This window comes from Botryllus schlosseri, unplaced genomic scaffold (assembly GCF_051294905.1).
Source record: "Botryllus schlosseri isolate E-star unplaced genomic scaffold, Bs_hap1 Bs32a, whole genome shotgun sequence".
NCBI lineage: Eukaryota > Metazoa > Chordata > Ascidiacea > Stolidobranchia > Styelidae > Botryllus > Botryllus schlosseri.
The window spans coordinates 39,011-176,310 of NW_027648641.1; the positions used below are offsets into that span (position 1 = coordinate 39,011).

Below are 137,300 nucleotides of genomic sequence, written 5' to 3' on the forward strand. Positions count from 1 at the left end.
ATGCAGCGCGAAATTTCACGGTGTGTTATTGTGGTGTGCCTGAGAATGGGATTTAATTATTTCGTGCCAAGGTTTTCTGAACGTTGATCGGGAAGTACAGCAATCCTGCTCGATTTCTCGTTATAATCAGCAAACAATTGCCGTGACAAAACTATGGAAAAAAACCTTTGTGCTCGACATAAAATTTACTGATTGCATACAAGTTTTCTCGTTCGTAATCAGCTGTTATGTGTACTAATTCTTGTAAGCTTGATAATACACTGTTATTTTCGAATTATCATACAAAGTCTCCTGTTGGCATCAATTTTAATTCCTTACTCATGCGACACATTGTGATTTGAATTACGTTCTCCATACTTTGATGACATCTCAATGTGGGTCGCGCGAAGAAACGTGGATGAAAATTGGCTCGAAAAAGTTTGAAAGCACGGGATTAGATCACTACAGCAGTGGTTTCCGACCTTTCTGTTGTCACGGAACCCCTCTGTCAAATTAATAATTTTTCGGACATCTGCCTGGATTTCGCGTGAAATATATTAACGTAGGGGTAGAGTGGGGCAACGCGCCTACCCTAAGCGGGAAACGTCATAACCACCAAACTAGTCAAAACGAATTGAATTTCGGAATTTGCACGCGAGATATCGTCCCCACTCTACCACAATCATATGGAAATTCCAAGTATCAATTATCATATGTAGAATTATCATTCATATATGTCCATCAATTTGACGTTTTGCTACATGGGTGGGGTAAAACGCCTCCATTGGCGTTTCACCCCGTTATACCCTACTAAATACCGCATGGCACTCGGTAACCGATGAATATTTAATCCATATACAGACCTATACAAACTTCTCCACCTCATCATGGCGTACCGATACTTTTGAAAACAAATTCCATTCAGAAATACCAAATGATTAATAAGTCAAAAAACAAAGTCGGAATTTCTTGAAATGTATCTTGTTTAGTCAGAGGGATAGCCAATATTCGCCAGCCGAATAGCAATTTCAATAGAAATGGCGTTCTCCGAGAAGGCATCCTTGAGGAACACATAAACGGCTACTCAATCCATATTTACTGGACTTCAAGGGGTGGGGCGTTTTGCCCCACGGTAGGGGTAGGCGTTTTAGCCTCGTGGTCGCCATTGTTTGCCGATCAGCTACCAAGCGGTTATTATATGAATTCGCCTCCGGACTGTGGCTTAAATCCAACTACGCGCTGGTAAATCATAGTTAAGACCTGAAAACTATCTGCAGCATCCGTTAAATATGACATTTCACTTGGTTATAAAAGGTTCTCTTTTGGTAAGAATATGTGTAGAAGTCATAAATTCTCATTATGGCGTGGAAATCAAAGTGGCAGTCGTCTGACCATTAGGCGATATTTGCGATACTGTGACGCGTTCAACGCTAGCTTTGTTCTAATATATTGATAGCAGGCGTCTTACCTCGCCGGTGCGTCTTACCCCACTCTACCTAATATCCACTATTGTGCTACGCAACTACTGCACTGTGTCAAATTGTTGTTGTTCTTGCTGAAGAAGAGAGAAAAGGTGATGAACGAAAGAACAGAAGTTGAGAATTGAGATAAGAATGCAGAAGAAAGTGGGAAAATATTTATAGATAAAGACAAAAAAGGATGACGATCAATCCGCTACATCTGCGCAGCAGGGAAGAAGGCCAGAGGTTTTTAGCTGGAGTTGCCCGTCGCACTGTTAGGACTTGGTCATCCGTTTGCCAGGCGGTTTTCAACGGCGGTATAAAATTTAAAAAGAAAAGTTGAACCAAAGTGCCATGCTGAAGCTGTTTCAATATCGGTAAATTCATTGAGAGGGCTGTTGTTGCTTTTCAAGGACTGAACGACTAAACTGATGTAGCGGCAATCAGTATAATTTTCATTAAATGCATACCGGTACAGTTTATTCTCGCGTATGTTTGAGCTTGACACGTTTGCAATGTGCATTGTGCTTTTAACCCTTACGAGGTGGGCGTACCATATATGATATGGCATGTCCCCGACACCGATTTCTCCATGTTGACACGGCCTAGACATCGGGTACTACGTTTTTCGAAAAGGTGAGACTTTTCCGATGTATTTGGTACCTTACTCAGAAATTTTGGTTGGTAAAAATGAAAAAAAAATTAAAAATAAAATAAAATATGTTTATCACCTAAAAGTGGGAAGTATTGCCGGAAAATCTGCCAGAACATCAGAAGTTGATATGTACGGTTTTCTGTGTAAATTCTCACCGTTTCAAACATCAAAACGTTTTCTGGAGAGTTTTCTGAGGGGGATTTGTAAATTTTGCTCACGCTTCAGTGATTTTCAAGATCTAGGTCAAGTTCAAGTGCAAATTCAGTCGGCATATGAGTCATAAACAGGTTTACTATGCCTGCAAATGGTTGGATATGACAAAAGAAAGCATATCGCGTTGTGTTATGCCATGAACCGGACTGTAGGGGCCGATTGAGTCTTGATCATGAACTTGACCTTGATGACCACTCACTGACTACGCCCATTTGTAAATTTATATGTATTTTCCATTTTTCGATATCTGACGAACCACGCGGTTTACAACTAAGAATAACGGCTTGTTTGAAACCAGGCAACAGCGGCTACGCACTGAAGCATCACATTCCTCTCTCTGACGCCATCCTGAGGGTCAGCCTTGAAAATTCAGAGAGAGAGAGAGATTTTTTTTGGGGAAAAGATTGTTTATTTAAACTTATTAAAAAACCTCAGACATGTCATGGGGTGTCGATCAAGGGTGGAATCGGTACAGGGCTATACTCATCTCAGGTTGGGAACGACTGCTCTACAGATACTATTCAGTCTTTTTCTCATCCTTACTTGAGACTGTGAAATATACTAGGCCAGTGGTTCCCAACCTTTTTCGTCCCATCGCCCCCTTTTCAAGCTCAACACCGATCATCGCCCCCCACATTTTGTGTACCGAAAATTGGGCATACAAACTATAATCACCGGCGGGTTGCCTAAAAAAAGGTCAACTTTTCGACTGGAAGCCTAATTTGACACTTTTGTCACTAAATTTCCGTGGGTTAACTGAAAAAAAAGGTCAGCTGTTTTGACGCGTCATCGCCCCCCTATCGCCTCCTTCGTCGATATCGCCCACGTTGGGAACCACTGTACTAGGCGGATAACTATTTCTAGTTTCGTTGTTATACGGCGCTATCCGTGCATTGTGCTGTGCTGACATTTATTTCCGTCTTCGAAGATTTCAGGATAAGTATTTCATTGTTTAATATGTTTTACAAGCTGATGCAAACATAGATGTTTGTTTAATTAAATTATATTGAAATCACAATCCCGACTTCAACCAGTTCTAATGAGTTTGACATATTCACTTCAAGACGAAAATATACCCGAATTACCGATACATAACCAGTATCCACCTAGGAGAATAATGACAGATGAAAACATAAACAGAGCGAAAGAAACCCGCATTTTCCGGCGACGAAAACATACCCGAACTATGTATGTTTGTTTGTCGACTACTATACACCAAACCGTTATTGTTTATTATTTTCCGTAACTGCCGACGGCACGGCCCAACTTTACGATGTTTCAAGACACCGATTACGCGAATAAGGTGGCTAGGATGAGCCTAGGTAAACCTCAAACACTTAGTATTGGAATTCTGAAGTCGACCTCGGTCGGACTCGAACCTACACCCATTGGTGTTGCAGCAGCCGATACCACTGCGTTATCTCGCCACAATAACTATGTATGTATTCAGAGCAATATAAATAAAATACTTTCCCGTTGACACCCGCTGATTGCGACATCGCTTTTCATTGATCTCGCCCACTCGATGTTGTTGCACGTTCGGATGCTGACAAAATCTCGTTTCCAAGTTCAGTCGCACACCGTCCTGGCGTATCAAAACCACCGAAACAGAGTTTTAAGTTGAGGTCGTCAGAGAGGTTTTGGTTTATCCCAGAATCCACATACTTTCACGTTTGGCTTTATAGTGTTAATAGGAGAGGCGGTAACAACGTTGCTTCTCAAGTGGAATTCGAAGTAACACGTAAATGTCTACCCAAGTAGCAGTAAAAGTCAAAGTAGAAGCAAAAGAATTTCTATTACCCGTCAGAACTAGGGGAAGTAGAAAATAAATGGTTGCGGAAAAAGTCTTATTTCGATATAGCAAGATATGTATTCGCGACCGAGAGGAAATGAATATTGCCACTACAAAAAGGCGCAGTCTTCGAAAACATATTTAATTAGCGTGTTATGGGAATTATTCCTAGCTGTTTGTATTACAACTACGGTCATACAATTGATGGAAACATTGTATATATATATATATATATATATTGTGACGGGGCACTTCAACATTATAATCAAGAAATCAGGTACCAGTAAATCGCGCGAATCGGAAAAACTTTTCAGGATAAATAAAATCTGCCCTAAAACGATGATATTTTATGTTGATTTCTGAAATAATTTCCGAAATACTTTTTGGTCGCCTACAAGCCTAGTACATTTTAAAAGCTTCGGTTTCATTTTTTTTGCAAAAAAAATGGTTGCATGTCGTGAACGTCAAATTATTGGCGTTGGCATGAAAAATCATCTCGCGTGCCGCAAATGGCACGCGTGCCGGGAAGGGGGGTTGCCGACCTCTGATCTAGAGCAGAGGTCTCAAACTCAAATGTGCTCGCGGGCCAATTTCTCAGGTTTGATGACGCCGCGGGCCGCACCACTAATGATACGGGATGTTCAACGCAGAAATTCCAAGTAGACGTTATTTGACGGGAGCTTCAAATATCATGAAAATGTAATTTACTATTGTACTATTCACGCTTGACATGAAAAAAATCATATTTTCAAATATTTTAATAAGATTGTTTTTATGCCAGGCAATATTTTTCAATTAATGAGTCATAGACATCATGCGAGAGGATGGAGAATGACATCGTCAAACTGTCGGGTAATAATATCGCAGCTAGTGGACCTTTTACTTGCCACAATTTTACGTAGAATATTTTAAAATCTACTGAATATTGATCTGATATCAGAGCATTTGAGCGGTGTAGCCTAATCCGGGTTATGAGATGTATAGTCGTGATAAGTAGGCTATTAAATCAGCGCCAGATTTTGCCTTCGATTAATATTGGAACATGTCAATCACAAGTTGAATATAATCATTATGGAGCCATAGTAATAGCATTTGTTTCTTAACCTTGGCGATCGCATCCCCCGTCCTACCAATAAGATGTCTCGTAGCCCCAGTTCATTTTCAACACAATTTCTGATTGTACCTATATCAAAATTATAGAAAGCCCATACTAGTGAAATCGCGCGCAGCGCGCAGACCATTTTCCAGATCAATAAATTGGTCAAGAAAATATTCCACAGCATATGGGCCTAATTTCACAATGCATCGCGTACCTCATGATGTGGTGCTCCGTACCCTGAAGGGGTTTACGGGCCCTGGTTAAGAACCCCTGGAATAGAAATGTCCAATCGCTGATGAATTCATCGGTGTTACAGCTGTTGAGCGTACTACTACCTTATACTCCCCACCGACAATAACATGGATAAAGTGATAAGACAACACCCAGCATGTAATTAACTATACGTCACGGGGGGAATGCCGATGGTTGCCATACAGTATGGCCCATACTGACCTGATTAGATAGCTATATATACCCTACGTAACGCAAGCTACGACCTTTTGATATATTATTATTCTCCATGACAGTTTCGTGGATTGCTGCGTACGTAGGATTGCCAAGTCACTGTTCCTAGTCGAAGTCGTTCTGGGATTTTAACGTTTGACTCGACGTAATTCAGTCGTTTTTATTGAATCACCCAGTCAATCCGAGATCAAGTAATTTTACGAAAGATCGCACAAAACCAATTCACAATTTTCAGTCACGAATCATCAGCGAGTCATGTTTTATCATCATGAAGTAGAAATGTGACGTAATGTGATTGCGTAGTTCGTTGGGGTTTCAATGTTTTTATAGTTGTTTCAGGGTGAACTTCAAGTTGTTATATCTAAAATAGATATGTGGCACTGGAATATATTGTCGAATACTTGAAATTCCCAAATGCCGTCGCGGGCCACACAAAATGCTCTCGCGGGCCGCGTGTTTGAGACCTCTGATCTAGAGCAATTCAACATTTAAGCCTGATCCAAAGGCGTGTTATAGTGTCATATACACATCACGTGATTCCCTTCCATATTGCGCACTTATATTAGGTTGGTAAAAATTGTTGTGAAAGGGGATATGGGCGGAGGGGGGTCTCGCCCAGTTGTAGGGCTACCACTGCTCTCGTGTACAAGTACAACTGTTGATACGTATCGTGTATCATGACGAGGTATGCGTATGTGCTGTGTAGTTATTTGGGCTAAGCCAAAATGATTAACTGTGTAATTCGATCCCGATTCGAGTGTTCAAGGACTAGTCGTGTCATCTGAAACCTCAAAGAATCAATCACTTACCAGTGAGTGCTGTGTTTTAAGCTTCTCGTAAGGAATATCGTATTATGGTAAGCGGCTTTGAATCACTCAAGTTAAATGCATTACCAATATCACATCAGAAATATTCGTATTCGCGATTTAGGAGAGTCACGTCGGCCTTAGCGGCGGTGTCCGAATTCGGCTTCTTCCACAAAACCAGCGCCAGGAGCATGAACAGACGGAACGATGGCTCGTGTACGGGGTTACCGCAGCGGAACAGCGATCCTCATAACAGTTTTGGCTGATGCTTACACACCAGATTATTCGCGGCACCGAATTGAACGGTTGTCGATAGTAAGATGGGATTTGGGTGATAACGGTCGACTTGGTTTAACCCCGGACTTGCAGATTGCGAGACCATTGCTAGTATTTCATATTGGGCTGTGACGGCTATCGTGGTCGTTAAGTGCTCAATGACTAGATTGCGCCTTGTGTTGATTGATCAGAGAGAAGCAGACATGGCAGTGCATGTATGACATCGGTTTTCAAGCTGGGGGACGGGAAAGTATCTGAAGGTGGCGCGAAGTCACAGTTAACTGAAAATTTTTCGCGCTCCGCCCGATTTCCCTCCAGCTTATGGTGATTACTCTGTCTCTTGTACTAATTTGGTATTTGAGAACTCTCTCATCAACAGCCATAACCTTTAATGCCATCAAACTATCCCTTGGGATGGCGAGCATTCTGATTTATCTCTTTAATATTTTGTGATATCATAAGGAAGGGGGGCGCGGAATTTTTCACCATCAAAAAGGAAGCGTGTTTAAAAACTTTGAGAACTACTGCTGTATCACAATGCGGTTCTCAACTCCACATTGTCATCGTCATTATCGGCGAGAAATCGCTTCGAAATGACATTGCTGTCGTTAAAATGCATTCGTTAATTACGATTTATTCCTTGAATAATTAAATAAATGGGCGAATAATCTATCGATTCAGCAATCCGGCCCGCCAAGTAGGGGAGATGTGGTACCGATGGATCACTGGGACCGAAAATACTTTGAAAATTCTCTATGATAATTCCATGATTACACTCCGTGAACTTGTCTACAATAGCATGCTGGCAAAATCTTTCCTCACATACAAAAAAAATCGACGAGCGCGAGCTATGGGGTCTCTCACAGATGTTTTTTGTTTTGGGGGGTGTAAACTAAATTTAGATCGACATATACATTTTTCTTTTTAACCTTCAACACGAACAAACCAGCAATCATTTTTATTGTGAAGTGTAGGGCTTGTATCAGGCTATACAATGGCACCTATTATTTTTTCAGTACCTTCCTTGAGTGGAATTTTTTTCGATTCATGTGTAAAATTCGTAGGGTGGGGACCGATGATACAATAGCCAAATCAAGCAAAATAATCAAGCATACTAATCATGAAACAAATGAAACATGCCTACGTACAGAAATTCTTTATGTAATAATTGCATATGATGTTTTATCGCTATAACGAGGTATTTGGAAGTCATACTGTCGATTTCCGGGCAATATGTATGTACCCTCAAATTTATAGGTTCGAGCCTAAATCGAAACGTGATTTTATGACAACATTTGAATTATTATTTATTCTATTTTTTGACATTTGCGACCAAACATTCTTCTTTGGCGTGCTGTAGCTTAAATTATAATACTGAGCAAGAATAGTTGTCACATCTGACTTTTTTAGGGTATATGTGTCGTAGGTCCCCGGGTCGTGTGCCATTGGACCCACCGGGTGGGGACCGATGATACGTTCGAGCAACAAATTTTGAACGTCCATAAATATTTTTTGAAAAGACGGATATTCAAGTATATGTGCGCGATAGGTAGAGCTTGTATCAAAGTGCTGAGCCAGCAAAAGATCTGCTGTTTTCGGCTGAACGTTTTGGGGCCAGCGAACATTTTCCAATTTTTTATCCATCGGTACCACATCTCCCCTACCTAATTTTCCTATATCCGGCCCGCCGACTGGAGAAGTTGCCCGCCCCTGGCCTATCAGGTATACGGTATTCTCCACCATGTAAGATGAGATCAGTAGCTCGTTACCTTGTGAAATAGTGAATAATAGTATAACTACTAAAAAGTCTATAAAGGTTTCGAATTTTACCCAGGTAATCCAATGGATAACAAAAACCTGTACCCTATTATGGGGTCACGGGGATCCGATGCTAGAGTGTATGAAATGTGGGGTTGTGCATCGTAAATTCCAACCCGCGTCACGGACTAGTCAACACGAAACTCGCAACATGACATCAATACCTTTGGGCAAGTTTCTGGACCTAGCCTATGCATGGTTCGCTAGGTAAACGCAGAATATCATCGCGCACGAAACGCGGACCTTTCGAAATTGCGAGATTTATTTTTATGAGCACCGTATAATTTCACAAAAATTAGATCTGCAGCGTGGAGAAGGGTGTGCCTAACATGCGCGACGCAACATGCGCGACGCAGCATGCGTCGTTTGCGTCGGTATTTAAAGGCATACCGTTTGGTCAACTATACGCTGTGTATAAAATGCAAAGCTGCTGGCAAACGCAAATATACATCCTGGCAATTTTACAATAGATACTAGATAATTCTAGTTGTACAGTCGGACTAATCGTAGACAAATGTAGGAAATGTGAAAACTGATAAATCGCTACTCAAAACATTTGTTGTTCTAAACATAGAAGATATGAGGAAGCTAGAAATTGCCAAGTTTTGTGGTGTTTTGAAATGATGAAAATATTAATAAACTGATATTGATACTGATCCAAGTCAAACCAACTTATAAATGATCTCTATGTTCTAAAATATAATTTCAATCTAACTTGGAAAAAAATTAATCTAAAATTCCAATTCTAATCCAATTTGCAAATAAAGAAAATTTTCTCGTCCCAACTCTGCCGTGTCAAGTTATCTCGGTCAACCCAAATGTGCGAATTGTGATAAACCTCTCATCTCGTACATTATCAATGTACTGTAATGTCATCTGACATCAAATCATTGATGGTTATTGTCATAAGCTGCAAACCAAAAGGTTGCATCAACCCTAATCGCATTGCAACGGTGCTTATTTGTAGGGCTGGGCACAATGATTCGAGTACTCGAATCTGAATCGAGTATCAATTTCAATGATTCGAGTCGAGTAGTAAAATACGATTTTTTCGAGTACTGAAATTATACGCTTCTCGCAACTGAAAGTTAAAGTACCAACGAGAATTATAGTTTCCATACTATTTTTCACTGAGGAAGCCTTGAAACCTTGATTCGCCGTGTCGCAGCATACGAGACATAGTACAAAGCTACGAACGTTACTGGAATAGCATATTTCCGAAGTCGTGATCATCCCACAACATTGTCAAGAAGTGCAATGAAATCGGTATGGTCGAAAAAATACCTAAGTATCTTTAATGTGACGTAAAACAGGCATTTTATCCTTTGTGGTGGCATAAAAGGTACATATCTTAACTTTGACATATTACATTATGTTATGACGTCATAATGAGTGATACTCGAATACTCGACTCGACTCGAAGCGTAATACGTGATTCAGAATCGAATCACTCAGGTACTCGATTTTGCCCAGCCCTACTTATTTGTCACCGAGACTGTATCGTACAGTAACTTAGCACGCCAAACCTCTGTTGCGAGGGATACGTTTTCTGCGTCAGCGTACGCCATATCATAATCAGTCGGTACGAATTGGAAACATAAGAACGCGACGTTCTCGTGATATTCAGTAGCTATGAATTCAATACCGTAAATAATAATTTGTTCGCCGAATGAAAAAATTGATTTTCATACTTATAACTATAGGCTAGATAGGCTTAACTAGGTTACCTATTTGCATCCGATACGAGTGTACACACACCCCGAGTGACGAGTGTGTAATAACTAGGGCCATTTTTATATGACCTTAAAAAATCAATTATATGACTTTATTTTATGGAAAATATGACTTTATATGACTTTATGTGAAAATAGTGTATTTTTACATGTAACCGACGTCACTCATGGAACTGACGAGTAAAACAAACACAACATAGCAGTAATACGCATCCATTTTTATTTTAAACCACTATTGTAGTACAGTTTCATGTTGTGTGGAATGTTGGAGTCTTTGAAGTGACAATTTGGACGTAAAATGACTTTAGTAAGGAAATGAGCGCTCTGCGGTTTTGCATACAGCGCTGGTGAAATGTCTTGCCTTTGTAGCTCCATAATTTGTTTCACATCGTTTTTGTCCACTCGCTTCTTAATGTAATTTTTGAGCTCAAGCGGATCTCTTCTGAAATCAAGGGCATTTAGATCAGCAGTAGCCTCTCTGATGGTGTACGTACGTCGTACAACTTTCCATTTTCTGTATCAAGTTTGAAGCATTGTTGCAGTTGAGGCATATTTCGGTGACCAATTATTTATTATCGTGGTGCCCATTGTAAGTACCATTTTATTCAAATCCAAATGTATTTGTATATAACTAGATCAAGATAGAGCTTTTTAGCCTGCCTACCCACTGACTGAACTCCAAATGACGTCCTACTTCAGTGCACAGAAGTAAAACAGATTGTGTAGCAACACAATGCAATGTGTGACCTCATAATGCAATGTGTGACCTCATAGGTCTGTGACTGTAATGTGATGTAGGCTAACCTTACAGCTTGCCTTCGTTCAATCAGAAATTGCCCTACTTTCTTAGTGCTTTGCTTATTTGCTTCACCGTCTACATTGGCACTTTTTATTTAAAGTATATACAACAATATGACTTTATAACTCAAATATGACCTAACAAGGAAAATATGACTTTATATGACTTTATAACTTTCTTAATATACCCCATAGGGACGTGGTTTTCGCATTACAATTGATTTCACGACTTCCTGATGCATAGAAAAAAATATGACTTTAATGACTTTAAATGGCCCTAGTAGGGCCATTTTTATATGACCTTAAAAAATCAATTATATGACTTTATTTTATGGAAAATATGACTTTATATGACTTTATGAGAAAATATTGTATTTTTACATGTAACCAACGTCACTCATGGAACTGACGAGTAAAACATACACAACATAGCAGTAATACGCATCCATATTTATTTTAAACCACTGTTGTAGTACAGTTTCATGTTGTGTGGAATGTTGGAGTCTTTAAAGTGACAATTTGGACGTAAAATGACAGTAGTAAGGAAAATGAGCGCTCCACAGACGCTGATGTGGGTTGACACTTCTGCAGTTTTGCATTCAGCGCTGGTGAAATGTCTTGCCTTTGTAGCTCCATAATTTGTTTCATATTGTTTTTGTCCACTCGCTTCTTAATGTAATTTTTGAGCTCAAGCGGATCTTTTCTGAAATCAAGGGCATTTAGATCAGCATTAGCCTCTCTGATGGTGTACGTACAAATTTCCATTTTCTGTATCAAGTTTGAAATATTGTTGTAGTGGAGCCATATTTCGGTGACCAATATTCTTCGATTATTTATTATCGTGGTGCCCATCGTAAATACTATTTTATTCAAATCCAAATGTATTTGTATATAACTAGACCAAGATAGAGCTTTTTAGCCTGCCTACCCACTGACTGAACTTCAAATGACGTCCTACTTCAGTGCACAGAAGTAAAACAGATTGTGTAGCAACACAATGCAATGTGTGACCTCATAATGCAATGTGTGACCTCATAGGTCTGTGACTGTAATGTGATGTAGGCTAAATTTACAGCTTGCCTTCGTTCAATCAGAAACTGCCCTACTTTCTTAGTGCTTAATTGCTTCACCGCCTAAATTGGCACTTTTTATTTAAAGTATACAACAATATGACTTTATAACTCAAATATGACCTAACAAGGAAAATATGACTTTATATGACTTTATAACTTTCCTAATATACCCCATAGGAACGTGGTTTTCGCGTTAAAATTGATTTCACGACTTACTGATGCATAGAAAAAAATATGACTTTAATGACTTTAAATGGCCCTAGTAATAACCAATGTTGAATGCCGATTGATCATAATAATCACAAGCGTAAGTGATTGCAGTTCAAAATAAGATGGGGGGAGCACAACCTCAAGGTATTGTGTGGTGAGACACGCTATGTTCATTGTTCATATTGAAATAAAGCTAAACCTTTCCGGCTGACACTCGTCGGGGTAATCGTCAGCAACTATAGTAGAGAATTTGAAAATAACATTATATATTAATCGTATAAATATATGAGTGTCAGCCGAAAATATTCGGGTTTGTGTCAATATGAATATATTTTTCAATCGTATACTCAAAGTCCTGTACCTCTAAGGGTGTTAATATTCTAATATGAAAGCACGGTTTAGTACAGGTCATGAAAGCCGAACGTTACAACTCACCCTGCTATCCAGGTTTCCGTTCTCGTCTGTGTCGTACAGCTTGAACACAACTGTAAAAGCGGTTCTATTTTAAGCACGCTCACGTCCATATTTAGACGCGGAATACGCACATTGCAGTTTATCTTCGGGCCTGTTTCCTTCCAGCAACGATAAGTAACACACGATGTCTTTGAGATGGACGAATTCTTCGTCCGAGGGTACTTGGTCTGGGTTGCTGGAACGCGCCGTGGTGTCGACGGGTCGCGCGATCGATATTGAAGTCGACCGCGAGGGCAATTAAACTGAAATTTTACATGTTTTATGTAGGGGCGGAAGCTGGAATAAGATGCGCATTGCGCAATATAGGCACTGTTTCACAGGAGTGCCAAAAAACTAATGTCATAATACATTGCATAGACTCTTGGAGGTATAGTACTTCAACACACCATTGAAGAGTATATTCATATTGAAAACTATGTTCGGCTGACACTCGTCAGTGGTAATCGTCAGCAACTATAATTGAAATTGGTGATGCGATTGGTGAATACCATGTTCTTTCCAATTCTCTACTAGTTGCAGACTATTCTATTACCCCTGACGAGTGTCAGCCGAAAATATTTGGGTTCGTATCGATATGAATATACCATGCCATTCAAATGTATAATACACGGTGAATAATACAGCCACGCGCGGAGTACTGGTGTCGGAAATTGACATTGGCGTGACATTTGATTCTTCCAGCCAGATATAACAATCGTTTTAACGAAGTTGACTAAATTCCAGTGAATCAACGTCATAATTTCTTTGATTACTTAGTAATGTCTTTACCCACACGCTATCACAGGATCGTCTCAAGGTGAAAACCAGTTGACAATTCATCACTTTCCCTTCAGGCACGCGCCCGGAACAAGGTATTTGGTCGAGGCGAAGTGACGAAATCTGCCACCACTGTTATTTTATAAAATGGTTGAAATTTCGAATTGTAATAACTTTGCTTCTACTGGTTGGAAATGAGGCGAATCTGGCGTGCGGCGTTCTATAAGCGACCTGACATTTTAATAAGTAGAGAGTAGCACTGTCCTAATGCGCATACACTACACATATTGTTGATAATGTATACAGGTTGTACAAATGTCGATTCCAGTTGACAGACTAATACTACGCGCACTGTGTCGGCCGTTGGATTATATCATCACAGGATTCGCCTTTGTACGGTTATCGGTTATGTATACGAAGACGTGTCGAAGTAGGTACAAAGCTTTCGATTACATCTCGTGTGGCCAAATATCACGAAATTTTGTTCGGTATTATGGCATTACTGCTTTCCGTGAGGGCTTGATTTATGAATGAATCGACCGACCGGTGTAGTCGGGATTGAAATAGGATTGCCACAAATACCCTGTATGTGTTCATGGCCTTACGCGTAACATTCTATGTAATCCCAAGACGTAACCCAAATCCCGTTACAAACATAAACGATTCTCAGCCGTCCAAATTATATAAATTGCAGCGTACAGGTTCGAATTACGAATATCGAACGTTAGTCAGGGTGTTCAGTACTGACATGGATCGCATATACTGATAACATTATTACGGTAGATATCGGCTTTTGCAATAATGACTGCCTACACTGCATATCAAGTTCGAAACATACAGTTGAAGAGACTATGTGCGGTACTGAACTTCAATATACTATTGAATAATATATTCATATTGAAATAAACCAGACAAACTAGTTGCTGACGGCTACCCCTGACGAGTGTCAGCCAAAAATATCCGGGTTTATTTCAATGTGAATATATTCAAGGCCGTAAAATGTTGCATATGAACAACACAACAGATCCCTACATGTACTGTACCTCAGGCGCACGTACATTTCAACAGCTACAGACGACTGTGGGCGCACGATTTCCAACGAATTCGCATTAAACACGGCAGCTGGTAATTCGCATCATTAAATAACGACCACGCGACCCTTTGATTTGCTTCAGCACATGAAATAAGTTGTCATTATTCGGAGACCGACGGCGCTATACATTAAGGCTAGCGAGCGCACTTTTGGCTAATCGAGCCCGTGGGAAAAGTCGAGAAATAGCACACACTTGAGATGACAGCAACGTGACGTCACTGCGATGCATATCTCGCTCGAAGAATGCGAACAGTGGAAGGTCAGCTACACGACTTTCGATGTAGTTGCATAGGGTCGATCATGGGCGATTATATGAGGATTCGTTACGTCACAGCGATGCAATCCAGTCTTCCCATCACATGGCGTAGTAGAGTTATCACGACAAAATCAATGCACAAATGAATGAATGGGCAATTGGACATATGTTTATACAGCGATATTGATGGCATGGGGTATATAGTATGGTCTGTCGTATAAACGCAGTGTTGGGGAAACCTATCAACGGAGATTGGGACTATTCACGACTACAGCTGGGGCGCAGTTAGAAGACAAACTAGGGGTATGGGAAGACGAAACAAATGTGTAGTTATAATTCTAATTGTCGGCTAGAACGCTGAAACTCCGGCAACAAAAACGAGTCTTATATACGTGAACACTGAACAGGGACGATATCGATAGGACATCGCAGCACATTCATAGTTGCCATCGAGGTTCACTGAAGATTTCACTCTTGTGAATAATTCAAATCATCGACGCGTTGCGGAAGAACGGACTTTATCTTGTAACATCTTTGACATTTACAATATCAACCTAGTGCTGACTATTATTTATGATCAAAAGATACCATATGCAGCAGTTTATATGAATACGCCGATATGGATTCCGACGCCAGTCCCGACGCGTGAAGACTGATATGTAGGGTTGAATTTAAAAAATATATCAACATAAAACTAATAAGGTCCTTGTTTGAAACATGTTTTTATTGTTGTAACCACGACGTCACGAATTGTTAATTGCGAGGTCACAGTGGGTCGGCATGAACAATTGAAATTATTCCGTGAATGTGGATCCTAAGACGTAAAAGGCTTCCGACCCCTGCCACAAACGGACCAAAAATATCTTCAACCAGGACCACATCGTTTTGTAGGAGGTCATCATCATCACAAAATCCATTCCGTACCAATGGTATGTATCTACAAGCTATAACTGTCGAACCGATGGCGATTTCGACGGTTCAAACCATTCCATATCCAATACGTCAAACGTACCGGGTGTAAATATACATGCTTTTTCGGAAGTATTTACACACAATTATGGCATAATTTATAGATCGTTTGAAAACAAATGCCTTGGCCGTGGTTATGCTTGTCACATTGTATCAAAGTTAACCATGGCCGAGATAGGACCGAAAGGAAATGAAAACTTTACCTTTGCAAAAAATCTTCATCTCGCAAAATGTTTAAAATGGAGATAAGCTACTGTGATTCCGTACAGTAAATAGAGATCTAGTATTTTTCAAAGAAGTCAAGAGTATATTGGCGTAACATCCCATGCGGCGATGCTGATGGTCACTGACCAGTGCACAAACCTGATGGTACAGTCAGTGATCGATTTTTCGTTTCACTATTGTCGGCCGTCTTCTTGACAACGTTATCGTTCGAGTCCTCGATTGTGACGGACGGCTCATCCCCAGAAGCGGGCGGGCGGAGGGAGTTGGCTTTTCCGTCCACCTCTGGAAGTGAAGGGATGGTAAAAAGAAACTGTTTCGTTTCGCCTTATAGGCGACAACGACAACAAATCATACCTATAGCGCGTCTCTGTATTAATAAATGATGGGTTCTCGTTCAATTATCGATATCTATGACGTGAACGTGACAAACGCTTCACTATAGGATAAAGGTGGTTAAAGTGGTCATTTCGTTGGTAGTCAAGATTAAGTAACAAAATCTGTACTCACGGACAAGCAGAAATATATATTTCAAAGTAAGTAAAAAGTATGTATGCTGAGCCTAGTTATTACCAAAGAAAACTGAGAAATGTGAAGTAGAAATGGTCTAACCAAATCATAACCATTAGAGTAAGTAGCGTGCCTATACTTGAGTACTCCCAATAATAAGGAGTTATTCGTTACTGACCAGATTACTATAGCGCGCACGCATATAGTTGGGCAGAGATCAAACTTTAGCTATATAATTCTAGATGTCTAATTAGATTATTGGGAGGGAAATGCCGGTAACCCAATTGTAATCTAATCTGTGAAATGTTTCTATGCCCTAATATAAAATCTTTATCTAATTTCTGGTTTTACTAAAAGTGTTACAGGATAACTGTATGGTGCGAAACGAGCCAGGCTTGGTGTACAGACATTAGTCATTCTCATGCTTACGATAATGAACTCTGATTTGATATGAACTGAACTTGATTTTTGTTGTGTTTCTTTCTTATTTGGAAATTATTTCCATTTCCAATTTCTTTTTGCGAATTCAGTAATGGTAATTATAATTGAAATAGTTGAAAATTTCCAAGTCGCAAAACTATGGAGTACTTGCTTCTGGCAAGACAAAAATGCCCGATGTCATATCTTCATGACGAGAGCAATAAATCATTGGAGACGCGGCTGTGGGCAATGTAAGGTCAAAGTGAGGGGGGCGAAGTAGAATCGACAGGAAGAGGTTTCGAAATATCAAGGAAACTAAGTTTCGTGCGTGAACAGCATCGGAAATAAATCACTAAAGCCGACTTCTTGAAACCAAAGCCAGAATATTGTGAGAATGTTTTAAATTATGCATCAGGGTCAGTAAGGTGGTTAATCTCTGTATCTGCTAATACGTGGCGTGCCCGACAGCGCTTACCAGCACGATAGACACCACCGCCAATCCAAATCGCCATTCCCAATCTAACGGCGGCTTATTTGTAACAGTATATCTGTCGCCAGATGTATCAACGCAGCGCGCGGTAGTAAACACAACACATTCACAAGCAAATGAATTCATCAAAAACAACATGCACTCTGACAGCGTTCGGTAAATACTCTATCATCAAGCCGCTGTCGTCATATCCGTATTGTCCTTGCAAAGGAGCATATTGTTTCTATCTGATGAGCGAGTGACGCTATGCAATTATATCCTCGAGAGATAGAGTTTCATCACCTGCGACTTTCGACCGGACGTACTTCACGCTGTTTGTTGGTACAATCTCGTAAGGTTATTACGCGCTGATACCGGTGGCTAAGATCTGCTATTTCCCGGTTCGTCACGGTAGCGCCTCTCGACTGTTATTGCTACTAGGCCTCACAATGATTCGAGTGCGCGAACCTGAATCTAGTAATAATTCTAATAAGTCGGGTCGAATAGTAAGAGACGGTTTATTTGAGTATACTAAAATTTTACGCTGCTTGCCACTAGGACGAGAATTATAGTTCCGATACTATCATCCACCGTGGAAGGTAGCAAACCTCGATTGGTCGTATTGCAGCATATACGCAACATGTAGTACTAAGCTACGCACGTTAGTGGAAACAACATATCTGTGGAGTTGTGATAAACCCGCAGTATTGACACAAAGTTCTGTGAAACCATCGAATATTAACTTGGAATGGCAACGACCGATTTTGCAGCTTCGTTCCGCTACGCTTGAAGCTGTAATCCGAATTGTTTTGCGGCAGCGACTGTAGGATTTCTAGCAATCCAAAAGTTATCTTCCATAGCGCAGAATTTACTGAATCTGGTCTTGATCCAAATCTACTGTCGCACCGATTCCGAAAATATAAAGTTTGGGAACCACTGCTCCAGTTGTCTTATTAGACGAATTTTCGGGAAATGCCTCTAATCTCATTCTGATCTAATTTGTGAAATATTCCTATGCTCCAATTGTAATTCTAATCTAATTTCTGTTTTTTCTGAAAATGCTGCAGTTTCGCGCTGCAATGTAGCGCGAAACGAGTCAACCTTGGTGTGCAGACATCTGCCATTCTCGTGCTTGCGTGGTACGAACTCGATTTTTGTGGTATGTCTTTGTAATTCGGAATTTCAATCAATTTCCATGTTTTTGAGGTTTCAGTAATTCAGTAATTCAATAATTAGGATCTAATTCGGAAAATATGTACAGCTATATTTCTGCTTCAAGTCTAATTCGGAAAATACTGTGCAGCTGTAATTGTAATTCGCATCTAATTTGGAAAAATTTAAAGTTTCATGGTTGTCAAGCTCTGCAATCAGTACACCAATCAGAGACGCACAGTCCCTGCGGTATAAACTCTATTTTTACAACCAAATATTCTTATCTGCGTCATCGCCCTTGAATAATGGATGTTACGGGTGATGTAGGGATATCTCCGCGAATTTAGCGCCGTGCGATACAGGCGACGAACACGGTAGGCGGAATGACAAACCCTGGATTACTCCATCGATATAGGATATAGATATGGGAGCACGCTGTGAATCCATATATGTGTACCGCCCTTTGGGTGTGAAAACACTCTACTCGCCAAAACTGTAGTATACAGCTGGCGCGTGTCAACAATTTTTGAACGGAAGCTGGGTGCTTAACGACCGTATTGCGCGCGTAGAGAGACACAGTATTTGCGGAAGTTCGTTCCCAGTCTTTACTGTATGGTAGCGTATTGAGATTCCGAAGCTATGTGCTCTCTGGTGGCAAATTTATTTTCGGAAGCATTACCTGGTCGATGAACATTAAACGCTAACGAGGCTGGATGAAACGGCTAATCGTGTCTGTAACACGCAGTAATCCTACTGTGAAGGCGCAAGCGATTCGCCCATACACACTGCATAAATGGGTGTAAAATAGGAGCTTTTATAAGAATTCCACCATACAGTACAGAGTGAGGTGAAATATATTGACATTGAGATGTATTCAATCTTGCTTTCACACCCATCCACAGAGTGAAACCGATTCAAATACACCAAACCTTATGGAAGTGTATGTTTGTTTGATGTTCATCGTGTTTCGGCTACATTGGTCATTTTACACCAGGCTAATATTCTTTATATTGATTCCGTATTTACCGACTTGTAGCACGGCCCACTTCTAGGCTTTTATAAAACACCGCTTGCGCGGATGACATGGCGTGGAGGAGCCTAGATAAACCTCCAACACTTGGGTACAGGAATTCTGGAGTCGACCTCGGTCGGACTAGAACCAGTAGCCCATTGGTGTTGAAGCGGTGAACCATATACCAACACGCTATCTCGCCACATCTAGGGGTGTAATGGATCCTGCGCACGGTACTGTACAAACGTTATGCGCCCTTTTGAGGTCGTGCAAGAAACCCCCACCCACCCCACCATGGAGATAGCTCTGTTAAAATTGGTGTGCCCGACTTCTTTTCATCCATTGGAATGAGCGTGAAAGCAAGGAATCATGCCACACTTTCATTTGTCTGTCTTGCAGTCAACTTGTATCAAAATACCCCAACCTAGTTTGTCTCAACAGAAGGAGTTCTCGTACCAACTAAAAGCAGTAGGCTACATTGAGCGTAAGCCATCTCGACACGATTTTTGATAAACAATTTTCTTTCCAATTCTCTTCTAGTTGCTGACGATTACCCCTGACGAGTGTCAGCTGAAAATATTCGGGTTTATTTCAATATGAATATACAATTGTACCTATGCCTATGCCGAGTTTAATATTTAAAACAGGGTTTGGAGTTTAACTTCATATCCAAGGCCAAATCTGAACTAATCCGAACCGCAGCTTCATATCCGGTGTTTACAAACGTATACTTGATCACTATAATCTAGTCTCAAGATACAAGACCCATATTTTATCGCGAACTGATACAATCTCAACACAAGGTCGGCACCCGCTTACCATATGACTTTGTTTCCTGCTTTTATTTCAACACCAAGCAGTTTTGTGCTCCAGGTAAGCCGCTTGTACTTCACCGAATACGATAATGTGTCAGGTACAATTACGCTATCGAGGTGTCAACACAATTACATTCCCACTCATAAATAGGTCTGGGCAAAATCGAGTACCTGAGTGATTAGATTCTGAATCAAGTACCATACCTATCTAATCTTAGATACGTATTCTTGTGGTAACTAATTATTTCGTCGCGGGCCGGACGATTTCGCTGGGCGGGCCGGATCCGGCCCGCGGGCCGCAGGTTGCCGATCCTTGTACTAGACTACTAGAGCACTAGATAATGAGTTTGAGTATCTGCATAGTATGAAATATTATTCATAATGGCGTTCTATTTCTGAGTTCGTCATTAGATATCCAAGAAAACTGCTATGGCATACCGCTTGGTCCAAATAGCTTTATATACATGGTCATGTAACGCGAGAATACAGTCGTTCGTGGACCTATGTCGACGAAACCCACTCTGATGGTGGTTCAACAAATTGTTTTTAGTGAGCCACCATTCTAAACGATTTGCAACCATCCGCTCCATCGTTTTACACATGTTGCTGGTGAGTGAGATAGGACGATAAGAGGATGTCTTGGTTTCATCTTTACCTTGCTTAAGTATGGGCACAACAATTGAATGCTGCCACGATTCGGGACAAGAACCAACTGCCCAAATGTTATTGATGGCTGATAGCATGACCAACTGACTTTCCTCGTCCAGGTGCTGCAGCATCTGATAGCAGATTCTGTCCGCTCCCGGAGAAGTGCTTTTGCGATTATTTATTGCACGTTTCATTTCTACCATATTGAATGGCGCGTTTACTCCGAGTGTTCGGGTATTATTTTCAACAGGAGGCGAGTGTTCGGGTATTATTTTCAACAGGAGGCAACGAAAGATTGGATTCCATTAAAGTTCGCCGATGAAGGAATTGGTAATCTAAATTATTGTTGCTGCTGGTTTCAGCAAAACTATTTGCGAGAGCATTGGCCTTGTCCTTGCTGTCAGTCAGATGGTTGTCAAGATGATTGAGTACACGGATATGGTTCCAGGATCCGCTGTACCCGTTAATCGACCGCACGACACGCCACACTTGGTACAACTTAGAATTGTGATCAAGAGAACTACAGAAGTTATCCCAGTAGGATTTTTTGGCTGAAAGTATGATCCTTCTAGCGTCTGCTCGCCTTCGTTTGAAGACTACGATATCTTCCATTCTGAATGATCGCTTCAATTTGCAGAAGGCCGCCCGTTTCCGGCGAACCGCCCTGGAGCAACCCTCATTCCACCATGGGACGGAACTCTTTCCTTTGATATGTTTTGTTAGGGGTATGCTTTCGGTCGCGGCTTTGATTGTCGAGTTGCTGATCTTTTCTATAGTTATCTCGTCTAGATTTTTAAAGTATTGCGAACATAGCTTTTGAAAAACGTCCCAGTTGGCTTTCTTGAAAGACCAAGACCGGTAATGGAATTCATCCCCGTGACTGGATAACTGCAAGTCGTTCATAACAACAAAATGGTCGCTCCCCAATAGTTCGTCCGTCACCGAGGTCACAACCTTCGGGGCGATATCTCTGGATGCAATGCATAGGTCTAAAAGTAAAGTCCGTGTGGTACTCGATACGGAGATTTCAATACGAGTTGGCGTTGTTGTATTGATAACAACCAAGTCATTATCGTCTATTATTGAGTGAAGATGACGACCATTCGTATTGATGGCACCACTGCTCCATATTGGATGGTGAGAATTGAAGTCACCCAACAGGATCGTTCTCGAGTTGCACTGCGCAAAGCATCGCTCGAAGAGAGCGTGTGAAATTGCTCGATTCGGTGGGATGTACACGTTAATTATTTTCAAATCGTGCAATTTGATAATCTGGGCCTCTATAGGATAAATGTTGTCTATGGGGACTTCGAAGAAAGACAGGTCTTGTCTGGCAAAGATACATACACCACATCCGTGCTGGTCTCGATCTTTTCTAATAAGTTTGTAATTCGCAATTCTGGGAGTGTACTTATCGATCAGGTGCGTTTCCTGCAGGGCAATGATGTCGGGCATTTTGTTAAGATTTTCCAAGTAATATTTCAATTCGTGGATTTTCCGATATATCCCTCTACAGTTCCATTGCATGATTCTTATCGACATTGTGTTCCGTTACTCGATACATTGGAGTCAGTAATAGATGAACTATTGTGAGTTGCCATGGCACTCGGTTTGGTAGTAGAGGCAATAGATCAGAGGTCTCAAACTCAAATGAGCTCGCGGGCCATTTCCTAGTTTTTGATGACGCCGCGGGCCGCAGCATCAATAATCGGGATATTCAATGTATATAGGTTTCAACTTGGCCGTATTTGACGGGTCCTTGCAGACAGGCATTCCACAGACATCGTGAAAATGAGATTTACTATTGCATTATTCACGCTTTACACGAAATAAAATCACATTTTCAAATATTTGAATAATTTTTTTGTGCCGGGCATACTTTTTCTAATTAATAAGTTAAAAATATAATACGAGAGGATGCATCATGACATCGTAGAACTGTCGGGTTATAATAGTGCAGCTAGTGGACCTTTGACGTGCCACAACTTGATGTAGTATATTTTAAAATAGACTGAAGATTGATCTGATGTCAGAGCATTTGAGCGGTGTAGCCTAATCCTGGTTTTGATAAAGTCGAGATAAATGTAGGCTATTGTTATTGTCATTGCCAAAGTCAAATTAAATCAGCGTTATATTTTGCCTTCGGTTATTATTGGAAAATATAAATAACAACTTGAATATAATAATTATTGAGCCACAGTAATAGCATTGCTTCTTAGCCTTTTTAGCGATCGTACCCCTTGTGCTTCCAATGAGATTTCTCGTAGCGCCTGTCCATTTTCAACAAAATTTCTGATGGTACCTATATTAAAATCAGAAAGCCCATTCACACAAGATTATTTTCCAGTTGAATAAATTGGCCAGCATATAGGCCTAATTCCACAATGCATCCCGCACACCCTGATGTGGTGCTTAGTACCACGATGGGGTCTACGGACCCTGGTTAAGAACCCCTGGAATAGAAATGTCCAATCGGCGAATAATTCATGGGTGTTACAGCTGTAGAGCGAAGTGCTACCCTACTCGCCTACGATAATAACATGGACATAGAGAACAAACAACACCCAGCATGTAACCAACTATATGTCACGCGAGTCATAGAATGCCAATGGTTGCCATACTGACCTGATTAGATAGGCAGCGCAAGCTACGTACCTTTTGATATATTACTATTCTCCATGACAGTTTCATAGATTGTTGCGCCCGTAGGATTAACAAGTCACCGTTTCGATTCACAAGTCCTTGTCTGATTTTAACGTTTGATCCGACACAACTCGAGTCATTTTTATTTAATCACTCAGTCAATTTAAAACCGAGTCATTTTACGAGAAGGTCGCACCAAACCAAATAACAATTTTAAGTCACGAATCATCAACGGGTTCTATCGTGATGAACTAGAAATGTGACGTAATAGCTGATCTTCTACCTCATGGTAGCTTTTAAAAGTGATGTGATAGCGAAGTTTGTTGAGATCCCAGTGATTTTTATAGTAGTTTTAGATTGAACTATAAGCTCTTATATCTAAAAAAAATATATGGCCCTTTAATATATTGTTGAATACTTGTAATTCCAAAATGCCGTCGCGGGCCGCACAAAATGCTCTCGCGGGCCGCATGCGCCCCGCGGGCCGCGTGTTGGAGACCTCTGCAATAGATGGTGTCACCCAGGTGGAGCCATGTGGCTCAAACCGTTGCACGTCAGGGATGGAGATGACCGGTTCTACATTTGAAACTATGGTAGGCCTATTTGGTGTAGTTGCTCTGTTGGCAGATAAGTCCATTGCTACTTGGTTGTTTATTCTGGAAATCGGTATGGATATACCGAGGTTTTCTCCCGCGGACTTCGCGATGATCGTTTCGATATCAACTGTCTTATTCTCTGCAAATGAGAGCAGGGTGTTTTTGATCACTTCTGCAATGAAGGTAAAGAAGGATTCGGTTGGGATCGTTATGTTACCATTTGTTTGGGTAAGGCCTGCAGAGCTCTGTGATTTACTGTGCATGGGGACGGCGTTCGAACCCGCAACGGGCTTCGACGTTCGTTCTGTAGGTGCATGCGCCTCTGTGTTCAGACGTACAGAGCTTCCTAATAGTGTCTCAGCAACTACCGCTTCTATAGGGGCGGTTTTCTGTTCTTCCAATTTACGCGCGTCCCTGTAATTTAACTTATCATTAGCCATAATAGATTGAATTCGCGCCTCTTTCTGAAAACGGGAGCATCCTGCATATCCCGCAGAGTGGGCTAAGCCACAATTGACACAATGTAGTTCATTATTACAATTGTCGTATGTGTGTCTGTTCCCACATTTCGTACATCTCTGCGCGCTCCTGCAATACTTGGCTTTATGCCCGAAACGGTTACAATTGAAACACCGAGTGGGTGGCGGATTATATACCCTGGTCCGGAATCGAAGAAAACCTATTTGCACCACAGTTGGTAGAGTGGGAGACGCAAAACATAAGAGAACAGAGGTACTCTTCGATAGACCTTTTACACCACGATACGGAAAGCGACGCACGAACGTGACACGAGAGTTTTCAAGAGCTTCAAGTATTTCCTGGTCGGATAGATCGATAGGAACATCCGATATGACGCCTCGACTTTCCAATGGTTTGCTACGATATAGCTCTGCTTTGATTTCAATATTAATTTTCCCCTCACCAAGATCGGTGCACGCCAAGAGTTTCGTCACCTGATTTGAGTTAGAGCAAACTACACAAAGGTTTCCCGAGGGAAGAACCTTAATCTCCTTGTACGAACCGCCTATGACTCGCACTAAACTTCGATTGATAGTAATCGGATTGTACCGTCGCAGAGGTTTAGCGATTCCTGAAATAACTCCCGAGGTGTCATCTGGGCAGAGGATAACAGATCCGCTACTCCTGCCTTTTGATGCAGGACCTTCAGCTTCCTCACTAGCTGGGCGCTTATGCCCGCCAGATCCGCTCATCTTAGAACGTCTGGCTACAACTGCGCTTCCCGGCTAGTTTGTAAAGGCTATGCTAGCACCGGTACTCAAGTTTGTTTTTCAGGCGCAGTAACATACCGACGGAGCCCATTTGTGTACGATTACAAGCAACGATCTGCACAAAAACATCATTATTTGTCACCGTTGAGTCCTCGTCATCTCCCGATGCAATTTTACGTTTGAAAAACTTGAATAAATACCTATATATTGGCGTGAAGTCTGTGTTGTCGCAGTACATGTATTGATTTGGTGGCTTCAGTAGATCCGTATATTAACTTAACGCGCGATGTGTCGCTGAAGATTGGTGATAATGATGTAAAATGTCTTTAGGTATTGGCATCTGTTGAAAATCATTACCGTCGTGGAAATATATATCAAATAAAGTTACTATTCCGTACAGTTAATCCAGCGAAATTGCCTCTTAGTAGCAAGTCTTGAATTTTGAATTCATTACCGCACAATGCCCCGACTGCCATGAACGCAAAACGGCATGTCAGATTTTCGAGACAAAAATACGCTCTCTCGATTTAGCGAACATCAAGGATCGTTTACCGCGGCGAATCGTCCGAGATCGCACCGTCGTAATCAATATTCACATTTCCGTACACCAAATAGCCCTTGAGATCGTTAGCCGATAACGACAATTATTGTATTATTGCCGCCTTAAAAGATGGTTCGCTTGCAAGATTGAAAACATTAGGAATGAAATTTACATATCATCGAATTCGCGAGTAATATTGATTGCCGGCGCCACAATAACATAAGTTATTGTTTAGAAGTACCAAGCCATGCGTGTGATTCTGATGTAAGCCGTGCTCTTGGTCTGCTGTTGTTCATATTTAATTGGCATATTTAGTAATTGTTTACCTTTCTACAGGCATAATCAGTAATTAGGATCAATGATGTTAGTGTAGGATTGTTGCCGGAATAAATTGGTAAGATTTGCATTGTTAGGTAGGACTCAGTAGGCTAGTATTGATTCTGCTTTTGTGTAACTTTTAGTTCACCGTATCACTTCCGTATTTCCACTGCAAAAAGAAGATACATGCGCCTTGGCTTTAGTCAACGAATACATAAAGGATATACAAGTGTGGATTTGGTTGTGGTACGCGTTGACTACCGGGAGCCTTGCTACGTAATTCGAGTTTGATCTTGAAGAGCCGTAATAATTGGTATGTTATATTTATCATGTGTAAGTCGTCAGAATTCGATATCAATCACAGTAAATAAATGTGTTGCAGTCATGCTGTCTCGACAAGTGCGAATCAGCAACCAATTTCTACAAACATAAATTTTAATTTTCGCTGTAAATCGATTTCTTAATATCATTCTTTTGAGCCGCATGAAGGCTAGCAGGGGGCCGCAAGCGGCTCGCGGGACAGCGGTTGGAAATCACCAATCTATAGGCTCCTCCTCGCAATGTCATCCGTTTGCACGGTGTCTTACAAAAGCCTAGAAGTGGCTCGTGCAACAAGTCGGCGGTTACGGAGTCACAAAAATAAGGAATATCGGCCTGCTGTAAATGACCATTGTAGTTTCCAAACACCTCCAATACCACAAACAATAACATCGTGCGACACAAATGTAACCTTTTTAAGCTAAATACCACATGCACAGCAGTAGGGCTATACAAAAATGACTTTCTTCTGGATTCCGGAAACTCACTGATCAAATTGTAAGGTTGCCTCAATAAAACGCTGCACAACAAATTTAGCTCAACCAGTAGAAGCGAATGCAGAGCTAATTTTAATTTTTAAATTTATGATAAAAAAAAATTAAAAAATTAGATTTCAAACTTTACTGTCAAGCCTATGAAATTGCTACGTTGCCTAAAAGAACGACACATAACAATTTCTTCTCACTGTTATCCCGTAGAAGAGAAGTTATTGCTGTTGAAACTTGTGGAGATATGCAAAACTAGCCTACTTGGACGGTTGGTAATCCCAGAATTACTGATGAAATACTCAAATAACATCGCTTCCACGGGTTGGAATTGCGTCAAATTTGTTTTACATCGTTTTTGTAGATTATAATTCAACAATTTCATAGGTTTGTGTTTAAAATATGAATTTTATTTATTTATTTTTACCAGAAATTGAAAATTTTCAATTGGATATGGGGCCGCTTCCGCTGGTTGGAATTGAGTCTAATTTTATGTGCAGCGTTTTTCAGGCACTCTAACAATTAATTTAATCAGGGAATCCCGGGATCCGGAAAAATTTATGTTTAAACAAACAACCCTAATGCACAGTCATCCGACTATAGGTTTTGAATAGACCCCATGGCGGCGTTCTAGGAATAATCAATGTTCTTGCAACTATCGCTGTCGCAGGCAATTGTACTCAGGCAACTGGAAAAGTGATTCAGTATCGCTAATACCATTGTAAAGTAATTGACGACTGCGTGGTTGAAAAAACACGTAAAGTTTATGGTCATTGTGAAAGGTACGAAAGGAACCCTAGTTCATATTTGCAGGAAATAGCGCTACGAAATCACGTGCACATAGAAATTAGATAACTTCTCGGCAACCCCTACACGATTTTACCTGTGATTGATTATTATATATTCCTCATCGACAAGCAACTATAATGCAGCTGAGAAATCGGGCGCACTTATTGTCAGATGCACAAGGCCGCAGCTGCTAAACACCATAATTCACAATATGCATACATACATTGCGTGTTTACTAGCTACGAAAGGATCCCTAGTCGTTGCTGACCCCAATGGGACCTTCCACCAATTCTCTGGAATCGTGAAGAGTAGAACTAAATAACAATGACCATTTAAAGACTGCCGATAAGTTTCTGCTTCAGGCGGGTCATTTCTGAAAATTTAGTCCATTATCCCAAATTGCAAGAAGAGGTCTTCGACGAATGCGAACCCGGCAAACTATAGGTATCATATCCCACGTGTCAAAGCGCAACGTACTATAGCAGGGGTCTTCAACACGCAGCCCACGAACTGATTTGAAATGTCGGGAGAACGTAAAGCATTTCGATGTAATGAAATTTATTTCATTTTAAAAATGTTGTTGTTGTTCAAAATAAGCGGATAACCTGTGCCTAACAGAACTATTCCTCATTAGCTGATATGAATGGGCAATTGGCCATATTGCCTGGACGTGCGATGGCCCATACATTGTCAAGACCGACATACTTAAGAAACGACTTGAAACTTCGACACAAGATCAAGCTTTGCGAACATATAGTTTTCCAGCAAGTACCCTTAGTACCGTATCTAGCTAACCCCAATATCGATTCTTTTGTCGATGAAAAGGGCTGCCAGGTACCCGGCGCAGCTCATGGTTCAAATTAGAATGAAAGTGATGGTCATGATATTTTATGTTTCATTATTATTTCTTTATTCAATTATTTTTTTCTGACTACTATGTCCGTCGCCCACGATAGGGAGCATGTCTTTCTACTGACATAATGATATAAAAACGTGGTTATCCAACTTTGTTTCCTATTTCTTCTCGGTATTTAATTTATGCGGCCTGCGGCCTTTTATAAATTTTGAAAAGTGGCCGCGATATGTTTTGAGTTGGTGACCCCTGTCCTATGGCATGAGGTTGTTGTTTGGCCACCACGATAGAGATTTAAATGTCGGGAGCATAGTAATCAATAGCATAGGAAAGCTACAAATGATAGCTAGTGCTATGTTTGTTTGTTTGATATGGTGTTACGACTACATTGGTCATTGTACACCAGGCCGATAATCTCTATTTTTATTCTGTGTTTACCGACTTGTAGCACGGCCCACTTTTAGGCTTTGTATAAGACACCGCTTACGCGGATCACGTGGCGAGGAGGAGCCAAGAAAACCTCCAATACTTAGAGGCCAGTAGTTCCCAACAAGGGCGTAGCCAGAAAAAATATTTGGGGGGGCGAAAAATTCGGTGACGTAAATGAACCCCCCCCCTAAAGATAAGGAGAAAATAGGTAAAAAACGATGGTCTTATAGGGCCCTTATTGGATGATTAATACAACATCTGGGGCGATCGTTTAACATAGATCCCACTCACAGACCTAAAGTGATGTAATAATAGAATGATTGTGGAAAACTCGGGCGTCAAAAGTTTCGCGCGGAGCGCTAAAATTTTTCATGGATAATGAATGAAATTGGTTCATAATATTGTTACTTGCTTATTGCAAATACGTTTTCATTTTCGGATTTACCGGTATTGCATATAGAAGTGGTGTCATCGAACACTTAATTATATACATCTTGAACTGTGTTCATATCACATGACAAGACTATTTATGAGTTTCTTTTTTCGACACGCCCCCGTTTATGACAGTGAAAAATTTCGCGTCCCCCTTATCATCATATCACAAAATGCCACAAGAATGCGAGCAATCCCAACGGATAGTTTGATGGCATGGAAGGTTATGACATATGACTGTTGATGAGAGAATTCACAAATTTTAAATTCGAACGCAGAGCAATAACCATGACTTGGAGAGAAATCAGGCGGAGCGCGAAATTGTTTTTCGGTTTACCACAGCTTCGCGCCCCCTTCATTTATTGCTGTTATTTCATGACTTACGGAGAAAGCAGTCACCACTCAAAAGATCGCTCACACGCAAGGTCGTAGCCAGAAAAAAATGTTTTTGGGGGGGTCAAGTATAGGGAAGCTCCCCCGTGGGAACACCTCGCAGAACCGTATATCCTTCCATGGCCAATTTCATCACTACCCTTTATACACACGATTCTTAGACGCACACACACACATACCCTATGGAAGCTCCCAGTTATTGCCAACTATAGCTTGTACTGGGCGATCGTTTCACGGACGAGCCCAAATCGCTGACATTAGGTGTTGAACAATCAGTGTGAATTTCGGGCCTAGTCGCGCAGAGCGGAATATTTTTTTGAATAAATGGAAGAATTTGATCAATAATATTGGAGCGTGTATATGAGCAAGTGGTGTCCATTCTCATTACTTTACTTCGTTGAAGCACGGATATTTAGTAACCTCTGGTAAAGATTGCCGCTATCGCTGATACTTGAAAAGACCCAGAAACGCAGTAAGCCACGCTGCACAAAGTCGGCATCCGAGACCAGAAGTTGAATGCATGGGAGAGTGAAATGAAGAGTGAATAGTGAAATGAAAGTGAACGATCGCGAAGCGCTTGAAGAAAGACGCAAATATCAACGATACTTAAAAAGACAATGACACTGAACTGTATAATTTCCATGTCGTGATGCACAAGGCCTAACAAGCGTCATTTAAGTGCCTTGAATTCATAATAATATTAATATTGTGCAAATAGAAAATCAATAGCCACCTTAAAACATAACATTTCGGGCTTTGGCCGAAACAAAATCAGCGATAATATCCTCAAATTCAAGTTTTTGAACGTAGTCTCTTTCTATAGACAGACTGGATGGAGCTGATAGGCGATCATCATTCATGGCAGAACGTAAATACGACCTAATCAGTTTGAGCTTTGAGAAGCTCAGATAAAGTTACAGACACGAGCATAAATACGGTGTCGATTCAAGTAGCTTTGCATTAACTAACACCTGTAAAACATCAAACGCTGTTGCACTATACGATCAAACGTGGTTTCACTGCTCCGCACCAGCGTCTTAAATCTGTCAATTTCCGCAGCCTACTCCATAAAGTACGTCCTTTCGGACTGCAGGAAACATTGGTATCGTGGTAAAAACAACATTGTATCACAATCTCGCTCTTTTCGGTTTCGTATGATTCATCAATGATGGCTGTCGTACTGACTTTGCCTTGAAACAGAAGTATAGTCGCATATGATGAATATGTAGATCGAACGTTTTTTTCCCATTCTGCAATCCAGAGTTTTGTTACTTTCTCTGTCTTTTCATGCGAGCGACTGAATATTCCGATGACTTTCTTTTGAAACTTGGCGGTTTGGATTTGAGTTAACATCGGTTTCATTCGACGAGTCAATTTCCTGTACATAGCTTCTGCTTTGCGAGAAATTTCACTTTACGCTGTCTTTTGATTTCGAGAGCTTCCCTAAAAGGTAGGAATCGGTTGATTTGAACGGGAAAATTGTCCTCGTATCACAGTAACTTTATATATTTTCAAAGATAGCACTTATTGTTGGGCTAGGCACAATGTCCAGAGGACTCGCATCTGAAATCAGTATTAACTCTACCAATTTGAGTCTACTAGGGAAATTGTTCCTCTCTTTACCAGTAGGGGTGTGCGAAATCGACTACGCGAGCGATTCGATACTGAATCACACATTTGGCTTCGAGTCCAGTGGAGTATTCAAGTATCAGTCATTATGACGAAATACCAGTATGTAAGATGTCACAGTTCATATATATACCTTTTACGCTACTACAAAGAATATAATGTCTGTACTTTGATATTTAATCCACAATAGGTACCAATCTCATTGCACTTTGTGACAATACTGTGGGTCGATCATGACTTCAGAAATATGTTAATCCCAGCAACATTCATAGCTTTTTACTACATGTTTTGTAGGCTCTGATACGGCCAGTCGAGGTTTCAATGCTCCCACAGTGGAAAATACCGCCGAAACTATAATTCTCGTTAGTCAATTACATTTCATAGGCAAGGAGCGTATAATATCAGCACTCCGAAAATTTCACTACTCGACTCGAATCATTATATATATTATTCGAAGCAGATTCGAGTATTCGTATCATCATGACCAGCCCTACTAACCAATATGTGTTCATTGTTCATTTATTAACTAAACTTATCATTTCGATCGTATTTCCACTGTGGAAGCCTTGGAACTTTCTTGGTCATATAACAGCATACGAAAGCTGTTGTACAAAACTACGTTAGTGGAAATGAAATATTTGTAAACCTGCAGCATCTGCAATGAAATAGCAATGGTCGACAAATACCATATCATTTTTAATATGACGTAGACCCGGCATTGCATTCTTTGCGGTTGCATGAAAGGTACAGATTTGCACTTTCCACATTTCCCATACCCCTATGATGTCATAAGTAGTGGTACTCGACTCGACGCCTAATATTCGATTCATGGTCAAATCACTCAGGCGCTCGATTTTCACAACCCTACCAATGAATACTACAAGGAGATTGTCAGTGGTCATCAAATCTCACAAAACATCATATTTCAATAATGAGTGGCGGCATCTCAAAATCTATTCGGGTGGCCAACAAGTTACAAATCCCATTGGGAGTGTTTTTTTTTTCACATACTTTTTCAGGCCCCGCCGAGCATCTGAACTTGATGGCACCGATTTCAAACCTTAGTCGTCTTTCAGAACCCGAGCCATGATACACATCTTCTGATCGTTACGTTCAAGTATTAGTGGGAATCAATTGCACACAAGGTAAAGTCTGTTTGCAGCGATTCAATGTTACTCAGTTTCGCGATGTCGCTTTTTAATGAATACGACATAAAACAAACACTAATTAGCGTAAACTCGACCGCATTGTCTCAAAACCAGGGAGAGATAAAAGCCAAAGCATGTTATGCCCCAGACACTATAGTTAGGCCAGCAATGATATCGTGCACACCAGGTCGAAGCCGCCAATGCAGATGCGATTGCGCAGTAAAGCGATGATATAGTGTGAACTAGGCCTATTGCAGATGCGATTGTTCAAGCCTGCGGAACCAGGCTAGCTCGATACGCGATAAATCAGGCTAGCGACGATTGCCACGCGCACAGGAATGAATGATCTAATTTAGCGACCATCTCAGCGAGAGATCATCACAGACTTTTCCCCCTAATTGAGAACACGTTTCTCGCAAATCAGCCGCGCGGCACACTGATAACGCTATTATTGAATTGCAACTGAGTATTAGAGTTACAATGATCATTTCAAAATGACGGGGTTTCGCGTTTCAAATAGGGAATTTCGACCCCCGAAACCCCCGTGGCTACGAGCCTGCCACACGCGCGTATCGAAATCGATGACGTCTCTAATGAGGTCGCATCGATTCGCCTGATTACCAATAGGCCTTTTGCAGGACTTCGATCACGTGACTACATACGCATAGCAACAACAAATTGGTTAGCAAGCTACTTTCTCGCGCACCTGCTTCAGTGCTAAATAGCGCATAGTGTACTGTTGATTTCTGGTTGTAAACGTTTCGGAAATTTGTTGTAGAAGTCATCAGAGATTTACCTGTGCTAGATGTCAATCTTGTACAAAGCATTTAGAATGATATCGTCTCTAATGAGGTCGCATCGATTCGCCTGATTACCAATTACTGGTCAGAAATCACTTAGGCGTTTGAGCATTTTGTACGAGGTGGCCGCCACCTCGTAAATGTGGTCACGAGGTGGCGCAGCCACCTCGTAACCGCGTAAGTCGGCGCCTATGCCGCCGAGTATAATATTATTTACTAGTATGCAGACTTGTAAGCTTGTAAGCTACCAATCTGGATAGTTGACGGTCAACTCAAAACTTTTTTTGATTAGTTCAAGTTGTGGATTTTGAAAAGTGAGCAGTTTTAGTTACAGTAGCGAATTAAAAAAATAGTTGCCAATAACTGGAAAACTCAGGTCATCGTTTTGCATGAATCGTGATAACGTCTTTGTGATGTTCTTGCAGCCATTTCTAGCTCAGAGTCATCACTGAAGAGACTGCCGTAGGGGTGATAGGGGTTGAAAGCCTTCCCATTTTACCTAGAAACCCTTACTTTTAGAAGTGACGATTCTGTATCCAATATTTCCTATCTCGTTAGCGATTCACTGATTTGTATTATCAGTGCTGCCAATTATCGACAATCGACAGTGCATAGCGGTATGCGATCTGGTTAGTTAGTTGCAGAGCTTTAATGGCCGTGGTTCCAGTTACGCATCTCGAACACCCAGTAGTTTGTAGGAGTCTGTTGGTATATATTATTTTAGGAAGTGGGTAGAGTTTTATCATTGGCCGAATGATTATGATCAAGTGTTGTAAAGGAAAAATGATACCATAAAATGAAACAGAACGAGAAAAGGTAATGTCAAAGTCACAAAATATCTGCTTTGCTTGCAGTTTTACCTGTTTTCTGATGAAATTCAACTATGGGCCTCTTGATCGGTACGAAGATGCCAGGATTGTCATCAAAACTTTTCGAAGCTTTCAAAGCGTGCTCGTGCTTGGTGATGTTAATGAATGCGTATCAGAGCGGTCTTCCGACTCCCTCTTTGTTGAAAGTCTTATCGAGAATCCATGATAACTGCACCATGTCGATCTTTAAAATGGGAAAGGAGAAGCTCCTGAAAACATAATGGAATCACTTTATCGAAGTACTCCTCAGAGTAAACATGTTAGTCACACAAAACGGGTACAGAAAAATATAGAACAGCGTTTCTCTACCTTACCAGCTTGTGTAACGGTAAAATTTCCAAAAATCAAGGTCAACACAGAATGTAATGGCGACAACATCATGCAATTTGAAACCCAGAATCTTAACATTATTCAAATGAGAAATTTGCTACCGTCCGTTTGATATCACACCTGTTATAACAGGTCTCATTGAAGCCTCTGAGAGACGGGATAAAACCAACAACTCACTTTTAACCATTTGGTGTATTTTGGAAGAAACGCGACCAAATGTTTGCCAGATATATAATACTGTCAAACATCGCTAATTTGGTATTTTAGAATGTCCTCAAATTTCGGAAAGTATTTACGACTCATGACTGGTCTTTAACGAGTTGTAGGTTACTTTCAAACATGGTGCAGCACTTGAAGCATTGTTCGCTGAAGACTTCCAGGTTAGCATAAGGTATCGCCAGGTTAGAAAATGCTAAGAACCACAGCTCTAGTCATTTAGTATACTACCTTGATGATAGCACTTCATACAACACACACATATTTCAGCAGAGAAGTTGTGTCCAGTGATAATCAGTTTAACGATGGACTTGTGTCATAGCTATAAATGGAAATTGTTAACATGACGGATCGAATACTCTCAACCGATGCTACTTGTTGGAGGTTCTCATGCGAGGACAGTGGTTCTTAACCTTTACTAACTCGGTGAACCACTACATTAATCTGAAAACATTGTGAGAACCCCGTATTTTCGGCAAGTCACTAATAAGCTACCAGGTAACACATCTAATACACTACCGTACTATAGAATACTGGTCCACTGAATCAACTTTGCATTACCATCACTGTTGAAGGAAAAAAAAACATATAACATGAACACACAACATATATTGCAGTAAATGATTGAGATTTCTGCTGTATGAGTCTGGTTCAGAATGACTTAGACAACTAAATAATTCTAATTGTTTGATTTCACTAGTTGTAGGAAAATGTCGGTAATATAATTGTAACATAATAAGTGAAATTTTTCTGTTCTCTAATTCTAATCCGATTTCTTAATTCTAATGCATTCAGGATCATCCAGAATTGCTACAGGACAACTGTACCGTGCAAAACGAGTCGGGCATAGTGTGCTGATATTTTTCAGCGTCATGCTTATTAGAATAAGGTATGATATGATATGAACGGGACTTTATTCCGTGTCCAAGCTTTTGCAAATTGAGTAATTCTAGTTACAATCTAATTTGGTAAAACTGTGTAACTATGTAACTTGAAGTCGGGTCTAATTTGAAAAAAACGGTCCAGTTATAATTCGAATTCTAGTCAAATTTAGAGAAGAAAAAAAATGTGCAGCTATAACTCTAATTCTAATCTAATTTCGAAAACCTGAAAATCATGTAGTTGTCCAAGTCCGGCTCATAAAACCCCTGGGGTAATCGGATGAGCCCCGGTTGTTAGGCACCGCTCCAAGGTAAAATACAAAGCATGCTAACAGTTGTGATTCTGACATACCTTCAACTTTTTACCGCTCACACTTCTAGGAAGATTGTCAAAATAAAGTCTAAAGTTGCAGAGAGACATTAGGATTTTTTCTGTTTTGCCCGTTTGGCATTGTTGATCTTTTCACGTTTCTTCCATGCTATTGCGTTGAGACCGTCCGCGGCTCGCGTTCCTACACAAAAAAAAACACAGCCGGTCATTGTAGTCACCATTGCAATTTACTACAAGTGTTAATCGGATGTGGCTACTTTCGAAGTAGATTCTCGATTAGAGCAAAATGATTCACACGTTACACAGGAAGAGTCTTGGAAACCATTTTCAACTACAACGACACAGGGGGCTGTAACTCGGTAAAATAAGTGTTGTAACTTATCTCAAAACTACTCTGTAGTTTTCAAAATCAAAATGCAATAGTAAGTACCGTAGCACGAGCTTTGCCACAATAATGTCCGACAGGAGTGCTACACAGGTACGCTATTGAGATATATTCTGACTTTGGTGATTTTAAAGATGTAACTCGATACGACCTATACAGCATCACCCAAAAATTCCAGGAATACCGGAACACCAACACGCGAATCGTCAAGTCAAAGTCGTGAGACTGGTAAGAACTCAAAACAACGTTTCCCAAAATCTACAAGAACTTATTCGGAGCAATTCATAGCGCCCAGATTTGCCCGCAATGAATATAATCGCGGACGGTGTAATTGTGTCTATATAAATAACATGCCTATGAATAAATTGCCCTTAAACTTTTACCACAGCTCCAATAAGCATCGTATTAATGATATAATTTTAAGCCTGCTATGATACGATAACCTACACATGTACACGATCTTGTAGGCGTTCGCGTGTATGATATCAATTACGTAAAATAAATCGCACAAACACCATGGCGGATTAGGTTCACAGAATTATCGATTGGTCGGTTGGCAAGTTGACTAGTTGAGGGTTTCAATAATTTGTGAAATCAGATAATGAGTCTATGGTAGAGGTATGCGGAATTGGTAACACAAATTTCGGGGGGGGGGGGGGTCCGCCAGTTATTTCACCACAATAAAAGTGAAAGAGTGTACGAAGACAATTCAAAAAATAGTCAACGATTGTAGCAGACTTGGACCATGCATTTCTATAGACTGGTTATAACGAAATTCTAATTTTTCTTCTTCAGGTTTTCGTGAAAATGTGATAGCGCAAAACGAGCAAAGCTTTGTTACGGACATTTGCCATCTTCATGCTTCTGAATTCAACTGATCTTTATTTTTGTTGTGTTTATTTCTGAATAGGAATCGGATTCCATTTCCAAGTACATTGCGGGCCTTTTGCAGGACTTCGATCACGTGACTAGATACGCATAGCAACAACAAATTGGTTAGCAAGCTACTTTCTCGGGCACCTGCTTCAGTGCTAAATATCGCATAGTGTACTGTTGATTTCTGGTTGTAAACGTTTCGGAAATTTGTTGTAGAAGTCATCAGAGATTCACCTATGCTAGATGTCAATCCTGTACAAAGCATTTAGAATGATATCGTCAGAATTACGCAGAAATCCATCGGTAACGTAGTCGTATTACGGTACTCAACTCTGATCATATGTACTTAAATTTATGCATTTGAAGTAAAGCGATTGGCTTATATTCTGGTAAGAGTATTTGTTAGTTCAAGCAGTACTATTTGTCTGTTGTGGAGCCTGATTTTGGATGGAAGATATGGCTGAAGCAGCCGGGACCCGCAAGGATCAGGATATACTGTCTGCTGGTTTGGGTGCTGGCGTGCTGCTATAAAACAAATGTCGCTGAACACATAGGAAGTATCTTTTGGGAGAACCTGCCGTCAAGACTAAGCAAATCAGTGCACTTTATTGTTGCCTTATACAATGCCAATTTTATTACCACTACTTCGCAACTGCGATTGAAGTGGATGTGGCAAATCACACTCGATTTTGATAAATAGTTGATGTCACATATGTGCGATATTTAGCGAACTAAGGGAAGTAACTGTCATATAACTCTTAGAGCAGTTCAAACGCAGTGACAAGATCGGTCATCCTATACCCAGACGTGGTCATTGTTGGGAACCAAGTAGAAGTAATGCCTTAATTTATACTCCAGTACCAGTAGCACTAATTACTTCCAGGACATGTCCAAAGTACTTCAAGTGGAAGTAGAAATTAATTTCTGAAAAGCGGTCAAGAAATTCGTTAAATGAAGAAGATTTGGTTGAGGGTCACTTAGTTTTAGAAATTGATGCCATGTGACAACTGTAAACATTGCATGTTGCATCTCCTTGATCAACGCAAAAGGGTGATGACACCACAAATATGTGCAATTTTCAAAAATTAATTTAGTTACCGTGGTACTGGGGCTATTTGGCCCAGTTGTTATGACAACCTCACGCTTGAAGGGGATGCAATCATGCGCCAAAGCTACTTTCTAGTTGACAAAATCCCAAACCTGACAAAAAAGTACTACCTAAAAAGTGTCAAGTAGAAGTGGAAGTAGCCTAAACTCATAATGACGCTAGTACTCAGGTAAAATAGTACTTCGTTGCTGACCCCCTCTGTGTATTGGCTCAACCAACTCAGAAACATCCTCTAAAGACGACTAACATTGTTTCTTTCGCATTGACTCCGTAATATTCTGAACTGATGATATTCTTTGATCCATTGAATTTACAAATAAACTTGCAAAGAAGATCGATTTATTATTATTTTTGTGTATTCGATACCCAGAGCATAAGAAATAGTTGAATAAAAATGGATGTTAACCTTATCAAGTTCAATAACTGCCGAGACTGTTATGCCTATGTATTTTCCTCTACCTCCATAGCCACTTGTCTAGACATATTCATAGCATTCACGGAAGAGCGCTTGTCTTGCTGTACACAAATGAAATATCATTTTCAAAGCAGACATCAACATCGGGAAAGAAGTTCAGGACAGTTAGTCCATAGCAATTTACAACGTTGTAAATTGCTATGGTTAGTCAGTGGTCAGATCATCTGCAGACATTTTCTGTTGGCATGAAACCACGCTGCCTTCCACCACATGACCAAATTTTATGTGGTGATAATAATTGGCTCCAGGCTGAATTCTTGACGAGGGCATCATCAATTTCTTAGTTGCCTATGTTCGGCTCTCTTGGGATAATCCATCAGATCATTAATCCGTATGCATGTGATATAGCCATATGTCTTGAAACTCAAGATATTTGCACTGTGCCATAGAGTGAAGTATTCCAATCCAGGCAATCAATCAAGTGATCCAGGCCCCGGGACAGTCTGTTTCACCCTCAATTGGAGCTGATGATCATTTTCCTTCGGGTAGTGGCACTTGGCAGCATGACAGAATGATCAATAACTTGTAATATAGGTGTAGAGGTCTAAATATTTTGAATTGTTTAACTGAGAAGTCATACAATAGCTTGGGATATTTAATATATATATGGTATGTAGCACATTGCATGAATTCATAACACATCAACGTACTGGCACTGGCAGTCATTGTCTCTTAGGCTTAAAAATAGCAGTATCCTATATATATTGCAATCGATATCAATCATCAAAATGCTGCAATGATTACCAACTACCGCTACAATACAACTATAGTATACTATCCACACCTAACTTGATGCTGCAATAAATATCACGCAGTCAATGTCCTGCAATGTCGAATTTTGTGTCATAAAATCATAGTTGACTACCAAATAACGGCTACAATGTCGATCATTTTGATGCAAGGAGTTTACATAGTTCATGAATCAAAGACATCCAACATATTTGAATCCTTGCGCATCTCCATGACACTTGCGAACGTTTACAGCCCGAAAACGATAATATACTGTACCGGTATCCGAAATACGGCTACGTTAACGACGGATTTCTGCGTAATTCAGACGACATCATTCTATGTGCTTTGTACAGGATTGACATCTAGCATAGGTAAATCTCTGATGACTTCTACAACAAATTTCCGAAACGTTTACAACCAGAAATCAACAGTACACTATGCGATATTTAGCACTGAAGCAGGTGCGCGAGAAAGTAGCTTGCTAACCAATTTGTTGTTGCTATGCGTATCTAGTCACGTGATCGAAGTCCTGCAAAAGGCCTATTCAGTAATTTCAATTCTAATCTCATTTCTAGTTGCACTGAGCGAGCTCTACAGCCAACGCGCGGAAAAGATTTCCTTACTTTGCTTTCGCGATGACCAACAAGTCGGTGTACGGGGAAGCGAGTGGCGCAGTTGGTTAAACACTGCAGTCACGACACCAATGGTTGCTGGTTCGAGTCTCGGCTCTGCCATGTTTCTATGGGTCGGAGGTTTATCTAGGCTCCTCATCGCCGACCTCACTGCTCGAGCGGTGTCGTACGAAAAGCCCAGACGGATAAAGTGAAGTCGAGCTTTCAATAATCGACAGCAACAGATACTGAAGTGGACGCACGGAAGAGAGAGTGAAAGATGGTGAATGCGTGCGAGGCTGGAAGTCGTCCGCGAAGCGTACAAAAGTGAAACAGACCAACGAACTTTACAACATTCATGTTCTGGGCACAAATGACCAAATAGGCGATAAGTGCCAAATACTGTTCAATAAAAACAAAACAAAAACGAGTCGGCGAAGAGGAAGAAGTATCTGTCTTGCGTCTGCATCCCAGCTGTTAGTTGAACCTTCCCCTCCATAACGTCTTCCCGTTTCGTTAAATTCAGCGTAGCGCCCTGGCTTCCGAATTTCAAGCTCAGACGCAGGTGGTTCGTGTTTGGAGAGTGTGTGCCGCTATTGTCCTCTTTACCGGGGAAGGCGTAAGGGGGCTTGGCGGTACGTCCCAGCACGGCCCTGGTCACGATACTGGGTGCCGATTGGCGCCTTTGGGCCATTTTCTTAAATTTCGCCTGGAATAATAAGATTCTCGCGTTAAATCGAGGCTGTACTCGATTATTTTTAGCGAAGGTACAGTTACAAAAGCTCAAAATTCTCTCCGGTCAGAACAATATTGGATTTTGAGCCGATACCGATAAAGCCAATAAGTAGCACCTTCACCGCAAACTCCGATATATTCAGTCGATATTTAAAGATATGACATCTAGTTTGATAGGATGTCACAAAAATTGCCGATGCACCGTTGGTTTTTTAATCTCCAATGTCCGATAACGATATTTCTGTCAACGTGTAATGTCGGGCTCTATAGTAATACCTCTCATGAAATGATTCACAATCATATAAATGTATTATGATATATCTGTATACAAAAGCCTGTAAACGGTAATGCATTTAATGTTCTGTAAGTCGGAGTTAGCGGCATTGATGTTCATATCGTACTAAAATGAGGCCATCAGTCTACTCTAAGCTTTACATACTAGCGAGAGTAAAGTATTTGCTGAAAAATTGAGCTCAGTTTACAACGCTTCCTTGAATAGATGACTGGAGGTACCAAGTTTGAGCATTGATTTCAAGACAACATTCGTTGCAGCATATACCACGATCACTGTGCTTTCCAAGGGCAGATCTTTATTCCATTTATATGTATTAAAGTTCTTATTTATTAAGTAACCAATATTTTCATGGCGACAGAAGGAGTTCCTTTACAATCTTCAAATTTTTCATTGATATATATTGCTATACGTGTGTCATATTTGTGTCCATGCATTGCATATTTTTAATTTGACACCCGTTTTCCTTTGTTATGACAACCGCACAGTTACCAGGACAGCAGATTTCGTCTGGCATTAGTTTTAAAGTGACGTTGTTACGTCATACTTCGTCAAATTGGCATTCATTGAACTCTGTTTAATTGTTTATGTTCAAATATTCGTGTCACTATCACTATGCAGTTAACAATTCATAAGGAACTCACGAAGAGTCTTCGAGCTTATAAACTATACTACAATGAATGTAGACTTCAAAATACCAATGATTAGTGTACGCAATTTACAATGTGTGTCGCTAGCATAAAGCCAGTGCCAGAAACGTATCATGTTCGCATCGAAGGAAAATATTGGTGGCGGAATCTACAATCAAAGCCGTTATCACCGCATCGCCATGTCTTCCTGCCTGACAACAACGCGTTGGATTATTATTGTCAGATCTCCAGTCTTTCAATACAACATCCATTGTAGCAGTATATTTATTAAACTCGAAGACTTTTCGGGTGCCTCTTTTCAAGAGTTATCGGCACACTAAAGGGATTTAAACAGATTTAAAAGCAAAACCAAAAAGGCAAAGTATGACGCAACAATCAAAATCACAGACCATGAAATTCGCATCGTATCAATGGCAACAATAACAAACTACGAATATAGATAACTAACCTACGGATAGATAGCCAACAGCCGTCGTCACGCTTGCTTGCTCGGAGGAAAATACTGCTCAGCAATCTGAACTCAACGTAATTGCCAATCCCATAGCTGACGACCCGAGCGCTCAAATTTAACAAAGTTGATCTTATTAGAAAGCTACTGTCGCACTGATTCCGAAAATATACATTAAACTTTCGTCAAGGCAAAGGAACCAGCCTGAAATAGCGTTCAAAGTCTGAAAATCGGCATTGTTCCAGACAATCGCATGGACGCACCACAATGACCATAACAATAACCCTTGCGTGTCCTCGATTGTTCAGAACAATGCCAATTTTCAGACTTTGAGGTGTATTTCGAGGCGGTTCCATTGCCCCGATCGGATTTGAATGTATATTTTCGGAATCAGTGCGACAGTAGCGTTCAAATAAGATCAACTTTATTCAATTTGAGCGCTCGGGTCGTCAGCTATGGGATTGGCAATTACGTTGAGTTCAGATTGCTGAGCAGTATTTTCCTCCGAGCAAGCAAGCGTGACGACGGCTGTTGGCTATCTATCCGTAGGTTAGTTATCTATACTACGAAGTATACGGACATACGGTACTATAGACGATTTCCAGCGCTCTGGCGCCAGTAGTGTATGACTGGCCAAGATTAGAACCAGCCACATTTTGCTCCCCTGACGAGGTTATTCGCCGACCTTTCTGAATACCGCGCCGTTGGAATGCAAGGAAGCCGCGTATATATAAGGTGATTTGATATTATTTTATGCTAATATCTTGTAAGAAGTTCAACTTGGAACCGTAAAGAACGTAGTTCTTGGCTTCTTATTGTCGCGAACAGATGCATGGCTACCGGTGTAGCCTATGCATATTCCACAGTTTTTACGTTTGTGGACATTGAAACGCTTGCACAGAAATCCACTTGATCTGGAAATATTAGATTATTAGCAATGTTCCCTCTAAGCTTCGCACGTGCGCAGTGCTTACACGGTCTCTTCGCACAGAAAATTCAAGTGGCGCACAAAAAATCTGAAGTGAGGACCATTTTTTTAGTCGTTACGCACTGTTGTCCATGTCCAAGGCTCTGCGCAGTAAGTTGGTGAGTGTGCGCAGACTCGTCAAAAATTAGACTGCAGTGGGTCCCAACCTTTTTCGACCCATCGCCCCCTTTACAAGGTCGACACCGATCATCGCCCCCCAAATTTTGTGTACCGAAAACTGGGCATACAAACTGTAATTACCGGCGGGTTGACTAAAAAAAAATGGTCACATTTTCGGCTCGACGTCTAATTTGACACACTTTTGTAACTAAATTTCCGTGGGTTGACTAAAAAAAAAAAAAAGTCAGCTGTATTGACGCGTCATCGCCCCCTTCGCTATTTTCGCCCCTGTCGTCCCCCGGTTGCTCCCTTCGTCATTTTCGCCCCCCTAGACCGCCAAATCGTCCCCTGGGGGCGATATCGCCCACGTTGGGAACCACTGAATTAGAGGGAACATTGATTATTAGGCTACAAAATGTTTGTAGAATACATGGATTTCTGTATTCTCATTTTCACAGACACAGTACCGGTACATATTAATTTACTGTGTTCGTTTATTGGCATTAATGCTGCATGAAACTTATTTGGAGAAGATTGCCTATCTTGATGTAGCATACCCAAAACGGCATAACAATATTGACTCCTATATGCTCATTCAATCTTTAGCTTGCAAAGATGAAGACATACATGAGTGCAGCCAAGACTGTCTGCATTCAATGAAGCTCCATCGCATCGCAAGGCATCTCATTTTAGTAGTGAAACTATCGAATGTAAACAGTCTCTCAAGACTCTCCCGTTACAGTAACAGCTGAATGCATCGACAATGGCGAACTCGAACTGAAGGACGTTCATTTCACGACATTATGATCTTACTGGTCTAATAATTGATTTTCGAGCGTAAAATTGACCTGACGAACACTCTGATGACCCCAGGGGATGCTCGAAAACCCCAGATCTGGGTGGAAAAACCCAGGGGTGGACTGTCTCACTAGCTGAAACAGCTTCGGCGATGGTAACAGCATTTAATCGAGACAGGACCAGCTGATATGAATGGGTGGGGTATCTTGGCTTGACGTGCGACGGCGGATCGAGATACTGCCAAGACCGAGAGTCTTAGAAAACCACTTAGGGATTCCCACAAGATTAAGAGATGTCTTTCAGATAGTACTGTTATGCAAACTGTTGTCAGGTATCGTACGCAGCTCATACTGTAGAATAAAATGATATTCATGATCCCGATATTCTTTGTTGTATTTGTATTCCTTCAATAAAATACTAGTTCTTTTGTGGTAACTATGTGTGACATATTTCGTCTCGATGTTGCCTTGAGACTGGTATTGAGTTGGCGAACCCTGCTGTACAAACTGGTTGGATCTGTCTCTATGAGTATATAGAAAAATATCCACGTCAACACACAATCTGTCAGATATTCTCTTCAGTCGGTGTTGCTCGACTGAAATCTTTTGCCACGGAAATTTAGATGGGACAGAGCCATATCTCGTATTCTGTCTGCAGCAATGCGTTAGCCTGATGTTATTATCGTGGAATTGTCTTCCATATACTTTTGTATTCCGAGAGCTCTAGTAATGTAAATCACTGAGACAAGCCTGATATCACTATTATGGAAATGTCTTTCACAGACTCTTATATTCTCTGAGTGATCTAGAAATGTAAATCACAAACTACAGACATACCGTATTGACAATTTATTGCTTCGTCAAAAATAAACAAATTTGACTGGAAATCATGAAATCACATGTAAAGGTCCTATACTACTCGTCGCAATTATTGCAGTGCACTCAGAGAATATAGCTCAGTGCATGGAGGTAACAGAAGAAGAAACACAAATAGGAGTCGAGGCAATAATAATATGCAGATTGTCATAATAATATGACGTTTATGATAGAAGTAGATGGAAATGAATGTTATAAATAACAAGTTTCTCACAAATATGCCAGTGTTACACAAACCTAAAATAAAACCCTTTCCACAGTTCCAACGTAATACAATCTTTCTAAATCTTCTCTAAATAAATACAGTCCATCCTCAAGATTACCGGACCACGACTGACCTATCGATCTCGCCTCCCATGACATGCCGCCCTATTTCTTGTCGCATTCTTTTTCTATACTATCTTCTTTACTTTCATTCAGTGTGCATGCCTCCTCTTTACATCGCCTAGGCCAAGGTGGGTGTCAGATTCCATAGACTACTCCTTGTCGCTTCGACATCTTCCTGTCTTTTCATTGTATCGCATCTTTGTGGTGTATTGAACTGATAAAATTGCTAATAAACCAATGATGATGATTCTTTATAGCTTCTTGTCCTTTGCGATGGAAGCTACCGGTACCATTCACCATTCTCTCATTACTGCATAATGCTCATAGGGACCCAACAATGAAGGTGTGAGACACCATTCGGCTTCGTTTTTACATGCTATATGCAGGTACCGGCACATATAGAGATCTACAACTATAATGACCTATGTTACGCCCCTTCAAAAGTGATAGGGTATCAAAACCTCCGATCCGACATCTAGCCAGCCTTTCGTAACAATGGCGCCACCCATGCGCAGCCAGTGGAAATCGTCTATAGTAGCAGCACAATTTGTAAATAAACAATTACACGCACGGAACAACACGCACTAATGAGAAATTTGTAGGTTATAGAGGAAATCTTTCTGTCTGCATAAAATAGGTTTGCTCAACTGAATTATAGTAGACTCCAACACTTTTAAATGAAACACAGACCTACCACGCGCAACGACAGTGAACATATTGTCATCATAGTGCTGTGCACAGGTAAGGTTTTCGCTCAGATGCTGACCGATTGACGAAGCATATGCTTGGTAATCATCATAGCAGTCTGTTCTTGCAGCCAATTTGCACTGACGTGTGAGCTCCGTGCGATCATTTGCGCATGTTTTTGACCGAATCAATTTTGGGATATGCTGCTTAATACGCTCAAACAATCTTTGAGATGTACGTCCTACATACCTACTATCACAGTGGCACTTGTAATGGTAAACAACATTACTTGCATCAAAGGCAGGAAGTACATCTTTTCGAGAGTTGGGTAACAAGGGTTTCGTCGTGTACACTACATGCGTGTTAACGCTGTAGTAGCAACGGTGAACAGCCGATTTAATAAGCTTTTCAAATCGGCTAGACACGTTACCTAGCCAAGGTAGGTGTAAAAATGCCGGGCATTTTTCTGGGCCATATTTTGGAGCTGTATCCGATTTTTTCAATACCCTAGAGATGGAGCATTTTAATATGTGGTCCGGATAGCCATTTTTGGAGAGAATCAAGTGGATATCATCCAATTCGCGTGACAGTTTTTCCGGTGAGCAGAGGCGCAAGGCGCGATTAACGAGAGATGAAATGAGGTTTAATTTACGCCGCTTTGGACAGAATGAATCCCAACGAATATAATGACCAGTGAAAGTAGGTTTTCTGTACACCGACGTTAAAAACGTTTGTCCTGATCTCTCTACTAAGACGTCTAAAAAGGGAAGGGCAGCATCAGTTTCCTTTTCCACGGTAAATTGTAGAGCTGGATGGAGACAATTCAATTTTTCGAAGAAATTATTACACTCTCGCTCATTTTTAAAGGCAACAAAGGTGTCATCGACATATCTAAAATAGAGGAGAGGTTTTGCGACGTTTTCAAACAATTTCTTTTCATGGTATCCCACGAATATATCGGCCAGACTTGGTCCCAACGGTGAACCCATCGAAATACCATTGCATTGACGGAACATCGTGTCATTAAAGCTGAATTCAACGCTACTAGTAGACGAATTAAAACGCGCCAAATTAAATCCGTCCAATGTATTTCTTAGCTCATTTGATGTGAAAAGTCTTTTCACTAACGTACCATTGTCGGAAACTTTCGAAATCTGCGCGGACGCGCTTTATGATGGCACGCTTGAACCTCCGAAACTACCGCGTGAAATATTTCTTGAATTGTTGCAAACTGCTACTAGTAGCGTTGAATTCAGCTTTAATGACACGATGTTCCGTCAATGCAATGGTATTTCGATGGGTTCACCGTTGGGACCTACTCTGGCCGATATATTCGTGGGATACCATGAAAAGAAATTGTTTGAAAACGTCGCAAAACCTCTCCTCTATTTTAGATATGTCGATGACACCTTTGTTGGCTTTAAAAATGAGCGAGAGTGTCATAATTTCTTCGAAAAATTGAATTGTCTCCATCCAGCTCTACAATTTACCGTGGAAAAGGAAACTGATGCTGCCCTTCCCTTTTTAAACGTCTTAGTAGAGAGATCAGGACAAACGTTTTTAACGTCGGTGTACAGAAAACCTACTTTCACTGGTCATTATATTCGTTGGGATTCATTCTGCCCAAAGCGGCGTAAATTAAACCTCATTTCATCTCTCGTTAATCGCGCCTTGCGCCTCTGCTCACCGGAAAAACTGTCACGCGAATTGGATGATATCCACTTGATTCTCTCCAAAAATGGCTATCCGGACCACATATTAAAATGCTCCATCTCTAGGGTATTGAAAAAATCGGATACAGCTCCAAAATATGGCCCAGAAAAATGCCCGGCATTTTTACACCTACCTTGGCTAGGTAACGTGTCCAGCCGATTTGAAAAGCTTATTAAATCGGCTGTTCACCGTTGCTACTACAGCGTTAACACGCATGTAGTGTACACGACGAAACCCTTGTTACCCAACTCTCGAAAAGATGTACTTCCTGCCTTTGATGCAAGTAATGTTGTTTACCAATACAAGTGCCACTGTGATAGTAGGTATGTAGGACGAACATCTCAAAGATTGTTTGAGCGTATTAAGCAGCATATCCCAAAATTGATTCGGTCAAAAACATGCGCAAATGATCGCACGGAGCTCACACGTCAGTGCAAATTGGCTGCAAAAACAGACTGCTATGATGATTACCAAGCATATGCTTCGTCAATCGGTCAGCATCTGAGCGAAAACCTTGCCTGTGCACAGCACTATGATGACAATATGTTCACTGTCGTTGCGCGTGGTAGGTCTGTGTTTCATTTAAAAGTGTTGGAGTCTACTATTATTCAGTTGAGCAAACCTATTTTATGCAGACTGAAAGATTTCCTCTATAACCTACAAATTTCTCATTAGTGCGTGTTGTTCCGTGCGTGTAATTGTTTATTTACAAATTGTGCTGCTACTATAGTACCGTATGTCCGTATACTTCGTAGTTTGTTATTGTTGCCATACGATGCGAATTTCATGGTCTGTGATTTTGATTGTTGCGTCATACTTTGCCTTTTTGGTTTTGCTTTTAAATCTGTTTAAATCCCTTTAGTGTGCCGATAACTCTTGAAAACAGGCACCCGAAAAGTCTTCGAGTTTATTAAATATAATGCTACAATGGATGTTGTATTGAAAGCTATATTCAAGTTCTGTACCACGAACCAGCTATTTAAGATCTCCAGTCGCAGCGTATATTTTCAGACTTGACAAGGCGCTATCAAACACGTCGTAAGATCAGAAAGTGGGCCGCCTGCGATCTGTCTTTACGAAAGTAACACGAGTGCGATATATCTAGTGCTCGGATTGATGTACGCGTGCGCGCCATCGAATCCAGATACATTTCCGCTCTGCGTGCTGTTGTACGTAAGTGTTTCGCTTACGCATTGGCGAATAGTATGGCCTGACTTGAGTTTGTGATATCTATTCTAGTTGCGAAGCGGCTGACATCGTGAAAATATCGCGCATGCTATTCTTGGACACAGCTGTTGTTGTGATTATATCACGACACTGCGTTGTCCAAACAAATTCCTCGTCCAGCGAGCGGCAATGCGTGGAACATACGGGTGGCAAGACAATGACTTTGCTGTGTTATTTCAAACCGCGGTGACTTGGAAAAATCGACGTAGGTGGAGAGAGGCGCTATACTTCAGTGCAAGCCAACAGACTTCTACCAGCTACTAGAACTAGAACTAGAACTAGAACCAACGACCTTTGAAAGTAACTAAAACAAAACTAAGTAGATTCAATTCGGAAGAAGATCATTCATTTATATTTTATCGGAATCGCATCGCCTATCCACATCCACATCAACATCAGCAAAAGTTTGAAGTGGGAGGCGTTTCGACCCCCAAACCCACCCCTGGCTACGCCTCTGTTAGTAGCGATAAATCTACGGTACCAAATGGCTGCAAGAGCATCGCATAACAAAACAGCGGTATCACGATTCACGCTAAACGACGCGTTTTCTAGTTGTTTGGCAACTAAATTCTGTTTCTAATGCACCACTATAATTAGAATTACTAACTACTAAACTAAAATCCACAACTAAAACTAGAACCAGAACTACTCAAACATGCAGTAGGCTACTACCAGATTGCGTCTGCAAGGCAGTAAGCACCAAAATTGTTTTCTGCCGTTTGGAACGAACGGACGCGACAGATAGGTCTTCTGCTGTATTGTACACAAACTATGCATACTGCTTGGGAGAATATAACTCAGTAATTCGCCCTAATGTCCTTCGTCGCGCAACGCGCCCTAACACTAAAAGTACCAACCATTCCAAGCCTTTACATATACTCGAGGGCTAATTACTGTTATCAAAATAGAATATACTGGTTCATGCGAAAGCTATGCCGTGGGATCTAGTAAAGTGAGTACAGCTTTCTGGAAACAGGGTAGATATCCGGTGCAGTAACGGGAAGCGCCGACCGATAGTAGGGAAATAATTGATAGCCGGCGTAGTACTATGCCATTACAATTATGTTTCCCGACTTCACAGTACAGGTATATCGCAAAGGTTCATGTCCAATTGTCCATGGACTATCGCATTGAAATAATTGTCCCGCAGATCGATAACGTCGTTGTGTGTGAATCACATTTTTACATACCACTGGATTTGGATTTTCAACATGCGTAACTAGAACTAGAATAACGAACTTCAAAAATTGGCAACTAACTAACCGACAATATACGACTTACGAAATTGCAAATGATCGAATAAATAGTGAAGGTAGATTCGGCATTTCAAATGGACGGCGTTAGTTTGATATGACAGGGTTTCCGACCTCCAACCCACCCCTGACTACACCACTGTTAGCAGTGATGGCTCTGGGCTAGCAATGGCTGTGAGAACAACACATGAGAGAACAGCGGTTTCACGATTCACGCCAAACGACGACGTGTGTTTACTATAGTTTATTTACTACTAAATTATTTTTTAAATGCGCAACTAGAACTAGAACTACTCAAACAAGCCAGTTTCAGTTGACCGCCAACTTCCTAGATCGGTAGTTTGTGAAAGTCTCGTTTGAACAGTGAATATAGTCGCTTTCTTCGGTACAAGCTTTCTTTTGGTGTGACTTTGACGGGATACGCAAATCCCGGCAACTACAACGCATAATCTACAAAAGGCATTGAACCCACAAGATCCGGTCGCCGCCAATTATAGTCTCCAGGTCCGTCGCAAGGAACAAAATACGATCTCGTATATATCCGACTCAATGATGCAGCATCGTAGCGTCTTTCAAGTATGAATCCAGGGTAAAATCCCCAGCATAAATTCCATAATCAAGTAACGCCTCCCAATGCGACAATCACAGTCACTATGCTTTTCAGTATACTATACTATTATAAAAATCGCGCTCCCATAGCGTCACGAATGGTACGGTACCAGCTAAACAAAGATATCGAATAAATTGGAGGTCAACGCGGAACCCAGCCGATTTTCATAATGACATCAGCTGCAGCGTCTACAAACCAAGCTTGATTTCTGACCCTAGACATGTTGCTCTCAGTATCATGTGTACGGCTTCACGCTACGTTACATATTCGAGTAGGGTGGTCACTGCATGACGGAATTAGAAACACCCCATTCGCTAGTCTTCGAGAAAAATCTCAAAGTTTTGTTGAGGTAGTTACTTCGAAGAAACGCTAATGAGATTGAATTATATTCTTAATGAAAATCTACAAATCACTATTTCATTTTTCCAATGGAAAACACCAGTCATATAGCGCTCAGCTTTCGGATCAGTACCAATACCCAAACACACCGACCGGCATAGCATACAATATTCACAAATCGCCAACAATTGCATTCACAAAGATTATATCTATCGAGCACTCATACATAATGCAGGTATGAACCAAGGTGGTTCGTCAAATTTTGCCTTTTCACCGCAACCACAGTATTAATCCACACGATTGCAGTCATTAGCCATCATTACATTTTTAAAACCACCATATAGTTATTGTGGAATGGCTGGACTTAAGTACATTCCACAATAAAGCTTTATTATAGCAACGATTTTTGTGATAAGCGAGAATAGCTACTTTGCACACGAAGTGAGACTGAAAGATGTAAAATGTTCGCGTGTGTATCTTTCACGCTACCACAAAGAATATAATGCAAGCTCTACATCACAGATTATTTGGTATTCTGTTGACCACACCTATTTCATTGCACTTTGAGACAGTGCTATGGGTCGGTCGCGACTTCACATATATGTCATTCACTCTACCTCTGTACCAGATGTTTCGTATACTGTGATACGACAAATTGAGGGTTCAAGCCTTCCACGCTGGAGAAGAGTATCGAAACTATCAATCTCGCCCAGCCTCAATCAACACATGGCAGGTTTAGGTACCGCATAGATAGGTTGGCTCGCCTTAGCTGAATAACACATTCGCTCATATTTGTAATGGCGTAACCTCGTTGAACTATCATCACCATGCCAAATCGGATACGATTTCAAGTGGCAGAATCGCAAACCCGCAAACTTCGGCGGTAAAGCCGATTAAATCGTAAAACACAAACATTGCAGGATTCGCAACACGCCGCTATCTCACGAGCGTGTCTGCAAAAGTGACCGTCTAGTTGCGTTGCGAATCGGCAACGGAAGTTCCACGAAACGCTAGCCTCGACTCTAGACACGCTAATGAACGCGGCACATCTAACAGAAACTTGCTATCCGTCGCCAAGCTTAAACGCCCCGGAGGCTGAATTTATCTTTATCTTGCTTCTACGGTGCTGGTTCGGTTCCGGTATAGCGTATATCGAGCGGAACCGCGAAAGTATTACAGCCATCTAACCGTGAACGGTAAGTAAGCAAACTTCAACGTCGAAATGTTCATCACCTTATCAAAATTCGAAGCATCAAATACAAAACAGAAGTCTGTAAATCATTTCACCGTAATTTGCGACACAACTGAATGCCCCATACGCAGATATGGACTGGACATCTAGTTCTAATGTCATTTCTACGCTCTCGTGTTAATTATAAGCTAATTTCTGCTATACCCGGGGATGCTACAGGAGAACTATATCGTGCGAAACGAGCCAAGTTTGGTGTATAGAGACATTTGCCATTCTTGAGCTTATTAGAGTAAGCAGTGATTTCGATGTGAATCGTACTTTATTATTGCTGCATTTCTTTGTAATTCTGAATTGAATTCAACGAGTTTTTAGTCATTTTAATTCGAATCTAATTTGTTTGACCTGAAATTTGTCCAGTTCCTCAACTCAGCGAATACGCACTACAATTTTTTGTAAAGAATACTGACTCACTGTGTTATATAACCGGCAGTCCGATAAGCGTACAATAGCGTATCAATACTAACACAGTTACACCGTCACTATACGTATGCGTGAAGACAGACGACCTATTGTTTTCGGCGTTAGTAGGCGTTTGTAGGCGTTATTCTTGTAAATAAATATTCATCACCATTATCTCTATATTCACGGAGCAATAACGTCCACGCACACGCGGCAGAAGTTGGTTGGAAATGTCTCGAAATTAAGATCAATCGATGATCCTTTATTATATTCCACGCGGTTAGCTCGAAGAAACTGCGGAAATCGAGGAAATGATAGGAAATTGCTTGCTGTCTGTTGATTCTATCGACTTTACGCGTCTTGCAATATGTCTTGGTCGAATTCGTATAGCCCGTGACATCGAAAAAGCTAACGTATTGTATTGACACTAAAGTTACGCAAAACAAGCAAAACTTGGAGTAGCTTTAGCAATGCAAGTAGAAGCAGCACCAGGTCAGATTGCCAGAATTATATGCACTCAGTAAGTGAGAAAGTACCACATGAACTACGTGGGTAAACACTAACTCTAACATCACACATGATTACACAATGTAGAAAAATATGTATAATAGCCCGATGGAGGTAATCATAACGAATTTTGTAATAAGTTATTAAAGAGCGAGCAAATTTGAGCTTATCCAAATAATCGGAAGTATATGATGTGAGCGAAACTAACTTATTACTGACCTTTTCAGGTCACTATTAAAGCGCACAGTTCAGTCTAACATTTAGCATCACGCTGACAAGGGATAATGGATGTTCAACACGGCGAGTCCCTTTACCTGCAGCCTTAATACATGACGTTCGTGCTTACTCAGTGAGGAATGCGATCAACTTGACTAAATATACGAGGCTCTTAGCCGCTGATCTCAAATAATCTTTCACAAATTCTCAGCTCCCGCGGTCTCTGATGCCACCCAAAATGATTGCTACCTGCGAGCAAATTTCATAGCTTAGCCTAAATTTAATAAGAATCAATCATCATTTCATTCAAGCAATGCACGTGATGAATTATGAGGCCCATGTCAAATTTCTTTGGATGGGAAACTTCGCATATAACAAATACATTTTTTTAATTTAAATATTTTGTTGAGCGCAATTATGAAAATAAGTCTTGAACTACATCTGTTCAATTCAAATGCCAAAGTGCCAGGTTACACTGGTAGTAAACGGCGTTTATTACTGAAAACATTAGTGTCGTTGGACAGAAGTCGAAATGACAACTCTTCAACGGTAGCATATTCATCCTTAGTATAATAATAATTTTCGGCAGGCACTAAATTCTGTGCTTGTTGCTGGCGATTACCCCTGCCCAAGCCGCCGGAAATATTCGGGTTCATTTCAATAAGATATATAGGCCTACCATTCAATTGTATATTGAAGTTGTGCACCGCCAAGAAGCTCTCGATCCAAGCAGAGTTGTAAAAACTAGGGCTGGGCAAAATCGAGTACCTGAGGGATTCGATTCTGAATCATGTATTATGCTTCGAGTCGAGTCGAGTATTCGAGTATCACTCATTATGACATCATAACAGAATGTACAATATCAAAGTTAAAACATGTACCTTTTATGCCACCACAAAGAATATAATGCCTGTTATTCATCACATTAAAGATAATTAAGTTTTTTTCTACCCTACCGATTTCATTACACTTTGCGACAATGTTGTTCGGGAGGATCATGACTTCGGAAATGTCTTATTTTATAGATTACTAACCTACGGATAGATACGCAGGTCCCGTCGTTACGCTCCGGCAAGCAGCTACACTTACTGCTGAGCAATCTAAAAGCAGCATAATTGGTGGTGTTATAACTTGCGACCCAAGGGGTGAAATTTAATGAAACTGGTCTTAATCGAGAGCTACTGTCGCACTGTTTCTGAGAATACAAATTAAAATCTTGTCGGGGATATGGAAGCACCTCAAAACAGCCCTCAAAATCTGAAAATCGGCATTGTTCCAACAATGGCACCACCGCAAAACGATGAACATAACATTGGCAATTTCGTCAAGCGATTGTTCAAAACAATGCCGATTTTCAGACTTTAAGGGATGTTTTGACGTGGCTCCATTTCCCTGGCAAGATTTTAATTTGTATTATCAGAATCAGTGCGACAGTAGCTCTCGATTAAGACCAGTTTCATTAAATTTCACCCCTCGGGTCGCAAGTTATAACACCACCAATTATGCTGCTTTTAGATTGCTCAGCAGTAAGTGTAACTGCTTGCCGGAGCGTAACGATGGGACCTGCGTATCTATCCGCAGGTTAATAATCTATACTTAGTAGCTTTGTACTATATGTTTCGTATGCTGGGATACGGCCAATCAAGGTTTCAAGGCTTCCACAGTGGAAAATAGTATCGAAACCTTAATTCTCGTTGATAAATTGACTTTCGTGGCAAGGAGCGTACCTTTTATGCCACCACAAAGAATATAATGCCTGTTATTCATCACATTAAAGATAATTAAGTTTTTTTCTACCCTACCGATTTCATTACACTTTGCGACAATGTTGTTCGGGAGGATCATGACTTCGGAAATGTCTTATTTTATAGATTACTAACCTACGGATAGATACGCAGGTCCCGTCGTTACGCTCCGGCAAGCAGCTACACTTACTGCTGAGCAATCTAAAAGCAGCATAATTGGTGGTGTTATAACTTGCGACCCAAGGGGTGAAATTTAATGAAACTGGTCTTAATCGAGAGCTACTGTCGCACTGTTTCTGAGAATACAAATTAAAATCTTGTCAGGGATATGGAAGCACCTCAAAACAGCCCTCAGAATCTGAAAATCGGCATTGTTCCAACAATGGCACCACCGCAAAACGATGAACATAACATTGGCAATTTCGTCAAGCGATTGTTCAAAACAATGCCGATTTTCAGACTTTAAGGGATGTTTTGACGTGGCTCCATTTCCCTGGCAAGATTTTAATTTGTATTATCAGAATCAGTGCGACAGTAGCTCTCGATTAAGACCAGTTTCATTAAATTTCACCCCTCGGGTCGCAAGTTATAACACCACCAATTATGCTGCTTTTAGATTGCTCAGCAGTAAGTGTAACTGCTTGCCGGAGCGTAACGATGGGACCTGCGTATCTATCCGCAGGTTAATAATCTATACTTAGTAGCTTTGTACTATATGTTTCGTATGCTGGGTTACGGCCAATCAAGGTTTCAAGGCTTCCACAGTGGAAAATAGTATCGAAACCTTAATTCTCGTTGATAAATTGACTTTCGTGGCAAGGAGCGTATAATGTAATCCAAGGTGTGTCTCTGCGAGTTGAAGGCTTATTTCGTGTTGATCACACCGCAAGAGGGAGCTATCTCGTAATTCTATAGGTCGTTATAAAACGAGGTTGGAAACTTTCGGTCTAGTTGATCCAGCTACGTATTGAAACGGTGCACCCACACAGACCATTGAGAAAACGTTGTCGTAACCTAACCATATCCACGAGTAAATATGGGACTACGCGTAACTGTCCATAGATTCCTCTGGCCCCACACCGTGGTTTTACGACACAGGCAAGATGCGGTAGTGGAAATATTAAAAATGAAAAACGATTATTTGGTGACATTTGATTTGGATTTTACACCTGATGAACCATACACTCGATTGATACATTGGGAGGACAACTCAATCGTCAAGGTTGAGGGAAAAGAAATGTACAGATTTGTTGGTGTTGTGGATATTCAGCGAAAATCAGGGTATATGATTGTGTATGGTTCGCATATTTGACTGAGAATATATCAACAGGCATAATGCGCTGTCAATTGTGTCATGCCGTGTGTCATCTATGCCCACATTGAATGTACAGAGTCGTCGCATGATGAGACTTGAGAACATGAATTTGTTTTCCATGATGTTTGTACACCGACACATTGTTTGTACACCTCGTTTACGCGAATACTTGTGAACAATCGCGACGTTACTTGTATGTGATGGTTGGTATTTTTCATGGAGACAAAACACTGTCTGTAACATGTTTACTTGAATATCGGTCGTTGGTTCATGAGTGAATATCCGGATCAGGCCCCCCACACACTTTCTCGTATTAGTGATCCGGTTTCAGCTGACTGGAGCGACATGTATTGATCAGTAAAGACACAATATAGTAAACAGACCTGAGGAAACTCACAAGTAACCCGGAGTTGTTGGCGCGATGGGGAACATAAATTCATCCGTTTTCCGAAAACCATTATCCGTGTATCAACCAGCTACCAAAGTCGAGGAGGTGTTTTATTCAGGCATTTTGACTCTGGAAAATCCAAAGCACGAACCCGGACATCACGGACATATCGGAAACCCCTTTATTCGCCAATTCCGAAAACATACATGTCGATGTACAACAGCTCATTGTTATTGTATGTGAGTAACCAATGATTTTGATGGGATGCATCAGAGCAAGTGAATATTTGATTAGACAAATGTATCGGAGTCGTTGTTGGTGTATATTTTGTCGCTGCCCGTTGTAACAATATACAAAAATATCAAATTGTCCGGTGTGGTTGTCAGTTTTCAAAACGAAAATGATATTGTTACCCAGGGAGAAGGTAGATTTCCAAGTGAAAACTGTATTGGTACTCAGGTAAATGATAGTTTTCCAAACGAAAAGGGTTTTTCTAAAAGAAAATGATTAGTCACTCTAGGTAAAAGTATTTTTCCAAGTGAAATGATATTTTTACTCAGGTAAACGACGGATCACCAAGTGAAAAAGGTTTGTAACCCAGGGAAAGATATATTTCCAAGCGAAAAAGGTTTGTTACCCGGGGAAAAAATATATTTCCAAGTGAAAAAGGTTTGTTACCCAGGGAAAAAATAGATTTCCAAGTGAAAAAGGTTTGTTACCCGGGGAAAAAATATATTTCCAAGTGAAAATGGTTTTCTTACTCTGGGTAAACGTCAGATCTCCAAAGGAAAATGATATGTTTAGTCAGGTAAACGATGGACTGTCAAGTGAAAGTGGTAATTTTACATAGGTAAACGTCGTGGGCTCAGTGTCGTTGGTCTTGTTAAACGTAGCTGTCGAGTTGTACAATATACTTGTCGTGAGTATACAATTACGAAGGGAGAGAATGAAATTGCTATTATGAGTGCCAGAAGGTTGTCGTATGTAGATTTGACAGTAACCCTATTATTCGCATATGACAAACACAATCATGGCCATTAACTAACTTGCTCGGTCTCGATCAATGCAAAAGAGATGATTCGTTTTTTGAAACCGTAGCGAAGACCACATGTAAATCTATGCGATAGACCTCTATCTCCTTACATTCAGTCGTGTCGTTTGCATTTTAATACGGACCCCACATGTATGACATGCACACACTAACGCCGTAAACGGAAGTCGATGATTTTGATTAATAAAAATATTTCTTGACTACATCGGAATGTCTATGTTGTAGAAAGTAAATACTATTATGGTGTTGTGTGTTTAATGAAAGCGATTGGTTACAAGTATGTTTTAGGAAAATAAAATTTATTTATCTAGATGTGGCAGTTTGTGAGGAAATGAAAATAGATCCGTGGTTTTAATTGAATTGCGCTGTTTTAATGTACGCTTCAACATGGAGACTTGACGCTGAACAACAACTCGATTCACTAAACAATTTGTCACTGGTGTGCAAAGGGTTAGGAAAATTTTAATACAGCTCCATCTACTGGTTGTTTTGTTGTGAGGACAATCATGTGATGACTCAGCACTTTTCGGTAGCAAAGTAGCTTGTTTTGTGCGTTAGATTTGTGGAACATGAGTCGAATACACACTCTTTTGCGGAAGTAACAAGATTACTGCGATGACATTGGTAGGTCTCTCAAGCAGTGGCCATCGATTTGTTTTTGAAAGATGTCGCGATATCGATATAATATTTTCTAAAAGTCAAACTCGACATATATCATGAACGTGTAGGACTCACGATAAACATTATACTTATACAACTTTGTTACAAGAACTATGATATTTCTGTAAGGTGTGTTGGATTATTTGAATATTTAGATGCGTGACCATTCATGTAAAAAAAGTTCTTGTGACATCAAAAACAGTTTGTAGAGTATAACATTTAGTTTCGTAGTGTGAAGATATCGAGTAAAGTTGATTACTTTGTGTGATGTTAATATCCTTCGTACTTTTGTAAGAGTTGTGGAGTAACATACAAAGTAACTAGTTGACACAAACAAAATATTGAATGACTGCTAACGCATTGAGTTCATAATCCAAGAGGGTGAAATTTGTTTACTGTTAAACTAACATAACTCATATCCAGCAAAACAGATACAATCCGATGATGTGATGTTGGTCAATATCCATTTTGTAAAGATTGAGTAAATCCTCCTCCGTCAGGTGGGTGTGATTCAAATCAATAGCATGTTACACATAAACATCATTTGTATTGAGGGTGATATTGTGAAGATGATGCCGCAACAACACAACAAGTAATATTTTGTATCGGGTGTTTGTACTTTAGGAATAGCGGAGTGTGCGATATTTTGGATATGTGTGCACGGTTGTAAACTACGGTTGTTCTTGGGTCTTGCGTCGAGTAAATTAGAACTATGTCTAGAATTCAAACACATCCAAGTTAGTTCTTTAGCGACTATGATTACATCTACTTTGACGAGAGGAAATGGAAAAATTCAAATGGATACTACTGACGAACACAAAGTGCAAAATGGTTTTATCAGATTTAGGTGTAGGATATCTTTTCGATTTCTTTACCAGAGTGTGTTTTACAAATAATTCCAGTACACCTAACTATAGGATACATTTGGCAAACATCGTGTAAATTGTTTCTTTGTGATGGTAACGACTTTCGGCGGCTTAGTTTCATGTCGGGAATTATTATTTGAGGGTTCAAAAACAATTTCAATCAATACTACAAATGAACAACAATACAAAACACGTTTAATGAATTATAGTGTAGCAAGTACTTCCTTGATATTACGATTGTTGTGCACCAGACATTTCTACCTGATTTGAATGCATCTAGCAAACATATTCCAATTTACTTTTGTAATGATCAAAGTCTTAGAGTGCGACCTCGTGATATTTTACATTTAGCATGTATTATAGAAAGTGTGAGCGGAGTTGAGTATTAATCGTGTACTTGGTGTAGTGCTTTGATATCAAAGAGATATTTTCGCCCTGTGTAATGTTTCAATTCTCTGTTGTGAATTCCGACAGTAACGACATTGATGTTAAATCCTCACCCGTGGTTATTGTACGTGAATCCTAAACATCGCAACAGTCGGTATGGAAATCGAACGCGTGCGTACTTTTAGATAGGCGACACTAACAAGTTTATTACATCCGTGAAATACTCTGAAACGTCGATTCGTGATTGTGTTAGCTATATTCATCTTCCATATCTGTGGGCACAAAGATATCTTGACTTCGGTTACAACTCACTCGAAACGAATTGTCGCGGGTAATCTAAAAAAGCACAAGTCGAAGACGAATGATTTGATTTCAATGAACTAAAAAAGTCCTTTTGTTTTGATGTTGGATTTAATACAATTTGTATGACTATACCGAATCCGATTCCGAAAGGGAAATGTTACTTTAGTAGAAAAATTGGATGACTCGCATTTTGATATTGATAGATGTGTAGAGTAATATGACTAGTTTATGAAATCTCGGTAATGTTGTCATGTCTGTGATCAACAAATATGTGATCAAGTCTTACCATTCGATATTAACTTTCGCAGTCGGTGTAAGCGAAAATTTGTTGAAGTAACAATACCGACGAGCTCAATAATATTTTCCATCGACGCATTCGAATAATCTGTCAGCTACAAGTGGATTAAAAACTTGATGCCGTTTTGTGGTTAACTCAAGTCAGTGGCCGCGTTTGTGTAGATTTCAGGAATGATCATGACGTGTTGGCCGGGTAAATTAGTTAATGCGGTTGTAACTATGACCGTAAAGAGTTGCTGACATTCCAATAAGACGAGTTGGTGGTATATGCCTAAAACCGAACTTGATATGTTTGTTGGTTGTAGTGATTACTTGCGTAGTCTTGTCTACTTTTCATAAGGATACTTTTTGTTTTGGTTGGGTAAGTTACAAACGGATTGACTTGACAAGGTTTTTTGTATTTTACTCTTTTGTGTATGGGAAGATGTTGAAATGTTGAGACGTAATACTATTTCCGTTCACTCGATTGCAACAAAAAATAACCTGATAGTTTGTTCAAGGTTTCGACAAATAGATTGAAATATTCCGATTTAACTCATCGCGTCACAAGTCAATCGTGGTATGCACAAGTGGTTGTCAAGTTAGAAATATTTACAACAGGTGTTATTTCATTGATTGATTCTATTGTGTGTAGTAACACATTAAAATATCGCGATAGTATTTACTGAAACTGATAAACGGGAAAACTCAGTCGTGAATAGAGTTGTAAGTTTCAAGGATTGTTTCAAAGTATGATCTTGAAATGTGACTGGATCAAAGTTGGTAGTCATGTTTGTCAATATATTTCAATTCAGACTATGTCAAAGTCCAAATATTTCATTTTGGATTATCAGGATTTACCTTTAGTACATCTCACGAATGGATTCCGACGCCACGCTATAACATTTTTGATGATAAGAACTCGAGGATTTTCATGATAGAGTTGACGAGTGATAAGATGCGTGTTTTTGTTAAGAGTTTGATTTCAAGTTGATAAAGACAATAACTGTATAATGCACATACTTGTGATTCTTGATTCTTGTAGAATTATAGTTGGTATTGATTCTATAAGTGTGAAAACAGCGGCGTGGAATGTGCGAATAATTCGATGTAGCTGAAAGTCGGCGTCAGTAATATTCGGGTTATGGTCGAATCAAAGGATCACGAAAAGATTTCTCAAAATAATTAGAATTGTACCGAATTAACACATTCAGATACGAATCAACTTGGTTTGTGTAGTAAGTTTCATTTCGAGTTGGTAAATTGATACATTGGTTGAATATTCTCATAATTCTTATCGCGCAACTAAAGTCAGCCACTGTTCGAAGTGTCAAAACATATAGCGACCACCAGAAAGTGTCAAATTGTTGGTTTTCGAATCACCGTCTGCGACGGTTCTGTGACAAACTAATTACATTGAGAAAGCATTCTCCAAACGAAAAAAACTCATGGTCAAATCCGGTTGGGTCCAAATTGACAAGTTTACTGGAAAACCTGCTGTATTACTGGGACGGGCTTCGTCAGTAACTCTGCATGGAAAATCGAGACATACGACTGAAGAATACCCATTATTGACCTGTGAATCGGTATACGGAAATAAAGATGAATACGTCTCGATCGCCGCTACTTGTGTTTCTCGAGAGGAGAAGATGGTCAATTCTGGTCCCGGAAAGGAGTTGAAATTATACAGTTTTACATTGAAGGATGATACTGGTGAGGTGGTTTTGGATCAATGGAACAAAGCCTCGCTCGTACCCGGGAAGAAATATCAACTCACTCGTGTTAAAAACTGTGTCGGCAGCTTGAAAATCGATTCGTTAACTAGACTTGTTGAATTGAAAGAATAGTTTGCATATTTGTATACCACAATACAATATTTCATTTTCACGTAAATTGTATGACCTATGTGTTTCGACAACTGGGTTAGCGCGGTGTTGTTCTACTGATCGAGGTGTGAAAATTGTCCTATCGCGATGAAGTTGCGACTGTGAACAGCAGACTATTCTGTAGGCGCGAAACAGCGGTGTGAATAAGCCGAAAGTATTATTCAGGTAGCAATCAATAGTGAGGAAAGAGAACACGATCGGTCATTTGACACGACTAAACTACGACATCATATATCATAATTTACGATCAAACTATTTCGCACTGACTGGTCTAGTGTAATAATCGATAGTAGCACACGGCTGGACGGGGAATAATTCAGCGCGCAGGTCATTCGAAATATAGGTCGCACGCACTGCTTAATCCTCTTGCAAGCCACGTTTCCGTTTGTGCGGTTATTGTTGGTGACTCGTACATATTCAACACCACACGAGAGATGCCTGAAAGTACGAATCACGACCGCGCCCATAAGAACACATGGCGAGTCACCACAGATCCCGTAAGAATACATGGCGCATCACCGCCGCAGCCTATAGCAAAAAAGGCGAGTCACGACCACCAGTATTTCAATACGATTCACCGCCGCAGCCTATACCCGAAAGTACGAATCACGACCACGAGTTTTCAATACGAGTCACCACCGCAGCCTATACCCAAAAGTACGACTCACGACCACGAGTTTTCAATACGAGTCACCGCCGCAGCCTATACCCAAAAGTACGACTCACGACCACGAGTTTTCAATACGAGTCACCGCCGCAGCCTATACCCAAAAGTACGACTCACCACCGCATCCATAAGAACCCATTACGAATCACGGCCGAGAGGGGGGTCTGAAAGTACGAGTCACCACCCCGGGTTTTCAATACGAGTCACCACCCCGCCCATAAGAACCCCAGCCAGGTCACGACCGATCCTATATACTACTATCGTTGGCCCCGGGCACATTTTTTATTTCTTGCTAGTTATTCAAGTCCTGGTTCTACAGTGGCGGGAGCGAGTCGAAGGCAGTGGTGACAGTTTTCACTGTTCATACAGATGCTAAATCTATTATTATTTATAAAATTCACGTTCGAAAAGGCCTAATCGCAGCTAATCAATCAATCAACGATAACGGATTTGGTTTCGTTAAACAGTATGTGAATACGAAGACAAATAAAGTTCGGATTTAGCACTAAAAATGTCAGCGACCGCCCGTTGAGTAGCCCTTATATAAAAGGTTGTGTAATTAAAACGCAAAACTAACCTTTATCGCCACAGAGTGTTGGTCCTCTTCGTACTCTTCGATGGTCGAGTATCCGGCGCCGTTGTAGGTGTTGCCCTCGTCGTAAACCGGACAAACTTTCGTTATACGGAAGCAGCGCCGATCAGTAATGAAGCGCTTCAAATTTTTCGAAGTGCTCAATTGGGCAGGCATACGTACCAGACTGGATTCAAAATATTAGATGACATCATAATGAGGCATTTAAAATCTAAAATTACCGCCTGCATAACACCCATTCCCGCAGGTGCGGCGTCTTTGTTTTTATAATGTTTGAGAGGTGGCCTATAACCAAGTAGCCTACTTCGATTTTTTCGCGAAATATTCAAGTATGGTTTGCATTCTTGCAAGGGTTACCATTTTCACAGGCTGCAAAAGTTACTACAGCGGACGGCAAAATGGGTATTTTTATGTTTAGGCCTATACAGCTAACTTCGTTAGGTTGACTATGAGAAAAGAAAAAAAGGTCATTTTAGCCGATTCGACTACCAAAATACACACTTACACTTACACCTTATATTAGCCGAGTTGACAAGAAAAATAAAGGTCATTTTACAAACTCGGATCCCGAAATAACCGTCGTCCGTCATTTTGGTCAACATTTCCCTATTTCGTGGTCTTCTTGGGCATTTTAAGCTAAAATGGAGGACGTTTCTTGAAAAGCAGGATAAATCCTCCAAAGGAGGATGTATGGTAAACCTACGACTTGCACTACATATTCAAGTGATTATATTTTATACTACTCCCACTTCTACTCTTAGAAATTTCTTTAGGAAAAACGACTCGCTTTATAGACTTTGCATAAAAAGTAGTTTGTACACTGCATATCAAATTTCCTTCATGTTTAGGTGTGACATTGCCGCAACGATTGGGTGAAACAGCCCCCTGTACCAAGGTAAGTGAATATGTTTTCGAAAATTGCACCAATTTGTTGCGACCGATTTTACGTTTTGGAAGATGCACTCTGTGATTTTAAAAGTAGCGCCCCTCGATCGGATAGGCCTACTAAAACTATTCGACACCTCGGCCAGATCTTTTTGGAAATTACTGACTTCAGCGAATTCCAGACCCTGATACTTCAAGTAGCTTTGAGGTGTCTTGGGAATCGCAAACTCTACTTGCGATTTAGCACAAATTCGCGGCGTTATACCAAGTAGGAAAGGATTGAATAGTTGAAATGCGTACATTTTATGGTATCTTAAGTAAAAATAATAATCAAGTGGTCACTGACTGAGTAATCCTGTCTTTTGGAGTCGTCAAGAAGGTTTTGGCTGCTTGCACTACGAACTAATCGGCTACGATTGTAGCTCCCTAGTTCTACGTCACAGTTTTCAGATTTTTGGGATTTACGACGTCGTTTCCATTTCCGGTTGGGTATCAACGATTAACACTGGGGGTGTTCGAAAATGACTTTTTCTTTCAAATCGTACTGGCCACTTGATAAAATTGTTAAGTTACCTAAAAAAGCTGCACACCAATTTTGGTTCAATTCCAACCGTTATCCGCATTGCTGCGACAGCAGCAATTTATTTATTGTAAAAAAATAAAGAAGAAAATTTTCAACATTTTCTGTTCACCCTATGAAATTGTTAGGTTGTCTATAGAAACGATGCTCACCAAATTTGACTCAATTCGAACCGGTAGAAACGAAGTTATTGATGTTCAAAATTTGAGATTTCAAATCAAAGTAACCACGGTGGGCAGGACGATAATAAATGATTAAAGAATTTGCCCCCGTAAATACTATTTTATTCAAATTCAAATTTTTCAACTACAATAACTCCGTTTCCACTGGTTGGAATTGAGTCAAAGTTGGTGAGCATAGTTTCTGTAGACAACCTAACAATTTCATGGGGCGAACAGAAAATTTTGAACAATATTTCACTGACCACCTCTGCTTACTTTTTATCTGTTTCTCGATATAGATCGCTAGCACGCGAGTATATTTCAGCTATTTTCACTACCTGCGAACACAAACACGCCACCATACCTGCACTCGGTGAGGCCATGTCATGTTCACTCCCTGTACTAACGAGCACTGCGCGTTTGGAGGTGACGGTCGTTATTTTCATGTCACGCATAGGCACCGCGTATTCCGAGCTTTTGTTATAGTCCGCCGATGATAATATCCCGTGGCTATTTCGTGCTGCGTTATCCGAAGGCCGCGGCACTGCCGGAGCCGGTGTTGTAGGCGCTGTACTTGAGTTAGTAATATCCGTTGGTATATCCCGAGTGTCTTTCGCGGGCGAGTAGGCGAATAATTCCGGCGAAACGCTGCCTTGCACTGTGAGAGGCGATAAAGCGCCTTCTATACACTGGATTTGTACCTCGTGTATCGAGCACGAGTCCGAAGTGTCGTTATCCGATAGTTCCCTGGAAAAACACGGAGTGAACTTTCAAAATATTGACGAGACAATGTCGCGGTGGGACAACAATGCGCGCGAACACAATACGAACGGATGTGACCGACAATACCAGCACGATTTCGACGCCGCTATTATGACAGTGTTGACGGCGCGCTCACTACAAAACCGTTTGATAAAATACTACGAACAGGTTTTTGACTTGAATATCGACGGGCATTAAAAACTGCTACGCATTCAAAGATAAATACTGTCATCTCTAAGTAGCGGGGTGCAAAGTTTGTTTTGTTTTGAGCATATGTACGCGTCAACTAACATGAAAGAATTTCATACCAGAAAGGAGAAACGCAGTATAATATTGCTATCTACTCTTCTCGCATCGTTGGAGTTTTCTGCATATTATAGAGGCCTCGACTAACTCAATTAAAACCTCCATATTACGAAAATGTTCCTTGATTTATACATAGCATTACACAGAAATTGTCGGTATAAAATGACAGAAATTGTCGGTATAAAATGCCAATGTCATCTTGTCGGGGCGATTGAGTATGAAATTCGTGTCGCTTCAACCATGATACCAAAGTAAATCTTCGGCACTACGAGCAGGTTTCTGACTTATATGCAGTGCTACACTGAAAATTGCTTGTATAAAGATGACAATATTCTCTTTTGGATGCGGTGCAGTTTAAAATTTGCGGTGTTTTTCTCAAATCGCGGTCTCGGCTAGCTAAATAAAGATACAAGTATTGACTTCAGTCACGTTGCTATACTACGACCGACTTTGTTGTGGCTTCCGACATTTCTCTCGCTAGTTCAAGCGTGACGCAGCGTCACCAATATCGGACGGGCTGCGGACTGCTAGTACGAATTCGGCGATGAGTGAATACTCAGTACGGTCCCGCTTTTGACTGTATTCTTGTCGTTTTTTCTCGCGATCCTCAATCATGATAATTATGACGCATATTTTACTAGCTAATGGACGTTGAATACGTGTTCAAAGATTGACAAGATCTTCGTGTTACTCCTCCTCAATTCCTCGATGATTGGATTCGCGGATATATACAAATAGCGACCAAGCCTCATCTCATCTTTCTACTCGAAAATTCCAAGGACCACTGTGCAGCAACCTTGTTCTGTAAACTCTTTTAAAACTGGCCTATCACACGCTCTCTAGAACAGCGGTTCTCAACCGGGGGTCCGCGGACCCCTAGGGGTCCGCGAAGCAATTTCAGGGGGTCCACGAGGCCTCTAAATTTTTAAAATGGTTGAAAACCTAATTTTTATTTTATTTTTCAATTTGAGAAAGCATGAGGCAGTTTCGCACCACAACTGCTAAAACCTCATGACTCATATCATCATAATAATCGTCTGACATGAACTATCGTAGTGTGGAAATTCATTTTCATTGCCAATTTTCCAATAACCTACTGATACAAACATATTGGTGTTTAGAGACGTTTTGTTGGGGTTTGAGGAAAAAGTAAAAATATGGAGATAGTAACGTCAATCAGGGTGACTTCGTAATGTTTGCGAAACCTTCTCTATTTGAAGTTTTAAATCTCATCAAATTAGTAAACAGTCGTTTGAAATAAAAATTTCCGAACTATTTCCCTAATTTGTCCCAATGCAGGGATTGAAACCTCTCCACAAAATCCATTTTATCCTGTGATATACATAACCACCATTTGAACAGTCTCTTGGAGGTACATAATTTCAATATGCAATTAAATAGTATATTGATATTGAAATGAACCCGAAAATTTTCGGCTGACACTCGTCATAAATCGGACAATGAAATTATTGATATACCTGCTCTTAAAGCTCAGCCATCAGATTTGGCGCATTCTTATTGCGGATGCCCTATCGACAAGGTTTTTTTATGAACAAGGAGTGTTTCGTTGCTATCAAACATTACGCTCCGATCATTAAATTAATATCACCAGATATATTGGCATGCAGCCTTGTCTTGTTAATGTTCAATATTTCAATGTTCATGGTCGAAAATGTTTGCTTGCAAATATGTATGTAAACCCGAACAGAACAAGTCGTTTCATGACAGTCGTTCTCGGGTTGGAAAACTTGGATCCATTATTTGGCGCATAAAATTTGTTTATACTTTAAGATTAGGGTTTCGCTTTGACGGTACAAACTCTCTGCGGGCCGATGAAAATGCTGTCGCGGGCCGAATCCGGCCTGCGGTTCGTATGTTGCCCGTCCCTGCGCTAGATGCTGGACGTGATATGTTCATAAAATATATGTTTCTTCATTTTGGTGCCATATATGTTGCGATCACACCAAAAGTATCGTTGGAAGCGTTATGCTCTAATATTGCATGATCGTCCATCTATCTTTGCGGAAATGGTTTTCGGCATTCCTCGCTCATATCAAAACGAAGACGCGGATTTTCAAGACACGACCACGTACTTTAAGAAATACAGCAGCATAATTAGCTTTGGACTAATAAAAGTCTACCAATTTCTACATAAATAGTATGATGTTATTTTCCAAAAAAAATCATTATTTTGCTGTTTATCACAAGCCTACAGTTCATATTTGAACAAGACAGACGAAGGTTTCACCATGATAAAGCTAAAATTGAACTAAAACTTGAGGGGGTCCGCGAGGGTCCGTGACGGTCAAAAGGGGTCCGCGAAGCCAAAAAGGTTGAGAACCACTGCTCTAGAACAACCACAAGGCTCATCCAAACGCATATACAAGGCAATGAAGACGCACACGATTGCACTTGACCTGATATGAGCTGCTAACTCCGAAAATAAGCCCTCGAATAACATACAAATCCGCAGACACTTGCTTGTTTGGTACTACTACAGCGTATAAATTCTTTCCCCAAAACGTCGCAGACAGCTTGTCGAAAAGACGCTACGCAGTAACGACCAGAGAGGAATATAGGCCAATCTCATCAACGCCCAATTGATGCATAAGGCAGACTACGGTCGCGATGGACTTAGCAATGTCTGCCAACATTACTATCACCGCTAACAGCAGAATAAATATGTCATTTGCAGTTCTACTGGGTTAACGATTAGCTTCATTCCGACGACGTAGCTTGTTTTGACTCTGGCGAGACGCATTTACAAAGCTGCATAGCGTAGGTCCACACATAAACAAGCCGTCATTTTATAGCAAAGAATATTCGACAATTATTATCCTGCATTACGCATAATGACGACGAAACCGCATCATAGTAGTGACGTAACAACGTTCGCAATTTATATACTGATGCTGGGTGGTAAAAGCGAGGATAATCCTCCGATTAAAACGTCAGTTGCATTGCATACTACGTAAACCTGCTGCGTGGCAACCTCGCGCCAGTACGCACTTGACTTTTTGTTGACGCTAAATTTGTCATTAACGCTTGTACACGAAATGAATTGATGCAGAATCGAATTATTTATTTGACGCGGAATCGGATGTCCGTCAATTTATTGACCGGAATGCGTCAATCAAATAGTTGGTCGCATGACCGAGTTATGTACAAATATGCGTGTCTGATAACTAACAGAAGATAAATTGGCTTTTTGTCGGTAATCTACGGTACACCAACAACGCAAGTTATTTACAGCAAACTGGAGGCGCTGTTTCCTTGTAATGTATCGTGGGTACGTTTGGAGAAGCACACAGTACAAATGCACGTGAAATTGGGAGCGTTTAAATCTGTTTATTTCGAGGAACTCAAAGTTAGATGATTCGAGATTAGAGGAAATGTGTCGGAAACCCAAGTATCAGTTATCGGGATTAAGTTCCGAATTGAAGTCCGCAATGCGACCATATCCGGGTTCATAATCGGTCGAGAACCCCAATTCATTCAAAGTTCGAAGTTGCATTACTTTGAGACATAAATGTCCTGGAAGTATACGTTCAGATGCAATCCAAGTGGGCAGCAATCGGAAATCTGCCACGGCAAATCCGAATCACGACGTACTTGCTGGTCTCTGCTGATCTGCCGCATTCACTAGAGGTCCAAACCGTAACAGACATTCGTTGATACGGAAAAAATTCATTTTCAAAGTGAAATTGACCACCACTCACACGAAAATTGCATTACCGACATGGAAATCTGTAATTACTATTCCCAGTATACTACAACAGATTGAAAATATATCAGAGGCAATGGACACCGTCTTCCGTCGCTGACGGTCAAGTGTCCATCGCCTGTCCAAGGATTGTAAACGAAAATGTGGTATTTCGTGGATTTCAACCATAGCCGAATGTGTGCATAAAATTTTGCTTTCGCGTCCATTCAAATGGGTGAAGAACGTTACAAATACGCAATTTCTTATGGAGATCTAGACCAGGGGTGGAAAGGCTTCCGTTTTCGCCAAGGCGCAAAAATGCGTTACACGTAAACATAACCCACTACAACACTACACCCCTGGTATGCATCTCTGTAAGAATTGGTGTTCGACTTGCTTACCCATTTAGAATTGGCTGGATTCGCACCCTACAACAAGGTGGTTATCCGGAATATACACCTATTAACAACTCATATATTTACATGGGTGTGATAAGTTATGTCTAGCCACAGATGCAAGATTCGGTACGCGGCACTGCGGTCTTTGTGACGATTAATACAACCGCGCCACGGTCCGGCAAACGCGTATGAGCGTGCGGGATCGATTTGGGGTAACGTGATTTATAGCCGCTGATTAACGGGTCGGCGGATGTCGCCCGCTTTTGTGTCATGACCGCGTAATTAGCGTGAAGGGCGATCACGCTTTCATTTGTTAAACGGTCGTTACCGATCGTAAATAAAGGATATTCAGGGCGATTTCGTGACGGCAGTAATCGAGCTTATAGGAATGCATAATGTGGTAATTCGGAAATCGTTTACAAGAGGTGACTAAAGAAGCGCTCACATTCAGAAAATTCGCACTTATCAATCGGTAAAGTTTGGACAATATACATCATACAATATTACCTAATTCTATGCTTGAGGACATGTTACTACCTACCCACCCCTACCAAAGCATGCCCCCAAATCCCAATTACATCCAAAATACGCAACTATATGACGTCATAATTCCATTGTGCCTAATTCAATGGGTAATACTAATCAATATAGAATTTTTACCCGATTCTGTTATAAGGCTAAATGACTCTTTCCAACCCTAAAAATAAACGATTACATCCAATCCAGAATATCCGACACTATTTTATGGCTAAATGACCCTTTCCAACCCAGCTCAAAAAAAAACGATCACATTCCGAATATTCGACTTTATGACATCATCGTCACTATGACGTATTTCCTTCAAATGTAACTAAAGCACAATTCAACAGGTGATACTTTGATCACATCCAACTTTCACCCAGTTTGCTGCTTCAAACTATCCAGGAATCCCAGTTACATCCATAATATTCAGCTATATGACTGTGACTGTTACGTCATACTTCAATTTTGACGAACGGTCGCTTTCGTACCTAATTTCATTTTGAGGATCGGTTACTATTTCAAATCATGTTAAAATCACAATTGCGTCTAGAATATTCTACTGTATGACTTCATCGACGTTGTGACGTCGTGCTTCAATTTTCACGTACACTCGCTTTAGCTCTCGAGGAAAATACTTGCGACTGTGTTAACCTCAATTCAAGATAAGCTACTATAGCATAAATCTCGTTTTTCGCCCGGCAAAACCTTTTACTGTGAATCTAATTATGACGGACGTCTGCTCCTACTGCTCAGACTAATTTCTCTGCATCGCGTTTGCCCCAACCTTTTACAAGATATGCGTTTTGTTTCTAGCATTAGTACATTTGGGGCTCTGTTACGGAAATTCCAGATACCCATTTTAAAAATAGATAGCGGGACTTCCTAATTACCACATCACATAATATTGCGATGGGTATTACTCATAGGCGCCGACTTTTATTTTTTTATGAGGTGGCGAAGTCTTGTGACGTCATAATTGTTCCATATCGATAACGTCATCGACGCACGAAAACGAACTTTACTACATGCCGGTGGTGTGCATGCAGTGTTAAACCATTCGCGTGACATTTTAATACTTGGCTTGCACTCATTAATATCAAACCATGCAGTCGAGTTATTAAATGGAATCTGAAGTGTTGAAATGCCTGCGCTAGCAGTCCGTCCGACGGAATCTGCAGTTGCATCGATGTTATTCACGCGCAATGCCCAGTGTGACTAACGAAATACACTACGCACTGGCCTTGCAAGTAACACACGACAACTCTCGAATACTTCAAGCAGACGATAATGATGAGATGATTACAAACGCGAAATTGCGCAGCCAATCAATAATTGTCTCTTACGGTTTCTTGCTTCGCGTTGACCAACTCGCATCGCGGCAATTGTTTGATGATTAAAACATTGGTGCATTTCCCGATTCAAGTTCGCGAAGCATTTCGGGAGTACATCGGTCAATTCGAAAAGTCAATCGGCATGTTGACGGCCGCCAACGCATACTAATTGAATTACGTGTTGACGGCCGCGGGTTGGCCACCCTTGGGCTAGAATTAATTCCACTTTCGGACGCATGCCGCGATCTTACCAATAGAAACCCACTGTCTATCTAATGCCTAATAGTTTAATATTCGATAATGTTGTTCTCGATAGGAGTAAATCCAGCAATCATCAAGTTTATCGGAATGTAGAAGGTTCCCTGTTCAAACGAATCGAATAAAATCAGAATTTGTGCCACCCATAATCTTGTGATGCATCACGTTAATAATGAAAGGAAGACCGAAAAATGACTTTGTGCGACAATTTCGGAGTACGAATGTATCAGGTAGATAACAAGGAATATGGATGATGGCAAATAAGAAAACGTGTGATCTAATCAGTATCGCCACGAATCGGTTTTGAGTGTGACACTGTATTGAGTGGCTTTCGTCGCGACAATTGTGTACTCATTATATTGGTGTTTAAGCTGTATTGCTGCATCTTCCGTTTAATGTCACGGGAAAAACGAATCTGCGAAGAAATTAATTCCAATTTGCAGGCACAGACCAACACACCCTCCAATTCCGCGCTACGATTACCTATCACGAAGCTAGCTAGCTCATGAATGGTTTTGTAAACGAATATGGGTGCACATAATTTAGATTTCAGAAAAGCAGAACGTATATTTGGGCGGTTGGTCGGCAGAGGAGATCTAGAATGGTGCTTCTCAGCACACGCTAGGCGCGTAGCCAGTCGAAAAATTAGGGGGATTTGGATTTTGTTCAATTTTACCATTATAGCATCAATTCAATTAGGGGTCAAGTACATGCGTAAATGGCAATCATATAATCTCTTCGTGTCGACGAGTTTAGGCGTGTGATAAACTTGCCAGAGTCCGGGAGTGCTATCAATTAGCGAGTCACTGATCTCTGGTGAACAGTTAAATACGCGCGAGTATTACGCAGTCAGGGCGACAGTTTTCGCAAATCAAGATGTCCGAACTTGATTGCACCGATTTCAAACCTTTGTCGTATTTCAGAACTCGAGACATGATACACATCTTCTGGTCGTTACGTTCAAGTATTAGCGGGAATCAATTTCGCACGTTAAAGTCTGTTTGCAGCGATTTGATGTTATTCAGTTTCGCGGTGTCGCTTTTCAATCAATATGACATAAAACAATAACTAATTAGCGTAAATTCGCATTGTCTCGAAACCAGCGAGAGACAGGATCCAAAGCATGCTAGGCCCGAGACGCGATAGTTAGGCCATAGGCCAGCAATGATATCTTTCACTCCAGGCCTATTGCAGATGCTATTGTGTAGGTCAGCGATGATATCGTGCACACCAGGCCGAAGCCACCAATGCAGATTCGACAGCGCAATTAAGCGATGATATAGTGTGAACTGGGCCAATTGCAGATGCGATTGTTGAAGCCTGCGCAACCAGGCTTGACCGAGACGCGATAAATCAGGCTAGCGATGATTGCCCCGCGCACGGGAATGAATGACCTAACTTCGCGACCATCTCAGCGGAAGATAATCACAGATTATTCGCGCTAATTGACAACACGTTTCTCGCAAACCCGCCGCGCGGAACACTGATTACACAACTATTGAATTTCAACTGTTGCAATTGCAAGAGTTAAAATGATCATTTCAAAACGACGGGGTTTCGCGTTTCAAGTAGGGAAGTTCGACCCCCGAAAACCCGTGGCTACGCGCCTGGCACACGCGCGTATCGAAATCGAGGTCGCGTCGATGCGCCTGATTACTAATTACTGGTCACAAATCACTTGGGCGTTTGAGCATTTTGTACGAGGTGGCCGCCACCTCGTAAATATGGTCACGAGGTGGCTGCGCCACCTCGTAACCTCGTAAGTCGGCGCCTATGGTATTACTCAATTATTCCTCATCCTGTGCGAAGATAGTAAATTAGGACTCTGCCTCGCGAAAAACCCAGCTACATAATTTTACAATAGATAGCAAGACTTCCTGATTACTACTGCACATATTGCGATCGGTATTACTCAATTATTTCCATTATAAGAGAAGATATATATCACTACTATAACTTATGTCACAACCAACTGCTATTGTTATTTGGTATTTCAACAGACACAGAAAACGTTCTCTCAGTACCACGGAAATATTCTCTCAGTACCACAGGTCAGCTCTCACAGTCGGCAGCATCTCGTCAAAATATTCTCACAGAGTCCAAATACGGAAGAACAAGCGAACTCACTCATTTGTAGACCATTTGTGCGACACATTACAAACGTTTGCTGACGCGTGTTTTGTAACTCAAGCGACAATATTGACATTGCGCCACCAGCGGACCCGTGCTAGCGAAAACGAATTTCTAAAGCAGACGATGTTTCGCGGCGAACTGTTCACGTTAGGGGGTAAATATCCAAGGTCAACTGTCTTACAATGGATAGAGTAAAGTACATCCTATTTTCAACAATCAGTGTCAGTTCGCTAGAACCTAGCACGACGCCATGGAACAAAATACAAAGTACCCTTCGCCTCGGAAGGCCAATTGCGTTCGGGTCAAAGCAACTATTCTGCTCCTAGTTCTACTGAAATAATTCCGGGTTTTAGGCCAAACTAAACGTAAAATGCGTACTTCTTTACTGTTGCTTTTCCTTACTTGTAAATCGCTACTTTTTGTACTGGAGTTGATATTTACGAAAGTATTTCTACTTCTACTGGAATTGGAATGCCAAGGGTGGATTCTCCAAACACCTATTTAAAAATTAGGTAGCTGGAATCGTATCATAGTTATGCAAGTCATTGTTTTATCAAAGTCCGCTTTTGCTATATCATGGCGAAATCGTGAAGGGCCATTCAATTGTCAATCAATCAATCATAGACAGTCTTTGTAGTACGTTTGATGTTGAATGTTGTTACTTTAACAAAGGCAACACGAAGCCGTGACTCACGGCACGAATGTCAAGCACAACAAAGTCCGTGATTAGGGGTGGCGTACTATGTTAAGTTATAGTATATACTTCTATTGTCAAGTACACATGACCATAGCAATATAGCCTACACTAGAAGCATAAAAGTGCCTCCCGGACCAATCACGGATATCCTACACAGGTAAAAGGCCTCTGACAGTAAATTCGGAGACGGCGCGTACCTCTCTGGTTCGGATTAACGAAATAACTTTTAATCGCACCAGAGTAAGTTTTCAGGTCTTGCACCAGTTATCAATCCTTCCTGATCTAAAAGAAAAACCATTTCTACATAACGGTATTGCGTTTTTGACCAAAATTATGCCTAGAATACTTATCCTTACCTGCTTCGAAAGAGATACTGGAACTCATGCTCGTATTGCAGCATAAATCCACGCTACTTCTACTGGAGTTTACAAGTATTAGTTTATTGACCCCACTGGTTGCAAATTCCAATGTTTATTGATAAAACCTCAACCACCACGTTACAGTCTCGTACCGGCGAACGCACACGTCATAGTCGAGTCTAAAATCACGTTTGTTTCGTCACCAGCCTATTAACATTCCACTGGTGTCAAGGTTCAAAACGCTCAAAACGGTACGTAAACAGGCCCGGCGCAACATCAATAAGGCGCCTACGCAAAGATACATAAGAATGGATCTAATCGGTGTGCTTTCCTAATACCCACAGCCAAAAAACCAACGAGCCATCACGGTCATTTCGGTTCGGCGGCCAGAAACACCGCGGAATATTTGACGAGCAAATTATCATCAAAGCGACTCCGTTAAGACATCGCCTGTTTCTCACGCGGGGTCCGTACGGTACTGTAGCGTTCGGATGATGTATTAATTGACTTGGGTGAAAAGGTGCGCTGGAAGGCAGCGACTTTGTGTAGGTAGGAACTAACTCGCCAGAAAGAACGATACAACAAAGTAGCATGGCCGCTTGGATTGGGGACGTGTCAAAGATGGCTAGCTGTTAGTTGAGGTGACATACGTAAGACGTATTACTGCCACCGGTCGTCGAAAGAGAAATAAATTATAATTATTATCATTAACTACTACAAATGGATGTCGAAATGAAGGTTTGAGACATACCAATTAATTTGTGAAGTAGATTTATACGAGGGGTCGCATACATTTGGCAGTTACTAATAACGCACAATTACTAGCCAACGCACACATAGGCTTAATTGCCGAAATATATTCGGTTACGATGATACAGGAACGGCTTCAAGGAGTCCTAATGAAACTTTCACTAGCAACAGTGCTGAAAACATATTCAATACAAAATCAATACAGGTGACACGGGAACGTCGCGGACTCACTGGATACAAGCTAGCTAGCCGTACTTCCGTCACCATCATGGTATATCGATACACGGGAAGTTGATAAAAGCAATATCGAACAGACGGTAGCGTTATTAACAACAATGACAGATTCGACACAACTGGCGTTGCATCCATTCGATGATGTCACATATCACTGGAATGGTACCCGACGCTTGCAGAGAGAAGAGGGATTCAACCTCGGCGGAAATCAATTTCGTCAGTTTTTGACACCATGTAAAAAGATGTTGCTTCACTATTGACAACGAACGACATCAAAGCCTTGTACAATACCACAGACACACAATAAACGAACGAACAACCAATACAAGAACATCTACCCAGCGCAATTCAGGGATATATAAAGCTTCCAGAGTTCAAGATATCCCCCGGGCGCAATTTCACAGCACCTGGTATGCTGTACGGCTGCATCATCAACCCGGGGAATTATGCGATCGACAAACATGAAAATACAAATATGAATCACCGAAGTTGAATGCGTACACGTTACGACAATAACTAGCGCCTCCATTTCTGTGCAGAGTGTGCACTACCTGACTCCCAGTTATGAAACATAAGCTTTTCTCAAGACCGGGATGCCCGACGTAAAATCTGCCGGGTGTACAAGTCGCTATTTCGGCGAAACTGTCTGATAAAACCCAATAAACAAACATACGACTGGGCGTAGAGAAGTAAGCCGTTTTGACGCGCTGACAGCACATTTACAGACATTTCCCAGCACAGTAAGTCACAACACTAAAAGCTATCGACTGATACCATCATAGAAATAAATCCCTCGCTTCGTAAACTAAAATGTACACTACACGCGCGGCATCATTCTCCGGTAAGAGCCCTCTGAAACATAATTCCGCGAGACAATAGCACTTGATACAGTCCAACAACGGATAGTAAAGAAGACAACCGCGTATTTTCGTTATTACTGGAAGTCGACTAGGTCAATGACGGTTACCGACCTTAACGCGTTAATCGCAATTGAAAATACCGACTATATTCGGAAAGGTAATTGTGGTACGCTGATCCTAATAACTGCTTTCTGACTAAGGAACCACGAAGATGCCGCAATTAACAAGAGGTTATGACAAACAAGACAGTTGGGGTAATGATGCAAACGAATACGGCATAATCACAAGCTAACAACCTAACATTGGTGTATTATCCTGGCTTTGACATATGTGCTACGCCCCGTTTCGTATTACGGTAAAACAGCCACTGCGCTGTTCAAAGCGACCTTAATTTTCTCGAAATGTCAAACTCGCCATAATCAGGCATGAATATTTCATTTCTCATATCCGTATATACCTGCCGTTATCGAAGGTACCTCGCCATGGCACAAAACAGCATGTGCAAAGCGTAACTTTGGTTCAAGCGGGGTTGAATTGATGACTATGGGCCGAGGCCAATTCTTCTACTCAGTAACGATTCTCTACTCAGCAACGAATTCGATACTCAACTCGCGTCAAAAAGTATACTCACACTTAAATACGTCAGAATCGGCACTCAAATCTAAGTCACCGCACCACCAGACTTAAGTGTCAATTTTCACGGCCGAGCAGCCAACTGCAGGCAACACCAGCCGAATACAGGAGTACCGGTACTGTCGTATATAGGTAAAACGCTATTTTGTGATGCGAGGTTCTGCTGAGCGAATGAAATCAGTGGCGCTTGGACGGATGTTGTGTTTATAATTGTATTTGTAATTATCTTCTGTACCCTTTTGACTTCTTATCGTACGGCATCTCGGTATACCGGAATGTTGGGTGAAGGAGTGAGATCGCACTTAAGTGGATTTTGTTCAATATAATTTTATTATACAATTTTCCCGTCAACTGCGTTTTGAAATTTATAGACACAGAAATGACGACATACGATATTGCAATCGTCAAGCAAAACCGACAAGTTTTGTGCTGCTGCTAGCTCTCGAATTGAACGCTGCTGGTAGCCTACTTTACGCATGCTCTTCCCACAATAAAATAGATGAAGCATCTTGAACAGACCCCCATTAACCTCAGCTGATAGAGTTCCTGGTAATATCAGTGTTGGATGGAGTCGCTAATATACCTGCAAGCCAATTTAGACGATAGCAGCAATGAGCTATTGGAAACAAGAAATCATTATTCAAGGGAGAAAATGTCGGTTGGGTCTGGCCGGTCTGGGTATATGGGAAAGTTCAAAGGAGCTTCAATTGGAAAGAAATCCTGGAAATGCATTAATTTTTCAATTTGTTTTCACGATATTGATGGATTCTTTTGTTCTTTCGGGCCTGCACTTGCGTGTTCGCCTGCTGTGAAACTTATCTTTATAAATTCCAATGGGTTTGTAGCGTCTTGCAAATATACTTCTGTGGGGCATAGGAACGTTCCGGGTATCTACAAGGATTTATATATTTCGATTGGGTCATCTTCAGAGAGTGTGAATCAGCTGAGGGCCTGAGGCTATTCATTGTATGGAGATTGGAGATAAATCAGTGAGAGTTGCGTCTACTGTGTAGGCCAGTGACGAAATAATGCCGACAGCGTCGTGTTGTCATGACAAAATCGTTCACGCGTCTCCGGTTCAAGGCGAAAAAAATCTGGCAACGGTATCTCGGAAAATGACGTCTGAAAATCGATACTCAACTAAGTGACAAGAATTGACGCGCACTTAAGTTTGAGTATCGATCTGCACTTAGTTGAGTAGAGAATCGCACTTAAGTACTGCTTCGTTAAGGAGAGGAATTGGCCTCGGCCCTATATTGTTTACAGAATTTCCTATACCGGTGTCACGCAAGAGCTACGCGATTCTGTCGTTGATAGACGCGAGACCGGCGACAATGTGACATCACAGTCGCACCTAAACACACAGATATTGCCGTTGTGACATCAGAAAGATGATCAATCAGCGTCGTCAGAATCATCAATTATCAAGCTTTGGCGTGATAAAGCAAATTCGACGGCGTAAAAACACCCAAATAGCACTAGAGCTACTTCCAAATTGAGAATATCATCATTCTATACACGGTATACGATATAAGACCGTCTAGCGTCGCTAAATAAGCTATACACAGTACACTGCACTTCACAACAACACAAATAACTATTAAAATGTACGGTACAGATGCCAGTACCTGATAATACTGTCTGCAACTACACTCTAATTAACCCACTACTATTCTCAATACATCAAAGCTCACAACCTGGCCCGTTGCTGTAACCGACTGAAAAAGCGAATCTCCTCTCTCTACACAGCAAAAAATGTCTTTCACTGCCGACTTGGAGAGCAAATAAAAACATTACGTCAGTAGTTTGCTTTTCCTTGCCAGTAATCCGAGAGAAATTTGTGCCGAATCTATACAGAAAAGAGGCCAGCATTCTGCGGCGATGGATCGCACCTTTACAACATCGAAAAGGATATCAACAATTATAATCGAACACACCTGTACGCTCGCAGAGCAAATATAAAGCATTCGCCTGAGAACGAACCACCGAAGCGAGCGAACAAGAGGCTTGAACTCGGTCTGATCTGCTAATCTCTACTTACGAGAATTGCGAGCATCTGACAACACGCGCGGGCCTAATGATTAATATCGCCGGTTAGTCCCAGTATTTTGGATATAATCTTCGATTCTATATTAGCTTCTGGAATACCTATCACCCACCTGAGACTACGACATATTGGACGGAGCCAGTGTTGCGCGACATTCCCGAGGATTAAATTAATCTTAGATTATAATCCTTCGAAGCCGAGATAACGATCAAGCAGTTTTGATTTACGAGGATGTATTGCGGCTAAGGGATGAACGGGGCTTGGTCGTATACTGACTCGCGCTAAAGTATAAAATGTCACCCCAGAGACCATCCATTTTCCGAGAGAATACGCGTTTGACCATAAATAGACACGGTTATTTTACTTCGTTTCCTCAAATTGCCAACGTTTGTTGCGATTTCAAATCTGGGTGCATCCCAGATAAAAGATCAGTGGAATTCTAATGGAAAACATTTATAGATACATCCCGATTGATATCGGTAGCAATCTCTTTTTAATGAGTCGGTTGCCGTGGCGACGCGTTATCTGTCGAGCATTTGAAGGTGAGCATTAGACAGAGAGCTTGCGATTGCGTGATAAAACGCAAAATTGCTGGAAGAATTAATACTTAATATTTAGCACGAGATAGTGTTGCGCTCTCGTATTGCTTGGCGAGGATACGTAAGTCTTCAGTGCGCGATAATACTGGTCACTGTGACGTCATTTGAAATAGATTCAGGCAAAATAGTGATGTGTCCTTCTTTAGTGCGGGAATAATTCTGCTGTCACCGAAATCTTTACTTGTGTGGTAGCTATCGTTTGCTATTATTGCACTGGTGCAGAATACTAAATAAACAAGCAATCCGTGATAAGTGTGGAGGAATAATATAGAAATAACATGCCCCAACGCTATCAATCAAAATGTCCGAAATTAGCGAACACTACAGCCCACAACGATAAATTTAGACCCGATAGGCACCCAAACAAAAGCGACGGTACGTCACAATCGCTCGAAATAGCGCGGTCGATGAGCTGGTTTCCATGAGAGACCAAAATCGCTACCAGCGACTCCCTTCAAGTACACAAAAGCCAGTTACTTACAAGCGCACATACTGCTGCCGTAGATGAGCATGAGCAGATTTAGCGTTTTGAAGTCCAACCGTGAAACATTCTGATTCACGTCAAAATGACGAATCTAATCAAAACCCGATGTCTTGCTCAAATTCTTTGCCAGCTGCCGGGAAATAGTCAGCGTACTTATTGGAAATTATTCTAATCGAGTTCTGGAAAATCCGTTTCATTCAGGTCCGATCCAAATCAAGCCAAAATCTCTAAATCCGTGTTTGTTAGAATCAAAATCCATGCTCATTAGAGAGCATGTAAGCTTACTCCGTCTATACTAGTATTGACAAATCGAGCACGGCATTACAAACAAGAAGATGGGTTTTATAAATTTGATTTTAGGACTATTGCATAGCTAGATACGGAGGTGTCCAGGCGGATTCGTATAATTATCAAGTTCGAATGCGATTGAATTTTGAGTCATTACCATTTTTAGACGTGGATTTGATTATGCTCAGAAATGGATTGAAGATTTAGATTGAATATGGAGCTAAAATCCGGAAAAGGATTTGGACTGGAACATATTAAATCCACACTCATCTTTTGTTGCTTGCATCCACATCATAGCCACAGGTTTACAGGACGCGGTTTTCTGCTTTTTTTAAGCTGCAACGCCTGAGGGGGTATGACGTTAGCCGTGTATGATGGAATACTTCCATCAACGCGGGCTAAGAATGGAATGCGTGAACTGCGCAGGAAAGATTACAAATATACCTCCCGCCTTCGACTGTGGCTCTATTTCTGTACAATATCGCCGCGCGGTTGCCCGACTGCCCGTACAGCTAGCCGCGGCTATGACGTAATACTCAGTGATACTCACGCCTCACTTGTCCACGTCCAGTAACACTCGCAACAAATCCGTGTTTATCAAATCCAAATATACATCTGTGCTCATTACTGTCGAAAACACGAAAAACCCACGCTCCTACGGCACCCACACTACAATGACAGCCGGGACAGCTCGTCAAAGTAATCTCATGTCATCTCCGATAAAGCAGGCCCACAGCGACTGACAAGCGATAACGCAGGCCACAATCGCAGCTAGTTGAATGAGTTGACTGTTACCAACCAACCGCGATAAAGTGTAGCCGCGGGAAGCCGTTTAACACACGCGAACCCGTATGTACGCCGGTTCAAACCTTGCGTCACACGCGACACTGCGATACAGCGACGCTGGTGTCAGTGATTACACCAATACGGGAAGTAATCTAAAATTGATTGCATTCCCGTGGCATTGTTACATTTCCCCTGATAGCAGACAGGATTATAGATCGCCGGGTCATGTTACAAATCGACGCGGTACGCCACAGTTGCCGCTTTGCGGTCAACGCATTCGAGCTTACTATAGATATCTATCATCTATGTCCGCCGGACATTGTCCGGGTATGATCGAAATAGCCATAAATATTGCTCAAGTACAAACATAGGAGCTCAAAAGAGTCAGTGTCGCTACTCAAGTAGCCGTGTAAGTAACGCAGTAATACCCTACTCAATTACAATCAAGAGTAGCCATTTCCGAGATATGCCAAGATCACTTGTAGTGGAACGAGAAACAGAAGGTGTGAAAATACCAAGTGAGTAGTTTCAAAGGTATATCTGACCGAAGGATCGGTACATTTGAAATTCCCGGACGCGTATTCGTGATTAACGCCAAACGACGAATGACGCTACGAATAGAGAGAGAGAGAGAGAGAGAGAGATCAGATTTATTTTCGCCGGCACCATCGAGATGCTTTGACTATAGGACACTATGCTTTGACGATGGAGATGCGATACGACCTTTAAGCAAGGTCATCTAGTCTGCACCACCGTATTTTTCTCCTCCACGCAATCCATGGATGCTGAGCGCCTAGCTGGATAGCCGCGGATACCAGTTTTAGAGTCTTTGGTCTGACCCGGCCGGGGATTGAACCCACGACCTACCGATCGAGAAGCTGGACGCATAACCATTACACTATCTCGCTCGGTTAGGTTATCGAATAGGTGCGATAAACGAACATATGTCAGTTTACTGTAATACAAGGGCTATGACGATTTCACTCATAAGATTGACGAATAATTAAACCAAAACTACTATCTAGTTTTCGAAATTCAATGTGTGGAAATCAAGTAATTCTGCCTATATAAACCGTTAAGTAGACGTGGGAATACCCCGAAATATATCCTCTGGTAAGTAATGGAAAGTAGACAAAATATACTTGTGTACAAAGAAAGAGTAGTAGTACTTGATTACTGACCGCCTTACACACAAGTAGAGCTATCGCTAGAATATTCTACCCACTTACCAACCAAGTAGAAATACAGGACACTTTAAAGCTAGACATAGTATAAGTCGAAGCCAAAATCCAACCTAAGTCGAAATGGTAGAACACTTCAACGCTAGACATAGTACAAGTCGAAGTAGAAAACGAAATACACGAAAAGAACTTGAAAGTAAGTAGTTTTAAAAAGTATGTAGATTGAAGCATCAAACATTTTAGATCGCAATCGCCGGTTATGAATATTTCACCCGACAACGTCGTAATCACCAATGTAAACTAAGCGATATTCAAAACGTAAAAAATATGCAGTCCAAAATGTTACCACTAGTGTAAGCTGAGAGTATAGGCAAAACACACACAACTCCGCGCGGCTGACTTGAAAACGCGAAGAAACCGGAGAAAAGTCAAGATAGCAGACGATCGCTACGGTGATGAGAGCAGTGACATCACTACGAAACTGTGACGCCACAGCGATCAGAAGACGAAGAGTGCGTCTCAATTGCGGTTGCCCGACATATGAGCAATGAGCATGCGACACAATGGAAAACGACAGTCCAGCATGGAACACATCAGCATGCGTCACTTCAGCAACTGACTGTATAACCCAAAAACTTACCCTAACCCGAAACATAGCCTAACCTACCCTAACCTAGCCTAACCTAACCTAAAGCCTAACCCTAACCCAACCATAAATCCAACCCTAACCTACCCCTAACCCTTAATTCAACCCACATGCTCATGTGTCGCATGCCAAATTGTCGCATGCCGAAGTCTCGCATGCTGCAATGTCGCATGCTCATTGCTCAATGCTCATCTGTCCACGGACCCTCAATTGCTACCATAGAATCGGTTTCAAATCGGCATAAAATTGAGTAAATGATTAAGCCCACCAGAAAAAATTACGTCACTAATTAACCGACCGAGCAGCTGAACCCGAACGCGTCTCATGCTGACTAGCGGCGTTGCCTGTGACCCTAAAACTGTGGTCTTGTATAACCCCTGTAATTCACGAATCGCTAACGACGGAGCACCCTGACATCTGTTATTGGTTAATACAGCGTGACCTCATTTCAGAAAGGCCATTTCTCTGCAATCTCTCGGTCAGTATATCCTGAGAGCAATAGCTATTATCAATTACACATAGTTACTAAGCCATAGTATATCTCTGCGATAATCATAACATTCACGGCGAACGATTGGCAACTTCGATAACACAGCCAGTAGATAAAGAGATTTCCTTATACACGGAATTTGACAATTCGAAGATATTCATCTTTTCCAAATTATAATAGAATTGATTTATAGCGACACAGTTTATTTCAAATTAGACTGTAATTAGAATTATAGCTACATTTTATTTTCAAATTACATCAGAATTAGGATCACACCTACACAATTGTTTCTAAATAATATTAGAATTAGAATCACTAAATCCGTTTAGATATCAGAAATTAGATCAAAATTACTTCAAAGCACATCTGAGTTCATCTCTCTGAACACGTGAATGAAACAAGTCTGAACTGCAAACGTGGATCATCTAGTACTATAGATCTATCAAGTAGCATTTCCAAGAAATCCAGAAATTAGATAAGAATTATAATTAGCATAGCATAGAAATATTTCACAACCTAGATTGGAATTAGATTTCCAGTACGGTGTTTCGCTCAAATTAGTATAATAGACAACTAAAATTATATAGTTTGGTACGTAATATAATTATTATTTAGATAATGACGTAAACAATAACAATATGCCATGCTGAGTGAGTCCAATCTTTTTATAAAATCCTCCGTACACATGTTTGCAGTGGCATACAATACTCGTCAAATCGAAAGGCTAATAACAGACAACTGGTACAGCTACGTTGTACTACTGCTGCCGACCGCTACGCTAAACAGGTCCGAGATTTTCCTACCATCCGTTTAAAGCCGAGTGCGCTTGTGTTTACCTACATAAGTTGGATTACAGCAGCCCATAGGCTATGTTCAAAGTCGAGTGCTAGCTTTGGAATTAATTCACGTGCTATGACTAGCGAACAAATGCCAATACAACTAGTCTAAGTGCGGATGCATAGATTTTCTCCCGTACTTCAGTTGCGAGCTTATGAGAAATGTACGGCCTATACTAATTAAAAGTGCGCAGGTGAATCAGGACTATTTTTCTACTGCCGTAAATGGAAGCATTTCGGACGAACATTCTCGACATTAAACGGACTCGCCAAATATTGTGCTAAATACTATCTTAAAGGTCTTCCAAGATTTTTCATTTTGGAACACTGACTGAGTGGAAATCTGGAGCGTATATAATCCAGCTTTGCCATATAATACAACATCACTACTATGTGGCTTGGGCCAGTGCCAATGGTTCTCAAATGCCGGTACGTGGACCGGTGCCAGACCGCGTCAACTTTTCGGTCGGTCCGACAAATGTATTTCAATTTCATTCTTAATTGCAAAGGAGACTGGAGGAATATCCCTTAATTTGAGAAATAAAGCACCAAATTCCAAATTGATTCTGAAATTCAGAAATTCAGAGCGTAATTGAGAACGATTTGTTGCATAATATACAGTTCATGGTTTCCTTCCGACTTATCTCTTGTCACAATGCCACAACTGTTGTACGAAACTATTCAAAACTAGCCTACAACTCAGCTAAGACCTGTTATATGTAACCTGTTATATGTAGTGTAATATACGTAAGAAAACATCAACCCCGATTCGAATCAAGCTCCGTCAACATTTGCAAAATCCGGTATCTCGCACTGCACTGCAGTATAAGGGGGTATATTGTACGTATGTCATGGAAACAGTCGAGTCGTTCCGGGTCAAGATAATCCTATGTTTTCTACGAGTTTTGCTCCGCCAATTGCGCGCTTATCGGCTGTAAAGCATCGCCGACATTTTCACATGATCTCAAGCCAATATAGTATACAATCGAACATTCTTTACAAGACTGCCGTCATATCCAGAGTCCTTGAACCCGTGCCATCTATATTCAATCGGCAATGGAAGATGCGATCTCGTATAGGTCAATAGCGTACCATACTTGGGAAGAGGTTGAAATACGCAGCTTGTTGACGTGTTTCCAATTGAATATGTATTGTGTTCTAGGAAAATCGATGGTTTAAAACACATGTTGGCGCGCGCATTGATTAAAATCAAGTTACATGAGGATTCCCATATAAGCCTCTCGTAAAGATGAGGTAGGGTAATGGGAAATCACGCCAGTGTGTATCGGTTGTATTTAAAACAAAAAATCAATTTAAAACAAACATGTTTAAAACAAGGCCCTTGTTCAAAACATGCTTTATTTTTATTTTATCGTTTTTTTTAAGCCATGACGTCACGAATATTGAAAATATAGCGTAAAGATAGATCCTTTGACGAAATATCTTCGTACTATAGCTGTTGAATCGACTATTTTGAGGGTTCCAACCATCCCATATCGTCTATACGTCAGCTATATCGGGTGGTAATTGTCCGTAGGCTCATACAGCATGTTTTATTCAAAGTATTTACACAAATTATGGCATAATTTTGCAACTTGAAGAAACACAATTTTATTTTCAAAAGGCCTTTGTTTAAAACAATGTGTTTTAAACAACCATTTGCTGCAACCCTATATATCACTCTCAGCGGCGTGGGCAGTTGGGCACGTTGAGACGATATGCAAGATATGAGGAAACTACTTTATGAAGTTGAAAATGAAGGCCTTAGAAGTCAGTGCATGGTTGGAATTGATCCAAATTTGCTGTGCATCGTTTTTCTTATCGGACAACCTAACAATTTCATGGGGCAACCAGTAAAATTTGTAAAGTTTTTTATATTTATTTTAATTAAATCAGTCCAAAACTTTTTTCTCTTATAGCAATGCACCCATCGGTTGGAATCGCACCAACATTTGGGTGCAGCCTTTATTTAGGTAACCTATTAATTTCATCAAGTAGCCAGTACAATTTGAAAAAAGTCATTTTTGAACACCCCCTTCGACCATCTCAACGCCTTAACAGAGGAGGTCGGTAAAAAAGTACTTCCAATTTTTAGTCAAGTGGAGTAGTCAAGCAGATTCTGCCTACTCGTATTACTCACTCAGGTGATTAAGATTTTAGATTAAATCCGCTTCTACTCAACAATTTCAAGTTTTCGAGGCAATATTATCGGAGATTGCATCATCACATATACAGAAAATACAGAGACACAGAGGTGTGCAGTAACGAAGTCCTTCCACTTTCTCGGGCAATCAAGTAGGTATTGCGTATAGTGCTTGGCACAATGATTCGACTTCGAGTATTCTAATCTGAATCGAGTATTAATTTTAATATTTCGAGTCAAGTAGTAAAAGAAGATTATTTCGAGTGCTGGAAACTTAGTACACAGCTACGAACTTTACTGGATATAACACATTTCCGAAGTCATGATCATCCCACAACATTGTCACAAAGTACAATGACTTCGGTATGGCCGAAAAATATTAAAGTATCTGTAATGTGATGGATAAGAGACATTATATTGTTTGTGGTGGCATAAAAGGTTCATATTTGAACTTTGACATATTACATTTTGCTGTGATGTCATAATGAGTAATACTCGAATAATCGCCTTGATTCGAATTATAATACGTGATTCAGAATCGAATCACTCTGGTACTCGATTTTGCCCAGTCATAATTGCGTGCTGTCATACTTATCTAATTGGTTATGATTCAGACTAATTACTCTACTAAATAATTATCATTTTTCATGCGAAACTAGATAGAAACCGGAATATTTACCTTTTCACTTACTTGAATACCACTAGTTCTACGTATATTTCAGTGGAGAATTACGAAGTTACTTCGACTCGAGTACTAACGACGACTGCTTCGGCCACCTCCACGCCTAAAGCGACCGACTCACAATTTCGTAAGCCCTGTAGCGCACACAGCCTTGCGGGGCTTACGTCAAATTACATGGATCGCTAATCCAGATTGATGGAGGTGATGAGCATGGAAATCATAATACGCTGGCTTGCTTTAGCTGGCTTCGGTCGGATGGTCCGACGGCGCGCGCGGGATGCTAACCGGTGACGTGTTCATTATTAGGTAAGGTCACCGATAGGCTCGGGTGAGCCCACGGAAAATTGGAGTCCATCTCGCGAAGTTGCACTGACGGCGCCAGGGCGAGATGGTTAGAACTTATAATTCGAGTATAGCGAGAGTTATTTTTGCGTAAAACGAAAATATATACCATCACATAAAACTAATATTGATATGCAAGAAATATAGTGTCACTACTCTAGTTCAGGTTTCCCTAAAAAAAACACTTAGCGCGGGCCCTAAAATGTTTGTGGTGTACGCGAGAACGCATGTTACAGCCCGAGCCAGGCGATAACCTTGAACTGCATTGAAACAGAATGAAAAGGAACTGGTTACAAATGCTCGTTTTACTGAATTCGAGGAGTAGCTTCCACTCCCCAAAGGTTTGAGAACCACTGGTCTTCAAGAACTCAATATCGTGACTTCGTGAATATCGTGACTTCGTTGTTGATCGAGCAACACTGATATTTTCATTGTCTTTTCATGGTCCCCTTCTAACCAGTCCTCGGATTCTAGTTCTAAAAAAAACTGTCCTAGTTCCAACGTCGGAGCATCGCAATCCCGACTATCCGTATTTCACCATCGAAAAACATGTTACACCAGGCTACGAATATTCATGGTACGGCATTTTAGTCAAGTAATGATCGACCCTCACTGTTGTCACAAAGCGCTACGAGATGGCCATTGTCCATAAACACGATACCGGTGTTTGTTTGGATAACGGGTAACTGGTGTCCTTTTCCTTGTGGGCGCAAGAAAATACATATTTGAACATTTCAATTCATTATCATTGTTATAAAATTATACCAAGTCTAAACTAGATGCTTAATACTCAACTAGGAATCAAATCAGCTTGATATATCCATGCTGATTGATTCGTATCTCAGTTTGGGCACGAAATTTTAATGAAGCTACATGCGCCAGCGATCTCAAACGATGCCTTCTGCATCAGTCATGCTAGCGATAGCATCTGCGCCTCGACCGTAAACACAGCCGTCGTCAGATGACCCGCGAGCCCAAAGCGCAATCTTAAACAGTTTGGAATTCCGCAGGACAACGCCCGGTTCATGAACCGAGCTGTGTTAGCGCCGAAAGACAAGAAGGGGTGCTATTCTTTTTGGCATTGGTAACGATTGAACAGAAGTCTCTAGATGAAAGCGTTGGTGGATTCCTGGCCTAATATCGCGTGTGTAACCCTCGTCGATATTGCATCCTCTCGACTAACGACAATGACGCTACAAATAGGTCACAGGGTGTCTACATCTCAACTTTGCACATTCCTTATTCTTGTCCTAAACACGATTACTAGTTCGAACCGGACATCTCCAGTTTGTGAAAACCCTGCGCGGTCAAAGATTAAGCAGAATTACGTGAATTATTATCAACTTAACTCTTCTAGACAAGCATTGACCAACTCACAAGCGCACGGCACCAGCTGCAAAAATTTGCTACTCTGGCAGCGTTGAACATCACTGCAACTATACGCAAAAAAGGTCTTCGTCACCGATTACACTACATCGCACATTAATACCACGGTAGCTATTTTACTTCCGGAATGATGAGTGGTTATCAAGTTGAATTTTAATTTTGCGGCAGACTGACAAGTCTTGAAACATCCGAAAATAATTTCATTACCGAAACTGCGCGAGTTGGCCTAATAGTGATTATGCTAAGATACAAGCTTAGCTCGAGTACCGGTACTGTGTACTTCGTAATATCGATCGATCCTGTGCCGTCGCGGGTAGGTGTGTCCCTACCAGACATGGGGTGATTACTTCGTGAATGTAATCGATTGCGATTACGATTACTTCTGAACGACGCGATTACGATTACGATTACGATTACAGCAAAATTAGGAAGTAGTCGATTACGATTACGATTACATTGTAAAAGTAATCACGATTACTCACGATTACATTTATTTTGCATCTTAGAAGTTACATTGGAAGACAATATATGGATTGCGCTGAAGAGGCCTAATGAGATAACAACTTTCTTTAAAAAAAGATGCGATAATTGCTTGTTATGTCATAAAGTACCCATTGCCTATTTTACAGAGGACGATTTATCGCACCCAACGATTTGCATTCTTGCCAGGTCCACAACTGTCGCACCCCAGATTTTTTTAATAGGGTTAGGAGCGAGCTCGAAGGGGACTCAAAAGTATTTCGTAAACCAACACAAATTATAGACTATTTGCGAGAGATTTCATGAACTTGAAAATTATCTACGAGCATCGCGATTTAAATGTCTCAACTAGATAGCTTGATTTTGAAATACATACGCCAAGAAAAACAGCATGCATAATTTGTAGTAATAGGCATTTAGGTGCCAGTTAATACCGCGCCACGTCACACCAAAACACATATGCAGTTTCGGCCAACATGCGAATCCACGAAGTGTGCTACTAATGAAAGACATAGGCCGAAACTTGGGGTATGTGTCCATTGTCAATAGCCGCACTGGGTGGGCGTGACTAATAGTCCGGTCCTTCCAATCTGAGCCCACAATGTAAATGCCACCCGGGCACCCACAGAGCATTAAAGACATGGCAATTAGTGTGTGCGTCTCACGCACGTATTTTTTTTAGTCTGCTACGTTTGGGCCTCAACAATATCTTTTGATTATACAACAGACCGGAGGTCACGAATTAACACATACCCTAAAGTAACTAATTATTACAAGATACAAGATTTTATAATTATGAATTACGTGCCTCCAGCTCTTCAGGTAAATCTGACCATCGGGGGCTGAGAGAGGATTAAAAATGAATAGTAATATAATGAAATTACCAATATTATTGACGAAATTAAATCTTCAACTTGAAAATTTACTACCCTATGGGGGCCCAAGAGCAACGTTTGGAGTGGGGGACGATTTGCTGTGTTTGTCCTGCCACGCTAACATTGTATATAAGCCGATGGCTATGGCGGCAGGCCCAAATGTTGAGTAAAGAATTGTGAAATAACGATTAGCGCCCGTTTCAAGTAGAATCATATGACAATAAGAGAAAGTAAACATAAAATTCTGCCTACAACTTAATACAGATAATGTAATGCAAGCGGCCATTACGAGAACCAGCTCGGATATGATATATATCAGCAGCTGTTGATTTTAATGCTTCGTCGTGGAAACCGTTATGTTTTATTTGACGAGTAGGCTACAAAATTTCAAACCTTTGTCCGGTGTACGTTCGTACTACGTAGGCCTACTGCTCGCCAAGCAGCAACGGTCAAACCGCGTTTAACTAAGCATAACCAAACATCAATACAAAAGTTACTATTTGAAACTAGGCAGAGTGGTGGTTAATTATCCTGCTGCGAGGTAGTGGCGTCTGGAATGTATCGATAACCTGATATGCAGTACGGTGAGTGTTCTTACAATCACACAAATGTACATCGAATATCTATTCACCATGTGTGGATAGCTGGATACTTCTTACGCAATGACGAGCAAAGCTAATGGTCCCTTTCTGACGTAATAATGAGCAGTGGCATTTGAAAATCTGACGTTTGTGCTATCACTAACTGGTATAATACCTTTTCCTTGTTCACGAATGTTCAGTTTATCTCATAGTCCTGTACAAATAAAAAGTAATCGTTCTTTTGCAAAGAAATCGATTAAATATGGGAAGTAGTCGATTACGATTACGATTACTTCGGAATTTTCTCGAATGTAATCGATTGCGATTACGATTACTTGAAAATGCTGTAATCGTGGTAATCGATTACGATTACTAATCGCGATTACCCCATGTCTGGTCCCTACCGCGCTGATCAGCATAAATTTGAACTCGAACGTAAAAGAAATCTTAATATTCTGGCTGGATTCGAAACGCTGGCCAGATACAGAACGTTTTAGAAAACGTAGTCCGATTTGGCATGGAAACTACTACCGATATTGATCGTTCGTACACTGTTTGAAAGTATAAATAATATTTCATTTCCAATCATAGCAGGACTTGGATTTGCGCGATAATAAACTCCGGGTTTTCAATCTAATAGTATAAATTTGGAACCGGAACTGGATTTGAGCGTAATGATAACAGGACCACCAAGAACTCGAAGGGTCTTCCGGCGTTCACATTGTGATGTTACCTGCATAATGACGTCACACGAGATTAAGACTCCCAACTTGATACGTCACTATCTCCGCAGGTAGCAAAACAAATTCGAAAGCATTTTGCCTAAATTGCATGCACCAAGCATTGTTACCGGTGAAACATTAGCTGATGGGAACGAACGCCAATTCCAATGATTACCAGCCGGAAATTTGGCACTATAACTCAATCAAAGCTGGATGTATTGCTAACATTTTCGCGTCTATATTTCCTAGCATACCAACAAGCGACGCGTACGAATTTCATATACAAAATCTTAACACCTCTACGTGAAATCTTCGATAAAAATCGAATTCCAATAGACAAAAAATCCTGGCGCCACCTAAGACCAGCGTTTAAAACACTAACACTCGAAAAGGCGCATCTTCCGTGATATCTAACATATCGTGAACGCGGAGCGGTGATCCAGTCAGGCGTAGTTTTGTAGATACAAACAGATAAAAATCTCCAGCGTCTTTTTCAAACGCAGCTGCCACGGGCAACTGTGTGTACGACACAACCCTCGCAAATGAGACGTCAACATTTAGTCTATGTAAAAATGCGGCAGTGCTAACCGTCAACAAGAGAGTGTGTGGTTGGACATTGGACAATGATGTGACTGAAGTTTAACGTCGACTGCATTTTCTGGTCATCTACCCGGGTTTAGGACGGGCACTGGTCATAGCTTATTACTGCACGTCGGAGGGCGATTACTAATCATTTAAGTCTTACAAACATATTATGATTGAGACATATGATTAAGTCAAAGCACCTGATTTATGATTCAAAATTCGCGTTTCGAAACATGCAATAAAGAGTACATTTTAGCGCGCGTTTATACACTATCGGTCATGATGAGTAAACTAACTGTACCACTTGTAAACGAAAACCGTATCTCGCCCATTTCAACCACTGCGTAGAGTGCAAATCCGGTAAAGAACACGTTGCTGTATTCGACTCATTTACACCCATTTGAATGGATTTGAAAGCTATATTTTGTACAGCAAAGTGTTCTTTGCCTGATTTGCACTGCTGTGGTGGAAATTAGCGAAATATACGATTATAGCATTCACACCCATTCCAATGGGTGCAGGCGAGTCACATACGCCAATTCTTATGGAGATATATCCCAGGATGGACTACGGAAGTACATCTTAGCAAAATGAACCACTACGCCACTACGGGCTATACCTATATCTCATTTAGAATTGGTGTAATTGACTGGTTTCCCTCTTCGGAGTGGTTTGAAAGCATAATTGTGAAGCAGAAATGGTATTTTACCAGATTTGCACATTAAGCTGTGGTGAAATTTGTCAAAACACACGATTTTCGTTTGCAGTGTGAAAAAAACTGTGTGCAATGTTAAGTTTCGCATCTATTTCAAACTGGACCAATCCCGATTCAAAGCGTACCCAGCACTAAGCTTGTGCTGATATCAACTGTTTTCAGCATAAGGTCGTACATCAACGCGTATCGCAAACGCTGCGAAACCAAAGAGGCACATCCGTTCTGTTATGTCACCCGGTAATTTGTGCAAAAGCAAATCTTTCTGTGAGACAAAGACGACTTTGAATTGAATCGCAAATGCGGGAAACGTGTAATCGAATTTATGGATTCTACGAAAATGGTCTGGAGTAAAATACGATACCACGGTTAGCGAGCTTGGCAGAAGTGTGTTTGACTTTTGAATTGCGAAGACATGTTTCACATACTGTGTTGTGTGTTCACAATGACTGGCGTTCTTCGCAAGAGCATAACCAGATCGGATTTTAGACATCTTTTTATCAGGCTAGGTCGATGGGCAATTTCATCGCAGCGTGGCGACCCCCCCCCCCCTTTCCTTTTGTGGACGAAAGTTGTCCTTGCGATACTTACTCCTTGCGATACTCCTTACGCAAAAATGTCCAGTAGTTCATGATAAAATCGGCCTATAAGATTGGGATACAGCTGATACAGTTGATACAGCTTTATATCCACAGGTTGATACAGCTGATACAGCTTTATATCCACATGGTGATACATCTGATACAGCTTTATATCCACAGGGTGATACAGCTGATACAACTGATACAGCTTTATATCCACAGGGTGATACAACTGATACAGCTTTATATCCACAGGGTGATATAGCTGATACAGCTTTATATCCATAGAGACGTCGTCCGATTATCTCTATGGGAATGCATGCGCAGTTCACTGCATATATCGTTTATTTTTATTAAGATATTGGTATTGGTCCGCTGCAGTTATCAATAATTCATACAGGCCTTATTTGTAGATTGGTTATCGGAGGACCTGCTCGTATTGGCTTATCACTTCATGTTAGTTGGCATGGATGCCAGTAAATTCGGTCCTCGGTAAATTCGGCCAGTGAATTCGGCCCATGACCTCGGTAAATTCGGCCCTCCGAGAATATTGTATTAAAATATATTTCCAACCGTTAACATGAATTAATTACATAATTATACTATTATTATGTGATATGGATGTCAGGGTATGCGTGGATCGCATAATCGTGGGAGATAGCGCGGATATTCACGGGGCCGAATTTACCGATGGCCGAATTTACTCGGTAAATTCGTCCCCCGGAGAATTTTGTATAAAAATGTGTTACCAACTATTAATGTGAATGAACTACATAATTATTTTATTATCGGGTGATTTGAAGGTCAGGGTATGCGTATATCGTACGGTCACGGGAAATAATGCGGATATTTACGGTGCCGAATTTACTGACCACCGAATTTAATCGGTAAATTCGGCCCTCGGAGAATTTTGTGTAAAATTGTATTACCAATATTAATGTGAATTATATGACATAATTAAATTATTATCAAGTGATTAGGAGCTTAGGGTTAGGGTTAGGATTAGGGTTAGGATTAGGGTTAGATTAGGATTAGGGTTAGGTTAGGATTAGGGTTAGGGTTAGGATTAGCTTAGGGTTAGGATTAGGGTTAGGCCACGGAATTCAATCGGTAAATTCGGCCCTCGGAGAATTTTGTGTAAAATTGTATTACCAATATTAATGTGAATTATATTACATAATTGTATTATTATCAAGTGATTAGGAGCTTAGGGTTAGGGTTAGGATTAGGGTTAGGTTGGGATTAGGGTTAGGTTAGGATTAGGGTTAGGGTTAGGATTAGCTTAGGGTTAGGATTAGGGTTAGGTTAGGGTTATGATTAGGGTTAGGTTAGGGCAGTGGTTCTTAACCTTTTTTCCTCCAGCGCCCCCTTTCAAAAATTATCGTGCTCCAGCGCCCCCCAACCGCATATTGTAAGGACTGTAACAAAGACAATGAGTAAGAGGGAGGGCCGTAACAGCACTTCGTCATCTCCCCCAAAAATGATTGCCTTGCGCACCCATAGCGTGATAAACCAAACTTCCGAGGGCTTCGCCCCCAAGAACCCCGTAGCGTGATTTCGATGGTCAGCAAAGTTTGTGTGGCATGGTCGCCCTAGGTAACAAAATTTTCTATAATGCATGAATGAATAGGTTGCAATTACATATATAAGTCGCTATAAACTTTTTATCCTCTCAGCCCACCTAATCAGATTTACCAGTAGCGCTGATTGAGCTGTTGTATGGGAAGATGGAGGGCACGTAATTAATAATTAAACATATTCGGGCGTGCCCGTAGGTACAATTAATTTGTTACCAGGGCCGTAACAGCACTTCGTCAGCCCCCCCCCCAAAAAAAAACGTTGGTTTTAGCCCCCTCCCATCGGGTGATAAACCAAACTTCCGGGGGGCTTCGCCCCAGACCCCCTTTCGGCTGTCCACTATTTGCTGATACTAGTCATCCACATTGGGTGTCCATTTACTGAGCCAGGTATTCCCGCCTAGACGCGCCCGTTGGCAGGAACGAAACGGCACTTCGTCAGGCCCCCGAAAAAACTTGGGTCTTGGGCTCCCATAGGGTGATAAACCGACCGCCCCCATCACGATGTTCGTTTTGCCACGAAATCAGCTGTACTGTTTAGCGAGCCAGTGCGAAGTGCGAAAACTTTCGATAATTCATGATAAAATCGGTCAGTAAGATCGGGAATTGCATAGGCTATATATTGCTATTAATTTCTTGTCCTCTCTGCTCACGTTACCAGATTTACCGGTAGAGCTGAGTGAGGTGCAATGTTCCGTCTAAGCTGCTCACGTGCGCAGTGCTGACATGGTATCTGTGAACAGAAAATCTACGTTGCGCACAACTAATCCGAAGTTTTGACCCTTTTTTAGTCGTTACGCACTGTTGTCCAAGGGTCTGCGCAGTGAGTTTATTGAGTGTGCGCAGACTCATCAAAACGTGGAGCGAACAATGTGAGGTGTCTTGGAAACTGTAGGGCCCGTAACTAATGATTAAACATATTCGGGCGGCGAACCCGTTGGTATGACTTCGTTGCATGATGTTATTTCGTGACCCCCTGTCTGCTATATCAAAAAATATAGAATCGCCCAACAGGGATATCGCCCAACAAGAATATCTAGTTTTAGATAACCCTGTCGCCGAATCGTACTAAACTAAAAGACGAACACGATTTCAAATTGGTATTTCTTCACTGGCATATAATTTTACCCTGCCGGATGGAATTCTTCTTCTGGGGTTCAGATTGCCAACACAGGAATATTCGGTGCCAGTCATTTAGGCGCCCATGGACAATTATATATATAACGAAGTTTTCGGTGTTCATTTTCTCTGAATACTCATTAAGGATATGTCCTACCACCACATCATCTACTGCGAAGCCATTTTTCTCCAGCGCCCCCCATACCGCCCCCCTGAGCCCAGCGCCCCCATACCGCCCCCTGAGCGTTTCCGCCCCCTTTCAAAATCGCCAGCGCCCCCTGGGGGGCGCTGGAGGCAAGGTTAAGAACCACTGGGTTAGGGTTAGGTTAGGGTTAGGATTAGGTTAGGGTTAAGGTTAGGTAATGTTATTGTAACTGTTATTGTTACCCTGGCCCTGGCCGAATTTACCGGGGCCGAATTTACCGAAAGCCGAATTTACTGGCAATCAGTTGGCATCAGAGATGCCACTCCTGGGTTTTTCCACCCAGATCTGGGTTTTTCGAGCATGACCTGGGTTTCTGGGTTTTTGTGCTTGAAATCTGGGTTTTTTTCAACATCATGTTTGTCAGGTCAATTTTACGGCGCAAAATTGATTATTAGATTAGTGAGATCTTTTAATGTCGACGGATTCCACTGTGATTGAAACGGTAGAGTCCAAAGAGACCCATTTACTATTAAAATGAGAGGTCTTGGCGTTATGCGATAGAGCATTCATTGAATACTGACTTCTAGGTCGCAGAAAGTCATGTTCACAGGGCAACTCTGATTTAGGACTTGAATGCTACCGGTAGGGGTAGCGCTGCAACAAATTTGTTGTGTGTCAGTAAATAGTATGTAACTGCTGTAAAGTATGCAATTTATGCACATGGAAAGACCAATTGTTGATCTAACTAATTTACCATGTTGACATCAGAGTATATTGACTTCCAACAGGGACACTCGAAGAGATACATTTTGGTCAACCGGGCAAGTTATTCAGAGTGTAGTGTGAGGGGTTTGTTAAATGCAAATGTACTCTTAATCTCATGATTTAGCAGTTTCTTTTTCGACTAAACATCCCAGATAAAAGTGTTTGTCCCCGGGTCAATGAATCGAAAGCTATTATCAATCTATCTGGTCAGCTCGCAGTCACTAGACTTACCCGGCCAGCAGGCGACCTAAATTGAGTATGTCATCATTTTCCTGGACTGGACGGAGTGGCTCCAACTCAAAGGCGCACGATTAAATGACGAAGATTTATCGAAACGATGGTTACTCCAGTTGCACCTATAATGAAATTAGTAGTGGGGAAAGCTAAAAGAAACGATGCGGTTTTGTGTGTGACTCGAACGATTTTACATTGAATTGAATGTTATGCATGCACGCTGCAATCTTCATATTATTATGCGAAATTAGATGCAGGACTCAGTCTATATGTCACTTTGAATTTTCGCCACCCATGACCAAAAACAGCAATCGTGATAATCTTCAACAATGCTCAAAGCATCGTGGGATATGAATTCAGCTGTTGGTCGCATGTAATCGACGAATCGCACACCGGATAAAGCATCTATTTTATTCACACGGTCATCTCTTTGAAATTTCCGTTGAGAGGATCATTCATTGACGTAAAGATACGCGTTGTGAATTGTAAATTGATCACCATAAACAACTCTAATCATGGGGACCATGATTAGTTAATGAATCTTAGCTTAGGTTCATTCTGCATTACCAATGCAATTTCCATCTGATTCATCGAGCAATTCTGCGAAATGTTTCGAAAGGGTTTTGCGGTTCGTTCCTACGAAATTGTCAAATAAGAACATGGAAAATTTCAGTGCCTGCTCGCTGCTCTAGGATTAGAAAAATGGGTTGTGAAATGCAGCTATTAGACAACTGACAGTGTAAAGGAAATTCGAATGATGTATATAAAATCTCTGGTATCACTCTTCATTCAATGCCTTCGTAACCCACGTATTTTGCAATTATTTGAAGTTTCCGTGTCATTTTTGCCATTTCACTGACATAGAATGTGGGCAACAGTAAAAAACTACACGGTTATACGGGATTATTTCTATTTCTGTATATTTAATATCATTACGTACACCCACGCTCCGTTTACATTTGACGGAGTGGTTACACAAATGACGGCTTTATGTTTTATTCAGAAATGGGCTCACGAATTAGCTAAATGTATCTTACCTGTCTCCCCGCAAACCGCTTTGCGGAAAGATTGTTTTAATGGTCAAAGCGGGGAAGTTTTGGAGAAGTGAAATATGATAGGAATTGAAAAAAACATGCCAGTGAATCGATACAAGTTCCAACGCCCCTGTATAATTTTCTCTATGCATTGACATAAAAATTTGCCAAAGCAGTTTCACGTAATGTTAAGTACATATTTTTGCTTTACCAATAACATAACATAACATTGTTGGGTTATTATTTTTATCTGAACAAGTCACACACAATGTACAATGCGATAAGACACAATGCGATGTCATGAACAGATAGGAGGATGTCGAACGACACGCATCAGTAGCGATCCTTTACTCTAACTGCCCGATGTTACAGTTCTTTTCGATGTTGATCTTCTTTGAAGCCGGGTCCTTTTCTACTAGTTCTTTCCATTCCTTGTGAGTACTTTCTTTCGTCGGGTCTTTTACTGGGCTTTTTTGTCGCCGTAAGAACGGCAACGGCGGGGGAAGAGGAGCCCAGATAAGCCTCCGACGGGAATCGAACCCGGTTCTCCTGCGTGCTGGGCGCTTATCGTAACCACTACACTATCTCCCCCGCCAATGCGGTGCATTCATCGCCTATTACAATCATCTTCAATTCTAGTTTTGTAAATAGTAACATATTGTGTCAAATGAAATTATTCTTACTCTATTGTGTTACTTTCGTCATAATATAACTGACTGCAGTCATGCTTTCAAATGAAATAACTACAATTAACCCATAAATATTTCGTGTTCTCTTCGTATAGCGGTGCTGTTTGGTAAATTGGAAAATTCAAAGAAACTATGAAAATTGCGACGTTTTTTTGGTAACCTCTAGGAGTAGGTAATCGTCATTACCAGATTTGGACTAAAATATGCCTGTATGACCATATTCGCAAGGGGAATAATAATGAAGTGAGCATGGTAAATACAGAAATAATAATAATCTTCGTAGTCTTCGCTCTGAAATGACAGAATATCGATCATGTTTGGCAGCCCGCTATTATTCTCCTAAGGTTAAAAGAGCGTTTCTCGAAAAGATAGGAATTAAAAATTATGATGTTTATGCAAATCGTAGCAAAATAACCTCCAGCACGGATACTTAAACGACTGGATGTTTAGACGCCGAACGTTGTGCATTTACAAACAAACGACACTATGAATTTCTAGGACAGTATGAGGGAATGGGCACTTGGGCAGTGACAGAGCTTATATACCATGATGAGGAGTCGAAGATGATTCGATTCATTTTGAAACATTGGGTGACCATCTGTATATACAATACATAACATCCCCGGCCTTGCAGCAGATAATGTGCGAATACCGTGTAAGGCGCATTACTCTCTGTATATATATTATATGTGCATATGGTATTACAATTTCGCGCTGAATATAGATGTAATTTTTGAAGGAATACCAAGAATAAACAACAAAGTTATTTTATTGTTTTTAGCAATTACGGTTACACCAAATATCCTCGCGTGTTGAGCCGCTGATATAATATGATTAAAGGTCTTGTCAATGATCTGTAAATGATCCTCGCCTCTGACGTATCATGCACTCTGAATTTATTATGGTGTCATGCGCTCTTGGAAAGCTTTGCAATTTGCAAATTGTTGAGTACTGAGGTTAGTGTTTTTGATCTCTATTGGAAATCGTGGATAATCCATATTTCGTCGATATCCTATATAAATCGATTTGTCAAATATATTTTTTGAGGAATGATCACTAGAAACAGTAGTATTTCGTAAATTTTGTTTTTAACCTCTTCCTTTTTCATTATATCGGGTATCACTGGCGTAGCCAGAGAGGGGCGAATAAGGGGCGATCGCTCCCCCAAAACTTTTGGAAACTTTTCGTAAAATCAATAAATATAACACTATTTTTGGGCGGATGAATGCAACCTGAAAAATTTCTTCGCGCTTCGCGCGATTTAGTGTCCAAGTCCATACACGTCTTGTTTCTAATATCGGAATCCCGAAAAAAATTCTTCTGCAAATACCCATAATTGAATTTAGCTGCATTCTCATGAGAATACAACAGTATCAGTACATAAACGAAAGTAGCCCGAGCTCGCTGGGTTGATTGAGTCTAGGGGTGTCAGTACAGTAAGGGGTTGGTGACTGTGAGTTCCGGCAATTGCCGTACCGGGACACACGAAGACATTTAAGGTAGGCTGTCCGCAAAGTCCGCTCTCAAAATGATTGACAACTATAAAACCGACGCATGTATTCCGAAGCCTTCGATATAGATTTTCGGGTGCTTAAATGGCTGGCGCCTTCTGCCCCTCCAACATAAATACGACTGGCCTACCGTTAAAAAGTGCTAATTTGGAATCGCACGAATCTGATTAAAGGAGTTTCTTTAATTTGGTCTGGTATGTATCAGCAATTCCAATCTTTAAAGTATAGCGTCAATCTTTACCAGAGGTTGATAAATAACCGTGCTTGAACGAAGTAATTAATAAGACCGAAATCCACTTACTCACGCACCAATGTTATTGATCAAATTATTTCATTGATCCAAAAACATTTTACGATCCGCGCGACAGGTCCAAAATTCACACTGATTGTTCATCACCTAATGTCAGCGATTTGATATGAACGAGTGCCGAAAATCCATTTCCACAAAGATAGGTGGTGGCGAAGGTAACGCTTCCGACGACACCTTTGCGGCTATGATGGCAACATACATGGACCAATATAACTTCCAGCATAGTCATTTCTATCTAACAGCTCATCGAGAAGTTATTCTGGAATAGCGGTCGTGTATATCATAGGAGAAAATGGATCTCTGCACCAAAATCCCAACAAAACATCCCTGAACAGCAATATGTTAGTATGAGTAGGCTATTGGCAATATTACAATTAAAATGACTTGAACAGTGGAATATTTCATCTCAGACGACCATTCTATGTTTATGTGAGTCCTGAAGTTTTAGCAGTTATGAAGCGAAAGTGCTTCGTGATTTCTCTAATTTAAAACAAACTAAAAATTACGTTATGAATCATTTTGCAAATTTGAAGGTTTCGCGGACCTCTTGAAAATGATTTGCGGACTTCCGGATGAGAACCACTGCCCTGAATAGTCTTGCCGTATGGTATGAACATAGTTCAAGTGTGCCCCCTGAATGTTCGATTACACCACTTCTATCAGCTCTCCCGGTAAACGTATTTGCAATATGCAAGTAACGATATAATGAGCCCATTTCATTCATTAACTATGAAAAATTTTCGCGCATCGCGTGAAAGTATTCACCCCGAGTTTTCAACAATCATTATATTATCACGTCACTTTATGAATCAGTGGAATATTTTCCCTAGATGTTGTGTTAGTCATCCAATAAGGGCCCAAGACCATCGTTTTTAACCTATTTTTTACTTATCTTTAAGGGGGTTGGGCTCATTTACGTCATCGAATTTTTCGCCCCCCCTAAATATTTTTTCTGGCTACGCCCCTGTCGGGTATATCTATTTTATATACTGTATAAATGCATCTACCATACATTAAGATTAATAACACATTTTTTCTATCTTTCTTTCTATGCATTATGATTTTAAAGTCTTGTTACAGTATCGATCATAGCAGAAATAATGGTTAGGTGTGTTGAGCTTAAGATTACTGGTCACCGACCTCATAAACATCTAACGCACTGGATTTACCTTGCGTTCGTCGACCTCAAATAGCGACATGAATGTTATCAATATATGGAAATTATGAATGATGATCGGAAATGAGTTATAAGAATGACATCAGATCAGTAGGATAATCATTTTAAAGAGTCGCCTACAATAATGTAAAAGCGGTGTCTAGCCCCCATCATCAAGAATAGCGCATCGGGTCCATAGAGATAAAGAGGACGGGAATTTCACCTTCCAGGAAAACTAAAAGTGAGCCGGTATTGCTATGTACTAGAAGTATACATTCAAACAGGCTCGGCGCGGCGGAATAATTTATATATGGTTATCTGCATTTCGCGCGACGCAGGATTTCGCATTGCACTGCTTGACTACTTCGATCAAGATAAAAAAAAAACTTCCAAAAGACCTATATACGTTGCTTGGTCGACTGATATTGGCTAGTTCATAATTGCATAATTGGTATTACTGCCCACACAGTCGCCATAGGCCGTGAGTAGGTTTGGGTGGAGGTGCTGACATTTTATCAGTAATCAGCACGCCAAATTGAGAGTTGGGTCGTGGAACATTTGCAAATCGACTATAAAAAGACTGGGAAAAGCTGATGGAAAATTTCGCAAGTTTGCGGTAATATCATGTTGCGGTACTGCAACAGCATTGTAATCGGATTTTCCTGCATACCACGAGTAAACGATAACGTCTACGTTCAACTGGCTGTCGCATTTGTGAAAAGGCTTGGTACGCTAATCCACCCTGCCTCAACTAAACAAGGTCCTACACTCGTAGGTCGACGTGGGATGTAAATGATGGTCGGATTGCAAACATCAGAGAAATGAAACCCGCCTAGGCCTACTATTGCTCGGGACGAAGCGGAGAAATAAATGAATGCTTTACGAACCTTCCACCCATGAGATATTCTTGAACGCCGGCTTTGGATTTTCTATTGCGATAACCAAAGTACACTCCAATCGCAGCAGATATTAGAAGCATAATAATGAACACAGCATAATCCGCTGCTGCCAGCGTCGTTGGCTCCCGTATAGCCATGGTGGATATATCACAGTGAGCACAATCTACTCTGTCGTTTCAATGCAATTGGCCCGTCATCGTGGAAGTCAAACTTTGAATAATCTGCAACGTAAGCTAAGATCTACCAACATCCGGAGGACTGAAATGGTAACAGAACTTGTGAAAAACACTTCCACGGATTTTAGAGTGTATAGTATAGAGAATGCGCCACCAACACTCCTTCGGTCTTGCACAACTTATCAAATCCGATAGAAACGTTGTAGTTTTATTGTTTCCGTCGTAGCAAAGGCTCGTCAATGATTAGCAGGAACGTATGGTATTATAGTCTCCAGAAAGAATTTCACCTCACTATTGTATGCAATTTGCATAGATCACGTGTTACTATTCCCAAGCCCACATACAAACACATCGCTTTGCAGTACCTACGGTGATACGCCTGAATAGACAATGATTTTACTTCAAAGCGAAAATACCAACTCGTATATACCAGAAATCCAGGTAATTATATTTGAGTGAAGAAGAATACCCTGATATTTAAATGAGTAACACTTGGTTTCAGACTGCCGATTGATTAATAATCCGAGTCCCCGAGCAAAGTTGCAGCAAAAGCGACATTTAATATATGCGATGATAAATCATTTATATCCATTGATTGCCGAAATTACCGACAGTATATGTGTGGCACTCTGAAGCACTGCACCGTTATTGCAAATCGTTAAAATCTTCTTTGTTGTCAGTGGAACGTCGATAATTTTTTGTCCACATCTTAATGAAAGCAGTACGATTCGCTGTATTGTAATTTTAGTTGAGGCATTTACTGATATCAATGATGTTTTTTTGGTCGTGCTGACATACCGGGGCCGATACCAGTGCACCATTTCGGCTTACAGAGTTATAGAAACTTACATATCGGTATCCATATCGGTTTCACTTTTCAAACCTTTTGATTCCCTTTAGTGTGACACCCGAAACGTATTCGAGTGTAAATAAAGGTACACTTACATTCTATCATAATATTCAAATGACACAATAAAATAAATACATTGTTTGTTACGACTTTCATTAGAAGGCAAAGAAGCTGTGGAGTATTATTTGCACTTTCTATTGTCGATCTGAGCCCCATTATATACAGTTTCACGAACGGATATTAGTAAGAAAGGAACGAGTTAATATCCGTTGTGTATAGCCTACTAAATGTTATAACTAATGACATGGTACACCCACACTATACCACATGAAAATACTGAGGACTTTAATCTTGATCGAAGTGAGAGCAATATAAAATTGTCAACGATCCTCGATACTAGATATGTAAAATAATATCGAGACGAAATGAAATTTCGATGTTAAAAAAGGCTTACATGTAATCGCATCTACAGACCAAAACCCATATCTCAGATAATAATTTTAACCCGTTGTGGGTTTGGGAGAATATAATATCATGTTTTGGACATCTTGTGTTTATTTCAGACTAGAAGTGTCTCAAACCAAGTAGGTATACCTAAATTTAGGACTGGATGTGGTCGCGAATGCACTCAAATCAGGATATAAGTGAGCGGATTTGATTATGCTGAAATCATTTATATATAATAATTCCTGTCAAGCCAATGTTTCTAACCACTAGTCATCTGTATATCCGGCGCAAATTATTCCTGCTCTCATAACTCGAAATATTTAGGCTATTTGAGAATGAATGTGATGTGTTCGTCATTCCTATACTAGGGATGGTGTGACAGTGAACGTGAGGTTAACGTTCGCGTTCTGTGTGTGAACCTCACGAATTTAGAGGTTCGCGTGTTCACAAATTAACCTTGGTAGGCTCTGCACTGTGGAAATTTTTCATATATTACAATTTTCACGTCAATTTAACATTTTTAGTTGAAATTTATTGCATTTCAACTGCGGGCCACTCCATGCATGGCGTTGGCAGTTTAAAGAATCAACACTAAACGAGCATGCACCTTGACAATCTCAAAAGTTTCACTTGCTTTGTTACGAAAGTTTGCTCGAAATATCCCGCTTTCCGTTCATGAATATTTAGTGAATCTTTGCAGTGAGCTTGACCCGAAATCACACAAAAAATCAAGAGCGAAATATAGTAAACATGTAGGTAGTCAGCAAATGACGTTTATTCAACCAATCAATAGCATTCATATCGTTGTCTGATGTAAAATATCTAGCATCCGTACGGGGTCAATCTCGATTTCATATGTTTATTGTATCATAAAAACCAAATCTGAGCGATTGAGGTGTTGGTTACTGCTGTATAACTTGTTAATGGGGTAATATCGGTAGCAAGTATAAAAACCCGTTTACACTCAGCTCAATGTCAACGCAGTCTGGAACACCGTTAACGCGTACGCTTATATGCCCTAGCAAGTTCTGGTCGAAATTGTTGGCAAAGCGACGGAAGATATTTGATTTTATGGGATTATTATATCATTTGATTGCCCCAGTTGATGCATTTTGCGACATTTAAAAAGTCAGTATGTACTTCAGCATTGTGGCCATATGTGGCATGAGTCGTCGATAGGTATCGTGTACACTGCACATTAATATAGGCTATAACTTCCCTGAAGTGTAGGGTTGGAATTAGCAATACGACATCACCTGACGTCATGAGGTTACGTTCGCATTCACACAGAACCTTTCAAGAAGGTTCGCGTTCACGCGAACTTGAACCTTTTAGAGGTTCACACCATCCTACTATCATTCACCCAAAGAAGTCCTGGCGCAAAAATCGTGTGGACCAGCGTAATCCACAAGTTATAACCCTTGGGAATATTTCAAATGATATTAGTTCTCATAAACAAGAAAGTACTCCAACTATTAAATAGTATATTCATATTGAAATGAACCCGAATATTTTCGGCTGACACTCGTCAGGGGTAATCGTCAGCAACTAGTAGAGAATTGGAAAGAACATTGTATATCCAGGGCCGTAACAGCAATTCGTCAGGCCCCCCCCAAAACTTTGGTCTTGGGCCCCCCATAGGGTTATAGACCGAACTTCTGGGGGGCTTCGCCCCCCAGACCCCCCTCCGGCGATACACTGTTTACCACTATTCTTCTTAAACTTTGGGACTTTGTTTAGTGCATCAGTTTTTGTCGCCCAAGCGCGCGAAGCGCGGAAAATTTATGATTTCATCAGTCAGTATGATCGGGAATTGCGTATTTGTTATCAATTTTTATCTTCTCTCTGCTGACGTAATCAGATTTGCCGGTAGAGCTGAGTGAGGTGTGTTTGAAAAGGTAGGACCACTCAATAATAATCAAACAGCACCTCGTCAGGCACCCATCACGTTGTTCGCGTTTGTCACGAAATTATCTGTTCTGTATTGTGAGCCGAGCGATAGCGAGGCGCGAAAATTTTCGATAATTTATGATAAAATCGGTCAATCAGATCGGTGATTGCATATATATTATGCTATCAATTTATTGTCCTCTCTACTCACTTAATTAGATTTACCGGTTGAGCTGAGTGAAGTGTCTTGAAAACGGGAGGGCCCGTAAGTATTGATTAAACATCTTCGGGCGGGCGGACCCGTTGATATGACTTCGTTATGGTGTTATTTCGTGACTTCCAGTCTGCTATATCAAAAAATATAGAATTGCCCAAACGTAGGCTTCTAAACTAAGAGACGCACACGATTTCAAATTGGTATTTCTTCACTGGCATAAAATTTTCCCCAGCGGGATGGTAATTGTCTCGCGAGGTTCAGGTTGCAAAGACAGGAACATTCGGCGCCAGTCATTCAGGAGCCTATGGACAATTGAACCTATATGTATTTTGTATAGCCTGTATAACGAAGTTTTCGGTCTGCATAAGGGCATAGACCTTTTCGGCCAAGCTTTTCTCGCTACCGATCGTTCTGGCACACTTCTTGGAGTCGCATGTTATATGGCCTAAAACTTGATTGTATGTCTTGGTGGGCCGTGGCGCGGTAATGGCCCAATATCTAATAACATAGAAAAATGACTGCTTGAAATCGCGCGCAGCGCGAAAATATTTTGAAAAATTTGCATAAATTTTCAAAAAATACGCTATGATTTATGCTAATTCACGAAATAATTTTGGGCCCCCTTCGAGCTCGGGCCCCCCCAATTGGGGGGTTTGGGGTGCGGCAGTTACGGTGCTGTGTATATCAACAATCGTATCACAAAATATGACGTCACCAGCATGAAATTTCAAATGAGAGAGCGTTCAATGTACTATTTTTAGGTGGTACACGAACTCCTTTTGTTGTACCATGTGTACCACCTAAAAATAGTACATTGAACGCTCTCTCATTCGAAATTTCATGCTGGTGACGTCATATTTTGTGATACGATTGTTGATATACAATGTTCTTTCCAATTCTCTACTAGTTGCTGACGATTACCCCTGACGAGTGTCAGCCGAAAATATTCGGGTTCATTTCAATATGAATATACTATTTAATTGTATATTGAAGTTCTGTACCTCCAAGAAGTACTCCAACTATATTCCCTGATACTAGCATAGACGTTCTTCCTGCATTTCAACAAATTAATGTCATCTTTGAATTTAAGTACCACTGTGATTGTGGCTACGTGAGAAGAACGACACAGCATTTGCATGACGGTATAAAACAACATGCCCCTAGATTTATTATAACGTCTGCATCAAGCTCACTGAAAAGGCTGCCCCTAATTCATCCGCTGAAGCTTGAATAAGAACATGCAACGGCCATGAGCTCTGTTGTTGGTGAACATTTATTGAATGATAATTTTATATTTGTACGAAAGATTGGAACGACAGGTTTCGTGTCGTCGAGAGAGGTCGTTCGTCCTTTCATTTATGCACTTTGGAGCCGACTATTATCAAAATCCAGCATCCCAGCTTGTGCTACCAGGAGTTCGTGCATCACATAAAAAGAGTACATTGATCCTAAGCCATCTGTTCTGTATAGAAAGTTCATTCGAAATCCCTGCTAGCTGCTGACGATTACCCCAGACGAGTGGCAGTCGAAGATATCCGGGATTATTTCAACATGAATATATCATTCAATTGTAAATTTAAACAAGATAGTCTTCTTTGATTTTTTTCGAATAAGCGATTTTAGTCCTTACTGTAGGGCTATCATATATTGAGATTCGAAAGAGAGGACACTTTTCAAAATTTTTAAAAGCTATGATACCGAAGGAGAAAACAGGAGATTCTTGGAATTTTTTCAAGTGATAGCATTAGGTGTACTTGAAAAATAAATGAGCAAAGGACATTTTTCCGACTCGACTCCCGTAATACCCGTTTCATCCAATGTTACATGGATTGATTAAAGAAAAATCATTTGTTCGATCTCGCTCCCGAGATACCCGTATTTTTCGTTTCATTTTTTGCAAGTATTTTAACACTTTTTTTTTTACAAAAAGAAGACAAACTTCGAAAAAAGGACCTTTGGGCATCCACCGAAGAGACTTTCGATTTCTTCAAAAAACAGGACATCTGGTAACCCGACCGCACAGTCGAAATTCGGTCTGCATCCACTGAACCAATACACTATTGCGCAGTACACATCAAATAAATGCGGGTCTGTCACCATTGAACTTCGCGATTGTAACGCAACTTGTATCTGCGCATACTGAATTATATCGTATAAGTAAGTAGTCGTGTTAGCTTTTTCAACTATTTTCCATGCGAGAGTTTCCAAGAAAGTTTCTCACGCACCCAAATGGTAAATTGTTTTGCGTCTTGGGTAGTCATTTCGTGAACTGTGACAGGCGCTTTATTTATTTATTTGTTATATTTATTTGTACCATAATGTTTAATGCAACTACTGAAATTCTTCATAGGTCCAGATTTCGGTAAAATAAAGTTTTTTCATGCAAATATATGTCATTTCTCAAGTCACAAAGTTTTTTCAGGCCAGGCTACTTTGTAAGGGCGGACAGTTTCAACCAGAAATGAAGAAAAGTAGCACAGTTCTATCATTAATTGCGAAAACGCCCAATTTACATACTTGAGGGCTAAACTTTGTCAAAATTAGGTTTTAACGTCAAAAAATGTCAACATTTTCATTTTTTTAGGTCACAATCTTCCGTTTTTTTAAGTAAAAATAAGTCGCCCATCTTATGAGGATGAGTTCTCATTTGATATAAACCTTGCTTCATTCAATGTCCAAGTTTTCGCCAGTTCAGTAATTCTAATCTAATTCGAAAAAAATAAGGTGTAGCTAATTTGGAAAAACTGTGTATCTATAATTCCAACTCTAATCTAATCTAATTTGTTCAAATCTGCTTCTCTGACACTTTTCTTTGTGTATTTCAGAGCTTCGAATCGTACCATACTGGATTTGTCAACCCGGAAGAGAAAACAAAGCCGACACCTTTTCGTGGGTTTTCAGCATATTCGTAACGTTTGTTTGCGTCATCTTCCCGCTAATCTTGTTCTCGAGCGACGTGGCTTTCTACATAACGTGCACCGACCATTACAACCACACGGCGGAGATTTTGGAAAAAGTTCGCGCTGAGGGCGCGGAACAAGGCAGTATCGCGCAGCGCAATTATAAGCGAGGAGAAAAATGGATATTATCGAGAAATCCGACAATGCAGAATAAAGAAAATCGTAATCTGGCGACGGACAATGGTGTTCACAATGCGCGGAAATACCGTGATGGAGTTTTGAAAGGTGACAGCCAGCTTTGGACAACTATAGATAAGTCTACTTGTCTATAGAGACCAGGGGTGGGCAAACTACGGCCCGCGGGCCACATGCGGCCCGCAAGACCGTTCTGTGCGGCCCGCGAGAGTCTAAAGAAACTTTTTAAAAATATTGATAAAAATGGGTACTAAAAATCGAAATAATGCAGGGGCCTGATTAAACTATTTCTTAGTATATTTCACCGTGATAATTCTAAGACAGTGGTTCTCAAACTGAGGGACGTGAAAGCATCAGCAGTGGGGCGCGAAGCTGAGCTCGACAAAAAAAATGTTCGCGCTCCGCGCGATTTACCAACAGTTTCATAGCTGTTTCTCTGTGTTTAGTTTGAATTTCACATTTGAAAATCTCTCATCCGTAGTCGTAACCTTCCATGCCATCAAACTATCAGTTAGGTTTGCTAGCAACCTGGTTGCGTTTTGTGACATGACGATAAGGGGGCGCGAAATCTTTCACCATCATAAGGGGGGGGCGAGTTTTCAAAAGTTTGAGAACCACTGTTCTAAGGTAAATACTTCCAATATTATTTTTGATGTTTAATTTCTGGCGCGACAGCCCGATCTCAAGGCCCACAAAGTTTGAAAGGTTTCAACTGCTAAACATCACAGAAATCCTAAACGAGATTGACATAATTCGGATCACGAGTGGGATTTCAGATTGGCCACTCCAGTTTTAACTATTTCAGTAAAGTGCTTATAAAATCCGATTCGCACGTGTCTTAGGTAGATTCGTTCTATGTATGCGTAGAATTGGGGCATTTATATTTTATCCACACATAGTAGAAGCGTGTTTGGAGCTAACATGGTTATGATTCTGTGAGCATTATGTGTCCTAGAACTGAGCCAAAAGTGAAAATGGTAAATCTATGAACAGATCGCTGCTCACAGATTTTATATTTCAATCCAGTTCTAAGAATCGGGACAACCGACTTTCATCTCTATAGTTTTGACAAATTGGTTATTGAGGTCGACCAGCCTATGAAATCTAGCCACTATCTTTCTGACGCGTGTACGATATCATCAAAGCAATGTTTGGTTTGTTTGAAATATCATCTCCATGTCCTCACTATAAAATCAAATACCTTTATTGCGTTTTGGTTTATAATCCCATTTTATATAGTGCGGCCCGCGAATGGATTCAGATGTTGAATGCGGCCCGCGAGCTCAAAAGTTTGCCCACCCCTGATATAGACTAATTAGCGCGAAACGCTGTAAATCTAACTCTAATAGAAAACGTGAAATGTTTCTTTGCTCTAATTCTTCTTCTAATTATCTTATCTAATTTGTGAAATGTCTCTATCCTCACATTTTAATTCTATTCTAAAATCCGCTTTTCCCTAAAACGGATCAAAGTGATATTTGAACTGATATAAGTGTATTATATATCTAAAGGCGGCACGGACCAGGCCTAGTATAGGCCATGCACGAACACAATAGTTATTGCCATGCGTCTCATAATGAATCCAAGTTTTCCATCCTGATAAATATGGCCATAAAACTACATTCGTTGGCGATCAATATTTTCGACTTTGAATAGTACCAAGACATAGCTGCGTTCCAATCTAACTGATGTTCACGTGCAGTCTTTACTGACATGCAGCCAGAGTTCAAAGAACTTGTTGACAACTTTAATCGATCACAGATGTCTCATTGACTTCAACAGCTAATGAATTAGGCTAGCGAGCCTATTACACGTTAATAAATTCATTCAATATTGTTCTTGGTTTCTATGGTTGAAGTTAAATTAAATCCGTTTATTCCTCGTATAGGTTGATAAATAAGCGATTCATGTATCGATTCACGAATCCGGCCCACCAAGTAGGGGAGATGTGGTACCGACGGATCAAAAATTGCAAAATGATCTCTGGCCCTCAAATCTTCAGCCGAGAATAGCAGATCTGTTGCTGCCTCGACACTTCGATACAAGCTCTACCTATCTATCGGGTACAGTTACATGAATATCCGCCTTTTTCAAAAAATATTTATAAACGTATCATCTGTCCCCACCCGCCCAGCAAACACTAGATGTCTTTTGAACCTGTCAGGATATCTTTTTCTTGTCCAGCCAGGTTCAAATGATATCTTGTGCATGCTTTGTGCTTTAGCACGACTTAAATATATCTTTTTCATCTCCAGTCATGTTCAAATCATATCTTTGTGCAAACCTTGTGCTGAAGCACGACTTAAATATATCTTGTTCTTGTCCAGTCAAGTCCAAATCGTATCTTGTCCATACCTTGTGCTGAAGCACGAATTAACTATATCTTTTTCTGGTCCAGTCAAGTCCAAATCATATCTTGTCCATACCTTGTGTGCTGAAACACGACATCAATATATCTTGTTCTTGTCCAGTCAAGTCCAAATCATATCTTGTCCATACCTTGTGCTGAAGCACGGCTTAAATATATCTTGTTCTTGTCCAGTCAAGTCCAAATCATATCTTGTCCATACCTTGTGCTGAAGCACGACTTAAATATATCTTGTTCTTGTCCAGTCAAGTCCAAATCATATCCTGTGCATACCATAGCAATTTGTAACGTAGCTACGTTGTAAATTGCTATGTGCATACCTTGTGCTGAACCACAACTTTTTTTGGCCAAATTTTGTCGAATACTGAAAATATATTTGTTAGGAATATCAAATTCGATTATTGCTTCCTACTATGGTAGAGTGGTGTTTATAAATGTACAGTAGATTATATTGAACTTTTACTCTCATGGGGCGATTAATCACCTGTGTCACTACCGTATGTTCCACCTAGTGTCACGCTCTTTCTTGCAATTTTGCAGACTAAAATTAAATATCATATTAGCCCGCATCCTCGCGCTCCGCCACCTCCGCTGCTTTCGGTGGTTGGGTTGTATTTGATTGGAATTGGTCGGTTCCCAAATTTTGGAAGGAAATTTGAAAGTCCGCAGAATCCGACTGGAGAATTTCCGGTTCTGCATCCAAAAAAATTCTGCCAAAATCATGATGTCGTATTTAAGATTATAATTAAGAATGTTGCCAAAATCCGACTGTCGAAATAAATTCAGAATCCGCATCCAGTCCGGCTGAAATCCTGCTACGACTCCGGCTTCTGATCCGGAGTGTAAACGAGAGGCCATTTCTCCCTTGCGAGTTCACATAAGTTTCGGCGCGAAATACTGTCAGACAAAGCGCTCTCGTAATGGAGGCTTACAGCTACGCAGTCGTATGTTAGGTTTAGTTGCGTTCTGGAATTAATCGTGGTAAATTAAGGCTCAACCAACCATATTCCTTCAGAGGATTACTGAAAACTGAACTGTAGATGGTAATTTATATATGCTTGATACGAAACATAGGTATATAGTGAATGGTATAATGTCACAAAGTATAGAACTTGGTTTGCACTTTTGCGAATATCGTATAAGTTATTGTCAGTTGTGACAGTGCTGGATTATATAATATCATCAGATGGTGGTCGCTAAAATCATTCATTGTGATCGAATGTTCTTGTACTTTTGTCTATAATAGTGTAGTGGGAGCTCAGCTACAACGTGGTAATGCCCAGATATAAAATAAGACGGGGGAAGCACAGACGTATAGGCAATACCAGAAAGAGTGGCTACGGTTCAAGCGAGCTAGAACCGCCGATTTGACGGGACGGATCGTTTCATCATCGTCAAGTGAAATATGACATGGCCAATTGGACTCTGTACAAAATACGTATCAAATGCTCATCCGGTAAGTCAACTCATAATTTGTGAAGGTTTACCGTTACTCAGTACCAGTGTTGGGATGACTTGAATCATGACAAAAATGAGACTGTAGCATGTAGCTATACCAGTGATTCCCAACCGCGGCCTCGAGCTAGCCGTCTTGCGTCCCCCACAAAAATTTAAAGAAATCGATTTATGATATAAAATTTATATTTATAAAATTCTCTTGCTTAGCTTGGAGTCTGGAGTTGTGAATTAGGATTGCAGAAAAGTTCTGAGTAGAGTGCTAACGTTATGTCACTACTGTATATAGGTATTGATAACTAATCTACGAATAGATGTACAACACGTGACTCACGGTTGAATACGCTGAGGCAAAACCCAGCAGCAGTTCTCCTCGATTTTACTCTATTTTGTGAACTTTTTATTGATCTAAAGCAGTCACGAATTCGTGCGGCCCCAACTATATACTCTGAAATTCTAAATTTGGCCCTGACACCGAAAAAGGTTGGGAACCACTAAGCTATATATACAGTTACTTGCGTACAGTATTTCATTAGCCGTTCTATGTTTGCGTGTGCGATACAATATCGTTTTTTCAAGTTTGTGCGAGTTTTCAAATTTGAGTAATTCTAGATCTAGTTGCGCTGTTTACAAATCCAGTAGTTTGATAAATCTGGAAACTTACCATCTATATTATCCATCTGTTTTAGATTTATGGGTCAAGGCCTTTCGTGATGTGAGGGCAGTTGCAGACAATAGTAGCTTGCCCTCCGCTTCATAAGGACCTACAACGGCCTAACCGAAAACGTCAGCCGCCAAAAGATTTTTTGACAAGTCCATGTCATCTGATAATCAAGGTATAGCCTACACTGTTATTCTGCCTAATATGTTATACGCAGAAGTGACATATGTATAACTTTCATACTTTGTAGATGATGCTGTTCCTTCAAAGAAAATACGTAACCCAAGTATTCAGACACAAGGCATGCCTATACCAACTCCAAGAGTGCGGTCACCTCCTGATTCTGGCGATGAAAGTGTGACAAGCAAAAGTGCTCTTGTTAATGATGCTTCAAATGCAAGTTTGCCATCATCAAGTGAGGAGAGTGTTCAACAGCATGATCCCAACATTGAATGTAGCGGCCAGTTGCAGGGAATCAACCAATGCACTAAGCTCCTAACATTTTGATTCATTCTCGAATTTAAGCAATAGAGTCGCTCTATTTTCCAGACGATCCTTCATTTGTAAGCAATGTTGAACTGCAAAATTCTGACTGTCAACAACAAGGCATATCACAAAGTAATGGTAAGTTTATCGCATATGATCAATCCAGTTTTTTTGAATTTAAATAATTTTTTAGCTCCTCCATGTTCTTCATCAACTCCAACATCTGCACACAGTGACCACTCTATATATTTCTCTGATGCGTAAAGACATCAAAGACATCAAGTTGCAGATGAACCAGATGATGGACCTCTGCTCCAAGCAGATGAACCAGATGATGGATCTAAGTAAAGGTCACATCATCGACGACTCAAAAAATAAACACAGTACAACAGCCCCAATCTTGCTTGAAGATCTTATTGAAAACCCCTGTCAAACCGTATCTCAGCTGGAACAACTGGAAAAGAACTTGACTGACGGCGATTGCAAGAAATCTGAACTGGTATGATTTTGTCGATTAGAGCAAACTTAGCCGGAGTATCTAACCCAGGGGCAGGCAGCATACGGCCCGTGAAGTGATTTTGTCCGGCCCGCCGACAGTTTTCTGTCCTACATGACATGATAATGCCCCGCCCCAGTTTGCCGAGATTCCCCACTAATTCCTTACTACGACTATGTTATTATATTATACGTGTATGCGCAGCGTTGCGAGAGTGGAGCTTACGCGTAAGTTCGTTGAAGCGAGAAGACTTGCATTATCGGCATTGACGATGCAATCAAACCTAATGTGGTCTGTGGTAATCATGATTTTTGTCGACTTCAATGGTCAGCAGGCTGATATTTCCTATTTTTGATTCCGTAACCGCCGACTTGTAGCACGGCACACTTCTAGGTTATTGTAAGGCACCGCTTATGCCAGGGGCGCCAACTCAAAATGGGTTGTAGGCCACTTTTTGAATTTGGTAGAGGACGCAGGCCGCATGAATTCAGTATCGAGATTGCCTACATGACAATGTTATTCTCAAATCCACATTGTATTCTCCATTATCGGCGAGAAATGGCTTTGAAGTGACATTGCTGTCGTTAAAATACATTCATTAGATACGATATATTCCTTGTGGATAAATGGACGAATAATGCATCGATTCAGCAATCCGGTGCCCAAGTACTTAATTTTCCTATATCCGGCCTGCCGACTGGAGAAGTTGCCCACCCTGATCTAACCTCTCGTCAAGATCAACGTTCCATCAAGTTATTTGATGTTTATGCAGGCGCGTAGCCAGAGGGGGGTTTGGGGGTATAATCGTCATTTATGCATGTACTTTGCCATGATGAATTGATGCTATATTAGTGAATTCGAAAAATATCGAAACCCTACTTATTTTTTGGGCTGATCTAGTTATTTTTCATTCTGGTTCACACCACTATCGTAAGGCAGAGCCATTTGTATTTTGTACTACAGGTATCTGCTTTGAAAGGACTTCACGGTGAACAATTGGCTTCAACGGTCAGAAATATCATGACAAGCATAGCTGTAAAAGATGTGTGGCAATTGTTCAGCCTAAAAGGTCAAAGAAGCAAAAATGGACAAAAAAGAAGTTTTCAAAATTTTACTCTTTACAAGACTATTACACGTAAGTTGTTACTGATATTACAATCGAGATTACAAAACCCTCGATAACAATGCCTTCGAGAGCATTTATACAGAGTTAAGGTATTTTGCTTTCCCTTCTTGTGAAAGATCATCGCAGCTAAATTGCAAATCGTTGCTGACCACACAGCCTTATAAGCCCTCGTTTGAAGTCATCTTCCACTGACATTGCCGACATGGCAAAATCACAAACAAGTGCGTTGATTGCGCAACTCGGTGTTGAGTCTGGAATGTTTTGAAATACCAATTTTGACACTATGGGGTGATCACATTCGAGAGAGATTGTTACCGCTGGCGGAGATTCCGATTTGCCGCATTGTTTTGTAATGCAGCCCCTGATCTACTTATATTATCTTTGAAGGAGCATGTAAAGTGGCTCATCCTAAGGCCGAGAGTACAACAATTACAACCAAAGTGGGACGATTTCTAACTGTTATTGGAGCTTGCAAGGTAATTTTGTTTATGAATCTGACGTCTGTGTGACAGCTGCGTTCTTTATCATATCATTTGACAGTAACTGAATCGTTGCTACCTCCAGGGCCGCTTCCATTCATCTTCAGAACACTATACCAGTGGTTCCCAAACTTTGACGTGATGTCATTTAAAAAAAATTTATAGTCATTTAATTTTGTCAAAATTGTTGGTCTTGCTTGCATAAATTTTTGATCATCTCGTTACACTTGCTCAGATTTAGCGGTGGAACCACGAACCAATGTCTCCAAAACTTTTTTGCCAATAATCCGTCACTCATTTCAAACTCCTTTCAATTCACATTTCTACACGGGAAGCAAGTTCATCCTCAACTGGTCGCATTTGTACCGCGTGGGGGGCTCAGATTGCTATTGCCTGACCCATGTTCCCTCTAAGCTGCACTGCGCACGTGCGCAATTGCACAGTGCTTAGTTGGTCTCTGCGCACAGAAAAAATCTGAAGTGATGTCATTTTTTTTAGTCGTTATGCACTACTGTGAGTTGGTGAGTGTGTGCAGACTCGTCAAAAATTAGAGGGAGCATTGGGTCGGCTATTTCGGTGGCGAACAAGATGCATGGCAAATATGGCTCAATTCCAACGTGTAGAAGTCAAATCATTGAGATACAAAATTAGGGATTTGAAACTTCGCTGGTATATATATTAGGTACATTTTACAGCTAGCTATAGTATCCCGTTCACCAAAGAAATGTTTGAAGCTGGCCCAGAACGATAACGATGAGTTATACGATCTTCCAGGGCCGTCACACTCCAAACACCCAATTAGGGGAGCTCGACTGAACCCAAAATTACTTTGTTGGTCGTTTGTTGAAGTAGATTTTTGTCGTGCTTTGCGCGATTTTTTGTCCCTGTAGGTCTACATTTAAATATGATTAGTAAGATAAAAAGGTGCTTATAATAGAGAAATATGCAAATTGGTGGTGGCGATTACCACACATTGAAAAGGACTACGACGCTACTCTGTGGTAAGAGATGGGTCTCAAGAACATTTTCAAACCCGAAAATGGGCCACGCCCAAAAGATGGCTGAGAACCCCTGGTTTATTGGCTTCTATATGTTGGAATTAAGCCAAATTTGGCGCGCAGAGTTAAATCGACAATGTCGTCGAAGTAGACGGTAAAGTTTGACTTGGCTGTCACACTCCACCAAGTTCGTCGTGACTTCCTAAAGACGGTTCGGAATCCTTGGATGAATGTGACTTGACATGACCGTCCCGCATTACTCACAAACAAACACATATAATGACTATTGCTCTACTGCTAATCAATCAAAGTAATCAATTCATTTATGTTATAGGACGACGATAAAGGAGAAAACATGAGCAAGACTGTTATCGAGGAGGCAGAAGTATTGGCTGAAGTGATTGCACAGTTCTGTATCAAGGCCTAATTCTTGCTAACGTATTTTCTTCATCCATGTTTTTTTCGTGTTTTTTACTGATTTCATTCAGAACAGAAAGCCATATATACATTGGGGTTGTTCAAAAAAAACTTTTTTTTCCAAATCTCACTCGCCTAATGACTAAATCGTCAGGTTGTCCAAGAAAACGATGCACACCAAATTTGACTCAATTCCAACCAGTAACGGCCGTGCAATCTTGAATTGAAATTTTGTGGAATTATCAACGAAAAACTCAAATAGTTCCGCTTCTACTAGCCGAAATTGACTCAAATTTGTTTTGCATCGTCTTTGAAGACAGCTCAACAATTTCATGGGGTTGACAGAAAAATTTGAGAATTTTTATATTTTTATTTTTAATAATAATTTTAAAATTTCAATTCAAGATTGCACGGCCGTTACTGGTTGGAATTGAGTCAAATTTGGTGTGCATCGTTTTCTTGGACAACCTGACGATTTAGTCACTAGGCGAGTGCGATTTGGAAAAAAAAGTTTTTTTTTGAACAACCCTAATATACATGCTGATTTTTAAAATTGGCAATTAGTTTTCCTTCTGAACAAAAAGGCCTACTTCTTGCTAACGTATGTTATGTCAGGGACTATTATTTTACCTTCATTCTTCATCCATTTTTATTCCAATTTTTCGTCGAGGTCTAGTCAAATGCATTTTTTTGTATTTTGAACTGGTGCAATACAGAACAAAAAGCCATACATGATTTGTAAAACTGAGGATTCGTATTCGTTCATGTGTGAAGTGCAGCATATAGCAGGTTTAGCCAACCAGGGTTCAGGGTCACACAGGGTCGAATTGTACAAAAAATATCTTATAGGATATCGTTGAGGATGTTTATCAGGATATCTTTGAGGATCTCCATCAGGATATCTTTGAGGATGTTTATCAGGATGTCTTTGAGGATGTCTATCAGGATATCTTTGAGGATGTCCTACAGGACATCTTATATATATCCATTTCTGTCGACAAATGTATATATTTTGCACTTCATTGAAGGACATCTTTTGAACTCATGGAAGATGTTTAAAAAATATCTTTAATAAGTTTTGTGTTTGCTGGGCGGTGGGTCCAAAGGCACACGACCATGGGACCTATGAGATATACGCTCAAAAACTCAAATTTATCAACTCGTCTTGTTGCGTACTATAATATAAGCTACAGCAAGTCAATGTACAATGTTTCGTCGCCACCTTCAAAAATAAAATAGATATCATCAACTAAATTGTTGATAATAAAATCACGTTTTGATTTACGCCCAAACTTACAAAAATTAATGCCACATACATACTATACCCGCAAATCGACATTTTGACTTTCAAATACCTCGTAATAGCGATACAATACCACAAATAACTGTGATTTACAGCCTCTATATATGTAGGTGTGTTTCTGTTGCTGCTGTCCATCTATTTTGCTTGATTTGGCTATGGTACCATATAGGTCCCACACCCTATAAATATTGTACTTAAATTGAAAATAGTCCACTCAAGGATGGTATTGATTCAAAAAATATGTGTCATTATATATCCTGATATAAGCCCTATACTTCACATCAAAAATTATGGCTGGTTTGTTAGTCAGGGAGGTGATATAGAAAAATGTATATGTCGATCCAAATTTACTTTACACCCCCTAAAACGTAAATCATTTGTCACAGACCCCATAACACACGCAGGTCGAAGTTTTTTGCATGTGAGGAAAGATTCTGCCGGCATACCATTGTCGAGAAATTCGCGTACTGTAATTATGTAATTATCACCGAGAATTTTTCAAGTATTTCCGGTCCCAGTGTCTCATCGTTACCACATCTCCCCTACTACATTTTTCCATATCAGGCTCGCCGACTGGAGAAGTTTCCCGCTCCTGGTATAGTGCGAAGCGAACCAAGCTTGATGTACAGATATTTGCCAATAAAATTCTGATGAGTATGAGCTCTGATTTGTTATGAACCGGGGCCCCCGATATCGTAGGCAAGTATGAACTAAACTTGATTCGATTAACGAGCTTTCGCGAATTCGGTAATTCCAATTCTATAATATGATTTGAACCAAATTGTGAAGATATAATGCTAATTCTAATCTAATGTGGAAAAATTGTGTAGCCTTAATTCTAATGCTATAGTCTAATTGCACATAACCTGTGTAGCTGTAGTTCTAATTCTAATGTAATTTGGAAAGTTCGAAAATTTACTATTTGTCCAAGTCTGATAGAACAGCGTCCCTGCTATAGATAAACCTCAAGCAAGAGATTCTGGTGTCTGGAGTTGTTATGGTTCATATATTGACTTGCTATGGACCTATACATATGGATTTCTACTTGGATGACCGCATTCCGACACCTTCGAAAGACTAATCCGAACGCACTTTACACTCAACAGGAACAGCCGAGAATCAGAACGAATCATCGTGCGCAGATGTCGATGTAGTACTTAGTTTCATGAGGACCGACGAGGCCCCAAACGAATTAGAAGCCCATCGGCACGTTACGGTTGATATTTTCGAACCGGTGTTCATTCTAGGATCTTTTCCCTCGCTCGTTTTATGCATATTGACCAGGTGAACATTGAGGACTTGTTCTTTTGGAGTACGTAACGCGGGTATTGAACGGCGTCCTTCTAATGCTGCTCATAGCGTATGTGAGTAGCGGTGCCATGTATTATTAATGCTCATGGAAATATGTTTCCGGATATGTATTCTACAATCTGATTCGTAGCAGTAAATACAGCTGATAGCCTTCTTTATTTTTAATCACCTTTATTCAGAGTGTGAAACGAATGTGCTGCGAAATGACGGGACGACTATTTAAATACGCGTTTAGGTATAGGCCTTGATTGCATTTAAAATAAAAACCAATTTCAAACAAACATGTCCAAAACATAGTCCTGGTTCGAAACGTGTTTTTTATTGTTTTTTCTTTTGTTTTTTGTTTTGGCATTGACGTGGTGAATCTCCAACTGTGACGTCCTAGTGAATTGACATTGACACTTGAAAATATAGGGGAAACACGCCGGGTTGTAATGACTCTACTCACGATTTTTTGATGGCTCGACTCGACTCGAGTCAATTTGTGCATTGACTCGAGTCATTGCGCATGACTCGAGACTCGGACGGCCAAGACGGACCTTTCATTATAATTTCGAAAAATAGTAAAGTAGCCACGCTAATGGGATTTCGTGTATTGGTACTGGGACTTGAAAATGCATCCAGAAACTGCTAAAAGTGAGGAAAATTAGTATATTATGAATGCGACCTATTCGATATCACCAAACAGAGTTATAAAAAATAGGTTTAACAAGACTTAAACAGGAAACTGAGCAGGCAACACAATGACTCGGACTCGGACTCGAGTCATAATACCATGACTCGGAATCGACCCTTTGCTCGCTGACTTGGAGTCGGACTTGACTCGAGTCAAAACTATAAAATGGAGATTCACTTGTGACTCGGAGCCTTGTGACTTGATCATAACCTTGTAAATACTGCTTTTTTGACGAAAAAGGCTTCCTACTAAGGATGGTGTGAACGTGAGGTTCACGTTCGCGTTCTGTGGGTGAACCTCAGTAACTTCAAGGTTCACGTTCACAAATGAACCTTGGTAGGTTCTGCACTGTGAACTTTTTCATATATTACATTTTCTACTTCATCTTTGGTTGAAATTTGTTGCATTTCAACTGCAGGCCACTCTATCAATGGCGTTGGCAGCATAAAAAATCCACACTAAACGAGCATGCACCTTGACAATCTGAAACATTTTACTCGCTTTGTTACAAAAGTTTGCTCGAAATGTCCAGCTTTCCATTTGTGAATATTTAGTGACTCACTGCTGTGAGCTTGACCCGCAATCGCACAACATCAAGAGCGAAATACACTGCGTGTAAGTCCGCGAATGATACTAATTCAACCAATCAATGAAATTGATATCGTTGTTTGATGTAAAAAATCTAGCAGGCGTATGGGGTCCATCTTGATTTCATATGTATATTGTATCATAAAAACCAAAGCCGTGCGATTGGGGTGTTGGCTATAACTGCTGTATAACTTGGCAATGGGGTAATATCGGTAGCAAGTATAGAAACTCGTTTTACACTCTGCTCAATTCTACACTCAACTCTGTTCACACAGAACCTTTTAAAAAGGTTCGCGTTCACACGAACCTGAACCTTTCAGGGGTTCACACCATCCCTACCTCCTACCCCTGTCATCAACAGACCAAAAATATATACAACCAGAACTACATCGTCATGCAGCAATTTTACGGTCAACGGTCATCATCATGCAGTCAATAAGAACATCGATTCTGTACCAATGATCTATAACTACGTGCTATAGCGGCTGAACCGACCACGATTTCGACGGTTTCATCCATTCCATATCGCATATGTCGACTATCTATAGGGCGGAAATCGTCCGTAGGCTCATACCACGTGTTTATGGAAAGTATTTACACAATTATAGCATGATTATACAAATTTCGAAAACCAAACACATTTTTTCTAAAAGAGCATTGTTTTAAAACACTATTTGTTTAAGTGCAGCCCTAGATCGGCCTATCTACGTACATCCATGTCTCCCACCAGAAACCACGTATGGGTTGCCTACCTGTCCTATGCTGCGCGTTTTCCACAAATTATTATTAATTAATTCAAGGCATTTCAGTGGCGCTTATAGCCTTTTTAGGCCTTGTGCACCACGGCATGGATATTGTACAGTTCAATGACATTGTCTTTTCAGTATCTTTAACTTTTTCTTTTTGCATCGTTCTTCAATTGCTTCGTAATCGCTTACTTTTCATTTCACTCTTCACACTTCATCGCAATCTCCCATGTATTCAACTTCGGGTCTCGGATGCCGACTTTTTGCAGCGTGGCTTGCTGTGTTTCTGGGCTTTTCAAGACACTGTTAGTACAGCGGGATCAGCGATGAGGAGCCCAGATAAACCTCCGACACATAGAAACTAGGCCGAGCAAGGGTTCGAACCATTTTCCTCAAATTGACACACAATTAGGATGGAAGCACCCTAACCTGCCCTGCACCTTCGTAATTTACTGCATTCGGCACCATCGGGTTGTGATATAACGAATAAATTTTGCACGTGGCAGTCTTTATTTTGCTCACTTCCAAGACAGTGCACTAATTTATAGAGATAGCTCCGCACAAAGCTCTAATATGCCACATAACCAGATTATCCCTTATTGCAGGCTATGGTGATATTGGTAACAGGACACAGTAATATTCTTTCTGCGTTTGTCATGAACTTGGCCTGCATGCCACTACAGCTAATCACCGGCGCGTTGAGTGTCCACTCGGCTTCCTATCATCTCGGAAAGACGGGATTCGAGTCAGTGGCGATTTCATTTTGACAGCTCAACAAAAAGAACTTTTGGTGTGTTTAATGAATTCATATACAGGTGTTGGCATTGCGCTGAAGACGGGGATTGTTCGGGTATGCAACCTCTGTGGTGGCTGTACGACGGATTGACTAAAGTATTGTTGATTTCCGTACTGACGAAGATTCTCGATGGAGTCGCTGGTGGCATCGTATTATGTGTGGTGAGAATACTTTCGAACAGCAGCCGTTTCATCTAGTTGCACAAAAATTACGCGATACACGAACATTATGATATTCTAAATCTATCACTTCGATAAGCGGACTTAAAGTTTCCGACGATTCAATATAAGCGCACTTCAATCGGCTAGGTACGTCCACAGATATAAACCTATATCCGGGTTTGTTCTGGCCAGCACATTGGGTATTATAGCTATAGGTATGAAATGACTATTGAAGATTTATGACCCGAGCTGACAACAGACATGGAAAAATATATAACTTTGGTTGTCTGAGAGTAATTCGAGCGAAATGGCGGTAATATAATTCTAATCTAATTTGTGAAATATTTCTATTCTCTAATTGTAGTTCGAATCTAAATTCTGGTTTTCCTGAAAATGCTATAGGAGAACTGTGGGTCAAACATAAGCCAATCATGGTGCAAAGACATTTTCCATTACCACGCTAATTAGAATGGACTCTGATTTGGTATGATCTGAAGTTGAATTTAGTTTTATTCGTGTCTAATTCAGAATTTGATTCAATTTCAAAGATATTGCGAATTTAGTAATTCTAGTTCGAACATAATTTGGAAAACACTCTGTAGCTGCAATTCTAATTTTAATCTGAATTTGACTATGAAAAGCTGAAAATTTTCTAGTTGACAATATTGAATTGTTTATCCATGGCCTAATCTTATACATGATGGCTTGCTGGTGAAAAGCTCTACCATCACTAAAGTTATCGTCGATTTTGTATAAGCAAATTGTGTAAAATTTCCAAATATATCCTGCTAACTATCTTACGTGCCTACTATCGGAAGGGGCATAGGTATTATATGGAATATCTAACCAAACGGGTGTTGATTTTCTCATCGACGGATAATTTTAGACCTTGATATTTAGGATATGGTATTACCACGGAAGCGAATTATATTGTATGCCCACCCACAGTTAAAAATATTTCATAAACTGATCTTTCCATAATACAGGTGATTTCGCGCAAATTTCGGAAACACGCGATCAGAACATTTTGGCACAACGTCTTCCGCTACGTATTTTTCTTTCTCTCTGTTATTGTCTGCTGTACCGTCTCGCCAATTATGGTTATCACACCAGCAATGATGGTAATGAGGTAAGGATATTTGTGAACCGAGAGTTCCTGTTAGAATGCCAACGCGATGCCTGTTTATTCAGGCTTGGATTTATGGAGCTGGCGACGCCTTTTCCGGGACGTGACGGAATACAGCTAGCATTGACTGTTCTGATGACCCAAGGGGTCATAATGTGGAGTCTATCGTTTGCGTCATTGGCCATATTCACGGCGTATAATATGTACGTCTATTTCAGGAAAATGGGACGCGATTAGTTTGATTACATGACATTTAACGGATCACTGTGAATTGAATATAAGTGTTAAAATACCATTTTGCGCATTCTTATTTACCCGTTTTACAGTGGTAGAAAATCGAACGCTTTTTCTGCTGGTGTAGCTATGCATGATGTATCTGATATCACATATGTATAATTACGCATTGCAGTATTGCAACGCATATGATCGAAGCACATGATTAAATAGTGACTCTTCCTTGATATAACATGAAGTCTGAAGCCATGAAGCCAGCAGGTGAGCTATATACTATAGGCTTTGTCAAAGCCCGGCGACAATTATCCCCACGTCTTAAATTTACAACAATCGAAGATGTATACATGTATCACAAAGGTATTGGGTTACACGGCTTTGTAAAAGCTACACCGCAGAATGTTCAATACATACACTAGCGTTCATCGATAGGGTCTTGTAGGACTTCGGCGCCGTAATTACGTTTTCGCAGACATTGCACATGACAGCCTATTAGAAAGTCATGAATCAGGAGTCTGATATACGCATCTCGCTGTCAAGCATTATGGGTCACATCAGCAGGCAGAGAGTAAGATACATTCAGATGGAGCTGCGTAGATGTGCCACGGACGCGAGGATTGAAAACGAAGGCAAATTTTGGAAGCTTCTGGAAAGTAATGGATTGAGGTCTGCGGCGATGGCGACTTTGCAACGATAGGTTTGGTTGGTAACCTTCGCTATTATTCGTAGATTGCCGGACAGGACGGCTGAAAGCCAGGGTTGTAACCAAGTCACAAGGCTCCGAGTCACAAGTCAATCTCACTTTTATATTTTTGACTCGAGTCAAGTCGAGTCATTTTCAATTCCCACCGAGTCAAGTCCGAGTCCAAGTCAGCGAACAGTGGATCGAGTCCGAGTCATGGTATTATGACTCGAGTCCGAGTCCAAGTCATTGTGTTGACTGCTCAGTTTCCAGTTAAAGTCTTCCTAAACCCACTTTTTTAACCCTGTTTGGTGATATTGAATGGTTCGCATTTATAATATATCAATTTTCCTCACTTTTAGCAGTTTCTGGTCGCATTTTCAAGCACCAGTACCAACAAACGAAATCCCAATAGTGTGTTGGCTTCGAAATTACAATGAAATGTCGGTCTTCGCCGTCTGAATCTCGAGTCAATGACTTGCTTCGAGTCATGTGCAATGACTCGAGTCCAAGTCGAGTCAATACACAGATTGACTCGAGTCGAGTCGAGTCATTTCCGTATTTTGAGAAAATGACTCGAGTCGAGTCGAGTCATCCGAAAATCGCGACTCGAGTCTGACTCGAGTCGAGTCATGACTCGAGTCATTACAACCCTGCTGAAAGCTTCCTTGCTTTAATCAAAGATCAACGAGGGATAAATGTGTAAACTGCTTCCAGATGTTTGAAAGAGTCTCAGAGATTGACACGTAAGTAATACATTCAACTCGGTGTTTGCAACATTCATTATCTTTTCAATTCCGATGGCAGGACTATTCATTATGCTATGTTTTAGTTGTATAAATTGATACAAACTCCCATTAATACACTTCAATACGGATGGGTAGCTCTATATATATTTCATGCTCCGCTCTAAAGATCGCATTATAGTGTGGTTGAATCCATTTACCAATTGAGGATGAATAATTCAAACTGGAGAGAGCTGTAGAAATTATCCTGGTGTAGAACCCTAAACCATTCGTGAGGAGTAGGGCTGTTCAAAAAAAAAACTTATGTAAAAAACTTGCGGTTATTTGATAAAATTGTTAGGTTGGCTACAAAAAAACGTTGCACAGCAAATTTGGCTCAATACCAACAACTAGATGTGAAGCTATTACAGAAGTTCGAAAGTTTTGAATTTATTATAGAGACAAAAAAATTTTCTCAAATTTTACTGTTAACCGCATGAAATTGTTGATTTGTCTAAATTAACGATGCATAGCGATTTTTGCTCATTCCAACTGGTAGAAGCGATGTTATTACAGTTGAAAATTTCGGATTTGTGAAAAAAAGCTTTACTTTCGCTTTACTGGTTGGAATCGCGTCAAATTTGTTTTGTATCGTTTTCGTATAGACAACTCAACAATGTCATGGGGTAGGCCTATACGGTAAAATTTGAAGAATTTTCTTTTATATTAAATTCGAAATTTTCAAACTCCTATAGCAGGGGTGGCCAACCTGCGGCCGTAGAAGCGAATTTGTGCGGCCGTGGACACGTGATTCAATTAGTATGTGTTGGCGGCCGTCGACATGCAATTTGAATTTACGAATTGACTCTCGATGTCTTGAGAGATTTTAGCTGATCTTGAAATTTTGTTCGCGCTGCGCGCGATTCAATGATGCTTCATTTTTGGATTTTAACATATCGTAGCGCCCTTTCCAATCAATGCGCGACTATGAGCATTCCCGAAACTTGATCACGCAGTCATCAATCGTGTATACTAAGCCAGTAAGTAAGTTATGATGTAATAGCTTACTCCGGAGTTCACCGGGAATGGCCACCGACACTTTAACATGGGTATTTGGCGTCCAGCTAGTTTATTAGGACTATGCCCCGGAATGCGGCCGTAGGCTACATTAAGTCGAAATGCGGCCGTGAATGGCAAAAAGCTTGGCTACCCCTGTCCTATATAGCTTCACATGTACTATGAGACAAATTTGGTGTGCAAAGTATTTTTAGGCGACTTAACAATTTTATAAAATATCCGCAAAATTCGGAAAAAAGTCATTTGAAGAGCTTCTTGGAGGTACAGAACTTCAATATACAATTAAATAGTATATTCATATTGAAATGAACCCGAATATTTTCGGCTGACACTCGTCAGGGGTAATCGTCAGCAACTAGTAGAGAATTGGAAAGAACATTGTATATCAACAATCGTATCACAAAATATGACGTCACCAGCATGAAATTTCGAATGAGAGAACGTTCAATGTACTATTTTTAGGTGATACACGAAATCCTTTTGTTGACAGAGTTTTGGTTGGTGTATTTTGATAAAAGTTGATTCCAAGGCACACAAATGGAATTGTGAACGACCTCGACCTACGATTCGAAATCGGTCGTCTCGATAATTATTCGCACAAATCGGATTATCCAACAGATGTTTGCCGATGGCAGAATTAATGGCCTTTGATCGATCAGATTGACGTTACGTAGGGTTACAATATTTTTGAGAATCAAAAAAGAGGACACTTCTCAAAAATTCTGAAAGCTCTGCTACCGGAAAAGAAAACTGGTGATTTTGAAGTTTTTGTGACCAATAATACCGTGTTGACTGAAAAAATGCTCATCTTTCACATCTCTACTTAATTTCGAATTAGCCTCCGCATCTTTTCTAACGTGATTTGCATCTATAGTGACAGTCGACCGCAAAGCTTGAGTAGGATAATTTTGGAAAAATGAAGAATGAAGACATATTTCATGGTATAATATGACGAGGTAAAATCGCTTTGCACGGACTATAATGTTTTATCAATAGCCCGATGGTCCGCTTCGAAATGCCCCTGTGGCCCACCGGTAAAGAATTATTATTGTAAGCCCTCTTTTGTTTTTGGTGTTACACGATGCATGCATTACGTGATACATGCTACATCAACAGTTGTAAAGGATATTCACCAGGGAATAGTATGCATAATAATGAATAAATCATCACAATTTAAATGGACCTTCCGCAAATAAACTGTACCGAGTTCTTACGCCGTCGATCAGCGTTGTTCAACTGTACAGACTTGGACATCTATATGGATGATCCTAGTTGTCTAATTAAACTAATTAGCGTGAAATGCTGGTAATCTGATTCTAGTTTAATTTGTACAATATTTATATGCTTTAATTCTAATTCCAATCTAATTTCTGGTTTCCTGAAAATGCTACAGAAGAACTGTATAGTGCGAAATAATACAAGCCTGGTGTACAAACATTTGCTATTCTCATGCTTATGAGGATGAATTGAACTTGCTTCAATTACCAAGTTTTCGTGAATGCAGTAATTCTAATTCTAATCTATTTTGGAAAATATTGTAGTGATAATTCTAATTCTTATTATAATTTAGAAAAGCTGCAAAATTTAGCTGCGCAATACCGCCACAATGACCATGACTGCAATTTCAGAATTACTTGCTCACGATCGAGGATGACGTAGAATCGTCGTTAGCTTTGTGGGATGCTGGTTGCAAAATTCAGAGCCTTCGCCTCGTACCAAACACCGATGAAGATTCGAACAAAAACAAGAATAAAAGCGCCGGTATGTAACCGATTCGTTGTTTGTAACTTGATTCTTAGCGTTACATAATCTAACCCCTAATTCAATTGGAGTATCTTCAGAATATAGCGTGACGCCTGTAATGAATCGAAGTAAGTTATTTTCACACGTGTAAACTTTGTTGTTGGATGGCGCTTTACAATGACAATTATGTTCACACAACGTGTTAACCAACCTACAAACAAATGTTCTGTTACCAATTCCCAATTATACAATAAGTTATAATGGATTATGTTTCTGCGTTGGACTAAGGTTGATACAACATGAATATTTCACCCCAGTGTGTTCTGCCCAGATGTGGTCAAAGTAGGCTGCGTTGCTACTCAACTAGAAGTAGAAGTAGCCCCATAAAACTCTACTCAATTACAAGTAGAAGTATCGATGCCCGAGATATGTCAAAATTACTTCAAGTGGGTGAGGTTTTAGTCAAGGGCTTTTATGGCAATTTCACTTATAAAAGTCATGCTAACTTGTAGGGATGGCGTGAACCTCTGAAAGGTTCAGGTTCGTGTGAACGCGAACGTGAACCTATGACGTCAAGTGACGTCGTATTGCTAATTCCAACCCTACATTTCAGCAAAGCTATATATTAATGTACATTTTACACGATACCTAGAGACGACTCGGTCCACATTATGCCACGATGCTGAAGTTCATGCTGACTTTTTAAACGTCACCAAATGTATCAACTAGAGCAATCAAATGATATAATAAAATCAATACCTTCCGTCGCTTCGTCAACAATTTCGACGAGTTGGCTGAATTAGTCGAATAAGCGTCATTCGCTGACTATACGCACATGTAGCTTATTTCTCTCTTGATATTGTGTGATTGCGGGTCAAGCTCACGGCAGAGAGTCACTAAATATTCACACACGGGAAGCTGGATATTTCGGACAAACATTTGTAACAAAGCAAGTAACTATTTTGAGATTGGCAAGGGGCATGTTCGTTTAGTGTTGATTTTTTATGCTGCTAGCGCCATGCGCAGAGTGGTCCGTAGTTGAAATGCAAAGAATTACATTCAAACATGTTATAACGACGTGTCCAACTGTAATATATGAAAAACGGTTCACAGTGCAGAACCTACCAAGGTTCGTTTGTGAACGTGAACCTCTAAATTTCTGACGTTCACACACAAAACGCGAACGTGAACCTCACGTTCACACCATCCCTACTAACCTGTCTCAAAACTTCATTCCACTTTACAAAATCAAAGGCGTGAAATTTAGTTGGGCCCAAAGACTGTAAAAGTTGTAGTGTAAGTGGTCTACAAACATAACCAACTAAACTAAGTATATAGTGCAAGTAGGAAAAACCTTCTTGAGTACATCGAATTGAGTACTTCCTTACCGGTCGCCTATTTAGAATTATGATGAAGTATGGACCACTTTTTCATGCTTTTTCAGTTGGAATCTGAATTATTTTCAGACAACTGTCCCCGTGCCATCGCCGCTACACTGTCCGAGTGTGCGGAATTCGCGATCGCAGGGAGAGAGAGTCTTGGTTTTCGGAGAATTACGGAAATGGAACAATCGTCGAAAAACGAGGACCTTGTTACAGTAACCGGTCCGGTGAGGTAATCACATCACTGAATTATCTTCCCCTAACGTTATTCATACCTAATTAATTGGAGCGAAATTCCAGTAGTCTAACTCTAATCTAATTTGTGAAATGTTTCTATGCTCTTACTTTAATTCTCCCCCAATTTCTGGTTTTCCTGAAAATCCTACAGGAGAACTGTATAGTGCGAAACGAGTCAAGCTTGGTGCTCAAGTACCTACCTTTCCATTCTCGTGCTTATGGGAATGAACTCTGAATTGGTATGGACTATGAACTTGATTTTGTTCTATTCCTTTCCAAGTTTTTTGACTTCAGCCATTCTAATTCTGGTCTATGTCGGTAAATAATAATGTGTAGCTAGACTTGTGATTAGAATATATTTTGGAAAACCTGAAAATTTCACGTAACTTCTTTCGCGACAGGGGCGATTTCTTGAAGCAGTTTCGTCCTCGGCACGTCACTTGCTGCGTCTCCATTCAACGACACGGAGTCAATTATTACGTCACCGGCGACACGAATGGCACTGTGATGGTATGGTCAGAAGCGCAAAGAGAGGCTGTCGCGGCCGCAAATCACGCTCACGAGTGTCCGATAAGCTGCGTCGTGGCGGCCAAAGGTTATTGGTTATTATTATAGGTCCTCTAGAAATGTTTGTTTTCAAGTTGTAAAATTATGCCATCATTGTGTAAATACCTACTTTCCAAAAACATGTCGTATGAGCCTACAGACAATTGCCACTCGATATAGCCGACGTATATCGATATTGGCTGGTTGAAACCCTCAAAATAGTCGGTTCAACATTATTAGTACAGATATTTCGTCAAAGGAGCTATATTTAGCCTATGTTCTCAATTGTCAATGTCAATCCAATATGACGTCACAATTCAATATTCATGACGTCATGGATTAAAAAATCACAATAAAAACATGTTTTAAATTAGTGCCTTGTATTAAACATGTTTGTTTTAAATTGATTTTTGTTGTAAATGCAACCCTTGCTATAGTAGAGACGAATGTCAGCCGACAGATTTATGGCAATATGAATATAGTATTCAATTTAGTTCCATTCTTTTCAGTGTATCGCAATTCTTGGGTTACTTTGAATCGGTGAAATTTGTACTAAAGACGATTCCGATTCTTAGAGTTTTTCTAAAACCTGAACAGGATAGATCCGTGGCAGAGAGAAGTTCTGAATGCCAGCTATAGCTGATTGTCTGTATACCGACATGGATAGTAGTGTAATTTATGGATTTGCTATGGCGATGTGATTTTTATTTCACAGGAAAACTTGAGTTACCCCACAAACCCACAAACCCACAAACGTGTGTAATCATGATCATATCACCCTAACATTGTGCCCTAAATTTGACCCTTACTATAGAAATTGCGGTATTAGTGGCCATGGCTGCCGTAATGATCTTTGTGGCGAACTAGTAGCGAATATCTGGTAAATAAATTTTTGGTACTGTATAAACTTTGACATTTCCGATCCGAAAATATTTCATTTTCCAGCGCACGTCTTCTCAAGCGGCGCCACGGACAGATCGGTATGTGCCTTTGCTTGGGGCAAAGAAGAAATGGACCGTGCGGGCAAGGTAACTCTTCCGAACAACGCGGGCAAAATATCATCCCTCTGTCAAGTAGGCGCAAACCTATTCGCGGCCACCACCCTTCACATGATCGCAACCGTCGGTTTGAACCACCCTGCCTACGTTCCACAAATCATGAGGCCCGTGGAGGAACCGCAGTCGCCAAAACGTGATAAAGATCAAGGTTTAGATGGTGTCGCAAAGGGAAGGAGTGTGTTCACGCAATGGGAAAAATACGAGGTGGCGAGAGGCGACCGGCAAAAAGTAAAATGCGTTTGCACGACTGGTCGCATCAAGAGAAGGCCGGGTGGGTTCCGCGACTGACTGGTTAGTTAGAATCCCTTCTTGGGGTATACAGAACTTCAATATACAATTGAATAGCATATTCATATTGAAATAAACCCGCAAATTTTCGTTTGACACTCGTCAGGGGTAATCGTAAGCAAGTAGTCGAGAGTTGGAAAGAACATTGTATATGATATTTGGTGATGCGATAGCTGATATACTATATACGGCCTTACTTATGCTTCTACGTGAGTGGCAATGGTGACGATTCTGAGCAAGTCCGGGTTTCATATAGTTTGTTTCACTCACTCCCTACTCAACAGAACTTTCGTCTTCGCGGCTATCATCTGCAAGCAGCAGAAGGAAATTGTCAAAGAGCGCTAGGCGGGTATTGGTTTTAAAAACTATCGTATAAGTTAGGGGTCCTTAACCTGTGGCTCTCGAAAGGCGAATGCTGAAGCTACAACTATAAAACTACACTGCATTTCCCTTGTAGATTTACATCCTCACAACAGGTCCAAAACGAAACCGATGATCTTTTTTTAGAGTCATCGGCTACTTTTTAACAACTATGCCAGATGGCAATATGATGCCATGTCGCGGTGGAAGTGATGGCTATTTTTGTCATCAGCTTTCCGAAGTTGCGGTTACGGGGTTCACGCAACCACGCCAAAATAAATTAGGGGTTCGCGCGAGTAAAAACAGGTCAAGAAACCGTCGTTGTTGACGATAGTTCGCGGTCACTCATGGCGCCGCAGAGCGTTTTCCTGAGCACATCAGACGCATCTGTATAGCTGGAGGTCAAAAACCTTCGTAATTATTGAGGTTTTTCGGATTTCACATAGAATGATACCATGACGAGGGGTTAAGGTTCACCCAGAAAGAGTGACGTAGGCGACGAAAGGCACCTTTATAACCCCTTCAAAATTGAGGTTAGGCAGTATTATGTCACCTACGTTTAATTTATTACAGCATACACCTAACTTCACGTGGTTGTTAGAGAACAATCACCTCATCTCCAAATTTCGACCCTGACTAAGCCTACGAGAGTATCGTGAACTGTTCAAAATACAAATGCGCTATTATAGATAGACCAAATGTGTAGTAGTCTACCTATTAAATCCAAACAGTTCCGAAGGGTTTCCCTTTGACGCCTGCGAGAAGGATCCATTGGTTATTGAGATAATTTCCGTTGAATACCAGATTTGTTGATTTACTACATACTCTAACATTAAAGTCATAAAACGCCATAATGAATACATAAACATTGATGAGTTACGTTGTATGGACCTGTATTTATTGGTATGCTTTAAGAACGAGGAGACAGCAAGCATCCCATTCACTCCGTCGGCCCGCATTCTCCGCCCGTCCGCGCACAAGCAATACAAACAAACCCAGGTCAAGCGTAAACGGCAGAACTCAAACTAACAACGCCCCTCCGTCGATTACCAGCGCATTCGCGAGCCCGAAACTTCGAACCAGCGACCGGGTTTTGAAAAGGTACCGTACATGGTTGGAAAACTATATTACTATAAAACTATATTAGAACTAGCATTATAGCTACGAAGTTTTATTCTAAATTAGACTGGAGTTAGAATTATAGCTGCATATTTTTCCCAATCAGGGTTGTAATGACTCGAGTCATGACTCGACTCGAGTCAGACTCGAGTCACGATTTTCGGATGACTTGACTCGACTCGAGTCATTTTCTCAAAATACGGAAATGACTCGACTCGACTTGAGTCAATCTGTGTATTGACTCGACTTGGACTCGAGTCATTGCGCATGACTCGAAGCAAGTCATTGACTCGAGATTCAGACGGCGAAGACCGACATTTCATGGTAATTTCGAAGCCAACACACTATTGGGATTTCGTTTGTTGGTACTTGTGCTTGAAAATGCGACCAGAAACTGCTAAAAGTGAGGAAAATTGATATATTATAAATGCACACCATTCAATATCACCAAACAGAGTTAGAAAAGGGGGGTTAGGAAGACTTTAACTGGAAACTGAGCAGTCAACACAATGACTTGGACTCGGACTCGAGTCATAATACCATGACTCGGACTCGATCCTCTGTTCGCTGACTTGGACTCGGACTTGACTCGGTGGGAATTGAAAATGACTCGACTTGACTCGAGTCAAAAATATAAAAGTGAGATTGACTTGTGACTCGGAGCCTTGTGACTTGGTTACAACCCTGTTCCCAATTATATTAAAATTAGAATTACCGAATCCGCGGAAACTTGGAAATCTCAAATGTATATTAGGGCTGTTCAAAAATAACTTTTTTCCGGATTCCAGCCATTCACTGATTAAATTATCAGGATACCCTAGAAAAACGCTGCACACCAAATTTGGTTCAATTCTAACAAGTATAAGCCGCCGCAGAGCCAATTAGAATTATTAATTTATTAGGAAAAATCTTTAAATTCTTTTTTTTTTCAAACTCTCTGTTAACCCAATGAAATTGTCGAGTTGTCTTCAAAAACGATGCAAAATAAATTTGACTCAATTCCAACTAGTAGAAGCGGTCAGCGGAGGTATTTGAGATTTTCATTGATAATTCTCGGATTATCCCTAATTGGTGGATAATCCGAGAATTATCAACAAAAAACTCAAATAACTCCGATTCTACTAGTTGGAATTGAGTCAAATTTATTTTGCATCGTTTTTGAAGACAACTCAACAGTTTCATGGGGTTAACAGAAAAATTTGAATTTTTTTTTCTTTATAAATTAAAAATTTTAATTGGCTCTGTTAGAATTGAACCAGATTTGGTGTGCAGCGTTTATCTAGGGTAACCTGATAATTTAATCAGTGAATGGCTGGAATCCGTAAAAAAAAGTTATTTTTGAACAACCCTAAATGTATGTATAAATGTATGGCTCATTTCACACCA

The 137,300-nt window shown here is 40.6% G+C and overlaps 3 protein-coding genes and 2 long non-coding RNA genes across 7 annotated transcripts; 3 read left to right on the top strand and 2 right to left on the bottom strand.

The window, feature by feature from the left end:
• Positions 1–7,140: 7,140 nt before the first annotated feature.
• Positions 7,141–109,156, bottom strand: LOC145460035 (uncharacterized). Its single transcript, XR_013921678.1, has 2 exons — positions 108,979–109,156; positions 7,141–8,460 (listed from the first exon to the last, which is right to left on the bottom strand). It is a non-coding gene; the product is annotated as an uncharacterized LOC145460035 (long non-coding RNA).
• LOC145460031 (uncharacterized) lies at positions 12,467–20,711 on the bottom strand. Its single transcript, XR_013921677.1, has 3 exons — positions 16,289–20,711; positions 12,923–13,093; positions 12,467–12,862 (listed from the first exon to the last, which is right to left on the bottom strand). It is a non-coding gene; the product is annotated as an uncharacterized LOC145460031 (long non-coding RNA).
• A 4,846-nt stretch (positions 109,157–114,002) lies between the features above and the next one.
• On the top strand, positions 114,003–120,489 carry LOC145460030 (uncharacterized). 3 transcript variants are annotated; one of them, XM_080338438.1, is made up of 8 exons: positions 114,003–114,269; positions 114,441–115,097; positions 115,786–115,932; positions 116,008–116,381; positions 116,437–116,742; positions 117,703–117,874; positions 118,253–118,341; positions 119,677–120,489. In XM_080338438.1, the coding sequence occupies exons 4-8, from the start codon at positions 116,328–116,330 to the stop codon at positions 119,767–119,769; spliced, it is 714 nt and encodes a 237-aa protein (XP_080194564.1). In that variant the 5' UTR covers positions 114,003–114,269; positions 114,441–115,097; positions 115,786–115,932; positions 116,008–116,327; the 3' UTR covers positions 119,770–120,489. The 3 variants fall into 3 exon arrangements, with proteins under 3 accessions (XP_080194564.1, XP_080194563.1, XP_080194565.1); XM_080338437.1 differs by lacking the exon at positions 114,003–114,269 and having other exon boundaries at positions 114,348–115,097; XM_080338439.1 differs by lacking the exons at positions 114,003–114,269; positions 118,253–118,341; positions 119,677–120,489 and adding an exon at positions 117,948–118,245 and having other exon boundaries at positions 114,348–115,097.
• A 4,511-nt stretch (positions 120,490–125,000) lies between these two features.
• LOC145460032 (uncharacterized) lies at positions 125,001–126,930 on the top strand. Its single transcript, XM_080338440.1, has 4 exons — positions 125,001–125,128; positions 125,199–125,340; positions 126,327–126,469; positions 126,532–126,930. Exons 1-4 carry the CDS (start codon positions 125,040–125,042, stop codon positions 126,701–126,703), a joined length of 546 nt encoding a protein of 181 aa, XP_080194566.1. The 5' UTR covers positions 125,001–125,039; the 3' UTR covers positions 126,704–126,930.
• A 311-nt stretch (positions 126,931–127,241) lies between these two features.
• On the top strand, positions 127,242–134,824 carry LOC145460029 (uncharacterized). The gene is made up of 6 exons (XM_080338436.1): positions 127,242–127,376; positions 130,810–130,942; positions 132,391–132,538; positions 132,945–133,138; positions 134,035–134,418; positions 134,720–134,824. Exons 1-6 carry the CDS (start codon positions 127,242–127,244, stop codon positions 134,809–134,811), a joined length of 1,086 nt encoding a protein of 361 aa, XP_080194562.1. The 3' UTR covers positions 134,812–134,824.
• Positions 134,825–137,300: the final 2,476 nt, after the last annotated feature.

What these genes read in the sequence shown, in the direction of transcription:
- LOC145460030 (XM_080338438.1), top strand. Translation starts at nt 116,328, where the DNA reads ATGTTGAACTGCAAAATTCTGACTGTCAACAACAAGGCATATCACAAA. An exon ending in AGGCATATCACAAAGTAATG is followed by an intron (nt 116,382 to 116,436) that starts GTAAGTTTATCG and finishes ATAATTTTTTAG; the next exon opens with CTCCTCCATGTTCTTCATCA. An exon ending in TCTTTACAAGACTATTACAC is followed by an intron (nt 117,875 to 118,252) that starts GTAAGTTGTTAC and finishes TTATCTTTGAAG; the next exon opens with GAGCATGTAAAGTGGCTCAT.
- LOC145460032 (XM_080338440.1), top strand. Translation starts at nt 125,040, where the DNA reads ATGAACTTGGCCTGCATGCCACTACAGCTAATCACCGGCGCGTTGAGT. An exon ending in GTGGCATCGTATTATGTGTG is followed by an intron (nt 125,341 to 126,326) that starts GTGAGAATACTT and finishes TCCATAATACAG; the next exon opens with GTGATTTCGCGCAAATTTCG. An exon ending in CCAGCAATGATGGTAATGAG is followed by an intron (nt 126,470 to 126,531) that starts GTAAGGATATTT and finishes CTGTTTATTCAG; the next exon opens with GCTTGGATTTATGGAGCTGG.
- LOC145460029 (XM_080338436.1), top strand. Translation starts at nt 127,242, where the DNA reads ATGGGTCACATCAGCAGGCAGAGAGTAAGATACATTCAGATGGAGCTG. An exon ending in GATTGAGGTCTGCGGCGATG is followed by an intron (nt 127,377 to 130,809) that starts GCGACTTTGCAA and finishes CTGCAATTTCAG; the next exon opens with AATTACTTGCTCACGATCGA. An exon ending in ACAGTAACCGGTCCGGTGAG is followed by an intron (nt 132,539 to 132,944) that starts GTAATCACATCA and finishes CTTTCGCGACAG; the next exon opens with GGGCGATTTCTTGAAGCAGT.